The sequence below is a fragment of the Phoenix dactylifera genome, chromosome 3, assembly GCF_051530095.1.
Source record: "Phoenix dactylifera cultivar Ajwa chromosome 3, Ajwa_hap1_PhDact_Kaust_v1.1, whole genome shotgun sequence".
NCBI classification, from domain to species: Eukaryota; Viridiplantae; Streptophyta; class Magnoliopsida; order Arecales; family Arecaceae; genus Phoenix; species Phoenix dactylifera.
In genome coordinates, this window is record NC_143192.1 from 15601845 (window position 1) to 15746023 (window position 144179).

The 144179-nt window shown below is 37.6% G+C and overlaps 2 protein-coding genes and 3 long non-coding RNA genes across 11 annotated transcripts; 3 read left to right on the top strand and 2 right to left on the bottom strand.

Moving 5' to 3' along the window:
- The first annotated feature begins 12247 nt into the window (after nucleotides 1-12247).
- On the top strand, nucleotides 12248-34536 carry LOC103719133 (uncharacterized). 6 transcript variants are annotated; one of them, XR_016399782.1, is made up of 3 exons: nucleotides 21725-21991; nucleotides 22122-23510; nucleotides 23651-34515. XR_016399782.1 is itself a non-coding variant. In XM_089929483.1 (1 exon), exon 1 carries the CDS (start codon nucleotides 12289-12291, stop codon nucleotides 14047-14049), a length of 1761 nt encoding a protein of 586 aa, XP_089785609.1. In that variant the 5' UTR covers nucleotides 12248-12288; the 3' UTR covers nucleotides 14050-16708. The 6 variants fall into 6 exon arrangements, 1 of the variants encoding a protein (XP_089785609.1); XR_016399780.1 differs by lacking the exons at nucleotides 21725-21991; nucleotides 22122-23510 and adding an exon at nucleotides 12248-15218 and having other exon boundaries at nucleotides 23651-33729; XR_015976160.2 differs by having other exon boundaries at nucleotides 21725-23510; nucleotides 23651-34536.
- A 7363-nt stretch (nucleotides 34537-41899) lies between these two features.
- LOC149767925 (uncharacterized) lies at nucleotides 41900-43741 on the bottom strand. Its single transcript, XR_016399778.1, has 2 exons — nucleotides 42632-43741; nucleotides 41900-42525 (listed from the first exon to the last, which is right to left on the bottom strand). It is a non-coding gene; the product is annotated as an uncharacterized LOC149767925 (long non-coding RNA).
- A 1889-nt stretch (nucleotides 43742-45630) lies between these two features.
- On the bottom strand, nucleotides 45631-47286 carry LOC149767926 (uncharacterized). Its single transcript, XR_016399779.1, has 2 exons — nucleotides 46363-47286; nucleotides 45631-46256 (listed from the first exon to the last, which is right to left on the bottom strand). It is a non-coding gene; the product is annotated as an uncharacterized LOC149767926 (long non-coding RNA).
- Nucleotides 47287-66787: 19501 nt separating this feature from the next.
- On the top strand, nucleotides 66788-102756 carry LOC103719139 (ADP-ribosylation factor GTPase-activating protein AGD2-like). Of its 2 annotated transcripts, XM_008808241.6 has the most exons (20): nucleotides 66788-67136; nucleotides 68358-68434; nucleotides 69033-69133; nucleotides 70665-70735; nucleotides 72508-72570; nucleotides 78877-78921; nucleotides 79823-79888; nucleotides 79988-80035; nucleotides 80124-80219; nucleotides 80314-80355; nucleotides 80449-80664; nucleotides 81324-81455; nucleotides 82333-82551; nucleotides 82718-82804; nucleotides 83389-83643; nucleotides 89503-89624; nucleotides 90483-90573; nucleotides 98275-98729; nucleotides 101469-101617; nucleotides 102286-102756. In XM_008808241.6, the coding sequence occupies exons 1-19, from the start codon at nucleotides 67089-67091 to the stop codon at nucleotides 101581-101583; spliced, it is 2349 nt and encodes a 782-aa protein (XP_008806463.6). In that variant the 5' UTR covers nucleotides 66788-67088; the 3' UTR covers nucleotides 101584-101617; nucleotides 102286-102756. The 2 variants fall into 2 exon arrangements, with proteins under 2 accessions (XP_008806463.6, XP_088573999.2); XM_088717873.2 differs by lacking the exon at nucleotides 70665-70735 and having other exon boundaries at nucleotides 66922-67136.
- A 2205-nt stretch (nucleotides 102757-104961) lies between these two features.
- Nucleotides 104962-105911, top strand: LOC149767927 (uncharacterized). The gene is made up of 3 exons (XR_016399784.1): nucleotides 104962-105098; nucleotides 105189-105235; nucleotides 105826-105911. It is a non-coding gene; the product is annotated as an uncharacterized LOC149767927 (long non-coding RNA).
- The last annotated feature ends 38268 nt before the right edge of the window (nucleotides 105912-144179 follow it).

Consider the following 144179-nt stretch of genomic DNA (forward strand, 5'->3'; position numbering starts at 1 on the left):
TACGAGAATTGGCCCAATCGGGCCCCTTTCTAATTGAAGCCGGTATTGCCCACCTATTTCCACCGGAAAACTTCAAAAAAATTTGGGATCAAAGTAGAGGAGGATGCGTTCCTCCTCTGCCCAATCCTCGGGCTGTTGGGATGAGGCTGACCCTAACCTTGGTTGGTGGGCATTCGTCGGGCCGGTGCAAACGGCCAGCGACTGTTGGGGGCAGCTGCAACCGGCGAACGATTACCCGATTTGAGCTTATCGTCTCTCTCTAAAATCCTTTATAAGTACCCCAAGTCCCCTCTATTTGATTCACCAGAATCTTTCGTCACTTTTCCTTCTTCACTAGTGGCCACTGCACCACCTTAGCCAAGTGCCACCGCTGAACTCCCATCCTCCTCTCCATTGTGCCCTGACTATCTTGTTTTCCTTGTTTTTCTCTATTCTGAGCATTGCCGCCATAGATGTCACCAGGCCTAGTTGTTTTCAGCCGAGATCCACTATCTCTGTCATGCACGGTGAGCTTTCCTTCCCTCCTCCTTTTTGGTTCTTCCTTATGTTGAGCTATTTTCCTTGTTTTTTGGCCAAATCGAGACTTACTTCTTGGTCTTGCCACCTATGCAGGCCGCTACCACAGTCGCCGTTGCTTTTGCCGCCGGCTCCATCATGAGTGGTCACTGGATCCCTAGCACCCACTATCAGACCTTCTTTTCTTCTCTTCCCTCTCCTCTCTTTCCTCTTATCTTTCTCTCCATTCTATCTTCTCCTTCCTCCTCTAATTCTTATTTCTTTTCATTTTTATTTATTTATTTACATATGGATTAGTTTCTCAAATCCTCTTTTCTCTCTTTTGACTCATGGGCTAGATATGTTAATTGATCTAGATCGACCCATGTCATTGACAACCAAACTCAGACCCCCGATTGAACCCAGATTGAGATTCTCTCTCTTTCTCTCTCTAAGCAAGACCTAGGAATCTTAGTTTAAAACTATGACTCTCTTTTGGTTGGATCCAAGTTGACCCTAGGGTGGACGTCCTGCACCGCCTCGATACCCGGGGCTACATACCGGACCGGTACCCCTAGCCTTGTCAAGAACCCTTATAATTTGGTTACTCTTGACCTTTTTTAAGCCACTTAAGTCATAACTCATTTTAATCACTTGAGTTCAACTTTCTCGGACTGACCCGGGTAGTCGGGCACTACCATCTGACCAATCTGATTTGAGGGCGTAAAGTCGTATCCCCAATAGTATTTTAATTTTTAACTTTTTTGGCTTCTAAAATGATGATGAAATTAATTATATTTTAATAATATTAACATATGTGAACCTAGCCCGCTACCTAAAATAGGATTTTAAAGCAAGAAGAGCTAAGTAACCTAATGCTTCAAAGTTTATTTTCTGAATTTTGGTAAAATGATAATTAGTTTATTAAATATGATTATGATACCTGTTTTATACTTGGTCAAATAGATCGGGCATATTATTATTACAATAATAAATCTTTTTAAATATATTATGAATTATGTTATGAAATTTGGAAAATATGACTGGATAAATTTTGAAATTTATTTTATATGTATGTATTCTTAGCATGGCTATGATCTAGCCCTGTCAATGGAAATTATTTGTTTGGCCCTGCTGACTTATAATCTGAAAAACTGGTTTCGATACTAAGCCACCAGTGATTAGAATAGTAGTATCTAGCACTTTGTGTATCTATATCTGACCCATGCCACTGGATTATGTGGCCATAGCCTGATGTTGGCTCTTTAATATTAGTTGATAAAAATAATAATAAATTTTGAAAAAGATATGCGTATTATTCAAAAATTGATTTATCCTCAGTTAGTATCATGCTCTTTAATTATTTATTTATTTATCATGCTTAGATTCCACTTTTTAGTGTTATATTGCTTACTAGGCTAGTGTAGCTTATTATTATTTTTTTCTCTACTTTTCAAATTTTGAATCATGATTGTTTGCAATTTGGGGGAGTGTGCTAGATCTTCTGAAGACATTCGCAATTATTGGAGTTCTTGTTTAGACTAGTTTAGTTAGAATTTTTTATTTGATTTGAATTAGTTAGTATATTTTGACTTAGGACACTTTGAAATAATTGATTATCGGAATGATTTGTTTTAGATCTTGATTAAACTATTTTCCAAGAATCGAAAAATTATTATTGTTTTGAGATTATGATATGATCTATAGCCTTGAATGCTTGTATGGTCTGCCAAGCAAGTATGCGGCATTTATTATGCTTTGGGTTTGGGGCGTGACAGGTTTAGTGATATTAGAGCCTAGGTTTTAGGATCCTTAAGATTCGTCGGAAAAGTTGAGAGTTGGGTAGGAACTAGACAATAGGCTAATATTATTTGTTTCTTGTTAATAACCTTCTGCTATTTTGTTTGGATGTTATTTGTGATAATTGTTTTATTTTTTCTGAATCAGAATGCCGCCTCACCATACCCGTAGTTTGAATGAGACGGTTGGGGACTCTCAGGGTGGAGCCCCTACTAACCAAGCCGCCAAGGCATCTCGGAGTCCAGGGCACCATAATGTGGCCTCCAAAATTTACCAATAAGGCGGCACTGGTCAATAAATAGTGAATCAACCAATTCTGGGTCAGCCAATGGTGATACAAGGGAATGTAGTTGGAAACCAAACTCGGGTGCTTGAACTAATTAAGAAAGTTGTTGGATTGGTACGTCAATAGAGGTAGCAACCACAACACTTAGTCTAGCATGATGTTGATCTAGCTGAGAAAAAAAGGGGTATAACTAAATTCAAAAGGGTGGCTCCTCCAACTTTTAAAGGTACTACTAATCTTCATGAGGGCAAGGCTTGGATTGATGAGATGGAAAAAGCCTTTAGGAAAATGGAGTGCACTGATAAAGAAAAAGTTAGATTTGCCACCTATACACTTCAGGATAGAGCTCATCATTGGTGGAAGTCTGTGGAATGCACATTGGCTCATGAGCATAAGTTAGTTACTTGGCAGAGGTTCCGCACTTCCTTCAACTCCAAGTATTTTCCTTTAGTCGTCTGAGAGAGCTAAAGAAGAAATTTCTTAATTTGTTTCAAGGAGCTGTGACTGTGGATGAGTATGAGGCCGAGTTTGATAAACTGTCCCAGTTTGCTCCCACCCTCATCATGGATGCAGAGTCCAGGATGAGGAGGTTTGAAGAAGGGTTGAAGCCACACTTATGTCAGAGTTTGGCCGCAGTGCACTCAGCAAATTATGATAATTTGGTAGATAGGGCCAAGATCATGGAGATTATTATGAAAAGAAACTTGAGATACAAAGTCGTGAAGTAAAAGAAGAGGAGCAAAGATTTTGATACTCAGAGTGGATAGAACCCTGGCGCACCTGCAAAATCTCGTGACAAGTCTTGGCATATGGGGATACAAGAATCTTTTGGAATGATTGCTAAATATGAAGCATGTGGTGGTGTTCATAAGACCAAGATTGTAGACGGTTATCCGGAGCTTGTTTCAAATATGGCCAACAGGGCCATAAGATAGCAGAGTGCCTTCAGAATCATCAAGAGTCTTAATCAATTCAGAGGGCCCAGGCTACTAAGACTTAGCAAGTGCAAGCTTCTTTTGCTCCAACTCAATCAGCTCAATCGTCTTCTTCCAAGCATCAAAAGGGGGGAGACCATGCACTCAGGGCTGTGTTTATGCATTGACTTAACAGGATGCTCCGGCAGAAAGAAAGACGAACACAAAGCTGGGAAGCTCACTTCCCAGCCGATTGCTATGGTATCTAGTATATTATCGATTTTACCTATTAATGCTCATCTATTATTTGATTCTGGGGCTACACATTCTTTTATGTCATCTATATTTGTGCAAAATTATAATTTTATCTTGTGTGCCATTAGAGTTTGATATGCATATTAGAACTCCTGCCAGGGGTGGGGTGATCGCTAATCGAATCTGCAAGTCTTGTTCAGTTTAGATAGTATGTAAAGAATTGACTCCTAATTTGATAGTCATAGACATTTATGATTTTAACATAATTTTGAGTATGGACTGGTTAGCATCACATTTTGCTACTATTGATTGCTATAAGAAATGGATAAATTTCTAGATTCCTAATATATTGAATTTAGTTTTATGAGTTGTGGTGCTTATACTTCTCCTTAAGTTGTCTCTACTATAGAAATTAAGCAGTTACTTAGGAAGGGGTGCATGGCATATATAACTATAGTAGTTGATACCAGACAAGCATACCAGAAACTAGAAGATTTTTCAGTGGTGGATGAATATCCTAATATCTTTCTAGAAGATCTCCCTAGTTTGCCTCCAAATAAAGATGTTGAATTTGCAATCGATTTGACTTCCGGTATGACACCAATCTCCAAAACTCTTTATAGAATGGCTCCAGCTGAAATGAAGAAATTAAAGAAACAGTTGCAAGATCTTCTTAATAAGGGCTTCATCAGACCTGGTGTTTTCCACTAGGGAGCTCCAATATTATTTGTAAAGAAGAAAGATGGTAGTATGAAGTTATGTATTGATTATCGAGAGTTAAATAAGGTGACAATGAAGAACAAGTATCCTCTACCAAGGATTGATGACATGTTTGATCAGTTAAAGAGCACCCAATTGTTCTCCAAGATTGATCTCCATTCTGGGTACCATCAATTGAAGATAAAGGTGGAGGATGCGCTTAAGACTGTTTTTCATATGTGGTATGAGCGCTATGAATTTTTGGTCATACCCTTTGGGTTGAAAAATGCTCTAGCAGCTTTTATGGACCTGATGAATAGAGTATTTAAAACCTTTTTAGACAGATTTGTGGTTACCTTTATTGATGATATTCTAGTTTAATTTGGAAGTCAGGCTGAGCATGAGCAGCATTTGAGGATTGTTCTAGAAACTCTGAGACATGAGCAATTGTATGGTAAATTAAAGAAAAGTGAATTCTGACTAGACAATATGATGTTTCTAAGGCATGTGATATCTAAAGAGGGGATTTATGTAGATCCAAGAAAGGTAGAAGTAGTGGTCAATTGGAACAGGCCGAACAGTGTTTCTGAGGTTTGCAGTTTCTTAGGCTTTGTTGGATATTATAGATGGTTTGTTGAGGGTTTCTTCTGTATTGTTGCACCTTTGACTCAACTAACTCATAAAGGAGTTAAGTTTGAGCGGTCAGATAAATGTGAATGAAGTTTCTAGGAAGCTTAAACAACATTTGGTATCGATTCCTATTCTTACCCTTCCTTCTAGTGGTGCAGATTTTATCATCTATAGTGATGCTTCAAAGAAAGGAATGGGTTATGTTTTGATGCAAATGACAAGGGAATTGCTTATGCCTCTCAATAGCTAATCCTTATAAGAATAATTACCCCACTCACGATCTTGAGCTTGCAACTATTGAGTTTGCATTAAAAATTTGGAGGCATTATTTATATTCTGAGTCCAATAAGGTGTACACTGATCATAAAAGTTTAAAATACTTCTTTACTCAGAAGAAATTCAATATGAGACAGAGAAGATGGCTAGAATTGCTTAAGGATTATGATTTATCCATTCATTACCATCCAGAAAAAGCCAATGTAGTGGCTGATGCTTTAAGCAGACAATTTTTGGATAGCATAGCTATTTTACTCACCTCTTAGAGGGACATTTTGGAAGATTTGAGAGTAGAAATTGAAGTATGTTTGCATGATCCTGATATACATTTGGCTAACTTGAGTGTCCAACCTACTTTAAAAGAAAGGATCAAGAGTGCACAAGTAGATGACGCTCTATTACAAAAGATTAAAAGTTATGTTGAATTAGGTTCTCATTAAATAGAGTTTTGAATGCATTAGGATGGATCATTGAGATTCAATAATAGAATTTGTATTCCAAATGTTTCTGAGTTAAAAAGAAAAATTATTGAAAAATCTTATAGAACCAGGTACATAGTGCATCCTAGGAGTACTAAGATGTACAAGAATTTGAAGAATATATTTTGGTGGAATAACATAAAGAGAGAGATTTCACAGTTGGTAGCACAATGTTTGACTTGTCAGTAGGTAGAACATCATAGACTAGCAAGATTGTTGCATTCTCTTCTGCTTCTTGAATGGAAGTGGGAACACATCACAATGGACTTCGTTCTATTTTGCCTCGTAGAGAAGGACCATTCAAAATTTTGAAAGATATATTGAGAGCTTGTGCAATTGATATGAGAGGTTCTTGGGACTGTCACTTGCCCTCGGTCGAGTTTGCATATAATAATAGTTACCAGGAAAGTATTCAGATGGGATCCAGCAAATTGTTGGGATGATGTAGGTGAAAAAAAACTTATGAGTCCTAAGATTATTTAACCAATAGTAGAGAAAATCTAGCAAATCAGAGAACGCCTCAAGATAGCTTAGAGGAGGTAGAAAAGTTATGGAGACAATAAAATGCGAGAATTAGAATTTTAGGTCGGCAATCATGTATTTTTGAAAGTATCTCCTACTAAAGGGGTAATGTAATTTGGAATTCATAGAAAACTCAGTACGTGTTATATGGGACCCTTTGAAATTCTAGGAAGAGTTGGAGAGCATACTGATTGGCACTTCCACCTTCACCATCTGAAGTTCATGATGTATTCCATCTCTTCATGTTAAGAAAGTATATTTCAACTGCAGGCTATGTGGTAGAGTTGGCTCCTTTACAGCTCGGAGAAGACTTGTTATATGATGAGCAGCTGGTACATATTGTTGATAGAAAGGAATAAGTATTAAGGTGCATGATTCCCTATGTCAAGATTCATTGGAGTAATGACAGTGAATGTGAGGCTACATGGGAACTAGTGGACGAGATGAAAGAGAAATATTCAGACCTTTTTGCAAACTGAGGTATGTTAAATTTCCAGCATGAAATTTTTTTAGGAGGGGAGGATGTGAGAATTGGCCCAATCGAGCTCATTTCTGATTGAAATCGGCATTGCCCATCGACTTCCATTGGAAAACTTCAAAAAAAAATGGGATCGAAATAGAGAAGGATGTGTTCCTGCTTTGCTTGATCCCTGGGCCGTCGGGAAGAGGCTACCCCCAACCGTTGCTGATGGGGATACATCGGGCTAATGCAAATGGCTGGCAGCCGTTGGGGGCCGCTGTAATTGGCAAACGGTCGCTCAATTCGATCTTATCGTCTCTCCCTAAAATCCTTTATAAGTACCCCGAGTCCCCTCTATTCAATTCACCAGAATGTTTTCTCTCTTTTCCTCCTTCTTCTTCGATGGCCACCGCACCACCTCAGTAGAGTGCCACCACCGAACTCTCTTCCTACTCTCGCTAGTGTCCCGATTGCCCTATTTTTCCTATTTTCTTCTGTTTTGAGCGTCGCCACCACAAATCCCACCAGACCCAACTATCTGCGGTCAAGGTCCACCATCTCTACCATGCACGATGAGCTTCCCTTCCCTCCTTCTCTGTTCTTTCTTATGTTTGGCCATTTTTCTTATTTTTGGGCCAAATCGAGACTTACTACTTGGTCATGCCACCTTTGCCAGCCGCTGCTATAGTTGCCTCCACCTCCGCCACTGGCTCCATCGTGATTGGTCGCCAGATCTCCAGCACCCACCGCCAGACCTCCTTTTCTTCTCTTCCCTCTCTTCCCTCTCATCCTTCTCTCCATTCTATCTTCTTCTTCCTTCTCTAATTCTTATTTTTTTCTTTTTTATTTATTTACTTATGGATTAGTTTCTCAAATCCTCTTTTCTCTCTCTTGGCTCATGGGCCAAGCATGTTGATTGATTTAGGTTGACCTGTGCTATTGACAACCAAATCCAGACCCTTGATTGAACCTGAACTTAGATTCTCTCTCTCTCTCTCTAATAAGACCTAGGAATCTTAGTTCAAAGTAATAATTCTCTTTTGCTCGGATTCAAGTTGACTCCAAGGCGGACGTCCTGCACCACCTCGATACTTAGGCAGCATACTAGACCAACACCCCTAGCCTTGTCAGGTACCTCTAGAATTTGGTTATCCTTGACCTTTATTGAGTCACTTAAATCATAGCTCATCTTGATCACTTGAGTTCACTTTACTTGGATCGACCCGAGCAGTCGAGCACTGCCACTTGACTGATCTAATTTGGGGGCATGAGACCATATCTTGAATAGTATTTTAATTTTTGACTTCTCTTGGCTTCTAAGATGACGATGAAATTAATTGCATCTTAATGATATTAAAATAGGTGAACTTGACCTGCTACTTGAAGTAAAATTTTGAAACAAGAAGAGATAAGTAATCTAATGCTTTAAAGTATATTTCTCAAATTTTAGTAAAATGATAATAAGTTTATTAAATATGGGTGATATCTATTTTATACTTGGTCAAACAGGTCAGGCATATTATTGTTACAATAGTAAATCTGTTTAAATATGTTATGTATTATATTATGAAATTTTAAAAATATAATTAGGTAAATTATGATAATTGTTTCATATGTATGTATTCTTAGCACAGCTATGATCTGGCTCCACTAATAAGAATTATTCGTTGGCCCTGTAGACTTGTATCTGAAAAACTAGTTTTAACATAGAGCCATTGGTGATTAGAATAGTGATATCTGGTACTTTGTGCACTTTGTATCTGAGCTATGCCACTAGGTTACGTGGCCATAGCCTGATGTTCGGTCTCTAGTATCAGTTTATAAAAATAATGATAAATTTTAAAAGAGATATCTGTATTATTCAAAAATTGATTTATCCCCGGTTAGTATTATGCTCTTTAATTATTTATTTATTTAGCATGATTAGACCCCACTTTTTGTTGTTATATTGCTACTGGGCTAGTGTAGGTCATTATTCTTTCTTTCTCTATTTTTTAGATCCTGAATCATGATTGCTCGAAACTTGGGAGAATACGCTAGATCTTCTAAATACATTCGCAATTATTGGAGTTCTAGTTTAGACTAATTTAGTTAGAAGATTTTATTTGACTTGAATTAGTTAGCATATTTTGACTTATGTCACTTTGGAACAATTAATTATGAGAATGATTTATTTTAGATCTTGATTAAATAAATTTTTAAAAATTAAAAAAAATATTATTATTTTGAGATTGTAATATGATATGTAGCCTTGCGTGCTTGTATGGTCTGCCATGTAAGTATGCAACATCTATTACGCTCTAGGTTTGGGGCATGACAGATACCTTCAAAACTACTAACAATATAGTTAGGGGATTACTAAAATAAAAGGGGGTTGAGAGAGAAAAACATGTTAGAGGATGAGAATGTGGTTGAATGAAAGAGGTTGAATGGCCTAGAAATTTGGACAAGCATGTTGATTGATCCAAGTAGACCCTAGCTTTTTGGTGTAATATTGTATACTAGGTTAGTGTAGCTTATGATTGTTTCTTTCTCTATTTTTTAGATCCCGAATCATAATTGCTCGGAACTTGGGGGAATGCGCTAGATCTTCTGAAAACATTTGCAATTATTGGAGTTCTAGTTTAGACTAATTTAGTTAGGACATTTTATTTGATTTGAATTAGTTAGCATCTTTTGACTTATGTCACTTTAAAACAATTGATTATAAGAATGATTTATTTTAGATCTTGATTAAATAAATTTTCAAAAATCAAAAAATTATTATTGCTTTGAAATTGTAATATGATATGTAGCCTTGCATGCTTGTATGGTCCACCATACAAGTATGCAACATCTATTACGCTCTAACAAGACCTAGGAATTTCAAAACTATGATTCTCTTTTGCTTGGATCCAAGTTGACCTCAAGGTGGATGCCCTGCACCGCCTCGATACCCGGGCACTATACTGGACCAGTACCCCCAGCCTTGTTAGGTACCCGTAGAATTTGGTTATCCTTGACCTTTATTAAGCCACTTAAATCGTAGCTCATTTTGATCACTTGAGTTCACTTTGCACGTACAGACCTTGGCAGTCGAGCACTCCCATCTGACCGATTTGATTTGGAGGTATGAGGCCATATCTCCAATCGTATTTTAATTTTTGACTTCGTTTGGCTTTTAAAATGACGATAAAATTAATTATATTTTAATAAATATTAAAATAGGTAAACCTGATCTGCTACCTGAGGTAGGGCTTTGAAGCAAGAAAAGGTACGTAATCTAATACTTCAAAGTGTATTTTTTAAATTTTGATAAAATGATAATTAGTTTATTAAATATGATTATGATATTTGTTTTATACTTGGTCAAATAGATCAGACATGTTATTGTTACAATAGTAATCTTTTTAAATATGTTATGTATTATGTTATGAATGTAGAGGTAAATTATGAAATTTATTTCATATGTATGTATTCTCAGCACGGCTATGATCTAGTTCCGTTATAGAAATTATTTGTTAGCCCTGTCGACTTGTAATCTAAAAAACTAGTTTCGACATAGAGCCACTAGTGATTAGAATTGTGGTATCCGACACTTTGTGCATTCTATATCTAACCCATGCCACTAGGTTATATGGTCATAGCCTAATGTTAGATCTCTGGTATCAGTTTATGAAAATAAAAATAAATTTCAAAAGAGATATATATATATTATTCAAAAATTGATTTATCTCTAGTTAGTATCATGCTTTTTAATTATTTATTTATTTAGCATGCTTAGACCCCACATTTTAGTGTTATATTGCATACTGCGCTAGTGTAGCCCATTATTCTTCCTTTCTCTATTTTTCATATATTGAATCATGATTTCTCGGGACTTGGGGGAATGTGCTAGATCTTCTGAAGACATTCACAATTATTGGACTTCTAGTTTAGCTAATTTAGTTAGAACATTTTATTTGATTTAAATTAGTTTGTATATTTTAACTTATGTCACTTTGGAACAATTGATTATGAGAATGATTTGTTTTAGATCTTGATTAAATAAATTTTTAAAAATCGAAGAAATTGTTGCTTTAAGATTATAATATGATCTGTACCTTTGAATGCTTGTATGATCCGTTATGCAAGTATAAGGCGTTTGTTTTGCTAAAGTGAATGAACAAAGTGGTAATGAGGATTGTTAGGTTGAATTTATAGAGGGGATGCAAAGGAGTATTGGAATAGGTGGAGTGTCACATGTGCTTATGTGGCATATCACACATGGCTGGATAAGAATGTCCGGGTCTTCGAAGACAAGTGGACGTCTCCAAGGTGTATTGTAGAGCAAGCACTTCTTCAGGCAGTAGAGATCGCCAAAGCTACTACGTCAATTTTCTCTAGGTTGGCTAGAGACATCTGGGACCCCCTTCATGCTACCACAGCACTTAGGACAACTTTTGTCTCTTGGGAGCCGCCATCCCCAGGCCATCTCAAAGTGAATTGTGATAGTAGTGTATCCAGTGATGGAGACAGGGCAGGTATTGGTTTTGTGATTAGAAGCCATGACTCTAGATTGATAGCTGCCGGAGGGCGGAGTACCACCGGCTTGTCAGCAGCCGGGGCAGAGCTCAGGATGGCCTAGGAAGGCATCTCCTATACAAAGGGGATGCTAAGGGCGAAGTGCATCCTTCTTGAGGAAGATTCCGCAATGGTGATCAATTGGATTCAGGAGGAGGGAAGGGGGGATGGCAACCTCCTACTTCGTGATCTTTGACGGATAATGGAGGACTACAACATCTTCCGCCTGTGCACGTATACTGGGAGGCGAACGTGACCACCGATTAGGTCGCCGCTTATGCTATCCAGCACTTAGGAGAGATCCTTTGGACAGACCAAAGGGTCATTCCCCTAGTTTTGAGTTAGTCTTTTTTTGATTCTACTAGTTACTTCCACGTTAGAGTAGCGTGAGCAACCATTGTACAAAAAAAAAAAGAAGATGGGAGTGAAGGTAGAGGGGGAGAATTAGAGGATTACTAAAACAAAAGGGGATTGAGAGAGAAAAATATGTTAGAGGATGAGAATGTGGTTGAGTGAAAGAGGTTGAATGACCTAAAAATTTGGGCAATCCTGCTATTCATAGTAAGCGAGAAATTTGGAAGACAAAATTGTTATTTGTACATAAATCTTATAAATATTTTATTTGTTAAAAATATTTTAGTTATTTTAATTTTATTTAAAAAATTAAATAAGTATATATATATATATATATATAATAAGTATTTTATAAAATATATATGTAGATATTAATTTGAAAGGATATTTACATGAATACTAATATTTTGAAGAGTGTGTATGCAAAAAAAAATACCGTTGAAATGGTTCCACAACGGCAGTAGTTTTCGTTATAGCGGTACACAACGGTTCAGTGAGGCCCGTTATTTTGTTAATCAGTCAGCGTTATCGGAACCTTGTTGATCTCCGTCATCAAACGAGCCGCTCTCTACGCCAATGACACCAAATTCATGTTCCCAAACCGCCGCCGCCGCCGCCTGCCTTGACCTCACCGCCGTCTCCGACCTCATCGCCCGCCAGCACTGGTCCCGCCTCAAAGCCCTTGCCGGAACCACCTCCGCCGCCGCCGCCGCCCAACTCCTCCGCCTCCTCCTCGATTCTCCCCATGCCAATCCCCCCACCCTCCGCCTCCTCTTCCGCTGGTCCGAGTCCCACTTCCGTTCCCCCCAGCCCCTCCCTCTCCACTGCCGCCTCCTCCACTCCCTCGCCGCCGCCAAGCTCTACTCCGACCTCCGCTCCGAGCTCCACTCCCTCGCCAAGTCCGGCCGCCACTCTGCCCCGTCCATCCTCCACTCCCTCTCCATATCCGGTGACACCCGTCGCCGGGGCGCCTCCCTCTCCGTCATCGCCGACATGCTGGTCCTCGCTCTTGTCAAGAATTCGAGAACCGAGTCAGCCTTGGAAGCCTTCTATCGCTCCAGGGATTACGGCTGCCGGCTGTCGGTCCTCTCCTGCAACCCTCTGCTAAGCTATTTAATCAAGGAGGGGAGGATCGAGAATGTCGAGAAAGTGTACAAAGAGATGATCCGGCGGAGGATCGCCCCCAATCTGATCACCTTCAACACCATGATCCATGGCCTTTGTAAGGCCAGGAAGCTCCGGAGGGCCGGGGACCTTGTCGAGGATATGAAGACTTGGGGGTTCTCGCCGTCGGTGGTTACTTACAATACCCTCATTGATGGGTACTGCAAAAGTGGCCAAGCAGGGAAGATGTACAAGGCCGACGCTCTCTTGCGGGAGATGGTGTTGGCGAAGATCCACCCCAATGTGGTTACCTTCAACACACTGATTGATGGGTACTGCAAGGATGGGAACAGCTCGGCGGCGGCGAGATTTCTTGAGGAAATGAAAAGGCAGGAGCTGTCTCCTAATGTGGTCACCTATAATTCGTTGATTAATGGGCTCTGTGGTGAGGGCAAGGTCGATGAAGCTCTTGGGTTGCTTAAAGAGATGGATGATTCAAATGTGATGCCAAATGTGGTGACTTTTAATGGGATTGTTAATGGGTTCTGCAAGAAAGGGATGTTGGCCGAGGCGAAGGGATTGCTGGATGATATGTTGGAACGGAACGTGACACCAAGTGTTATCACGTTCAATACTTTGATTGATGGGCATTGTCGTTCAGGTTTGATGGAGGATGCGATTGCGTTGAAGAGGCTTATGTCGGGGAGTGGAATACGTCCTAATGTTTCGACCTATAATTGTTTGATATCAGGTTTTTGTAGAAATGGGGATATGAGCAGTGCTACAAAGCTATTGGATGAAATGGAAGAGAATGATGTGAAAGCTGATCTCATAACATACAATGTTTTGATCAGTGCCTTGTGCAGGGAAGGGAAGATGGCAAAGGCGGTCAAGCTCTTGGATGAGATGCAGGATATTGGTTTGCAGCCAAGTCATGTAACTTATAACACTCTGATTGATGGGTTGTGTAAGAAAGGAAACCTCAGGGCTGCTTTGAACATAAGGGCAAGGATGGAGAAGGGTGGAAAGCATGCGAATGTTGTCACGTATAATATTCTTATCAAGTATTTCTCTGGGAGAGGTAAGATGCATGAGGCAAATGAGCTTCTGAATGAGATGTTGGAGAAAGGTTTGGTTCCAAACAGAGTTACTTATGATATTATTAAGGAAGACATGGTTGAGAGAGGGTATATTCCAGATATAGATGGACATCTTTGCAATGATGCTGCTTGAACCCCATTAGCGGATAACGTTGGGAATGCTATGCTTCTCATGGTTTTCAGATGTCAGGAAATGGAAGCTGACCATGATGCAATATATGCACCCACAAGGATCTATTTATGGCATAATTGATCCGAAAGCAATATCAAGAAAACTGACTGCTTGCTGTGCTCAAGAAAATTCATTGCCTGGTAGAGTAGGTAATGATATAGTTGAAGTTGAAATGTTGGAGAGATGTATGCTTGCGATGTAGATTAAAATTTTCTAACGATGTTCTTCGAACCCAATTGGAAAAATCAAGACTGCTACATACCATCTGGCTATCAGAAAGAGAGTCACTTATGGTATTATTAAAGAAGAAATAGTTGAGAGAGGTCATGTTCCATATATAGATGGACACCTTTGTACTGGTGCTGCCTGAATCCCATCAGGTGATAAAACTGGGAATGCAGGGCTCCTCATGGTTTTCAGATGTGAGGAATTCATTATTTGAAAAATTTCTTTGAGAGAGTTTTCCTAGTCAGTGGCAGGTGTTGATGGTGAAACATATGGGCCCATGGGGATCTATATGGCATAATTGATTTGAAGCAATATTGGGAATGGACCAGTACTTTCTTTAGGTTCGTTCCCTGGTAGAGTTGATAAGTACATAGTTCATGAAACTTTGGAGAGAGGTATTCGGTGATATAGATGAAATTACTGTAACCATGCTTTTTAGAACCTAATTGGAAAAACCAAGACAGCTACATACCATTTGGTTATCAGATGCAAGACTGGTATGAACCATATGGTTATCAGAAGCAAGGAAAAAATTATTTTGAAGGATTCCCTTCTAGAAGAATATCTGAGCTTCAGGATCAAACTCTGGAGTTTTATGGGCACCAGCAATTGTGAAGTTCTGGGCCTCTGTATGTAGGGTGAAAACGATTTGAGGGAATTAACAATCATAAAATCTCTCAGTATTCTTTCTCTAAGTTTGCTACACAAAGATGGTCTCGGTACTATGGTTGCGCATGCAGAAGCCATGCTGGGATAACTGGACTATATACAACAACTAAATTTCTAGTGGTGAAGCTTCTGGGCAGTTAATCACTACCATGACATTTTCATTTGACAGTTCATGTTTCAACAAAGCATGCAGAGGTGAAGGCAGTGACCCGTTGAATTCATACATATATCATGTAAGTGCATGTGTTTGAAAATTAGGTCACATGTCCCAGGTTTATGTTATTTCTATCTACAAGTTAGATTGGTGCATGAAAAATTATATTGTTCATGTTCTGGTGGAATAATCATGTGCTGTACTTATGGATGTGCCATCAGGAAACATGTAATGTGCATGCTCTTGACACTGAACATCAACATGAGTTTGCCCAACTTGTTGAAGTCTGTTTACACAAATAATCAGAATAAAACTTTTGACTTGTCTTACTTGCTTTTTAAAAAAATGGCAGCAAATTGTGAATTTAAATTTCGGTTTCCTGTAGATCGTAACTCATTAGGAAAAGCCATTACTAGTCATGAAAAGCCAACTAGATGCAGAATGGATGATTTTTTAATTAAGTCATATATCTTCATTAATTGCCGTTCATTCTAGGCATGCAGTTATTTATAATATTTTGTTGCTGTTGCTAGATCAATTTCTTATGAACAAAAGGTCGCATAAGTTCTTTCCCCTTCCACTATTGCTGTATATTATCCTTATGCAAATGATGTGAAGCTTTGACTGGCCGTCTTCAACAATTTTTAGTTAGATTAGATTAACTTGGCCTTTAGTTTTGATCTTGCATAACTAAGTTAAACTGATGTAGTCTCATGACTCCATTCTGTATATAGCTTATGTTTTTTGTTGTTTCTGTATTTTCCATCCAAAGCCATATTTAGGCTTCGATTTTCAGTTGAGTCATGTACTAGGACTGCTAAGTAAAAAATGTCCACCTAGGTGTGATAGGAAGCCTAACTCAACCACAAACCACTAAACTTAATTGCTTGAGCCTTGGCCTTTTTTCAATGCCTATGGCCATCACTCATCTCTAGGAATGGAGGAGGATGGGTGAAAGTCTTGGACATAGAATTGTGCATGTTGAATGTATGGAAGAAAGGAGGAAGGAAGTTACTGTAGTTATTTTTAGTTTGCTGCACTTGTTATGTTTTATTGATTAGGCTTCATTAATAAGCTATCGATCATGTTCTGTTTTGTGTTCACATATCTCTATGATGATCTTTTGGGATGATGAGCATTTACTGAAGTATTTAATCAATCGCACCATAATTGATTATTATGAAATCAGTCTACACCTATAATAGTCGATTATAGATTGCACCAAAGTGGTATGCCAATAGATTCTGCATATCTAGAAATCTTCATAATTGTGTTTGCATCATAACATTCATTTTTTCTTCACTTAAATTTTAAAAATTAAATTTCTACACTTCAAAACAGAAAAATATATTTTTTGGATTAAAAAAACAGTAAATTAGCATTTAAAACTATAGAAATTTTAATTTTTGGAGTTAAAAATACAAGAAAAAAAGCTTTTGCATTTCAAAAAATTCTGCATTCATTTTCCGCATTTAAAAAAATAAAAAAATATTTTTGCATAAAAATATTAATTTTTGCATTAAAATATTTATTTTTGGCATTAAAAATATTAAAAATTCAAAAAAAAAATTGAAAATTTTGTTTCACCTCCATAATATTAGAAATACCTCCGAAATAGTTTTGGGTCAAATCTTAGCCTATAATTATGTCTGATAATTGGCAAAATGCATTTAGAACCCAACAACAAATCTTAGAGCAGATCCAACGATAAGTAAAACACCTCTCCAACTTCATGACTAGACTAGAATTGAACATACCTAAGATAGTGAAGCCTAAAAGAGAGAAAAACCATCAGGATGAACCAAGATATAGAGTCAGACTTCAAGGAGACAAAGGGTCAATCAGAGGGTAGTCAAGAGTAGTGAGTCAGATGAGATAGAAAATGACTTGGACGATCAACCACTATGTAGAAACAGAGAGAGACCATCACATAGAGAACCCCCTCATGCCAGACGTTGGGATGATGGCATTAAGATAGATATTGAAGATTTTAAGAGGCATTTCCAGCCAGATACTTTTCTTGATTGGGTCGACAAAATCGACCAATATTTTAATTGTAAGAAAATTTCTGAGGATAAAGAGGTCAAATTTGTGACCCTCAAGTTAAAGGGACACGCACTGGTTTGGTGGAAACAACCCTAGGAATGAAGAGTTTGGCAAGGTAAGGATAAGATCCATACTTGGAGTAAGATGAAAAAGAAGTTGAGAAAGTGATTTGTCCCATTGGATTATTGCTAAAACCTTTACTTGAAATTCCAAAACCTCCGACAAGGGATTAGGACCGTGGATGAGTACACCAAGGAGTTCTATGAGCTCCAAGCAAGAAACGGCCTTAGTGAGGACCCCATCCATGTTGTCAGTAAATATATCAATGGCTTGAGATGGGACATCCTGGACCTAGTGGAGATGTTCGATGTCTTGAATATGATGACGCCCATTGTCGTGCACTGAGAGTAGAAGTACAACAAAGGCGAACCAGTGGTCGAAAGTGGGACTCAAACAGAAACCCCACTACCCATGGAAAGAGTTAGTTTAAAACAATGCAATAAGTTCTCAGAATCCTACGAAGACCACAACTGCCCTAAAGTCCAATACTAGCAAGAAAGTATGGGACAAGGGCAAAGGCGTACTGGCATCAGCACCTGATTCCACTATTATTTTCTATAAGTGCCGACAACCCGGTCATAAATCCTTTGAATGTCTTCTGAGAAAATTTTAGTCTCAGTCGCATCTAATTGAGCAAGGATGCCAGGACGATTCAGATGAACCTAATCCAGAGGCAAATGAGGGTGAGTCTGAATAGGAGGATGAGTCGGAGAATGACGATGTCCATATTATAGGTGATGAGGTGGGCCCACTCATGGTGATTCACCGTGTCATGGTCGCACCTAAGCAACCTATCCAGGACAATTGGTTGAGGCGAAGTATTTTCTTGACTATAACTACTGCAGGGGGATATAGATGTTTTATCTTGATTGATAGTGACAATATTGAAAACTTCGGATCTCAACCCATGGTTGATAAACTAAAGATACCTACATAAAAGATTCATAAACTATTTAAGGTATTTTGGTTTAAGGAGAGAGTTGAGGTTCCGGTCACCCACAGGTGTCTAGTAGAGTTTTCCATTGAAAAATGATATCAAGATCAGGTATGTTGTGACGTTATGCCTATGGAGGTGTGCTACGTGTTGTTGGGTAGGCCTTGGCAGTACGATAGGAAGATCCAACATGACAGAGAAAAAAATACATATTCATTTGTGAAAGATAAAATGAATATCACATTCTATCCACAAAAGGAATTGTATGGGTATAACACAAAAAATTCTGTGAAAGAAAAAGGCAAAGAACCTACTCAAAGGGCTTTGATTCTAAATTCAAAATCTTTCAAGGCTGAACTGAAAGAGGACTCGATAGTTTGTGTTCTAGTAGAAAAAGAGATCCAGGAGGAAGTGAATATTCCAAAGGCGGTCCAATCTTTATTGTCTGAATTCAAGGATGGCTTCTTGTTTAGAGGATCCCGCTTGTGCATATGTGGAGATGAATTGCGTGAGACTTTGATTCAAAAATTTCATGAAGGAGGGTTAGCTGCTCATGATGGATAGAGCCTCACTTTAGGACTCCTAGTTGAGAGATATTTCTGGCCTAAGATCAGAGACGACGTCATTAGATACGTACGAAAATGTCAACATTATCAGCAGGAAAAGGAAAAGGTCCAGAATACAGGTTTGTACACTTCATTGCCTATTCCTAGTAGCCCTTGGGAAGATATCACCATGCACTTCATTGTAGGACTACCCATGACTGCTAGAAAGGTTGATTCGATTTTTGTTGTAGTGGACCGGTTTTAAAAAATGACACATTTCATTCTATGTAGAAAAATATCTGATGCATCTCATATAGCACATTTATTTTTTAAAGAAATTATTAGACTATTTGGTATTTCAAGATCATTCACATCTGAGAGGGACACAAAATTCACTAGTTATTTTTGAAAAACTCTTTGGAGCAATTAGGAACAAAACTAAACCTCAGCAGTGCTTATCACTCCCAAATAGATGGTCAGACAGAGGTAGTGAACCGTACACTCGGTAACATGCTTAGATGTTTGGTTAGTGAGCGTCCTACTCAATGGGACTTGGTTTTAGCACATGCTAAATTTGCATACAACAACTCTATAAATTGTACTACTAGTAAGTCTCCATTTGAAAATTAGTTTTTAGATCCTGCTGTTATTGTAGTTGGCTAATTCTAAGTATAGAGGGTTTTCGTGCAGGCAGTATCTAGATTTTGTTTTGGGGCTAAGCATGACTCACTAAAGTCTATACCCATTCCTAAGGCTTCTAGTTCCTAGAAATGATTTTGGAAAATTACTTAAAGATTTGCAAATTTTAGAAGATCATCACAACCTGGTCATATTTTGATTAGTTGTAAATTCAGGTCGTTATGGTTAGTTTTTGTAGTATTCGGACTTTGTTAAGATTGTGCTCGAGATTTGGCTTGAGCTGAAATTTGCCCTTAAGGGTGCCAGTTACCATAATTGAAAAGGAATAAGTGGTAAACTTATATAAACAGGACATCTGAAGATTTTGAAAATTTAATTTATTTGTCCATTTTATCCGGAACCTTGAAGTTACTACTTTTCTTTGAAATTACATGGTTGTGCTTTTGAACGCTTTTTTACGATGATGTGACTCATTGCTTATGGTTATGATTTCATGAAAGTTACTTATTGTTATTCTGAGAACTCCATAGTTCCTAAGTTACATGGGAACTGTATTTTGTTCATATTTCAAACTCTCAGTCAATCACTGTGATAAATGGACCTTGGCCAGCAGGAGGTGTAAGTTGTTAGCCTGCATGTTTGCAGTACAGGCAAGATGAACCGTGACCCTGACCAACATGCAATAAATTGTTAGTCTTTGTGATCTCAATAAAGACATGATGAACTGTAACCATGATCAACTGGGAGGTTTTGTTGCTGATCTTTAGTACCCATGAACTATTACATGGAAGATGTCCAAGTCTTAGCTATGGGACCCCACTGCACCACCTGTGTGTTCCTCCCCCCTAAGGTAGTGTGTACTCGGCCTAGGGGTTTTTTTGTGATGGTTGACATTAATATGAATGAGACTAACCTAAGTTCAAGAATCTATTCTAAATGCATGGTGATTATAAAGATGGAAGGAAAAGAGTGTCTCTTGCTCCTTACCAAGGTTTTTATCTTGACTAATACGTCAATTTGTATCCATACCAGAAACTTAATGATATAAGTTAACCTAAATATTGATTCATATAATCTACGGGTATAATGGAACTTATTGCCTCATGATCTATCTCAACCGTGTCCATTTCTATATCCAAAGTGGATCGGATTTGGATAGAAATTTTGATATCTTATCGGATTTGGATCCAAATTTAGATTTTCAATACTTTTCGAATTCGGATTCGGACATCCAGTAAAAATTCTCAAAAAGAAACTAATTTGAGCTAGTGATCTATGATTTGAATAGCAAGCTCTCAACTGCCACGTTATAGCATGTATTCTATTTAATTAAGAGAGTTGACTTCTTGAAATATAGTCAAATTATTAAATAATCATCTAATGTATATTATGAAATTTCATATCATTATTTTTTACAAAAATCATTTTCTCTTTGGTAAAAAATGAAAATGAGCATGCATTATTTTATTCGTTATGATGTTTTCAAAGCCTTATTATTAAAATATTTAAAAATTAACTTCTATGCATTCCTATATTCATACATAATTTTTCTTACAAGCTTTCTAAGGATAGATAATTTATGATTATTTAAAAAGTAAGAATGTTATTTGATACAGAAAATTTTAATATATTTATTGTATTTTATGCTATATAATTTTTTATTTTAATATTTTCCTATGAATTCAGTCGAATTGGTGATCTGACCCATGACCAAATTGGTCTTTGTGCCGATTTAATAAACCTTTAATCTAAATCTTTACTTATCTATGTGTGTGTGCAGCCAGTATGGAAGATTCTTTTCTCGTCCTTTACAATTATATAATTAATGTTACTTTTCATCACAAAATTATAATAAAATTTTGGTTTATATCCGAATAAAATCCGGCTTATATCTATATTAGGATAGAAAAAATACGGATATAAATAATATTTGATTTATGTCAGTATTCATTCAGAATAAATATGGTTATACTTAATATTCAATTTATATCTGTATCCATTTAGAACAAATATAGATGCTAATTTTGGTATTCATTTAATATTCATATTTGAATTCATATTCCTTAAAAATATAGACACAAATATAAATATGCTAGTATCCGATCATATATAACTTTCTTAGACATATTTTTCTTAATATTAAAAAAAAATCATAAGAATGGATAAATTTTTAATTTTGGTTTAAATTATTTTTGAGAGGAATTTGCTACAAACTATTTGATTGTATATAATTAAAAAAATAGTTTATTGAGAATTCCACTGTAAAATTAAATAATAAATCATTTTAATTATGAGAAAGAACGAAGAGGATAGTTTCAATAGAGTTGTCTATATGTTTATAGAAATAAAAATTACATTTTCTTGAGAGGAAAGAAATCATTTTTTTTCCCTTACAAAATTTTCATGTTCAATATGTGAATATTGCTTTTCCTCTTCGCGGCTCCCATATCCGCACGGACCCACCCTCCGCCGCCTTCCTGTCCATTAACTCGCGTCGTCTAATCGGCTAAACTCCATTCGTTCCCCTCTCCTCTCGTTGCTTCCACCTCCGCCTCGAAATCACAGCCGGCGGGAGAGAAGTGGAGGCCGTGGACCTCAGCTGATTCGTGCCGGTTCATCTAGTTGCGGGTATTGCTCGTTTCAGATAAAGTTCTGCTCTGCTCTTCTCTTCTCTGCTCTTCATCTGTTCGTCAAAATGCCTCACTGAAGCGTTACATTCCTGTGAGTAGGTTCTCTTTTTTTTTGGTAAACAGAGTAGGTTCTCTCGATGGCCAGCTTTAAAGCTCAAAAGTTCCTTAGGTGACCTAACCCAGCTATTGCCATTCTCAAATCTTCCATGTTGGTTTTCCTGGTTGTTTCCTCTTCCCCTATGTAATTTGTGGAAGAACAAGGATCGTGGTATACTTCATAACTCCTATCCCTTGTACTTCTAAAAAGATGTGAAGGCAGATCTTAGCTGATCAATTCTCCTTTGGGCTCATTTGGTTCGCGGGAAGCATTTTTCCTCCTAAGAATACAATTTCTGAAAAGAAGATTCCTAGGAAGCGAATACCTAGAAATGTACTTTTGGCATGTTTGGTTAAACATGGAAAAGTGACAGATTTCTAGTGTGCTTATGTTTGGTTGACTATCCACTTTCCTGGAAAAATTATGTGTAATTCCTATTATACTCTTAATAAAAATTAGGTCTTTAATGCTAAAGGGCCGTTTTGGAAAAAAATAAAGATTGAGTGATTCGCGCTATGGAAAAGTAATTTTTTCATGTTTCTCATGCGAAAGACTTTTCCATGAAATGTGGAAATCATATTTCCATGGGAATACAATTTTTCTATCTTTTTTCTTTGAAAACTCCAACTAAACAAGAGGCATCTCATTACTTTCCCATTGACCACACTTTTCTCCTTTATTTTCCTGCGAATCAAACAAGCCCTTTATGTACTCCACGTTCCGAAGGTCCTGTAATGTTGATAATGTTGCCTCCAAACCTCTTCAAGGAATTGTTGTTTTTTAATAAAAAAAATAATGGTTGCCTTCTAATCAACTAAAAGTCTTTCCCTTTTTAGAAAAAAAGGAAAAATTAAAAAAATCAACAAGTCTTCAGAAATAGAATCATAACCTGTGAATAACTTCATATCATTAGAAAGGAGGGAATTCAGTTTTTTTCTTAAATTAAATGTTTATAATAGTAGTCTGTACAATAGGACCCTTCTTCACACACCCTTTTTTCCCACTAATAACTAGCCCTAGCAGTACTTACGTAGCAGTAGCATCGTGAGACCACAACTACAGAACAAACGAACAAAAGAAAACATCAACTTTCTACTACATTACTATCTCAAAAAACACTTGTACTACGTAGTATATAACCCTAAGACCACACCTACAAAACTAAGAATAACAAGACACCGTGAACTTTGCACTTTATAAAAACTCAGGAGCGACCCAATGTATTTGGGGGCCTAAGGCCGTTTTCTGCAGTGGGCCGGCCAACTCACGAGGCCTTTTTTTTCTTTGGACCGTCATCCACAAACAGGAGCAGATCCTCTAACAATTTCTCTGCTGATCTCATGCCACTCCATGATCTTATCTTTCGGCCGGTGATGGGATTGATCACGAGATTGTAGGCAACGAGATCAAATTGTAGTAGGTGCAGACCTTCTTCCCCTCATCAGTGTCATGGTTCGCTTGCTAGAAGACGAAATTCGCCTGAATCATGTTCACCATCGTTCCTTTCGACTATGTATCTTAGTTGAGCATGTAGGACCTGAATTCCTCTATGTTTTGCAGGTTCACAAACAGCCACCTATTCCCACAATGGGTTGTCACCTTGGCGTCGTGGAAGGAACCATGATATATGAGACAAGATGGTGGACGGAACAACGAAGCGAGAGCACTGCAGCTTGATTCGCCACCCTTTCCAGACACTCGATTCCACATCAAAACTTTGAAAGGGGACAGAAGGGGCGGGACCATACAAAACCTCCCTCTTCACTAGTATTGGAGGTCGAACTCCGTCATCTCTTGTTCCATCGTCAGAGAAGGCAGCACCAGGCTCTCGGCCGGCGAAAAATAGCTCTAAAGTATCCTCCAACCTCCAGTTGGTCGCCTGCAGATACTTGACGGCGGCGTCGGAGGACAAGCCCGTGGCGTTCTCCAAGAAAGAAGAAATTAGGGCTTCCTTCTTAATGAAGCTCAAAAAGTCTTCCATGGGATGATCAACTCTCATTTTTTTGATTCTAACTCCACCGGATGCTGGGTACGTGTATATATATAAGTATTTTAGATATTGTTATTCCTAGTTCGAGTCAACTTTTATATGTTATAGGAGACGAACTTCTCTGGCATTCCTACTTCAAGTCAACTCCTAGTTCTTCTAGGTTGATTCAAAACAGCAATTTCTAAGGGGATTGGGAATTGGACCGTGTTGCCCAGAGATGGTCACCCAAGAGGGGGGTGAATTGGGTGTTTTAAAACTTTTTGACTATTTAAAAAATAAAACACGCAGATGTATGAACTAAAGTAAAGATGGAGGGATGAGAACAGTCAATCGCAAACACGAGGTTTTATAGTGGTTCGGAGCTTTCACTGCTCCTACATCCACTTCCCAAAGCACCTTTGGAAATTTCCACTATAATCCAAGATTACAGTCCGGTAGTTTTGCGAGTGCACTACCCAACTCGTTGTTTTACACCGGGCTAACAACGGACTCTATAACCCCCAATTTAACCTAGGCTTGGGACGCCTTTCCCTTGTTCCAAGTCCCTTGACTGGAACAAGCACAATATTGAAAAAGTTTTACAAGGATTTAAAAGCTCTAAATAAGCAAATATAACAATGATAAGCAATAGAATCCGGAAGAACTCTTTTAGCCGTTGGAAGCGTGGGAGATGATGGTTCTTCCGATGTGGATCGCGTTGGCTTGAGTGTGAGCTTTGAATCCCGAGCGGAAGAGAGTAGTCGAGCTTGAAATCAGTTGGGAAGCTTGAAGGCACTTGATTTCTTCACTTGAATGCACTAACTCCCTTGAACCTCTCTCTCTTGCTTCTCTCTTGAATGATCTTGTGTTGGGTTGGTGAGAAGTTATTGAGAAGCACTTAAGAGGTCCCTTTTATAGCCCAAAAAGCAAATATAGCCATTAGAGATAAAGTTAAAGGGATTTGAAATTCAAAACATCCTGCAAAAAGGTGTCAGTCGCGTCCCAGGCGCTCCGGAGACGTCTCCGCTTCAACGCGAGACGTCTCGGTTGTAAGATTTTACTTTTGACGTTGTTTGGGGTCGACTCGGCGCTTTATGGGGACGTCTCGGCTTGTTTGCGCTTTTTGCATGGGGACGACTCCGCTGCTTCGGGGTCGACTCCGCTGTTATATCTCCGAAAAACATGTCTTCTGGAATTCTCTGAGAGAGTCGACTCCGCTCTTTCAGGGGACGTCTCCGCTGCCTTAACACCGAAAAAGACATCCTCTGGAAAACCCTGAGAGAGCCGACTCCGCTACCTCGGGGACGACTCGGGAGGTTTACTTTTTACTTGCGGGGACGACTCCGCTTACTGTGGAGACGACTCGCGCATATCACTTGAAATCGGCCTTTCTGCCGCCTCTGAGAGAGTCGACTCCGCTACTGAGAGAGTCGACTCCGCTATCGCGGGGACGACTCGGCAGGTGCCGGGGACGTCTCCAATCGTGCCAGTTCTTCCTGTTTGTGCCAGAGACGTCTCTGAGACAACCTGGAGACGTCTCGGCTGTCCCTGATCTGTTTTCTTCAGCTCAAAACTTCTTCAATAAATTCATAAAATTATGGGAACTTGCCTAGACATTTCTTAACAATATTCTTAATTAAACACATGAAATCCTCAAGTAAATTGTTAAGATAAATGGAATTATACTCTAGTGTTTTGTATTCATCAAAATCCATTAGGGGGTCAACAATCTCCCCCTTTTTGATGATGACAAAACACTGAGTATATGCAAAATTCTGAAATTTAAATATATACACAATATTTGATCAGATGTACAAGTATAATGTTTTGATTAGAGCTAGATACAGTGTGCATAATTCAAAATAGTCAACTTTCATTTCTATCCTTATGCATAAGATTGATCTTAATAGCTCTTAAGCAATTTTAGCATATCAACTGAATTTGAATCAAGTTAAAATGAAATATTGATGTTCAAGATAATTGAAAGCTAAGTTCTTTTTGACTCCCCCTTTCTTTTCCAGAAGGGCAATTATCTTAAAGCCAATATTCTTCAATTTTATCTCTTCTAATTCTTCAATTTTGCATTCCACCATAAATTTTGCATTCCAATATATCCAATATCCATATTGGTTCTACTCCCCCTTTTTGTCATCAACAATGAAGAGGACAAATTATCCTTAGGTACTTAAAACTCAAGTTCTAGTAAAATTCAGCATATTACCATGAACCACTCAAGGATATTCAAGTTATTTCTATTAATGAATTCTGCATTCATTTTACTCCCCCTTTGTTTTGGAATTCATTTCAGACTCCTCTTTTCTCCCCCTGTTTTATATGCATTGATAAATTATGTCAAATTTGAACATTTAAGGTATGTTATGAGATTTTTATGGCACATCACAGAATCACATACACAGAGTTAGCAATAGTGTACACAAGGTTTCAAAAGAAATTGTGTGTCATTCATGTATCATTGTAAACCTTTGAAGTCATTACAAAGTTAAAAGAGGAAATCATTACAAGTATTGATTTCTAATACAAAAAGTGTTTCAAAATGAGCCTAGGGTTTACATAAAGAAGAACCCTAGTTGTCTACAAGGTGTCCCTCATCGGCGACGTTGCTCATAAACTCTGGCAGCTGCATCTATAAAAGCATTGATGGAATCTAGCAGTGTTCTGAATTGATCTCCCTGTGACTGATGAAAGGCTGCCACTAGTGCTTCAAATTCAATGCTTGCCCTTTCAATTCTTCCTCGAAGTTGGGCAACCACAGTGCCCACATTACCTCCAGGGCTTGTCAGTTCTTGAAGGCTATTTGAAATGGTCCTCAAGCTGTCTTGTAGCTCAATTGATCTGAAGGCTTGGGTGGCATTCACACTAACTAGTTCTTGCTCTGTAGCTTCTATCTGAGCTCTAATTTCCTTCAGCTCTTGTAGAATCCCTTCATGTGAAGCTCTGATGGGGGCCAACTCAGTAGAGATCATCGATCTCATCTCCTCCCTCATCTGCTGGCAAATAACAGATGCTAAAGTGCGCATCTGGTCTTCTGATAGGGAGTAGGGCCCACTGACTGGAGGAGGTGGTGGCATGGATGTGGAAGGTCCAGCTGAGCTGGAGGGTACATCAGGAAAGTCCATGTGACTATGTGGAGGAGAGTGGTGGTCAGGCTCCTGAAGTGGGATCTCAGGCTCTAGGGTTTGAGCTTTTCTCTTTGGTACCTTGACCCATGACCCATCTACCTTGTGAAACTCCATTCTACGCATTGTACTCTCATTATAATAGTCGGTGTTTCTCAAGGGTTTTGCAGGCTCATTTTCTGGAATGGGTACTTTGAAATGTTTGAAGAGTAGGGTAAGGATCATCCCATAAGGTATGCTAAACCTAGAATACCTATGACATGTAGCAATGTAGTTCAACATAAGTCTAGGGAGGTTTAGGGGAATCCCTAGTAGGATGTGGTGCATGATAACTAGGTCTCGCTCCGAAACAAAATCAAAGCGGCCAGTTTTAGGGAATAAGACTCGGTTGACAATACTCAAAAGGAGTCTCATCTCGACATTTAGGTCTTGGGAGTTAACCACATCGAGAGGGCCGCAGTCCTCTCATCCTAAAAGCAAGTTTAGGGCTATTTCCCTTTGGGGATGTGAGGTCGGAGCCTCACCGTCCTTAGGAATTTGCAAGACGCTAGATAGGACATCTTCATTAATTTCTACCAACGTCCCCCGAACATATGCAGTGTACCCCAAGTCCCCTAAGGCCATATTGCTAAATAGTTCTCTAACTAGGCCAGGGTAGGTTGAAGTATTGAGTGTACAAAGATATTCCCACCCTTGGGCACGGAGTCTCTCTCCAATAGAGAACCCCTCACTATCTAGAAAATGGAAATCTATGTACCTCCCAGTGGTTACTGTGCGATTCGCACAGAAAATGGTCATGGTTGGCGGAGCAACCGGAGGAGACGGCGCGGAAGGCTCTTCCCTCCGTTCCTCACCGTCGGTCGCTGCCCTAGGACGCCTCCCACTAGTCCTCCTAGCTCTTTTAGGTGCCATTGAATGGAAAACCTAGGGAAATGAGGAGAAAGAGGCTAGGGTTTGTGTTGGAGAGAAAATGGAGGCTAGGGTTTTTGTTTTTGTTGGGGATGAAAGGTATAGCTCGGGTCGGCTCGAGCTGTTTCGACTTATTTTAAAAACCCTCGTTCGGTCCCCGAGACGTCTCCGCGACTAAGGCGAGACGTCTCGCCGGGGGGACGTCTCTGCGATTTGCCAGAGACGTCTCCGGCACTGAAAAATTTCAGACTGATTTTTATCTTTTCCTAATTTGTTTCATTTAATCACACTAATCAATATGATTTCTTTTGGTGAATACAGAATGAGTTTGTTTGTGATCCTCCCCCTTAATAATACATCCTATAGAGGTTTGATAATGATTTTTGAATTATTAATGTTGAAATGAGGAATGTTTGACCAAATTTCGAATACCTATGAAATAGGCTCTGAAAATATCTCTATGAAGAGTCCAAGGGAGGGTAACCATCCTCCGGAAAGTCAAACAGTTCGTCATTTAGCTTAGATGGATTTATGCTTTCACTTATGTTGACCTTGAGGTGGATTACTAGCTTGAGTAGCAAAGCATTGCAATACAAGTTGAATTTATTTGCTAGGATCATACAAGCTCAAAGCATTCCTTAAGAAGTTGAACCTATCTTTACAAAGGGGCTTTGTAAAGATATCGGCCAATTGATTTTCAGTACATACATATTCAATCATCACATCATTTTTCAGCACATGATCCCTAATAAAGTGATGCCTAATTTCTATATGCTTTGATTTAGAGTGTTGGACAGGATTTTTTGTTAAATTGATTGCACTTGTATTATCACATTTAATTGGTATGTTGTCCATTTTGATACCGAAGTCTTCAAGTTGTTGCTTAATCCAAAGAACTTGGGCACAACAGCTTCCAGCTGCAATGTACTCAGCCTCAGCTGTGGACAAGGCGACGGAATTCTGTTTCTTGCTAAACCAAGAAACCAAATTAGCACCCAAGAATTGACATGTGCCACTTGTGCTTTTTCTGTCGAGTTTGCACCCGACAAAATCAGCATCGGAATAAGCAATTAAATTTATGTCAGATTGTTTAGAATACCATAAGCCTACATTAGATGTCCCTACTAGATATCTAAAAATTCTTTTAACAGCTTGCAAGTGTGATTCCTTAGGACATGCTTGGTATCTAGTACACATGCAAACACTGAATAATATATCTGGCCTACTAGCAGTAAGGTAAAGTAAAGAGCCTATCATACCTCTGTACAATTTGCAGTCTATACTTTTACCTTTTTCATCTTTGTCAAGCTTGCAACTTGAGCCCATGGGTGTGCTAATTTCCTTTGCATCCTTCATCTTGAATTTTTCCAACATTTCCTTGATATATTTGGATTGACTGATGAAGATGCCTTCCTCTGATTGTTTTATTTGTAGCCCAAGGAAGAAGTTGAGCTCACCCATCATGCTCATTTCAAATTCTCCCTGCATAAGCTTGGCAAACTCTTGACAGAGACTATCATTAGTAGCACCAAAAATTATATCATCCACATAAATTTGCACAAGCAATAAGTCATTTTCTTTTCTTTTAATGAAGAGGGTTTTGTCTACATTTCCTCTCTTAAATTTATTTTCAATTAGGAAATTACTTAATCTTTCATACCATGCCCTAGGAGCTTGCTTAAGCCCATACAATGCTTTATGCAATTTATAAACGTAATCTGGATGTAAGTGGTTTTCAAAGCCTGGAGGTTGTCCTACATAAACTTCCTCCATTATATAACCATTTAGAAATGCACTTTTTACATCCATTTGATAGAGTTTAAAGTCCATGAAGCATGCATATGCCAAAAGTAGTCTAATAGCCTCTAACCTAGCAACAGGAGCAAAAGTTTCATCAAAATCTATTCCTTCCTCCTAATTATAGCCTTTGGCCACTAGCCTAGCTTTGTTTCTTATTACTACTCCATCTTCATCTAGTTTATTTCTATATACCCATTTGGTGCCTATAATTGAAACATTAGGGGGTCTTTTCATTAAAGTCCAAACTTCATTTCTTTGAAATTGGTTTAATTCCTCTTGCATAGCATTCATCCAATTAACATCTTTTTCGGCTTCTTCTAGTGATTTAGGCTCTATTTGTGAAACGAAAGCAAGATAATTACTAGTATTTCTTAGAGAGGATCTTGTCCTTACCCCTTGTGAAGGATCACCAAGAATTAGATCCTTTGGATGACCATGTGCATACCTCCATTCCTTAGGAAGATCTTGATTTCTCAATGGAGGTTGATCTTCTTCATCTTGCTGAATTGTATCTTCTTTGATCTCATCCTCATGTTGTTTGTCTTGTATGGAGAATTCCTTCATTCGGTCTTCAAGTATACCTGCATCACCATCTTCTTCTTTTCTAGAAGAATCTCCATTAGCTTCATCAAAAACAACATGAATGGATTCTTCAACAACGAGAGTTCTCTTGTTGAAGACCCTGTATGCTCTACTAGATGAGGAATAACCTAAAAAGATCCCCTCATCTGATTTAGCACTAAATTTGCTTAGATTGTCCTTTCCATTGTTTAAAATAAAACACCTACAACCGAACACATGAAAGTAACTTATATTGGGCTTCTTATTTTTTATTAGCTCATAAGGTGTTTTCTTTAAAATAGATCTAACTAATGCACGGTTTAAAATGTGACATGCAGTATTTATTGCTTCAGCCCAAAAATATTTTGGTAGATCCGATTCGCACAACATGGTACGAGCCATATCTGCTAGTGTGCGATTCTTCCTTTCTACCACCCCATTTTGTTGGGGTGTCCTAGGGGCCGAGAAATTGTGATTGATACCATTTTCGTCACAAAACTTTTCAAAGTGCTGATTTTCAAACTCGGTACCATGATCACTCCTAATTGCTTTTAGTTTAAGATTGAGTTCATTCGAAACTCTATTATGAAACTTGATAAAAGCGGAAAAGGACTCATCTTTATGTACAAGAAATGAAATCCATGTAAAGCGTGAAAAATCATCAACAATTACAAGACCAAATCTCTTACCCCCTAGACTAGCAGTTCTAGTGGGTCCAAATAAATCCATGTGAATTAGTTCTAAGAGTTTTGTTGTTGAGACTATGTTTTTAGGCTTGAAAGAGCTTCTCGTTTGTTTCCCTAATTGACATGCAGCACAAATTTTGTTCTTTTCGAAATCTATCTTTGGTAGTCCTTTGACTAGATCTTTTGTAATCAATTTAGAAATTAAATCCATGCTAGCATGTCCTAACCTACGATGCCATAACCAACTAGTCTCATTGACTTTGGGATCCATGGCTACAAGACATTGGCCATCCTTCATGGTGAGATCATCAAGATCTACCATGTAAACATTTCCATGCCTATGTCCTGTGAGTATGATCTCATTGTCAATTGGACTACTAATTATGCATAGTGATGATTCAAATGACACTTTAAAGTCCTTGTCACAAAATTGACTTATACTTAATAAATTATGTTTTAGTCCATTAACTAACAATACATTGTCAATAAAAGATGAGGGTGATATGGAGATTTTACCAACACCAATTATTTGACCTCTAGCATTGTCTCCAAATGTGACTACTCCTCCTTCTTTTGATTTCAAGGTGACGAAGAGACTCTTGTCACCGGTCATATGCCTTGAGCAACCACTATCAAGATACCACATTCTCTTTTTATTCCCGGCTGCAAGGCAAACCTGCAAAATGATTATGTAAGGCTCTTAGGTACCCAAGTCTTCTTGGGTCCTTCGTGGTTAGTGTAGTTGGTTCCCTTAGGCACCCATACTTTAGTTATGTTTTTAGCTTTTACAAATGTACTCTTGTTAGTTTGGATCTTTCTTTGAATACAAGAGTAGGCTTTATGTCCACCTTTTTTACAATGAAAGCATGTAGGTTTTTCAGTTTTGACATCTTTTGCTTTCACAAAGAAATTCTTTAGATACTTTTGTTGCTTGTTAGTTTTATATCCTAATCCGGCTTTATTAAAAACAGCTCTTTGATTTGAAAGAATAAGATTTAATTTTTCAGAGCTTTGTGTAAATTTTTCAACAATTGGTTTGTACTTATGTACCTCATTCTTAAGATTCAAATTTTCTTTAACTAGTTCTTCCTTGTCCTTTTTAAGGGATTCAACATTTTGTGCAAGTGAGGTATTATTATTGAGTAGAGATTTAACTTTTAGATTCAATTCCTTAATTAGTGTTTTTGCCGTTTCATTTTCAATGCTGAGTTTTGAATTTTTGTTTTCTAGATCAATGGTGTTAACATTTTCAATGCTCTCTTTCTCAATCAATAGATTTTTAATATCTTCCTTTAGTTTTAGATTGGAGGCTTTTAATTCTTTATTCTTTGCTCCTAACATACTACAATCATTCATAAGTTCTTGAAAAGCTTCATACAATTCTTCTAAAGTAAAGTTTATAGTTGAGTTTTGACATACCTCGTCGTCTTCGAATGCCATGAAGCACAAATTGGCGGTCTCTTCCTTCTCTTCCTCGGAGGAGGATGTGTCACTATCGTCCCAAGTTGCCTTTAATGCCTTCTTCTTCTTCTTCCCAAAGTACTTCTTTTGTTGAGGGCATTCGGAACGAATGTGTCCCGGTCTCTTGCAATCATAGCATATGATTGGGTCTCTTTCTTTTTCCTTTTCTTTTTTCCAATCATTTCTCCCTCCAAATTTCTTTCTTGGGAAGGGTTTCTTTCTTCTCATAAATTTCTTAAACTTCCTTACTATTAAACCCAAATCCTCATCTTCGCTTTCCTCTTCACTCTCACTACTTTCTTCTTCACATACACTCGAGGTAGCCTTGAGTGCGATTGTCTTCTTCTTTGGCAACTCTTCTTCATGTTGCTTCATTGTGAGCTCATGCGTCATCAATGAGCCCAATAGTTGTTCTAGTCCCAAGGTGTTGAGGTCTTTGGCTTCTACGATTGCCGTGACTTTTGCTTCCCATGCTTTCGGCAAAGACCTGAGAATTTTACTCACAAGTTCCGGATTAGTATAAGATTTACCCAAACTCTTTAGACCATTAATTATATCGGTGAAGCGTGTAAATATGCATGTGATGGTTTCATTGGGTTCCATCTTAAACAACTCATATTTGTGAACAAGAATGTTCACTTTAGACTCTTTGACTTGATTTGTACCCGCGTGGGTAACTTCAAGCCTATCCCATATTTTCTTAGCGGAACTACATGTGGAGACTCTATTAAACTCATTTACATCTAGAGCACAAAATAATGAGTTCATGGCTCTAGAATTGAGTTGAACCATCCTATTATCATTCTCATCCCAATCCTCCTCAGGTTTGGGAACTTGAATGCCATTCACCATGTGTGATGGTTCTTGTGGTCCCTTGACTATAACCCTCCACAAGGCATAATCTTGTGCTTGAATAAAGATCCTCATTCTAGTCTTCCAATAGGTATAATTTGTCCCATTGAAGAGTGGAGGTCTATTGGTTGCCTGCCCCTCAGCAGGAACATTGTTAAAGGGTGTTGCCATCTAGATCTTTGGCTAAGACGGTTAGGTCTTTCAAGAAATACACAGAGCACCTGCTCTGATACCACTTGTTGCCCAGAGATGGTCACCCAAGAGGGGGGTGAATTGTGTTGCCCAGAGATGGTCACGCAAGAGGGGGGGGTGAATTGGGTGTTTTAAAACTTTTGTCTAATTAAAAAATAAAACACACAAATGTATAAGCTAAAGCTAAAATAAAGCTATGAAGACAAACAATCGCAAACACAAGCTTTTATAGTGGTTCGGAGCCTCCACTGCTCCTACATCCACTCCCCAAAGCACCTTTGGGAATTTCCACTATAATCCACGATTACAGTACGGTAGTTTTGCGAGTTCACTACCCAACTCGTTGTTTTACACCGGGCTAACAACAAACCCTATAACCCCCAATTTCACTTAGGCTTGGGACGCCTTTCCCTTGTTCCAAGTCCCTTGACTGGAACAAGCACCACAATGAAAGGTTTTACAAAGGATTGAAAAGCTCTAAATAAGCAAATATGACAATGATAAACAATAGAACCCGGAAGAATCCTTTTGCCGTTGGAAGCATGGGAAATGATGATTCTTCCGATGTGAATCGCGTAGGCTTGAGTATGAGCTTTGAATCCCGAGCGGAAGAGAGTGGTTGAGCTTGAAATCACTTGGAAAGATTGAAAGCACTTGATTTCTTCACTTGAATGCACTCACTCCCTTGAACTTCTCTCTCTTGCTTCTCTCTTAAATGATCTAGCTTTTGGTTGGTGAAGAGTTGTTGAGAAGCACTTAAGAGGTCCCTTTTATAGCCCAAAAAGCAAATATAGCTGTTAGAGATAAAGTAAAAGAGATTTGAAATTCAAACCAAACCTGCAAAAGTTGTCAGTCGCGTCCCAGGCGCTCCGGAGACGTCTCCGCTTCAACGCGAGACGTCTCGGCTGTATAAATTTACTTTTCACTTTGTTTGGGGTCGACTCGACACTTTACGGGGACGACTCTGGAATTGTATTGTTTGAATCCTTGTTTTTCTGTTTTCCTGAGAGGGTCGTCTCTGTACTTTACGGGGATGTCTCGGCTTGTTTGCACTTTTTGCATGGGGACGACTCCACTGTTATAACTCCGAAAAACATGTCTTCTGGAATTCTCTGAGAGAGTCGACTCCGCTCTTTCAGGGGACGTCTCCGCTGCCTTATCACCGAAAATGACATCCTCTGGAAAACCCTGAGAGAGCCGACTCCGCTACCTCGGGGACAACTCGGGAAGTCTGCTTTTTACTTGCGGGGACGACTCCGCGTACGGTGGGGACGTCTCGCGCATATTTCTTGAAAATTGTCTTTCTGCCGCCACTGAGAGAGTCGACTCCGCTATCGCGGGGACGACTCGGCAGGTGCCGGGGACGTCTCCAGACGTGCCAGTTCTTCCTGTTTGTGCCAGAGACGTCTCTGAGACAACCCGGAGACGTCTCGGCTGTCCCTGAACTTTTTCTTTCATCTCAAAAATTCTTCAATAAGTCCTTAAAAAATCATGGAAACTTGCCTAGACATTTCTTAACAATATTCTTAATAAAATACATGAAATCCTCAATTAAATTGTTAAGATAAATGGAATTATACTCTAGTGTTTTGTATTCATCAAAATCCATTAGGGGGTCAACAATCTCCCCCTTTTTGATGATGACAAAACACTGAGTATATGCAAAATTCGAAATTTAAACATATACACAGTATTTGATCAGATGTACAAGCATAATGTTTTGATTAGAGCTAGATACAGTGTGCATAATTCAAAATAGTCAATTTTCAGTTCTATCATTATGCATAAGATTGATCTTTATAGCTCTTAAGCAATTTTAGCATATCAACCGAATTTGAATTAAGTTAAAATTTGAAAGCTAAGTTCTTTTTGACTCCCCCTTTCTTTCCCAGAAGGGCAATTATCTAAAAGCCAATATTTTTCAATTTTATCTTTTCTAATTCAACTTTGGAGTATGAATTTCGTATTTTGCATTCCAATGTATCCAATATCCATATTGGTTCTACTCTTGGTTCTACTCCCCCTTCTATATATCTACTCCCCCTTTTTGTCATCAACAATGAAGGGGACAAATTATCCTTCCATGAACTACTCAAGGAGATTCAAGTTGTGCTCTCCCTGTCCAAGTTATTTCTATTAAAGAATTTTAGTCATTCATATCACTCCCCCTTTGTTTTGGAATTCATTTCAGACTCCTCTTTTTGTTTAACATAGTTATCACAAGATGTGCTCCTCCTGTGTCATATGCATGGATAAGTTGTGTTGAATTTGAATACTTAAGGTATGTTATGAGATTTTTATGGCACATCACAAGAAACACATACACAGTCACAGAATCACATACACAGTAGCACATACACAAGGTTTCAAAAGAAATTGTATTCATGTATCATTGTAAACCTTTGAAGTCAGTACATAGTTAAAAGAAGAAATCATTACAAGTATTGATTTCTACTACAAAAAGTGTTTCAAAATAGCCTAGGGTATACAAAAAGAAGATCCCTAGATGTCTACACAAAGTCCCTTATCGGCGACGTTGCTCATAAGCCCTACAAGCTGCATCTATAAATGCATTGATTGAATCCATTAGGGTCTTGAACTGATCTCCCTGTGACTTATGGAAGGCTGCCACGAGTGCTTCAAATTCTATGGTTGCCATTTCAATTCTTCCTCTAAGTTGGGCAACCAAGGTGCCCACATTTCCTTCTGGGCTTGTCAACTCTTTAAGACTCTTTGAAATGGTCTTCAGGCTGTCCTTTGGCTCAATTGATCTGAATGTTTGGGTGGCACCCACACCAACTATTTCTTGCGTTGTAGCTTCAATTTGAGCTCTAATTTCCTTCAGCTCTTGTAGAAGCCCTTCATGTGAAGCTCTGATGGGGGCCAACTCAGTAGAGATCATGGATCTCATTTCCTCCCTCATCTGCTGGCAAATGACAGATGCTAAGGTACGCATCTGGTCTTCTGATAGGAAGGAGGGCCCACTGACTGGAGGAGGTGGTGGCATGGATGTGGAAGGTCCAGCTGAGCTGGAGGGTATATCAGGAAAATCCATGTGGCTGGGTGGAGGAGAGTGGTGGTCAGACTCCTGATGTGGGATCTCAGGCTCTAGGGTTTGAGCTTTTCTTTTTGGTACCTTGACCCAAGACCCATCTACCTTTTGAAACTCCATTCTTCGCATTGTGCCCTCATTATAGTAGTCGGTGTTTCTCAAGGGTTTTGCAGGTTCATTTTCGGGAATGTGAACCTTAAAGTGTTTAAATACTAGGGTAAATATCATGCCATAGGGTATACTAAACCTAGAATACCTATGACATAGAGCAATGTAGTTTAACATGAGTCTAGGGAGGTTTAGAGGAATCCCTAGTAGGATATGGTGCATGATAACTAAATCTCGCTCCGAAACAAAATCGAAGCGACCGATTTTAGGAAACAAGACCCGGTTGACAATACTTAAAAGTAATCTCATCTCGGCATTTAGGTCTTGTGAGTTCACTACATCAAGAGGGCCGCAGTCCTCTCGTCCTAAAAGTAAGTTTAGGGCTATTTCCCTTTGGGGATGTGAGGTTGGAGCCTCACCGTCCTTAGGGATTTGCAAAACAGTGGATAAGATGTCCTCATTAATTTCTACTAATGTCCCCCGGACATATGCAGTGTACCCTAAGTCCCCTAAAGCCATATTACTAAACATTTCTCTAACAAGGCCGGGGTAGGTCGAGGTATTGAGGGTACAAAGGTGCTCCCACCCTTGGGCTCGGAGTCTCTCTCCAATAGAGAACCCCTCATTATCTAGAAAATGAAAATCTATGTACCTCCCGGTTGTCACTGTGCGATTTGCACAGGAAATGGTTGTGGTCGGCGGAGCAACCGGAGGAGACGGCGCGGAAGGTTCTTCCCTCCGTTCCTCACCGTCGGCCGCTGCCCTAGGACACCTCCCACCAGTCCTCCTAGCTCTTTTGGGTGCCATTGAATGGAAATCCTAGGGAAATGAGGAGAAAGAGGCTAGGGTTTGTGTTGGAGAAAAATGGAGGCTAGGGTTTTTGTTTTTGTCGGGGATGAAAGGGAAAGCTCGGGTCGGCTCGAGCTGTTTCGACCTATTTTTAAAAAAACTCGTTCGGTCCCCGAGACGTCTCCGTGACTAAGGCGAGACGTCTCGCCTGGGGGGACGTCTCTGCGATTTGCCAGAGACGTCTCCGGCACTGAAAAATTTCAGACTGAATTCTATCTTTTCCCAATTTTTTTATTTAATCACCCTAATCAACATGATTTCTTTTGATAAACACAGAGTGAATTTGTTTGTGATCCTCCCCCTTAATAATACATCCTATAATAATTTGATAATGATTTTTGAATTATTAATATTGAAATGAGGAATGTTTGACCAAATTTCGAATACCTATGAAATAGGCTCTGAAAATATCTCCATGAAGAGTCCAAGGGAGGGTAACCATCCTCCGGAAAGTCAAACAGTTTGTCATTTAGCTTAGATGAATTCATGCTTTCACTTATGTTTACCTTGAGGTGGATTACTAGTTTGAGTAGCAAAGCAATGCAATACAAGTTCAATTTATTTGCTAGGATCATACAAGCTCAAAGCATTCCTTAAGAAGTTGAATCTATCTTTACAAAGGGGCTTTGTAAAGATATCGGCCAATTGATTTTCAGTACATACATATTCAATCATCACATCATTTTTCAGCACATGATCCATAATAAAATGATGCCTAATCTCTATATGCTTTGACTTAGAGTGTTGGACAGGATTTTTTGTTAAATTAATTGCACTTGTATTATCACATTTAATTGGTATATTATCCATTTTGATACCGAAGTCTTCAAGTTGTTGCTTAATCCAAAGAACTTGGGCACAGCAGCTTCCAGCTGCAATGTACTCAGCCTCAGCTGTGGACAAGGCAACTGAATTTTGTTTCTTGCTAAACCAGGAAACCAAATTAGCACCTAAGAATTGACATGTGCCACTTGTGCTTTTTCTGTCGAGTTTGCACCCGGCAAAATCAGCATCGGAATAAGCAATTAAATTTATGTCAGATTGTTTAGAATACCATAAGCCTACATTAGATGTCCCTACCAGATATCTAAAAATTCTTTTAACAGCTTGCAAGTGTGATTCCTTAGGACATGCTTGGTATCTAGCACACATACAAACACTGAATAATATATCTGGTCTACTAGCAGTAAGGTAAAGTAATGAGCCTATCATACCTCTGTACAATTTGCAGTCTATACTTTTACTTTTTTCATCTTTGTCAAGCTTGCAACTTGAGCCCATGGGTGTGCTGATTTCCTTTGCATCCTTCATTTTGAATTTTTCCAACATTTTCTTGACATATTTGGACTGACTGATGAAGATGCCTTCCTCTGATTGTTTTATTTGTAGCCCAAGGAAGAAGTTGAGCTCACCCATCATGCTCATTTCAAATTCTCCCTGCATAAGCTTGGCAAACTCTTGACAGAGACTATCATTAGTAGCACCAAAAACTCTTGACAGAGACTATCCACATAAATTTGTACAAGCAGTAAGTCATTTCCTTTTCTTTTAATGAAGAGGGTTTTGTCTACATTTCCTCTCTTAAATTTGTTTTCAATTAGGAAATTACTTAATCTTTCGTACCATGCCCTAGGGGCTTGCTTAAGTCCATACAATGCTTTATGCAATTTATACACATAATCTGGATGTAAGTGATTTTCAAAATCGGGAGGTTGTCCTACATAAACTTCCTCCATTATATAACCATTTAAAAACGCACTTTTTACATCCATTTGATAGAGTTTAAAATCCATGAAGCATGCATATGCCAAAAGTAGTCTAATAGCTTCTAACCTAGCAACAGGAGCAAAAGTTTCATCGAAATCTATTCCTTCCTCCTGATTATAGCCTTTGGCCACTAGCCTAGCTTTGTTTCTTATTACTATTCCATCTTCATCTAGTTTATTTCTATATACCCATTTGGTGCCTATAATTGAAACATTAGGGGGTCTTTTCATTAAAGTCCAAACTTCATTTCTTTCAAATTGGTTTAATTCCTCTTGCATAGCATTCATCCAATTATCATCTTTTTCAGCTTCTTCTAGTGATTTAGGCTCGATTTGTGAAACGAATGCAAGATAATTACTAGTATTTCTTAGAGAGGATCTTGTCCTTACCCCTTGTGAGGGATCACCAAGGATTAGATCCCTTGGATGACCATGTGCATACCTCCATTCCTTAGGAAGATCTTGATTTCTCAACGGAGGTTGGTCTTCTTCTTCATCTTGCTGAATTGTATCTTCTTTGATCTCATCCTCTTGTTGTTTGTCTTGTATGGAGAATTCCTTCATTCGGTCTTCAAGTATACCTGCATCACCATCTTCTTCTTTTCTAGAAGAATCTCCATTAGCTTCATCAAAAACAACATGAATGGATTCTTCAACAACGAGAGTTCTCTTGTTGAAGACCCTGTATGCTCTACTAGATGAGGAATAACCTAAGAAGATCCCCTCATCTGATTTAGCACTAAATTTGCTTAGATTGTCCTTTCCATTATTTAAAATAAAGCATCGACAACCGAAAACATGAAAATAGCTTATATTTGGTTTCTTACCTTTTATTAACTCATAAGGTGTTTTCTTCAAGATGGATCTAACTAATGCACGGTTTAAAATGTGACATGCAGTATTTATTGCTTCAGCCCAAAAATATTTTGGTAGATCCGATTCGCACAACATGGTACGAGCCATATCTGCTAGTGTGCGATTCTTCCTTTCTACCACTCCATTTTGTTGGGGTGTCCTAGGTGCCGAAAAATTGTGATTGATACCATTTTCGTCACAAAACTTTTCAAAGTGCTGATTTTCAAACTCGGTACCATGATCACTCCTAATTGCTTTTAGTTTAAGATTGAGTTCTGTAATAACCCCAAATTTTTTTTTTATATATAAAAAGGGATAGAATAGTCCTTTAAAATTGATATAGGGGTAAAATAGGAAGGAATCAAAAGATAATGGCATAGTTGTAGATGCGTTGAAGTGGTAAGGGTAAAATTGGAAGGAATCAAAAGTTAATGGCATAACGGTAGATATGTTGAAGTGTTAGGGGCAAAATGGGAATTTAATAATATTAAACAAAGGTGAATAGTGCTTTGATGTGATTTAATTGGAGGATTTGAGCTGGCTTTTGGAATGAAACCGAGAGAAAGAGGGAGGGGGTTCTCAGGCGACAGAGAGGAAAAAAAAAAGGAAGAAGAGGAGAGGAAATGAAGAAAGGAAGAGGAAGAAGAAGAAGAAAAAGAAAGCAAAAGGGATCCCGGTTGCACTTCCAGCTGCAGGGAAAAGTGTAGATCTCCTTCCCCTCTACGCAAGGACCTCGATTTCCAAAAAGAAAAAGGTAAATATCCATCCTTATCTAGTCTTTTGATGACATTAGGCTATACAAAGGGTGGATATAGTCTAGAGGGGTCGGATAAGGGTTGTAGAGGTGGTTAAAAGAAGAAGAATCGGATTTTGACAAATTTTTCCGGCACTACGGAAAAACTGTGTCGAAGTCCCAACTTCGGCAAATTATTTAGGGGGTCAAACGGCCTCCGATGATGATGCATGTTTACCTCTTTGGAATCCTCTATGAGTGTAGAATGTTAGGTAAAAATTTCATCAAATTTGGAGTTTGGAAAGTGGATCAAAACCAGAATAAAGTAACTCACTGTCAGTCCGGGTTACTGTTCATCCGGGTGGAAAATAGGGGATTTCATGCTATAATAGAGTATTAAGCCTAGATCAAGCTAAAAGGGACCTTGTACTCATGCAAAGGAGTCCCTAATACACATAAATGGTGAGTTAATTAATTAAAAAGGAAAAAAAGAAAGAAAAGAAAAGATTTAGAGAACAGGGGAGTTGAATCAATTAAAGTTCCCTATGTTATAATTGGCACGTAGATTATAGCCCTTGATACAAGACTAAATGTATTGTAAATGCATGTCACAGTTGGGCAAGAAGCTAGGGAACAAGAGGAAGAAGTTCCCCACTGCCTGCTGTAGATTTTTGGAGGCGTATCAGGGCTATGCCGGATTGACAGGTGAGTGGGAGTTTGTACTTTGCACCATGAGCACATTCCTTATTCATTTTCATGAATATTGCCAAGTGTAACTTGATTCCACCTGAGCTCATTGATTAATTGTTGTGGTAGATTCCTCTATGTTTTGTTCTCCATGCTTGATTATTCTGTACATGCATTTGAGGAAACATTGAGAGGAATTACGAGGGGTTGATGAGTAATCAAATTGATTTCGAATTGTGAAATGATTTCTTTTGTAAATTGATTTCATTTCCTCTATTTCAAAGACTTGTAGAGCCCTTTTCAGTGGTATATTGAGTTGCATTGCACACCCTTGACCCCTCACTCCCAACCCTGATGTTAGTTTATGATTGGGTCGGAGTCGAGTGAGTGGTAGTCTTGATTATGCTCCTTTTTAGTAGAGTATTGGGAGGGTGCATTATGGCATTTATGCATGGCTTGGCAGTATCTGCAGGACACCTATAGTCGATGGGGTTGAACATCGGCCTTTGTGCACATAGTAGCCTTCTGGGTGGGCGGAGCCCAGTCCCTTCCTAGGGGGGACACGGCCCTAGGCGTAGGATCGGCCGGTCCTACGACTTATATTCTGCTTGCCGCCGGGCATAGTAAGACCCCGCGAGGTGCAGTATGGCTTTCCGCGGATGTAGAATTCCCGCGAGGTGCCGTTTAGTATATAGATGTGAGAGGGATTTCTGTTCTGGATACTGGCCAGCATTTACATGATCAGTGTGGTGTCTTATCCTGCATATGCATGTGACAGTGGGGAGTTGTTGCTGGTTCGCCTGGGGCGTAAAACCCACCTCCCGACAGCTGTCTAGCATTTACATTATTAGTATGGTGTCTTATCCTGCATATGCATGTGACAGTAGGGAGTTGTTGCTGGTTCGCCTGGGGCGTAAAACCCACCTCCCGACAGCTGTCTAGTGATGATTTACATATTGGTGTGGTGTCATATTCGATATATGCATATGGCAGTAGGGAGTTGTTGCTGGTTCGCCTGGGGCGTAAAACCCACCTTCCGATAGCTATCTTGTTGATGATTCAGCCTATTGACACCTGATTTATATGATTCAGTACTATGACCTGTTGAGCATATTCATGAGTAGCATATATGTTTACTTGATTATTCCATATATGCTTTAGATGAGTTGATATTGATTGTGGTGATATTGATGATTTACTCCATATTCTCTATGTTGAGATCATGTTCATCTTGTTATTGATCTTGAGATTTCATCTCGAGCCATGATTATATCTGGTCTCATGTGCATAGTACTCTCTACTCCACTCACTGAGTATTCATATACTCACTCCCCAGTTTGATATTTTTGATTGCAGGGCAGGTATTGTATAGAGAGGAGCAGGATTAGTGGTTGCCTGCTAGCTGTGCCGCTCCATAGTATAGTATAATGTAGATAGAGGTTTATACCCTTTTGGTGTATTATAAACCTTCTATTGTATATAGTGCATAGTTACAGTCATAGATCCTGTTGTGGATATGGGTTTGACCATGGATGGAATGGGAACCAGATTTTTATACAGATGAGTTATATGCCTGAGATAATGTATTGATATATATTGTCCAGGTTCATTATGTGACGGATTATGTGATTGCTGCTCTGACAGGTAGTGTGTTGTATGTATTGAGATAATCCTGACAGGTCACTATAGGAAAAGTGATCATTTTGTGCATGTATCATGCCAAATTTTTCAAGATCTATTGATGATTGATAGGTAGTAGGGTTCTACGCGGTGGCTGGTGGCCTTATGCCTACCCGCACCCTAGGACCGTCGCGGCGGCCCGCCGGGAACGGGGCGGGGGTCGTGACAGAGGTGGTATCAGAGCAAAGGTTAAGAAGAGTCCTGTCAGAGCAATAGGATGAGTCAGGATTAAGTATAGGATTATACTATGGAGCATAGGATTTTTCTATATATTAATTTATGAGTCATTTACAATTCAGTAAAATATATTATGACTCAGTGTGTAACGACTACCCTCTTTTTTTAACTCTTTTAGAGACATATAAAGAATACCTCCAAGGAGAGGACCTGCTCGTCCTGGAAAGAGGATGGAGCCAAATATAGTATTGGATGCGGGTTCCGCACATGTCGAGCCCCAAAGAGAAAAATCTCCTCCTGCTGATAGACGGAGGGTTAATGATCAAGGAGAGGTAGGAAGTAGAGATACATTGATGGAACAGTTACTGGCGGAGAATCAGGCTCTGAGGGAGCAGATTGCTCGGGGGAAATCTCCTGCCCCGTCAGTAGTATCCATCCCACCTCCTGTACCTGTGCCAAGAAGTTTGGCCAGGCGAGCTCTAGATGATGAGGGGATTACTGTACAGAAATTTCTGAGGCTCAGAACCTCGGAGTTTAAGGGGATAGTATAAAAGCGAAGTATGTGTATCCTACCTGTGTGGTAGAGATAGAAGGTAAAACACTTCTAATTGATTTGATTTCCAATACCACACCGAGCAGAATATGAAGAGCAGATACACTCACCCCTTTGAGTAATCAGATAATTTACTCTTTTAAATTCGAGGACGAATTTTATATAAGGGGGGGAGGATGTAATAACCCCAAATTTTTTTTTTATATATAAAAAGGGATAGAATAGTCCTTTAAAATTGATATAGGGGTAAAATAGGAAGGAATCAAAAGATAATGGCATAGTTGTAGATGCGTTGAAGTGGTAAGGGTAAAATTGGAAGGAATCAAAAGTTAATGGCATAACGGTAGATATGTTGAAGTGTTAGGGGCAAAATGGGAATTTAATAATATTAAACAAAGGTGAATAGTGCTTTGATGTGATTTAATTGGAGGGTTTGAGCTGGCTTTTGGAATGAAACCGAGAGAAAGAGGGAGGGGGTTCTCAGGCGACAGAGAGGAAAAAAAAAAGGAAGAAGAGGAGAGGAAATGAAGAAAGGAAGAGGAAGAAGAAGAAGAAAAAGAAAGCAAAAGGGATCCCGGTTGCACTTCCAGCTGCAGGGAAAAGTGTAGATCTCCTTCCCCTCTACGCAAGGACCTCGATTTCCAAAAAGAAAAAGGTAAATATCCATCCTTATCTAGTCTTTTGATGACATTAGGCTATACAAAGGGTGGATATAGTCTAGAGGGGTCGGATAAGGGTTGTAGAGGTGGTTAAAAGAAGAAGAATCGGATTTTGACAAATTTTTCCGGCACTACGGAAAAACTGTGTCGAAGTCCCAACTTCGGCAAATTATTTAGGGGGTCAAACGGCCTCCGATGATGATGCATGTTTACCTCTTTGGAATCCTCTATGAGTGTAGAATGTTAGGTAAAAATTTCATCAAATTTGGAGTTTGGAAAGTGGATCAAAACCAGGATAAAGTAACTCACTGTCAGTCCGGGTTACTGTTCATCCGGGTGGAAAATAGGGGATTTCATGCTATAATAGAGTATTAAGCCTAGATCAAGCTAAAAGGGACCTTGTACTCATGCAAAGGAGTCCCTAATACACATAAATGGTGAGTTAATTAATTAAAAAGGAAAAAAAGAAAGAAAAGAAAAGATTTAGAGAACAGGGGAGTTGAATCAATTAAAGTTCCCTATGTTATAATTGGCACGTAGATTATAGCCCTTGATACAAGACTAAATGTATTGTAAATGCATGTCACAGTTGGGCAAGAAGCTAGGGAACAAGAGGAAGAAGTTCCCCACTGCCTGCTGTAGATTTTTGGAGGCGTATCAGGGCTATGCCGGATTGACAGGTGAGTGGGAGTTTGTACTTTGCACCATGAGCACATTCCTTATTCATTTTCATGAATATTGCCAAGTGTAACTTGATTCCACCTGAGCTCATTGATTAATTGTTGTGGTAGATTCCTCTATGTTTTGTTCTCCATGCTTGATTATTCTGTACATGCATTTGAGGAAACATTGAGAGGAATTACGAGGGGTTGATGAGTAATCAAATTGATTTCGAATTGTGAAATGATTTCTTTTGTAAATTGATTTCATTTCCTCTATTTCAAAGACTTGTAGAGCCCTTTTCAGTGGTATATTGAGTTGCATTGCACACCCTTGACCCCTCACTCCCAACCCTGATGTTAGTTTATGATTGGGTCGGAGTCGAGTGAGTGGTAGTCTTGATTATGCTCCTTTTTAGTAGAGTATTGGGAGGGTGCATTATGGCATTTATGCATGGCTTGGCAGTATCTGCAGGACACCTATAGTCGATGGGGTTGAACATCGGCCTTTGTGCACATAGTAGCCTTCTGGGTGGGCGGAGCCCAGTCCCTTCCTAGGGGGGACACGGCCCTAGGCGTAGGATCGGCCGGTCCTACGACTTATATTCTGCTTGCCGCCGGGCATAGTAAAACCCCGCGAGGTGCAGTATGGCTTTCCGCGGATGTAGAATTCCCGCGAGGTGCCGTTTAGTATATAGATGTGAGAGGGATTTCTGTTCTGGATACTGGCCAGCATTTACATGATCAGTGTGGTGTCTTATCCTGCATATGCATGTGACAGTGGGGAGTTGTTGCTGGTTCGCCTGGGGCGTAAAACCCACCTCCCGACAGCTGTCTAGCATTTACATTATTAGTATGGTGTCTTATCCTGCATATGCATGTGACAGTAGGGAGTTGTTGCTGGTTCGCCTGGGGCGTAAAACCCACCTCCCGACAGCTGTCTAGTGATGATTTACATATTGGTGTGGTGTCATATTCGATATATGCATATGGCAGTAGGGAGTTGTTGCTGGTTCGCCTGGGGCGTAAAACCCACCTTCCGATAGCTATCTTGTTGATGATTCAGCCTATTGACACCTGATTTATATGATTCAGTACTATGACCTGTTGAGCATATTCATGAGTAGCATATATGTTTACTTGATTATTCCATATATGCTTTAGATGAGTTGATATTGATTGTGGTGATATTGATGATTTACTCCATATTCTCTATGTTGAGATCATGTTCATCTTGTTATTGATCTTGAGATTTCATCTCGAGCCATGATTATATCTGGTCTCATGTGCATAGTACTCTCTACTCCACTCACTGAGTATTCATATACTCACTCCCCAGTTTGATATTTTTGATTGCAGGGCAGGTATTGTATAGAGAGGAGCAGGATTAGTGGTTGCCTGCTAGCTGTGCCGCTCCATAGTATAGTATAATGTAGATAGAGGTTTATACCCTTTTGGTGTATTATAAACCTTCTATTGTATATAGTGCATAGTTACAGTCATAGATCCTGTTGTGGATATGGGTTTGACCATGGATGGAATGGGAACCAGATTTTTATACAGATGAGTTATATGCCTGAGATAATGTATTGATATATATTGTCCAGGTTCATTATGTGACGGATTATGTGATTGCTGCTCTGACAGGTAGTGTGTTGTATGTATTGAGATAATCCTGACAGGTCACTATAGGAAAAGTGATCATTTTGTGCATGTATCATGCCAAATTTTTCAAGATCTATTGATGATTGATAGGTAGTAGGGTTCTACGCGGTGGCTGGTGGCCTTATGCCTACCCGCACCCTAGGACCGTCGCGGCGGCCCGCCGGGAACGGGGCGGGGGTCGTGACAAGTTCATTCGAAACTCTATTATGAAACTTGATAAAAGCGGAAAAGGACTCATCTTTATGTGCAAGAAATGAAACCCATGTAAAACGTGAAAAATCATCAACAATTACAAGACCAAATTTCTTACCCCCTAGACTAGCAGTTCTAGTGGGTCCAAACAAATCCATGTGGATTAGTTCTAAGGATTTTGTTGTTGAGACTATGTTTTTAGACTTGAAAGAGCTTCTCGTTTGTTTCCCTAATTGACATGCAGCACAAATTTTGTTCTTTTCAAAATCTATCTTTGGTAGTCCTTTGACTAGATCTTTTGTAATCAATTTAGAAATTAAATCCATGCTAGCATGTCCTAACCTACGATGCCATAACCAACTAGTCTCATTAACTTTGGGACTCATGGCTACAAGACATTGGCCATTCTTCATGGTGAGATCATCAAGATCAACTATGTAAACATTTCCATGCCTATGTCCTATGAGTATGATCTCATTGTCAATTGGACTACTAATTATGCATAGTGATGATTCAAATGACACTTTAAATCCCTTGTCACAAAATTGACTTATACTTAATAGATTATGTTTTAGTCCATTAACTAACAATACATTGTCAATAAAAGAGGAGGGTGAAATGGAGATTTTACCAACACCAATGATTTGACCTTTAGCATTGTCTCCAAATGTGACTACTCCTCCTTCTTTTGATTTCAAAGTGACGAAGAGACTCTTGTCACCGGTCATATGCCTTGAGCAACCACTATCAAGATACCACATTCTCCTTTTATTCCCGGCTGCAAGGCATATCTGCAAAATGATCATGTGAAGCTCTTAGGTACCCAAGTTTTCTTGGGTCCTTCGTGGTTAGTGTAGTTGGTTCCCTTAGACACCCATACTTTAGTTATGTTTTTAGCTTTCACAAATGTACTCTTGTTAGTTTGGATCTTTCTTTGAATACAAGAGTAGGCTTTATGTCCATTCTTTCCGCAATGAAAGCATGTAGGTTTTTCAGTTTTTACATCTTTTGCTTTTACAAAGAAATTCTTTAGATACTTTTGTTGTTTGTTAGTTTTATATCCTAATCCGGCTTTATTAAAAACAGCTCTTTGATTTGAAAGAATAAGATTTAATTTTTCAGAGCTTTGTGTGAATTTTTCAACAATTGGTTTGTATTTATGTACCTCATTTTTAAGATTTAAATTTTCTTTAACTAGTTCTTCCTTATCCTTTTTAAGGGATTCAACATTTTGTGCAAGTGAGGTATTATTATCGAGTAGAGATTTTACTTTTAGATTTAATTCCTTAATTAGTGTTTTTCCCGTTTTATTTTCAATGCTAAGTTTTAAGTTTCTATTTTCTAGGTCAATGGTGTTAATATTTTTAACGCTCTCCTTCTCAATCAATAGGTTTTCAATATCTTCTTTCAGTTTTTGATTGGAGGCTTTTAACTCTTTATTCTTTGCTCCTAACATACTACAATCACCCATAAGTTCTTGAAAAGCTTCATACAATTCTTCTAAAGTAAAATTTATAGTTGAGTTTTGACATACCTCGTCGTCTTCGAATGCCATGAAGCACAAATTGGCGGTCTCTTCCTTCTCTTCCTCGGAGGATGATGTGTCACTATCATCCCATGTTGCTTTCAATGCCTTCTTCTTCTTCTTTCCAAAAAACTTCTTTTGTTGAGGGCATTCGGAACGAATGTGTCCCGGTCTCTTGCAATCGTAGCATATGATTGGGTCTCTTTCTTTTTCTTTTTCTTTTTTCCAATCATTTCTCCCTCCAAACTTTTTCCTTGGAAAGAGTTTCTTTTTCCTCATGAATTTTTTAAACTTCCTAACTATCAAACCCAAGTCCTCGTCCTCACTTTCTTCCTCACTCTCACTACTTTCTTCTTCACACACACTCGAAGTAGCCTTGAGTGCAATTGTCTTCTTCTTTGGCAAATCATCTTCATGTTGCTTCATCGTGAGCTCATGCGTCATCAATGAGCCCAAGAGTTGTTCTAGCCCCAAGGTGTTGAGGTCTTTGGCTTCTACGATCGCCATGACCTTTGCTTCTCATGCTTTCGGCAAAGACCTGAGAATTTTACTTACAAGTTCCAGATTAGTATAAGATTTATCCAAGCTCTTTAGACCATTAATTATATCGGTAAAGCGTGTAAACATGCATGTGATGGTTTCATTGGGTTCCATCTTAAACAACTCATATTTGTGAACTAGAATGTTCACTTTGGACTCTTTGACTTGATTTGTACCCTCGTGGGTAACTTCTAGCCTATCCCATATTTCCTTAGCGGAACTACATGTGGAGACTCTATTAAACTCATTTACATCTAGAGCATAAAATAATGAGTTCATGGCTCTTGAATTGAGTTGAGCCATAATTTGTCCCAATAGGTATAATTTGTCCCATTGAAGAGTGGAGGTCTATTGGTTGCTTGCCCCTCAGCAGGAACATTGTTAAAGGGTGTTGCCATCTAGATCTTTGGCTAAGACGGTTAGGTCTTTCAAGAAATACACAGAGCACCTGCTCTGATACCACTTGTTGCCCAGAGATGGTCACCCAAGAGGGGGGGTGAATTGGGTGTTTTAAAACTTTTGTCTAATTAAAAAATAAAACACACAAATGTATAAGCTAAAGCTAAAATAAAGCTATGAAGACAAACAATCGCAAACACAAGCTTTTATAGTGGTTCGGAGCCTCCACTGCTCCTACATCCACTCCCCAAAGCACCTTTGGGAATTTCCACTATAATCCACGATTACAGTACGGTAATTTTGCGAGTTCACTACCCAACTCGTTGTTTTACACCGGGCTAACAACAAACCCTATAACCCCCAATTTCACTTAGGCTTGGGACGCCTTTCCCTTGTTCCAAGTCCCTTGACTGGAACAAGCACCACAATGAAAGGTTTTACAAAGGATTGAAAAGCTCTAAATAAGCAAATATAACAATGATAAACAATAGAACCCGGAAGAATCCTTTTGCCGTTGGAAGCGTGGGAAATGATGATTCTTCCGATGTGAATCGCGTAGGCTTGAGTATGAGCTTTGAATCCCGAGCGGAAGAGAGTGGTTGAGCTTGAAATCACTTGGGAAGATTGAAAGCACTTGATTTCTTCACTTGAATGCACTCACTCCCTTGAACTTCTCTCTTAAATGATCTAGCTTTTGGTTGGTGAAGAGTTGTTGAGAAGCACTTAAGAGGTCCCTTTTATAGCCCAAAAAGCAAATATAGCCGTTAGAGATAAAGTAAAAGAGATTTGAAATTCAAACCAAACCTGCAAAAGTTGTCAGTCGCGTCCCAGGCGCTCCGGAGATGTCTCCGCTTCAACGCGAGACGTCTCGGCTGTATAAATTTACTTTTCACTTTGTTTGGGGTCGACTCGGCACTTTACGGGGACGACTCTGGAATTGTATTGTTTGAATCCTTGTTTTTTGTTTTCCTGAGAGGGTCGTCTCTGTACTTTACGGGGACGTCTCGGCTTGTTTGCACTTTTTGCATGGGGACGACTCCGCTGCCTTGGGGACGACTCCGCTGTTATAACTCCGAAAAACATGTCTTCTGGAATTCTCTGAGAGAGTCGACTCCGCTCTTTCAGGGGACGTCTCCGCTGCCTTATCACCGAAAATGACATCCTCTAGAAAACCCTGAGAGAGCCGACTCCGCTACCTCGGGGACGACTCGGGAAGTCTGCTTTTTACTTGCGGGGACGACTCCGCGTACGGTGGGGACGTCTCGCGCATATCTCTTGAAAACTGCCTTTCTGCCGCCACTGAGAGAGTCGACTCCGCTACTGAGAGAGTCGACTCCGCTATCGCGGGGACGACTCGGCAGGTGCCGGAGACGTCTCCAGACGTGCCAGTTCTTTCTGTTTGTGCCAGAGACGTCTCTGAGACAACCCGGAGACGTCTCGGCTATCCCTGAACTTTTTCTTTCATCTCAAAAATTCTTCAATAAGTCCTTAAAAAATCATGGGAACTTGCCTAGACATTTCTTAACAATATTCTTAATAAAATATATGAAATCCTCAATTAAATTGTTAAGATAAATGGAATTATACTCTAGTGTTTTGTATTCATCAAAATCCATTAGGGGGTCAACAAATTGGGTGTTTTAAAACTTTTTGACTATTTAAAAAATAAAACACGCAGATGTATGAACTAAAGTAAAGATGGAGGGATGAGAACAGTCAATCGCAAACACGAGGTTTTATAGTGGTTCGGAGCTTCCACTGCTCCTACATCCACTCCCCAAAGCACCTTTGGGAATTTCCACTATAATCCAAGATTACAGTCCGGTAGTTTTGCGAGTGCACTACCCAACTCGTTGTTTTACACCGGGCTAACAACGAACCCTATAACCCCCAATTTAACCTAGGCTTGGGACGCCTTTCCCTTGTTCCAAGTTCCTTGACTGGAACAAGCACAATATTGAAAAAGTTTTACAAGGATTTAAAAGCTCTAAATAAGCAAATATAACAATGATAAACAATAGAACCCAGAAGAACCCTTTTAGCCGTTGGAAGCATGGGAGATGATGGTTCTTCCGATGTGGATCGCGTTGGCTTGAGTGTGAGCTTTGAATCCCGAGCGGAAGAGAGTAGTCGAGCTTGAAATCAGTTGGGAAGCTTGAAGGTACTTGATTTCTTCACTTGAATGCACTAACTCCCTTGAACCTCTCTCTCTTGCTTCTTTCTTGAATGATCTTGTGTTGGGTTGGTGAGAAGTTATTGAGAAGCACTTAAGAGGTCCTTTTTATAGCCCAAAAAGCAAATATAGCCGTTAGAGATAAAGTTAAAGGGATTTGAAATTCAAAACATCCTGCAAAAAGGTGTCAGTCGCGTCCCAGGCGCTCCGGAGACGTCTCCGCTTCAACGCGAGACGTCTCGGTTGTAAGATTTTACTTTTGACGTTGTTTGGGGTCGACTCGGCACTTTATGAGGACGTCTCGGCTTGTTTGCGCTTTTTGCATGGGGACGACTCCGCTGCTTCGGGGTCGACTCCGCTGTTATATCTTCGAAAAACATGTCTTCTGGAATTCTCTGAGAGAGTCGACTCCGCTCTTTCAGGGGACGTCTCCGCTGCCTTAACACCGAAAAAGACATCCTCTGGAAAACCCTGAGAGAGCTGACTCCGCTACCTCGGGGACGACTCGGGAGGTTTACTTTTTACTTGCGGGGACGACTCCGCTTACTATGGAGACGACTCGCGCATATCACTTGAAATCGGCCTTTCTGCCGCCTCTGAGAGAGTCGACTCCGCTACTGAGAGAGTCGACTCCGCTATCGCGGGGACGACTCGGCAGATGCCGGGGACGTCTCCAGTCGTGCCAGTTCTTCCTGTTTGTGCCAGAGACGTCTCTGAGACAACTCGGAGACGTCTCGGCTGTCCCTGATCTGTTTTCTTCAGCTCAAAACTTCTTCAATAAATTCATAAAATTATGGAAACTTGCCTAGACATTTCTTAACAATATTCTTAATTAAACACATGAAATCCTCAAGTAAATTGTTAAGATAAATGGAATTATACTCTAGTGTTTTGTATTCATCAAAATCTATTAGGGGGTCAACAGACCGTGAGTAGAGTAGGGTTGGATCGGGATTGGCTACCCCGCTTCAAATTGGTATCTGTATTGGGTCAAAAAGAAGTCCAATTGATTACTTGTCGCATTGGAATGAATCGGATTTGATCCGTATTTGAATTGGACCAAATAGAGAACTTTAATCGATTAATATCTGCATGTGATTCAGCTTGTATATTTAGTTTGCGACAGACTCTGCATGGCTATACGGTGCCTGTACGGCAGACCGTACAAGCATGCAAAGCTACAGATCAGATCAAAGTAATAATAAATCGTAAAATTTTGTTTAATCAATAATTTATTCAAAGCAATTTTACAAAGTTTCAATGTAAGATATGTCTACATGTGCTAACTAATAACATAAATCAAATAAAATACTCTTATTAGTCTAACTAAACTATCAATAACTTAAAGAATCTTTAGAAAATCTAGCATACTCCCCAGTCTTGTGCGATCATGTATCTGCATCTGAAGAATAGAGAAAATATGATGATAAGATACACTAGCCTAGTAAGCAACATAATACCCCAAAGTGGGAAAAGCATGCTAATATTTATTTAAAGCATAAAATATTGACTTGGAAATAAATCATCAATAAAGATATATAGGTATCTACATTGGGTCGAAAGGAAGAAGTCTAATTGATTTCTCTTTAGGTTAGGGACGTGACATTAATTGTTTAAAGAAGTTCTTCAAGCTTCTTTGTAATAAGTAAATGTTAATCATAGCCTGGTGTCTTCTTTAATAAAGGGTTAAGTTTTCTGGTGAACTAATAATAGATCAATAACTAGATGAAGATCAAAAAGGCTAAGCTAATAGAAAGATGAATATCGAGGCAAATATCGAACACTACATACTCTCTAGTTCCCAAGTTTTTGTAATGTTGACAATATGGTCTACAAACCTCTTCAAGGAATGGTTACCTGTTCAATAAAATAAAAAAAAATATTGCTTTTTGATCAACTAAAAGTCTTTCCTCTTCAGAAAAAAAGTAAAAAATTTACGAATATGCCCTAAATGGGCTGTATTGGGCTGAAGTTGGCAAGCCCAACTGATTTCAGCCTGTGGCATGAGGAGAAGCTAGAACAGAGGATCGCAATCGCAATCCTCTGCTCCATCTTCCTCGGCGTGATAGGGGTTGGATTCGGGGCAGCTCCATGGCCGCTTTGAAAGGTCGTCGATCATGCTCAACTATCGTGAGAATCATGATGGTGAATGAGCCACAACCCTTCGAAAACCTTCCTTTAAAATTCTTCTACCCTCAACAATTGATCCACCTTCGAGCTCTGCCGAGCATTCTACTCCCTCTCCTCCATCCTCCTTCTCCGGTGGCTGGTGTGCTACCTCAGATTAGCATTGTCCGAAGCTTCCTTCTCCCTCTCCTTCTTTCTCTCTGTGCTCCAAGATCTCTTCTCTTCGTCAGAAGCACCGCCGCTGCCGCCGCTAGCTTGCTGGACTGGCTACCCTGAGCTAAGATCTATACTCTCCGCCACTCGCTGATGAGCTCCCCTTTCCCTTGTTCTTTTGTTTCTAAACAATCCGAGCCCGCTCCTCTATTTCAAGCCAAGAAGTTGGTTTTCCCTTTTTCGCCAGTCACCGCAACCACTGTCAGTTGCTATCGCCTGGCCATGGACCCCCACTGCCAAGGCCCAACTGCCGCCGGACCTTCCCTCTTCCCTCTCTTCCTTCTCTTTCCCTTCCTTCTTATTCTTCTAGTCAACGGGAAGAAGAACTTAATTTTGGGCCCTGTTTATCTATTGTGGGCCGTATTCATTTTAGGCCCTATTCATCTATTGTGGGTTGTATTCATTTTGAGCTTTATTTATCTATTGTGGACTATTTGGGGTTTGTTCATCCATTGTGAATCGTGTTCATTCATTTTGGGCCCTGTTCATCCATTGTGGGCCGTGTCCATTTGAGGGCCGTGTTCATCTCCATTTTGGGCCAAAAGAAAAAAAACTAATCCATGACTCTCCTTTAATTGAGTAGGCTTAGACTTTTCCTAATGGTCAACCCGAACCACTCAGACCGGGCCCGTGATCAGGATCAGACCAAGACTTGGACTGAGATTCTCTCTCTAAGCCAGACCTAGGAATCTTAGTTCAAAGCCCTAGCTTTCATTTTGCTCAGATTCAAATTGACCCCTAGGTGGCCCTGTCGACTTGAGTTATAATTCTGTCGCGATCTGGGTTTGAGGTGTGACAAAATATATATCGTATCAACTTTTTAAGATCTCTGTAATGATTGCAAACTGCTTTTTTTTAACCCTAAGCTCCACCTGTTTGTTTATAACATTAATTGGTTGGGGAAAATGCTCTTTACTTGATTTTGACTGAATCCAACCCATCTTAGATTACATAGATCAATTTTGTCACAATCTTGTGAAGTTATTTGTATGTTATCAATCCAATTCAATGCTAAATTGGTGATCAACGTATAAAGTTGGATCTAGTTCTATCTTCAATAATGCAAAACCTTAGATCTGATGGTGTATAATTGACTGCATTCTATTTCATGTGACAAATGCAGGGAACCTCATAATTTCCAAGTCAGTGTGCATCTTCAGGACAAGGAATATACTAGCAGATGGCCTCTTTCCACATAAAACTCTTGTAAAAGCTATTAATAGCATACCAACATCAAAGCAAAGGACTGGTTTTTGCAGAGAATAACGGAAGCTTGTTGCAAGTTCAAGACCAGGAATTTACTAGCAGACGACCTTCTTCCAAATAAAACTCTTAGAGAATATATTAATAGCATGCCACCATCAATGTCAAGGACCGGTTTGTGCAGAGAGAAATGGAAGCTTGTTGCAAGTTCAAGACCAGGAATATGCTAGAAGATGACCTCTTTCCAAATAAAACCCAGAGAAGCTATCGGAAGCTAACCGGTGTCAATGTCGAGGACCAGTTTGTACAGAGAATATTGGAAGCTTGTTGCAAGCTCAAGATATGGAACCTGCTCATAATGTACAGGCCAAACCTAGATCTCTCACTCTTTTTTTGCAGCTTTCAAGGGCGAAAAGAATTGATTCTATATAGACTATAAGAAAATTCACCAATTGGCAGGTTCCAAAACATAGTCAGGCTGAGAGTTCCAAATCTGATGCACATCAAAATTCTTTTGTAACATAATAAATATATCATAATCTGATTTAAATATGCATATACGATGCAAGAACAGTAAATATATCCGAAAAATATTGTTCCAATTCATCTATCTATCTTTCATTCAAATCATCATCTCGTAAAATTCATAAATCACATATAAATTCATTAACAATTTATTCGATGCAAAAATAATATTATATAAATGAAGAGTCTAGAAAAGGCAGTTCATTACTTATATCCAACGCGATCCAATTAATCTCACAAATCCCTCGCAGACCTAATATCCAAAAATCATATTTTTCTTTTAAAATTCATCACAATATATATAAAACTTAAATTTTAACATTCTCGCAGGGCCGACCCTGCAGAGGTGTCTAACACCCCGGGTTCAGGTTCGGATTCGGGTTCATACCCGTAAACCGCCCTCTTCCCTTTATTTTATTATTATTATTCTTATTTTCTTTCTTTCTTTCTGTTCTTTTCTTTTTTATTTTCTTTTTATTTTATTTTCTTTTTTCTTTTCTTTTTCTTTTCTTTTCTTTTCTTTTTCTTTTCTTTTCTTTCCTTCTCTTTTCTTCTTCTTTTCTTTTCTTCTCTTCTTCTCCAGAAGCTTCTCCCGACTTTTCTTTTCCTTCCCCCCTTTCTTTCTTCTTTCTTTTTTTTTCTCCTCCTCCTCTTCTCCCGACTTCTCCTTCCCCCCTTTCTTTCTTCTTCTTTTTTCTCCCGCGAAGGGAGATCGGCGAGCTCGGAAGAGGCCAAGTCGAGGCCGGCGGCGCCCGCGATGGCCGGCCCTCTCCTTCTTCCCGTGGAGGAGGCATGCGGACGGAAGAAGAAGAAGAGCCCACGATGGTCGGCGTTCTCCTTCTTCCCTCTCTTCTTTCTTTCTTTCTTTCTTTCTTTCTTTTCAAATGTTATAACAAGAAATGAAGGGTAGAAACCCTTACCTCAGCCCCCGCAAAGATCCGACGGCTTCTTTCCGACGGCAAAGGAGAAAGAGGAAGACCCGTATCGTGGCTTCTCGTCTCTCTCTCTCTCTCTCTCTCTCTCTCTCTCTCTCCACGAGGAAGAAGATCGCCCAAGAAGGAGGTCTGGCGGCTCCTCTTCCGGTGGTCTCAAAGGAGAAAGAGGAGAAGCCCTAAAACAGGGGCTCCTCCTTCTTCGGGATGGATCTCTCCATCCCGCTGCCTCACGTGCGCCGCACGTGAGGCTGAACTCTGGGACTGGGCCGGTCAAATGGAACAGGCCCAGTTCTAGGGTCTCACATCCTTCCCTCCTAAAAAAAATTTCGTCCACGAAATTTTCATACATGCAGTTCAAGAGTAAAGAATACTTCTTCCAAACTAAGTTATAACACTCTTCAAATCAAAGTCATCTCGTCTGACCAATGTCAAATAATTCTATTCACCACACTTTGTCTGCACACTCTGATTTAAACCTCAACATACCCATATCAAAGTCTAGATTTTTTGTTCCTCTAGAATTACTTGCTTGTTGGTACATTCATTATTATGTCTTAATCCGTGTGAACACTTTCGAAATTTAAAAGTTCATATTCTTCTTTTGACAATTAATCAAAAAAATGTTATGCAACTATTTAATCTTTTCTAGCAGCGTAATGAGTTGTCTAACAAAGAGTAGTGGGCATGGCAAAACAATAAATAGAAATAAATATTGGGACTAGATTAATACTTGTCGTCAACACATCAGAAGCCTGTGCATCTTGCTGTGTAAGTGCAAATACTCTTCCTTGAGTCTTTGGCCCCTGGCTTCCTTCCATTGCCTAAGTAGATCTATTCTCGTTTCTTTGTGGGCAGTCTGCAATTTTATGACCTATCTTACCACATCTAAAACAGGCACCGGTGTTCCAATGGCAATCCTTATCAGCATGAGCCTTACCACATCTGGAACATTTATTGCTATTCATCTACTTAGGGTTGTCACTCGTAGATTTCTTGTTTGAACTTTCGGCGTTTTCATTGCTCTGCCCCTGGAATTCATTTGACCTATTCCTTTTTTTTTCGATTTCTTTCCCTTTCCAACCGTTCATCATTAACTTTCCTTTCAATTATCAAAGCCTTATTTACCACAGCTGCATAGGTAGTCAATTCATAAGATACCACTTGTTTTCTAATTTCAGTCTTTAGTCCCATCTCAAATTTATGCGCTCGATCTAGCTCATCCTCAACTAACTTTGGAACAAATTTGGCTAGCTCAGTAAATTTAGCTTCATATTATACAACAGTCATATTTCTTTGCTTTAGATGAATAAACTCCTGCTCTTTCTACGTCCTTACACTCCGAGAAAAATACTTATCATAAAATGCTCATCGGAATCTGTCCCAAGTGAGTGGCTCCCTATCCTGCTCATATTTATGTTCCAACATCCGCCACCAGTTGAATGCCTCACCTTGCATCATGTATGATGCAAACAAAATCTTTTCATCATCCTGGCTTCTCAAGACAGCAAATGCTTTTTCCATCCCTGTAAGCCAATTGTCTGCTTCCAATGGTTCTGTAGTCCCCTTGAAAGCTGGAGGAGCCAGCCTCTTAAATTCAGCTATATTGCTACGTTGTTCACACTGTTCCCCTCGTCCTTGCTGTGGCTGTGTCTGGGGCAACTGCACTTGTTGTTGGAGCAACTGTTGTTGCACCTGCTGTTGCATCTGCATAAGGCCCACTATAATCTGCATAACCTAGCCTAGGCCCGGTTCTTGTTGTCCTGTCTGAGTATCACTAGCAGAATTGACGACTCTCTCCTACTGAGGGGTGTTACCAATTTGTTGGGGTGTGCTGTCATTTTGCGGGTTGGGTGCCTTATCAGTAGCTCCGCGAGTAGTTTTTCTTATCCGACGTGGAGACATCCGGACTTATATCTATCGAATAGCAGCATGCCAATAATAAGCTTACTAATTAATTATAAGTATATAGGATGGTTGTTACAATCAAACTAACGTCCCAATGTCCCTAATGTCTACCCACCTACACTCATGTCATGTCAGATTTTCTTATCTTAGAATTTATCCATTCATGCTCTGATACCATTTAAGTTGTCATGCCCTCGGCCCGAGATCGCGAGCCGGAGGTCCGCGCCAACCGCCGCACATCCGTAGGAAACTCTTCCCACGAGCATGCAAGGCATCTTAACCAAATCTCAAAAATGTAACTAAATAATTCAACTGAAATAAATGCAATCTTATTCCATTGACTGACACAAATTATAAAGTCTTATAGTTCTAAATACACAGCGGAACAATAAAGATAAAACATCAATTTAAATAAAACCTAATCTAAGATAACTTATGCCATAATTCTTTTATTCGCTTTTCCATATTGTAAAACTCTGGATCGAGCTAATTCTTCGGATCTGTAAAAATAGTAAGAAATCATACAATGAGCTTGACAGCCCAGTAGGTAATAAATAGTTTAACTAGACAATTCATATATTAACATAAAATATAAATACAAATTACGATGAATCAGCATAAAGACATAATTGATTTCTTTTCAAACACAAATCCATTGAAATCTGTATCTTTCAATTATCCATATACATAATCATAAATCTGATTCGAAACAAATCACATTCATCTCAACAGCCTTTAACTATGACCACACTTATACCCTGCGGAGTGGGCCAGAATACCGCACTTATACCCTATGGTGGGGCCAGAATTACCAATGCATAACCCCCAATTGACAGGGTTCAGAACATAGTCAGGCTGAGAGTTCCAAATCTGATGCACATCAAAATTCTTTTGTAACATAATAAATATATCATAATCCGATTTAAATATGCATATGCAATGCAAGAACAGTAAATATATCCGAAAAATATTGTTCCAATTCATCTATCTATCTTTCATTCAAATCACTATCTCGTAAAATTCATAAATCACATATAAATTCATTAAAAATTTATTCGATGCAAGAATAATATTATATAAATAAAGAGTATAGAAAAGACAGTTCATTACTTACATCCAACGCGATTCAATTAATCTCACAAATCCCTCGCAGAACCTAATATCCAAAAATTATATTTTTCTTTTAAAATTCATCACAATATATATAAAATTTAAATTTTAATATTCTCGCTGGGCCGACCCTGCAGAGGTGTTTAGCACCCCAGGTTCGGGTTCGGATTCAGGTTCATACTCGTAAACCACCCTCTTCCCTTTATTTTATTATTATTATTCTTATTTTCTTTCTTTCTTTCTTTTCTTTTCTTTTTTATTTTGTTTTCTTTTCTCTTTCTTTTCTTTCCTTCTCTTTTCTTTTTCTTTTCTTTTTCTTTTCTTTTCCAGAAGCTTCTCCCGACTTCTTTTTTTTTTCCTTCCCCCCTTTCTTTCTTCTTTCTTTTTCTTTCTCCTCCTCCTCTTCTCCCGACTCCTTCTCCTTCCCCCCCCCCCCCATTCTTTCTTCTTCTTTCTTCTCCCGCGAAGAGAGGTCGGCGAGCTCGGGAGAGGCCAAGTCGAGGCCGGCGGCACCCGCAACGGCTGGCCCTCTCCTTCTTCCCACGGAGGAGGCATGCGGACGGAAGAAGAAGAAGAGCCCACGATGGTCGGCGTTCTCCTTCTTCCCTCTCTTCTTTCTTTCTTTCTTTCTTTTCAAATGGTATAACAAGAAATGAAGGGTAGCAACCCTTACCTCAGCCCCGGCGAAGATCCGACGGCTTCTTTCCGGCGGAAATGGAGAAAGAGGAAGACCCGTGCTGTGGCTTCTCGGCTCTCTTTCTCTCTCTCTCTCTCTCGGGCGGCTGCACGAGGAAGAAGATCGCCCAAGAAGGAGGTCTGGCGGCTCCTCTTCCGGTGGTCTCAAAGGAGAAAGAGGAGAAGCCATAAAACAGGGGCTCCTCCTTCTTCTTCGGGATGGATCTCTCCATCCCATTGCCGCACGTGAGGCTGAACTCTGGGAGGCGCACGTGAGGCTGAACTCTGGGACTGGGCCGGTCAAATGGATCGGGCCCAGTTCTAGGGTCTCACATATGCATTGAACTCCATGATATTACTATGAACAAAGTCCATTCTCAAGATCATTTATGCTGGAACTCCATGATTCCGTTCCCCCACTTTTATGTATTATTTCTTTTGACTCTGAGGGTAGGACTCATGCCAGGTTGACATGAGCTACCGTAGTACCACCACCAAAAAAAAAAAAAAAGAAAAGAAAAAGAGAGAGACCATTTTGGTCTACAAGGTTATCCATATGGTCATCAGAGCGATTTCTTTAGCTAGGGCATTAACATAAACCAGGTTCCTCCAGTTCATCCATTTAGACGGAGGTAAATATAGTTAGCAAAAGCAAACTTGAAGAGGAAGTGCTAAACCAAGCAACTAGATGAGAGGGAACATTCTAGGAATGGGGAGATTATAAGAAGTGCATGAAGAAGCTGAAGGTTTGTATCTCCTGTGAAACCAGTGCTTGTATGTTCTCTCATTCAATCTCATATTCATTATTATCAAGTGGTATTAAAACCTTTAAGTCTGGCAATTAATCATTCTCTTTTAGGACAATGAGCGGTTTGCGCTAGCCTGGAACTTATTTGATGTGAGATAAGATGGCCACCACAATCTTATTCCTTTGGTTACAAGAACTTTTCATAATTTGCAAGACATGAAAATAGGAATATGTTTTAATCATTAGGATTTTACATGCAAAGTAAAAGTGCAACTTTGGTTGGACTCAACTTGAAACTTGCATGCCCGGCCTATTCATTGGTTAGGGCTAGGTTGAGTCATTGAGGTCTTATAAATTTGGGGTTCAAAGATCCTGATCCAAGCTCAAGTAGAGTTGGTTAGGGTTGGCCTTCAACCCAACCCTACCCAACACATAAATAAATAAAAAATCCAATTCATATTTATGTTTATATAAAGTATTCATATGTTTATATAATTATATTTTTTAGTATCGTTAAATTATGTCTAGCTACCATGAAAATTAATGAACTGCTGGGACCTCAATCTAACAAGTATTAACAAAAATATCACAAACTATTTCACTAACTTCAAATTCTTATCTAATCCAACCTAACCTCATTAATACGGCAAAATCCAACTTGACTTGACTAATCTAACCCAATTTGAATTTAGCTTAAGATGGGGTTAGGTTGGGCTAGAGTTGGGAGATATAGAAGTTGGATTGTATTAGGATTTGCCTTAAACTAACCCAACTCACTCAATTTGTAGTCTTAATTGCATGTTACAATATCTAATGCCTTGAATAAACTATATTTCTTAATAAAAATATATTAGTTTTATATTTCTCAGATCATTCAATAAAATCTCAAAGAAGTATTTTAGGATTTTTATCATTTACTTTTATCTATTTATTTAAAGTGATTGCCATTTAAGAAATGACTCCTTTAGACATTGGTTAAATTGGCTTGCAAAAAGGGGTGTTTAGCCTTTGAGAATGTTTGTTGCAGTTTTTTTTTAATATCTAATAACCATTGATTTTTGTATTTGCTCTCTCTATGTAAATGACTATATTGGGATTGCAAATTCTAGTCTTATTTGTATATGTCATTCCCTATTCGCAAAAATTTATCAGCTCCATGTGCCCGTTAGAGTCGAATATGGCTAGGATCCTATGGGGCCCTTTTTTTGGCATTACCAGTTGCATTGAATGCTGATTTATCATATCTCATTTCCTTTGACAGTTTTTTTTTTCTCTTTTATTCTTCCATATTCTCTAAAACAAGGGCAAAATAATACGACAAAAAGAAAAAAGACATTCCAATATGCAAAGTTCCTGCCATTGTAGAGTTTAGAAATGGTTAAATGATTGTAGCCTTGTGGAGTGATTGGTTATACCCCCATTTGATTTTGATGAGCTCAAAGCATTTGAGTATATTTCATGTTGTATTAATGAATTCAATCTAGTGTTTCAGGCAAATATATGTGAATTTATCTTTAAGAGCATCGAGCTTTTGTTCAAGATTAATTGACTAAGTGTTGAACACAATTAAGCCAAAGTATGAAGCTCGAGTCGACTTCAGAAGCTTGCGAGTCGACTCCAAGTGTTTCAGAGGTTTTGGCACAAGCTCGAGTCGACTCCAGTTCACTACGAGTCGACTCCGACTGAGAACAGACAGAAGGACAGAAAGATGAATTTCAGACCCTGTCACCGAGTCGACTCCGACGATTTCGAGTCGATTCCGATGCTTGCCGAGTCGACTCCCGACAGTTTCGAGTCGATTCCAAAGGGTAACAGATAGAAAGACAGAACGATGGTTTTTGGACCCTGTTACCGAGTCGACTCCAGAAGGTTACGAGTCGACTCCGAAGTTTGGCGAGTCGACTCCTAAACATGCAAGAGTCGACTCTCAGAGGAAAGTAGACTGAAAGGCAGAAAACCAAACAAAGTGACTCTGTGACCGAGTCGACTCCGAGAATACGAGAGTCTGCCCCAAGTCAGCCGAGTCGACCCCAACAAAGTACGAGTCGACTCCGAGGCAGTGCAACTCGAAAGACAGAGGATCAGTTTGCGGACTCTGAGAGCCAAGTCGACTCCAAGATAATCCGAGTCGACTGCAAGGCAGTTCAACTCCAAAGACAGAGGATCGGTTTTTCAAGCTCTGAGAGCCGAGTCGACTCCAAGATGATCCGAGTCGACTCGAGAAAGAAATGCAGAAATATAGATCTCTGGAACCCTGAGAACGAGCCGTCTCCAAAAGTGCCGAGTCATCTCCGGATATTGGCGAGTCGACTCCAGAACGGGACAGCACTTTAATTCAAATCCCGAACAGTGGACGAGTCGTCTCCAGTAAAGCAAGAGTCGACTCCAGCAACAGCCGAGTCGACTCTAGATCGAGCGAGTCGACTCCAACCCCAACAGATACATTGTCAGGAGTTGCAGACTTGCAGAACGGCCACAAATCAGTGTCTAACGGCTAGTTTTCAAAGGAGACTGCTTAAATAGCCAGAGTGAACAGTAGTAGACACCAAGAGAGTCACTCCATTTGTGCATTAAGTGTTTTCCATCTACCAAGAGTCTATTGAGAGAAAAGACAAGCAAAAGAAGGAAGAAGCGCATTAAACTCCATCCAACAAACTCTTTCCTTCGCATTCAAGGCTCTCCTTCTGACATCAAATATTTAGCACATTCAAAGAGGAGACTCAGAGTTCGAGAAGCCCCTTCTTCCTCTTCCAAAATCTGTTTGAGGGCTTCGAACTCTTCTCTTTTCATATTGTTTAATATTTGCTTATTAAGAAGCTTTTCTTGTAACTTTTTCCAAACTATTTTCTTACTTGATTCAATCAGGGGATTGAATAAAGGGTTGTAAGGTTTGTTGGTGAGCTAAGGTTAAAACCAACGGTGTAAGGGTTCGATTGTGATCCCGAAAAAACAATCGGGTGGTTCTAGTCGGTGAGCCTGTGAAAACCGACCGAGTTCGTTGTGATCTCGTAAAACAACAAGTTGGGTTGTGAACTTGTAAAACAACCGGCTGTAATCCGAGGGATTATAGTGAACTCCCAAGTGTAGCTTGGGGAGTGGACGTAGGAGCAGGGGTTAGCTCCGAACCACTATAAATTGTTTTGTGTTTGTGTTGGTTGCTGCACTCTCTCTTACACTCTCTCTAATCTTTCACTGCATATAGTTACTTAACCGGAATACTTGCAATAGAATTGGATATTAACCAAACGTAGTTTTTAATTGGTCGAAATTTAAATCATAACCCAATTCACCCCCCCCCCCCCCCCCCCTCTCGGGTTGTCTTCTTGGGCAACAAGCCTTATTCTTGGTGTAAAGCAGAGAGGATGTTTTTGGGTTATGAATGATAACATCTAAGTTACTTGAACGGGACATTTTTTTTCATTGTAATACTTGTATATGTTTTCTTAAAAAATTACATATTCTTTCAACTTTATGTGTAACTTGTTGGGGGGAAAAAATGAATCACCCCGAAATACGTGAGAGCATTGCCAGCACGTGACTGAAGGCGCCCGATCCGAAGGCGCCCGACCTGAAGGCGCCCAATCGAAAGCCCGGCCTCACTATCCACCCGCTATGGTCACATCCTTCTGCAGCTCGGCCAGGGACCATACCCTACAACAATTAAGGCGCATGGCCTCCGCAGATCTCCGGTTCACTTCATAATCAATACGCATGATCTCCGTCGATCTCCGGCTCACTCAACAATCAATACACGCGCTATCTACGGATCTCAAGCCCTCCACGGCAAACAGTTGACCCACTCAACTATGTTCGATCAACCACGACGACTCACTGGCTCCGGCCGAATCTTCCACGGCAACACATTAATTCACACGATCGTGCATTAATTCATACGATCATGCTCAATCATGATGGTAACCCGTTCACCCCATCACATCACAGGTACACCTGTACCCCTCTATAAAAGAAAAACCCCTCCCTCTTAGAGGGGACCCTGAAACACAAAAACTCTAAAATATCTTTTCTCCCTCTACACCTTAGCCCCCTCTGACTTAAGCATCGGAGGGCCGGCGCCGGAAACCCCGGCCACCGGCTTTTTGCAGGTCTTTCGGAGGACGCCGCCCACCGACGGACCACCATCCGCCGTCTCCTGCTGGAGCTCTTTCCTTCTCAGCCACTGGTCATCCCCGGGTCCAAATTCCAGCAACAGTTAACTCATTGCCTATAGCGGTATCATATTGTATAATATATTTATATCTATGTAAACTTTGGCGTGAGTCATGATGCAAATGAAACCATTTGAGTTTCTATATAGTGCTAACATTGCATTAGAACCCCAAGTTCTAGTTGCTTAAGAATATAGTCTTAATATAGCTGAGTAGAACAACCTCGATTTGATTTTGAGAGGCATTGCCTCTCAATTTTCAGAATAAAATATTATGATTTTGTAAGCATAGAATTGAACAGCCCAAAAGCCCAAGTTACTTTCTAGAGTTTGAATCCTCTCCATTATAATAGAAATATGAGAACTTATATTTTACATAGCATACACCACATAGCCATGCATGTTACTAATTATAGTTGCGTATTCTTTTAAACCTGATTCATCAAGCGCTCATCTCAGCGCAAGTTTCTCATATAAATAGTGGAAATTCCCTTGCATTATTCGATGGCGGCTAACTCAGGGCTTTAGGATTCTACAAAAAATAGAAAATTGAGGAAAATAGCAGAAGGGATGGGTGACAATGGAGATCAATAAAACCATGCTTTGGAATGACCTCGTTATCCCTGCCGTGACCCCCTCCTCTTTTTTTTTTTTTTTTTTTGCTAATAAAAAGGGAAGGGGGGAGGGACAAGCCCACCCCCGCGTAGCAGCCCCCACTCCGCCAGGAAAATGTTCGATGCAGGCAGAAATGACCGTGTGTTGGGCACCCTGGCCGATTTTACTCATACCCTCCCCACCCGTGGGCCCGGCTCGGTTATCCCTTTGGGCTCCGGCACGAATACCACGTGTGAGAACGTCACACCTGGCACCACCAAGGCTACCAGCAGAGCGATACGCCCTTCCAGACCCCGTGTCCGAGTAGGGAGCATCCGATCTCCACAATTTAATCGACGCCCGTGCGTTTCGAACTTGGAACCACTTGGTTGGAAGTAAGGCCACGCTCCCACTAGGCTACCACCTCAATAGTGTGACCCCCTCCTTTGGTTGCACGAACAATCCTTACTTTTAAATCTCTGCTTTGTTCATAATTTTCATTTCGTACAATAGACACGTGTCAGACATCCATGTGCTTGACACCATCTTCAGCTACTCGGAGCTCAACGCCTGATCTTCTCCCATATTTAGACCGGATATCCAAATCGCCCCCTTTTTTTTCTTTGGTACAAATCCAAATCGCCCCTTAAAAGTCGCTGACAGCCTGACAACCTCTCTACCCAGACCTCGAAAGCCCACCATCTGAAGCCACGTGTTGGTGACGAACATGTTCCGAGCCTGAACACTGTCACCTCCAGATAAACGTCTGATCCCCATCAGACGGTTAGCCTTCTCCCCAAAGGTCCAAGGGAAACAGAACAAAACGGCGTGGGGGATGGCCATCGTGCCCCTGCCGAGTTCGTCGATCTCCCGATTGTATTTCCACGCCCTCCTCCCCTGATACCGAGAACTCTTCTTTGTGGCGACCAGCTAGCGATCGAGCGAGCGAGCGAGAAGCCATGGCGGCCTTCGCGAAGCTCGAAGACTCCCCAATGTTCAGGACGCAGGTGCGTCTCTCTCTCTCTCTGAAAGATCCTGAGCTGAGATCTCCTCAGGGTTTGTTTTCTGGATGACTTTGACCGATCTGGCCTGTAAAGATCGGAGCTTTCGATGTGGGGACGCATTTTGGTTGTTTTCCATCTCGATGGAAACAAAAAATTATTGGAATTTGTTGTAACTCGGAGAGAAATTAATAGATTTTAAGGAGGTTTCGGTTTGGATTATCATTTCCTCTTCATGAAACAACCGGGTATTTCTTTTTCTTCAACCGTGATATCTCTCCTTTTCTCCCCCTCAGAGCGAGTTATAATTCTATCTTGTTTGCTGCCGCATAACCTCTCGATAAACTCGCGTTCTCATTTAATAAGTTTGTTTTTTTAATGGAATTGTTTAGTCCTTCACTGACACTCTTTAATTTTAAGGTCATTCATAGGCAGCTGAAAAGTGTCCACCTAAAACTGTGAAGTTTCTTCCTGAAGATGAACTCATTGTTGACAGCAACTGTTAGCACAGTTAGTTGGCACCTCTTTTTTGAGAATGCAGTTGGTTGGCACCTCACTCCTAAGAGCTTTCCCCTAGAAGGTACAGTTAGATGTTGCATGACGATGTGTTCGTACAGCAATCATCTAGCGGCTCTGCTTCATGAGAACAGTAGTCTTGCTGCCTGAAGGGAAACTCTTTTTATGTTGCAGGATCATTCATAGATTTTGGTACTTGAAGAATAATTAATATGAACAGGAATGTCATAGGAATAAGACCAACTGAATTATCAGTTGAAATTAGAGCAGTCAAACTCGATCCTGTAATTCATTGCGATGTGTTATTACTTATTGAGCTTTTTATTTAATAGCACAAGCTGAACTTGATTATTCAATTTTTTTTCTCTCTGAGATACTCTTTCAAAGGCCCTCTGAGGTTTGCCATGTGTATCCTCTTCAGTTTTAAGGTCTTATCTTGGTTTTATACTGGGTTGCTTCAAGCATATCTTTCTCAGGTGAAAACTAAACTTTGTTGTTCAATAAGGATTGTTGACATTTCTGGTTGGTGAACATTGATTACTCCTCCACCATCTTCTTCTTTCTTTTCTGCCGGCCTTTTAGAGCCACGAAAATAATCTCAGCTGCAGCTTAGTTTTCCCCTTTTCTTTTAATTTTATAGTAGGATACTTAAGGTTGCCTTATTTTCTTTAAGCAAACTGAAAATTCTCTTTTCATTCTGTTGCTATGAAGATTTATTCTTTGGAACAATCAGCTGATGAATTGAAAGATCGCTGCCAAAAGCTTCACAAAGGATGTAAGAGATTTATGTGAGTATGCTCTATTCTTCTGAAAATTTAACAAGCTGAACTGCATATTTTGTGGCAAATACTTATTTCTTTATATATAGATGCCAGATTTACCTATTGATTTTTAGAATTTGTCATCTTAGTTGGACTTCTTTCTATATTGATAGCTGGACGTGTATTCCACAGGTCTGCATGTCTGCATTTCTGCCGAAGTTACTGTTTGCTAAATGAACTCATGAATGTATTAGAAAATCCTTTTCTGCATGTATTAAAATGCATGCCTCTCTCCACTCTTGTGTTGTTAGTCATTTGCCCATTAGTTTCATTCTGGGAGATCACCTGCATGCTCTTGATGGTACTCACATAGGAAAATTGACTATTAACATGTTCTGATTTTAAGGGCATTATAATTATGTGTGTCGACCTATTTGTCCTTCTGTATGCTTTAGCATTATATCATACTTTTGTTGGGTTGGGGTGTGGGTGTATGTTGACATTGATGAAGGTTTATTGGATGAATCCAGGATGACTATCTGTTTTATGAATATGTTTGTTCATGTATGTATGTGGCGCTGCATTTGCAGTAGTCTTTTTAATGATTTAGTTTCTTATATTTCAGAACATCACTCGGTGAAGCATATGATGGAGACCTTGCCTTTGCAGATTCCTTGGAAGCATTTGGGGCTGGACAAGATGACCCTACTAGTGTAGCCATAGGAGGTTGTATCTGCCGCATTCATTTGTTTTTATTACTCTACATTGATGTGGACCTAGTTTTTTTTTTTTTTTCCTTTCATAGTTATCAATTTGGAAAGGATTAATCTGAATATGTTTGGCTTATCTATTTTCATCTGAATATCTTACATTTTTGACATTTGCTTGCGGTACCAATATCAAAAAACACATATGTATGGAGAAAGTGACTAGGGTGGTGTATGGAACCTAATTTGCAGTTATAAGCATATCATAGGTGATTTCCTATGTTGATTGCCTTTCCTCGAATAAAAAATTCTAAAAATTGAAAGCTGTGATAAATCCTAAAGTCTTAGAAAGGAATGAGATAACATGAAGAATGAGTTACAAATAATATTACGATTGTGATAACATAGAGCATTAAAACAATAAATCAACTAGGAAGCAGCAATGCTTCATATTGCATGCAGTGTCTATATTGGATGTGTATTAGATACTGATACTTGTTAGATGCTTCTAGGGTATGTTTTTGATATTTATGTTAAATATCTTATTTTTCAAAATTGTAAGAAAACCATCCCGGATACTTCCCGATTGCACTTGAGATACTTCATCGATACCTCTAGGAATGAAAGGAGGGCCGGAGGATGACTTTTCTTCCTTTCTTTTTTTCTTTATGAATACTAACCTTTTAATAGTGAATGGCTAATTTTGGAGTTTGTGATGTTGTTATTATAGTTAGAGTATGGAGTGGGCTTGGTGATTTTGAATAATGATTAAAAGATAGGTTTGTGGAAGATGATCTATTGTATAAAGTGTGCACTATATATATTTTTTATAGCCCACTATCCTTTATGGATGCTTTTTTTTTTTTTTAAGTTCATTGTTGTATCCTAGTTGTATTTATCTATCTATTCAAGATTCACTGAATTTGCATATCCATATTGTGTAGTGTCCTTAATCCTTATCTTTTTCCATTCTTCATAATAAATCAGCCATTGGATAATTTGAACCTCTTTGCCAGTCGAGATGTCTCCAATTTTGAAACACATTGACTTGGAAACTATATGCTTAGCTAAGTCACTTAGATTAGGTTCTCTGCTCCTGTTTATGCTGGCAAATCACACAATCAAGATCTCTCAATATTTGAAACATATGTACATGGAAACTATGTGCTTAGCTAACTTAGATTAGATTCTCCGCTCTTGTTTATGCTAACTATATCATATAATTATATATAATTCTATATAATTATAAATAATATTAAAAGTTGTTTTCTTTTCTTTTTTTGTTTCTGTTTGTTTTAAGTTATGGGAAGATTTTGTTGTTATTTTTCTCTCCTCATTATGCTTATTAAGTTTGGATTAACTAACATAGTAAGAATTTGCTTCTTAGTCTATGCAATGTAATGGCAGGTGTCTACTCATGACATAGAAACGTCGGTTAGAATTCTTAGTCTATGCAATGTAATCTTTTGGAGATCCCAATGAAATATTCTCATTTTTTTCTTAATACATATTCTTGTTTTCCTGAAGTTGGTATGACCGTGTTGTAACAGGACCAGTAATGTCCAAGTTTACTACTGCTTTTAAGGAACTTGGTACTTATAAAGAACTTCTTCGCTCTCAAGTAATTTTTCTTTACTAAATTCTTTTCTTTCTTAGTCTGTCTGATTACTTGCAAATCACTTATATTCATGAGGCATCTATGGTCATGCACACAGTCTACTGTACTGCCTCGTACTGCCAGACATTGGGTGTACTGTAACATACTGGAAGAAAATTGGTATGAAACTTAACTTTAAGTCGTTACAAGTTCCGTACTGCCCCATACTGAGGCGTACCATACTGTAATAAGGCATACCGACTTGTACCGAGATGCGTACTAGTCCGTACCAATGTGTACCGATCTGTATCAAGGCGTACTAAGATAAAAATTGAGAAAAATAGTTAGAGAACTATTTTGATGCAGGAGTGTATGTATTGTATCGAACCAAACCAAACCGATAAGGTACCAATATGGTATCTGGTATCGAGATTGCGGCTTGGGTCATGCAATCATGGTTCACCATATCGTCTGAATCGGGCAGTACGGGGCATACCATAACGATTTGGTATCGATATCTGGTATAGGTGGTGTATCGATACTCGGTATGCGAAAAGACTCTGTACTATACCATACTGACAGTGCTAGTGTGGCACTGCTATGAAGTCCGGTGCCGAGATGACGAACCTTGCATGCAATAGATATAATAGCTACTGGAGGTTATCTTTGCATGAATTCCAAATATATCATCATCATTACTTATCTCTGTGCGTATTTGTATGTATGAATATGCATATATAATTTCCTTGACATAATAATAGAATTTCATATTATTTTTCCCTTAATTTACTCATAAGCTTCGTAATTAAGGAAGAGCTAGTCATTTCTCTTTTTGTAATCTTTGGCACTGCCAACTGAAAAGTATTAGAAAAAAAGAAAGAAAATGTGGCAATTCTCTACCATCTCTGTAATTAAGTATTTAAATTGCCATCAAATTTGTTCCAGGATATGTTGAAAAAATTGGAACCTGTCTAGATCTTCTGGCTTTAATCTAGTTTCTGCTAAGAGATCTCCAAACTGACCTAGATATTATCACATTTTCGTATTTTGGCTCCAGTTATATATGTTTACTAGAAATGAATACTGAATAGCTTTTCAGATTAGTGCATAACCATACCTATGGTTTCAACCATGGAATGCCGTACCGGCCCGTACCGGCCGGTACATACCGGTCCGGCCGTGGACCGGTACCGGAACGGATAAAAAACCGGTATTTCCCGGTTTTTTATCCGAACCGGCCGGTTCGGAGCCTGTACCGGCCGGTTCGGAGCCCGTACCGGCCGGTACCGGCCTCGTACCGGTGCGAACCAGCCGGTTCGCGCCGGTACGATTTTTTTTTTTTTTAAGAACCACAGCGCCGCGCGCTGTGGTTTTTGAAACCACCGCGTACCGGCCGGTACGGGACCGGTACCAGCCGGTACGTACCGGACCGGACCGGTACCGTACCGGTCCGGCCGGCCACCGGTACGCCGACCGGTACCGGTACGGCGGACCTTGGTTTCAACATATTTCAAAGGAAACTAAATTAGTAGCATGTTGTTTGTTGGCCACGTACTTTTATGTAGTTAATCTGCGGATCTGATGTCTCAGAGACGGTGACTGATTATAATGCAAATATGATGCATGTTTCTCTTATTTGGCTTAAAAAGAATTATCCAACACGAGAAATGCATGCACTTATTCCTCAGATGTTCTTCCTGATTTGATGATTCTGTTGCCCATACTTTCGGTTTTTTGGTAGTCTTATTTTGTAATTATGATCAGTTCAGAACAATTTTGCTTCATTCCTGAAACAGGTGGAACATATACTGAGTGACCGTCTAATGCAATTCATGAGTGTGGATCTGCAAAATGTGAAGGTAAAACTTTATGGGTTATGATCAAATTCCAATAGACTAAAGACGATTTATGGTCTGTCATTAATTTGAACAGTTTTAACACAGGCAGTTGGTTAATCTTTCCTTGATAGTAAGCAAGCACCTCAATCTCTTGTTTAAATTTTGCTATGATTGTTCAATGATAACAATTAAATCAATGTATTATCTCTGTTGCTCAGGATGACATCATTTTTCTCTTTAGTTCGTCCAAAGGGGATCCAACTGATTAGCCAGTTGCGACCCACTAATTATGACTTTAGGGCCTACAATAGCCTATGAGGTCGACTATTGATTGGGAGGTCTAGATCAATGTACAAACAGAGTGGCTGTTTGAAAGAATAAGCAAGTTGTTTTTTTTTTTTTTGCCCTAAAGAATAAAAAAGAAAAATGGTACTTAGTTCTTATTTAAATCATTTGGAGTCTGTAGTTGCCCTCCATCTTAGCCTTGATAAAATAGAAAAGGACACATAAGCCAAAGCAGTTAACAAGGATGACATTAAGGACTAAGGATAATATTGCATACAAGGGCACATTGTTATAGGGAAGCTAATGTTGAAGAAGTAAAACAAGCGAGAGGGATACTAGATGCTCTCTAAACAATATAAACCCTTTAGATTTGTGATTGGTTACTCTCTAACCAATACAAGATGATAAACAAGATGATAAACAATGGTTGTATCCATAAAGCTGATTGGCATGTGAAACATTTAGAAGGATTATTTGGTCAAGAAAGTCATCTGATGGGGCAATGAGCAAGACAGATGATCTAAAAGACATGAAAAAAGATAGTATCAACCACATTATTGGTACCATGAGATCTAAAAATTTTGTTGGATCCAAGGTATGCCATCTTTGTACTGGGCCCGTATCGATGCTACCTTATTACTATGTCAGTACGCTTGGTATGAAGGTTAGTTCGCCGTACCGAGTATCGGTATGCCCTCTACCGCATACCGATACTAAACTGGTATGGTATGATACGCTCCGTACCGCCCGATTCGGCACGCTCCTTACCGTCCGATTCGGTATGCTCATGGTATGGCATACCTTGATTGGATCTATTGGAGTATTTTGGCAAGTCAGGGCAATGGTTAGCTGTAACAAAAGTGGGAGATCTCTTTATGCTGCTTGGATATGGCAAAAAAGTTTAGAGGGCTCTAGGCCATTGGATGGTTTCTTTAGTTTCTTCGGATGCTAGGTGACCAGCTGTTTTGAGATGTGGAGAAAGCCCTAAAGCTTAAAGCTAGAAGGAAAGATGAATGAACATAATCTTAAAATCATGTAGGGGAGAAGCATGGATGTTTGACTATGAAGGCAGAATTCCTTGGCAACAAGCTCAAAGATAAAAATCTAGTGCAAGCTATCATCATTTATCAAACATAATAACGTCACTCATAAGATAAAAATGTCCACAAGCACATAACATCAATCATAAATAAGGATGTCCATAATAAGATCATATCAACTATAGAAGAAAGATGTCTACAATCATATAACATAATTCACTTTTCTTTTCTCTTCTTCTCTCCCATTCTCCATTTGGCTAGGACAAGAAATAACAAGACGGAATTGTGTTTTGAAAAACTTGTTGGACTAGTTCTGCTAGACTGGTCCAATTGGAAATAGGTCCAGCGTTCCATGGAATAAATCATTCAGTTTGAACTAGTAACTTAGCAACCACTAAAGCGGGTTTCTTCCTAATATTTTGGTTGTGCTATATACCGTTTCTACTATGGTCTCTTGTGCCAGTATTTTGCCCCGGATCGGTTGCCCGGTGGCACAGATCGGTCCAGGCCTGCACTGTGTCGTGGCCGGTTTGTACCGACGTAGTAGACGAGGTGGGGGAGAGGGCGAACGAGAGAGAGGAAAGAGAGAGTGGGAGGGAGAGAGGAGGGTAGCGGAGACCGATGGAGGGCCGTTGGAGGCTGGCGACCCGGGCAGGAGGCGGAGAAAAGCTCCATGGCTAGAAAACAGGTTGGGTCTCCTGTTTTGTTCGAAATAGGGGTCCGGCCTTTTTTTTTATTTCATGATTTTTAAATGAAGTCGGCAAGCGATTTTCTGACTTTACTTAAAAATTGTGAAATTAAAAAAGAGTTGGGTCTCCTGTTTCGTTCCCTGTTTCTCGGCCGCAGAGCCCGGAGAAGCATCCTTCACCTCTCTCTCTTCCTTCTTCTCCCTCTCCCTCCCTCTCTCGCTCGCTCTCTTTTTCTCTCTTTCCTTCTCCTTCACCCTCTCTGGCAACGGGTTTCATTTCCATTGCCGAAATCGTCCCGATTTGCCACTGGGATAGCTCGATACGATTGGAATCGCCTGATTCGGGATGGTTCCGCTGATCTTGGTTTCTATGATACCTATCATTGTGTTTCCAGTTGAAACTGCTATGGCGTCTGATGTTTAAAACATGGCATAACAAAGAATGCTTTGAATTCTTTGCTTGCCCTTTCTAGTAGCTTCACATGGTGTAGAACAAGCAAAAGACTTGGGCAATGCACGCGAGAATAAAAATAGAACAAAATTAAAATTGAAGGAAACATTAGAGTCTTTAAAATTAATTTGTAAAATTGGACTTTTCATTTGATTAATTAAGCGAAAGAATAAAAGCATGATGTGAACAATACATAGCTTACTCTGTCTTGTAAATATACATATTGCTATACATAATAGCAAGGTTTTAAATGCTAGCAGGACAGCAGGTTGACCCACTATCCCAAGAGTTGGGACAAGCACCGTCCCGAGATCTCGAGATGGGAGGAGTAAGGACATGGACCAGGACGGAACTGGAAATAGACCATCCTGAGTGTCAAGATGCAGAGTGTACCATTCCATGGAAAAGCTAGGACAACCCTATTCCATAGTAGTTAAAATCTTGCATAATAGATTAAAAATTTGTGTCTTTTGGCAATATAATTCAGAATAAAAGAAAGAAAATAATAAAGATAAAAAAGGGTAAACAATTTGATTTTAATCGCACTTTTTTTAATAAACATGTGGAGTACCAGCTTCTCACATTTACATTCTATTAATCTTATGTTAAATTAAATTCTTTCCCCTCCTAGCATAGCATCTCATCATTGACCCCTTACCACACCTCGCCTCTCTTGTTGCATTCCTTAGAAGCTGAAATTTCTTGTAGCCCTCTTCTTTGGTAAAGATGTCTTGAAAATTACTTTCCAAACATTATAACTAAAATGTTTCATCTTCATTAACACTAAAAAATAATTTCATTAGGATAAAAGGAATTATGTAACATCTAACAGTTTTTGAAGAAGTTAGGTAAGAAAAGGAAAGACGGGAACAATTAGGTTTGAACTAGTTAGAAATATTTAACAATTCAAGTAGCTCGCTTAATTGATTATAGCGTTGACCTGACTTATACCAACTTGCAACTTGAGTTTAGACCTATTTCTCAAGTGGGGGTCCTAAGCTAAGACCTTGGCTGGATTTGACGAGGATGTTGGTGAGAATTTAACGAGCCTTGGCTCTAATGAGAGAAGGAAGGTGTGAAGGATGAAAATGGGTTTTAGGGTTCACTCTGTTGAAGATTATGGTAAGGGGCTGGAGGAGGATGGAGGCGAGGATGCCGCTGAGGATTTAACGAGTCTCAACTCTAGTGGAAGAAGGAAGGAGCGAATGAAAAGGCTTAGGGTTCACTCCAGTTAGAGAAGGGGCGAATATACAAAAGTGGAATAGTGAGAAAGGGTAAGGGTTAAGGCTGAACCACTGAAGAGCATATATATATAGGTCAGTCAGGTTAGTTTGAGTTAGTTTTTTATAAACTCAAATCGAAATTGAACCAACTTTTTTGGTTTGAAAAATTTGTAGCTGGAACTGAACGTAATATTAAAAAAATTGATTTAAACCAGACCAAGGTATGCGGAACTGAGCGAACTGACGTATCGGAGGGGATCGGTACCAGTTTGGTATCGGTTACCGAACCGGCCAATCGAAAAAAATTCCGCGACGCGCGTGCGGACGCATTTTTCTGTGGAATCGCGCGCAGGCGCGTGCGATTTCCCGTTGCGCCCGTGCGGGCGGGCTGCCTTGTGTGTGGGTGCGCTGCCCCATGCACGGACACCCTTTTTTTTTTCTTTTTTTTCCCTTCCCTTCTTCTTCCTCCTTTGCGAATTCTTCTCCTCTCCTTTCTTCCCCTCTCCTCCTCTCTTCTCCTCTCTTTTCCCCTTTCTCGCGCGAGCAAAGAAGGAGCCGGAACTGCAAGCAAGACGGGTGATCCTCGTCGGCCCGAGGCCCAGTGCGATAGTTAGGCTTCTTCTCTTCTTCTTGTTCTTCTCTTTCTCTTCTTCTTCCTCTTCTTCCTCTTCTTTCTTCCTCTTTCTTTCTCTTCTTTCCTCTTTTTCCTCTTCTTCTACCTCGATGCCAGTACTGGGCTTGTACCGATTCGAATTGGACCAGTTCGCACCGGTACGAGCAAGGAGCCGTTCGGTTCCGACCCCTTCGGAATCGAATTCTATGGCTGTACCGTATCAGTGCTGGCCTGTATCGATACGATATAGGCTGAACCGATCGGAACTGACTGGTTTGGGTCTGGTTCACTATTTGGTCAGTTTTTTGCATGCCCCTACTTAAAATTAGCCTAGCTAAAACCATCAGATGTTGATTTGGATCTAGACCTAAATGTTAGACTTAAAACCAATTTGGGCTAGATTTAGATCCCTTGGAATGAAAACAACAATTTTAGATCTTAGATGTTGTACATCAAGTATGCTTGCTAACCACGAGGAATTCGTAGACTCAAATTTGATCAATGGTCGACCTAACTTATAGCCAACCTAGACTTGAAGATAAGAGCTATATGTTGGTCATGACTTCAAATTAACACCCACCTCCAACTTGTGTCTCTAGAAGGTGAAAACATTACCTGATTAGACTTTGAATGGACTTAATTTGGCTACTCCACCCTCCCCCTCACCCCCCATCCCCAACCCCAAAAAAAGGAATGTTGACCAAAATTAGTTAGACTTAAAATATGCAATTGACCAAGCCTTAAATTGGATCTAGGTCTAATTTTAGATGCAAAACCTTGTTTTAGATGGATTGGGGTCACTACTTGCAGTCCTAGCGATAATTTTGGACTTTAGACCATGCCTAGCTAGAGTAACATGCACAGTCAAGTATAAATGGAACGAATAAACTTGAGTTTGACTAGTAATAAGTTCCACCTAGATCTTACTCAAACTTAAAATTAAGGCCCATTGGTCTATCATGAATCCTGAAATCAAGACCCAAGTCCAATCTAGTTAGGCGTATGTCTCAAAATGTGACCCAACCTGATCAAACCTAAATGGATTTGATTCTGTCAAAATGTCTAGGTATAGCACCTGAAATAAGTTGTAACAACCTTGGACCTCACCCAAAAAGCGCTAGCTAGGAGGTTTTAAATTGGGTCCTTGGCTTTACTTAAGTATCCCATACCTCCCCAATGTACATCTGTTGTGGGACTAAAGACATGTCTGTGCAGATCTGCATAATTAACTATTCAACCATGGAGATTGATAGCGGTAGACTTGTATTTTTGTAAGCATGTGGAAATGAGAGACTATAGGAGAAGTATCACAACCTCGATTGGTATATTCTTACGTAATAAGGATTTGACGGAAGCATCTCCTACGGACTGGTATTCTTTTGTAAGTGAGAAAGATGTAGCAGAGCATTGTGAAAGAAACTTGCCTCATCTAGAAGAGATTTTTTTTAATTATCTAATGAGAGAGCAAAGAAACAGTCCATTTCTTCCGTTATGCAGGATTTTGAAAGTCATTGGAACTTTGGAACCTTACATTTTTTGTATCAATTTTTGGAACTGCAAATATGCAATAGTCCATTGCTGGGTCCAAAACAAGATATATGGTTGTAATCAAGGCTAAAACACAGCAATGCCATACTGACACGGCATCAGCATAGTAGATGGAACTGACGTAGACGGCACCTAAATATACAACTATAATAGGTAGTATTGGCAAATATAGCATTTATTTGAAAGATATAACCCAAATCTCAACCACCAAAGCTTCTCCCATTCACTGGTGTATGTTGTATATTGTATTGCAGCTAATGCATAAACATCATATAGCAATTGCTATAGCACAAACATGTATTATTTTATAGTATCATTTGTGGAACAGTAGGCAAGCAGCCAGGCATGTTTTATAATATAATGAATTCATTCTAAATAATTAAATAACATTTCCATTTTCATATATGTTGGAGCTGGTATCAAGATGTGCAGTTACAAATATTTTTATCTTATGAACTAATAGTTAGTCATGAATGTAGGATTGTCGCCGACGTTTGGACAAAGCTACAGTTGGGTATGATCAGGTACTTATTTTATTTTTGTTTTAATGTTTCGCACTGCTCTTGTGTTCTGAAGTTCTCTCTGCTGGAGTGATTTATTTTGGAAAGTTGAGCAAGTTAAGCTAGCATGTTCTTCCAATTTAATGGTTCCTAAACTATTATGCACTTTAAATCCTATTGGGAAAGGTAAGTTAGCTCTTAAGCTTTCGTTAGTAACCACATAATGCTAAGTGGGTCGCATATGTGCCCACATAATGCTAAGTAGGTCGCGTTTTGAGCCCATATGCTTTGTGACTGCGTATGTTAACCGCATATAGGTAATGACCAAGGTATTGCATCCATGTGTGCAGCAGTATCATGTTAAAACACTGATTATGTTGTATCTCTGGGTTTTGATGGCATCAAGTTTAATATTGCAATTCCTTTAGGACTTTTTCCACACCTTCATGGATTTCTCTAAGGTTAATTAAGTTTTCATTAAAAGTTGGATTGTATTTTGATTCATCAATCTGGGTAACTATTCACAGACTTGCTGCATTGGCATATTGTTGGTGCATCCTTTGGACAGTAAATTGGCTATATTCATTATTTTAATCTTGAAATCTTTTATTTTTGTAGTTTCTATGGATTTAAGTTGTCCTTAATATGCTTATTAAGATAGTTACAATCAAAGTCTGCCATACTGGTTTGTGCCGCCTTGTATCGGGCATGCCATATTGTATCAATACTGAATCAAGACGCGGTACTGGGGGTGTATTAAGTCTCAGTACGTCAAACTGACCCCATATCAAGCATACCGATACTGTACCAGCATGTACTAGTACAAGGTCTAGTAATAAGATGGCGAACTTGGTTACAATATATTACTTAACTTTAGCCATAAACCTTGGCTTGTTGAGATGCTGAGAAAACTACATGTGAACAGGCACGCGAAAAATTTATGTCCCTAAAAAAGGGTACGCGAGCAGAAGTTGTTTCTGAACTAGAAGAGGTAATTCTTTCCTTTAGTGTTCATATGATATCTACTCCTATTGAATTCCTACTTGATCAGCTGTATAGATCTAATTCTGCTCTCTGTTCAACTTGACAGGATCTGCATAACTCAAAATCTGCTTTTGAAAGATGTCGATTCAATCTAGTATGTGTTATATATTTCCTTCCTTCCTTGTCAAGCAAATTCATTATTGCATCCTTTCCAACTATGCTCCATGGTTTAAGGAATTCAGGTAAATGCACTTGCAAATATTGAAGCCAAGAAGAAATATGAGTTCTTGGAATCTATAAGTGCAGTAATGGATGCTCATATGAGATATTTTAAACAGGTAGGTTCCTGTATTCCATGTCAACAATTATATTCTTTATTGGCTTTACTCATCTCTGCTTGTATTTGACAAGTTCTTCTGTTCTTGTTTTTAGGGATATGAGTTATTGAGCCAGATGGAACCATTTATTCACCAGGTAGGCCATGTAGTTAATGGGATACTTAACTGTGAATTTTGATTTCATTGAAACCTTGTTCATAGCAAAACTTCATGGTTTGTGTGAGAGCAGGTTTTGACATATGCACAACAATCAAAAGAAATGGCTAATACTGAACAAGACAAACTAGCAAAGAGAATCCAAGAATTCAGGACCCAGTCTGAACTTGCAAACCTAAGATCTTCTAGTAATGTGGATGCTTCAACTAGTGGTGATGGCATCCATGTTGTTGGAGTTAATTCGTACAAAAATATTGAAGCTATAATGCAGTCTACTGCAAAAGGACAGGTATAACTTTTGATAATCCATGTTTATAATATTTCAGAGGTATTTTTGTTGTCCTATTCCTGAAGGAAGTCCCATCTTGCTTGGTGAATATTGATGTTATCAATAATTTTAGTATCTGGTTTTTGTTCTTTTACTTGCAGAATTTGACAGATTTAATTCTCATTCCTCCATAACCCTGTCTGTTAGATAAGTTCATTATGTTCTAAATCTTCCTTCTGACTTCTTTTGTTTTCCTTTTTTTTTCCTTTGTGTGTGTGAATTGTATGGTTGATAATCCATGTTTATTATTTATAATACTTCGGAGGATCATTTTTGTTATTCTATTCCTGAAGGAAGTCCCATCCGGTTTGGTAGATTATCTTGTTATCAATAATTTTAGTATCTGTGTTTTGCTCTTCTACTTGCAGAATTTGAAAAATTTAATTCACATTTCCTCCCATAACCTTATCTATTGGATGTGTTCGTTATTTTCTAAATCTTCCTTCTGACTTATTCTCTTTTCTTTTCTTCTTTGTTTTCTTTTCTTTTCCCTTTTTTTATGCCTGCGTGCATCTGTGTGGAGTGAGGGAGTCTGAATTCTATTGTCAAGTTTTGAGTCTGAATTCTATAGCTCAGCTATGTCCAGCAAGCACTGACAAATCCTTGTAATCTTCACTCAGGTTCAAACAATTAAGCAAGGTTATCTTCTGAAACTATCATCGAACTTGAGGGGTGACTGGAAGAGGAGGTTTTTCATACTTGATAGCCATGGAACTTTGTACTATTACAGAAATAAGCGGAGTAGACAGCCGGTATCTAGCTGCCTTCTTAATTACTGCTGTACTTTGCCTTCCTATTTAGAATTATAAAAAATCTGCCACTTTTGGTTGATTGCTGTTATCATTCTGTTACTTATTCTTCTCCTTAGATATGACTGTTCATATTAATTGCATTTTATTAGCTAATATTGAATTTCATATTATTAGGGAAGAAGTAGGTCTTTTTCAAGTTGGAAATGAACATTGTTATAGATTTTCAAACATGGTAATCTTCTTGCGATTAGCTGGGTCCTTGAGTTTGAGGGCTACAGAGTTGGGTCCAAGAATGCCTATGCAACTTATTGTTGGACGGGAGCACCATCTCAAAGACTGATGTACAATTAGGTCTATGACAACTTGTATGTGTTAAAATACTTGTGTCATAATCATTTTTGGAATCCTCTATGTTAAATTAGTGAGACTATAAAAGATTAAGTAAAACATTGTAATGGTATTTGCATTCCAATGTGTGGCTGAATTAATAACGAAAACCTGAATGCAGTAGAAGTTGCAAACTTTCAATCTTTTGGAGCAGTGTTAGACCTGAGGCACGAAGCTAGGCCTTGATGTTTCTTATTATGCATATTTCTAAATATATGCTTGTAGGAGGAGTATATTAAGTTATACAGGAATTATATTCTTTGGAAATTGGAACATTCTCGGAAACTGCCGTGGAGTATCAATTTCTAAATTATTGTCATTTCATTGGAATGTTTCTTGAGTAAAGTGCATCCTGATAAACTTATTCTGAATAGTTTCCTCATGTTTAGTTCTGATGGTGAGGTTCTAAACGAAAATATTTGTCAATTATGAGTAACGCATCTGCTATCATCTTTTTAAAAAGATATTTTCTTTCTTTTGATACTCTAAGCAAGGACCTCTATCGCAACAATCAACTGGTGCATCTGAAGGTACTGGTGTTTTTGGTAGATTCAGGTTTGCACACCGAAGGACATTTTCTCAGGGTGAAGATAACCTTGGGTGCCATACTGTTGATCTTCGAACTTCAACCATTAAAATCGATGCCGAGCAGACAGATTTGAGGTTTTGTTTCCGAATAATTTCACCAGTGAAGACATACACATTGCAGGTAATTTATGAATGCCCATCTGGTAGAACTTGAGTAACAGAATTCTGTCTGTACAAACTACAAAGGCATATTATCTTTTCTCTCTCTCTTCATTAGGTTATCTAGTAAAATTTTTACCTGGGTAAATTTCAAGTTTTGTTATACTGGCCATCTCTTTGTTTGACAGGCTGAAAATGCAGCAGAACAAATGGACTGGGTTGAGAAAATTACCGGAGTCATTGCATCCCTTTTAAATGGTTCTTTTCCAATGCAGGTTATCCATTGAAATCTTGTATTCATCTCTTTTATCCACCTTGTTCATGTTCCATAAAATATTCCAGTTTTCATGAATATCACTGCAAGGGGATCAGGTTGACCAGGCTCCTATAGGAAGCTGTTCAGAACTGTATCTGGTTTTGTGCTTCTAGCAGTGTACAGTAGTTAAAATACTTTTCCTGGAACATTTTGTCCTTTGAGAGTACAAATTTCTAACCTCAATCCACCTGAAGACCAAAAACATGATCAAAGCCAACAAGAGGAGTTTGAACCAGTATTTTTTCTTTCCTGCCTTAAAATTGGAAACATTCATATCAAAGTCTACGGCAGTTAAAATACTTTTACTGTAACATTTTGTCCCTTGACAGTACAAATTTCTAACCTCAACCCACCTGAAGGCCAAAAATATAATCAAAGCCAACACGATGAGTTTGAAACCAGTATTTTATCTTTCCTGGCCTTAAAATTGGAAACATTCATGTCAAATCCGTGTGTCTTGCTTAGCAGTATCCCAAACTGTTTAAGAATTTTGCATCCAATGAATGGAATATGCTTCTTATTATTCTCTGGTTTATATATCAGCTTTCTTCTGGAAGATCAAATATGGTCAGTCGCAGCTCTGCTGATGCAAATGATCCTGATTCTTTATTACTAGAGGATAGAGCAGGTGCGGAAGTATACAATGATGTTTCCAGGCTTCTTAGGGGTATTCCTGGAAATGATTCTTGTGCAGAATGTGGTTCTCCTGAACCTGATTGGGCATCACTGAATCTGGGAATTCTGGTATGCATCGAATGCTCTGGGGTTCACAGGAATCTGGGTGTTCACATATCAAAGGTATTTTAATTGGAAACATATGACCTTAGATATTGCTTCCTCATTATTGATATCTTCAATTTCAGAGATGCAGTGTCTCACTGATTTTAGAGATTATTGTCACTCACTTTAGTAGTAACCTCATCAAAGATGAATTTCACTGCTTATACTGTAATTTTGAAGGAATTCTAGTAACACCTAAAATAGATTATAAGCAGGGACCTTTTTCTGGTTTAGACATTTTGATGTGGAAGGATTTTGTTTTGTTTCATAATGGTAAAGATTAGGGAAGCTTAGTATTTATTTCTGGATTTGTCAACATTTCCACTTATAAAGTTGGGTGAATTTTCATACTTTTGATCTCATCTATTCTATTTTGAGGCAGTTATTTTTGTCATATATTGAATCAAAGATAAGTACTCTCTTGGGTTAGGGAAGGAAAACTGTTAAAAGGAATAATAAATATCATCTTGCAACTTTGGATGTTGATGAGTAGTTCATTAGTCTTTAAATTAAATGCATAAGCATCATTTTTCGCATTAAGGATAATGGGACAAATAGTTGAACTGGAACAGGATCCACATGAAACCATATAGGAATTTGGGAAGGATATGTAGTCAGATGCTACATAACTTGCTGGATTTGTTGAAGCTTCTCAGCAAGCTGAATGGCATTTGAGTAAGAATAGCCAAGCTCTAAGAGATTGGCTTAGTAACAAAGTTAGTTGAGGATTTGAAATGTATGCCCTACTTATTCAGCCACTTAATGTAAGCTTCATGATGCACTGAAATGCTGAGTCATTGGCATTGGACCTAGATTAGCTTAATATTTTAATCTGCCGTTTTTTCTCATTAATTTCTGTTTTATGTTCAGTTTTAGTGAGTCAAGGGCATGTGTGTTTTGAGTTTAGAAAACTCAGAGCCATGTTAGTGGTTAGAAAGGCTGCTGATGTATCGTAGCTTAATTTGTTAAGCCACATCAACCCTAAATTGAGTTGTCACATGACTATTATAGGCATTACTTTTCATGGTTATTGTAGTGTGAGTGGTATGAGTAACCAAGTCTTATGGTGTGCAGTCTAGGTATTGTATACAAGTTCTTTTTGGATTTTATTTAAGGGTCTTATGATATATATTAGCTCAGTTTCTGGATTATCAAAATAAGAGATTGTTCTTCTTGGGCAGCCTGCTGGTGCCATTTGCTCTCTTCTCTTCATTTCTCTTCTCTTGTCTATCCTTCTTTCTTACTTTTGTTTATTATATTTCTGCATGTCTTTCTTTTGTTCCTATCCCTTTATTCAGTTTCTCTGCTGATTTTTCAATTTCTGTTTGCTCTTTGCAAACTTTATTTCTGCGATTCTAATATATCCACGACATAAAAATTCCATCTGCTGGCTAGTGTTCTAACTTCTAACAGCCTCTTTTTAGTAGAGTATTTCCTGATTGCACTGAAATCAATAGTTTAACTGCAGCTTTTCTTGAAACCTGTGCTTGATATTTCTCTTGAAATCAATTGTTTCATTCATCAGGTGGTTGTTATTTTGCATCCATCATACATAAGCAGATCTTATATTGTACATTAAGATTGCAAAACCCTTGTTCTATTTGCTGATATTTCTATACAACACTCAGTGATCTGTTTGAAACCCTAATAATCCTTTCTAGAAGGTCTCCGAACCCTCTTTCACGCAGATCTGACCTTGTGGTTGTATCACTTCATATTGACTAGGGTTTTAGTCAGTTGGGTCCTATGTTGGCATGTGTTTAATCCCACATCAATTGTGCATTGGGAAGGTCATGGGTACCAAGGTCTGAGGAACCGATATCGGGTACCGTACCAGTATTCTGGCGGGACGACTTGGTATGGGCCGTGTTGGGCCTGTACTGAGAGAGGGCATGTTGCCGGAGCTAGAGAAGGAGAAGAGAGAGAGAGCGAGTGGGGAAGGGAGGGAGAAGGAGAGGCGGCGGAGGGCTGCGGGGGGCTAGTGGAGGCCGCGACCAATTTTTCTGTTTCAAACGAAACAGGGGTCTGACTGTGGCTAAAAGATTTCAGAATTTTTAAGTGAAGTTGGTAAATTTTAATTTCGAAATTTTTAAGTGAAGTCGGCAAATCGTTTACTGACTTCACTTCAAAATTTTGAATTTTTTTAGCTGCGTGCGGACCCCTATTTCGTTCGAAATAGGAAAACTGGCTGCAGCCTCCGCTAGTCCCTTGCGGCCCTCCGCTGGCATCCGACGCCTCTCCTTTCTCCCTCAACTCGCTCTCTCTTTCTTTTCTCCTTTGGCTCTGGCAGCGTGCCATTTTTGCAGCTCGAACCATACGGGTGAGCCACCGGTATGGTTCGAGACAGTTACGCCGACCATGATTGATACTTAAGTAGGGCCAAGTACTATTAATAACCTTCTAGTTTGCTTTTGGATAACATCTTGGGTCATTATCTATGGTATCAAAGCTAACCAAACCCATGGTCCATGTGGGCTAGAGGATATGGGCATGAGCTGGTCATGGTGTTTGTGATTGGACCATTTCTTTCATGAGGATGCCAAAGCTTAAACAAGGGAGTATGTGAGGTTTGGTGCAGATGTGTGTTTTAGCCTTTTTGTGCACTAGGGAGGTCTTGAATACTTAATCAGGGCCTAGGACCTCCACTAATAACCTTTTAGCCAGCCTTTTGGATGAGGTCTTTGGAAAACTGATCTACCTAAGTTGTGAAAGAAACTAAGAAGATCCTTTTTCAACTTTCCCTTTGTCATCATATGATCATTATCTGTCAATTGAATCCGATCATTTTGTTAAACAAGTCAAAAGTCCACCTAAACTCGGCCTTATTATTAAATATGTTACCGGACCTCCCCCGCATAACCTAGTTAATAAATGGGGTGAACAGGTTAAACATGCTAAACAGGTTAAGTAGGTCTTAAACATGTTAAACAGGATGGGTCAGTTCTAAATGAGTTTTAAATGGGTTGAACAAGTTATTTGTTAAATGTGTCAAAACAAGCTAAATGAGTCAGGACTATAAACTTTACCTAACGGGTTTAACAAACAGGTTGGATCGGGTAACCCAAACTTGCATAAAGTGGGTTGTGTAATTGTATTGGCTAGTCGGGTCATAAATTGCTACCCCCCCCCCCCCCCCCCCCCACCAACACCAGCATACCACTCGTTGCCTCTATTTATTAGGCATGAAAGCTTAGTTTAGTTACATGGGGCCACTAGGTCGGCTTACTTCGGTAACTAACCTACCTTGGTAGTTGGATTGTGTTGGCTCAACTAGATGATTTTGTAGCAATGGAAGACATAGACAGTGTTAACCAATAACAAGACTTATATACATGTAATATCATTCAAGTAAATGGACATTTTCTTGAGAAATTACATGTAAATAAGAAAAGTATCCCCTATTTAAATTCAATAACAACACATAAAATATCAAATTCCTCAAGGATAAAAAATTGACTTCCCAACTTTCATTCAAAATACCAATTTTTGGCTTTGAGTCAAAATTTCAATTTTGAAATGTATTGGTATTTCTCAAATCCTAAAGTTCTATAAATTCTATCATACTTGCACCTTACTAAGATTCAAAAGTCTAGTTAGTAAAATCATATATGTTAGTTTTTAAAGCATGTGACTTATATTGGATGCTAAACAACATTAAACGCCTTGGCAGACTGATTCATCTTCAAAGGCCACACAAGTTTAACATATCTGTGTATGTTTCTAGTTGGATGTTGGATTCTTAAAATGTAGACTGCTAAGATCCAGTATACTAGATAAGGATGGATCTTTTGAGCTAGAAAGCTAGAAAGTGACTGGTAAATATCCAAAGTGTAAATTTATGTTTGCATAACAATGAACATGATGTTCAGGCCCATAAGGCACGGAATTGTTGTGTAACAGTTATGCCTAAGTGGCTCAAATGTTGGGGGAAGTATTCATGAGAAACCATTAAGGTTGCTAAAAAGCTCTTCAGAACATTAATAATCAGCTTGAGTAGTGGTGAGGAGACAACTTTGTTACTACTCAAGGCTTGTGCCAATAACTAGACAATATGTAAAGAACTCCTGAATATCTACTTGTGTAGGTTGAGGTGCACATAAAATTTGGTACTGGCAAGCTCCACTAGTTTGCACATAGAGACTGAAGAGGTTGGCCAATATGTTTGAACTTTGAAGTCACTCAAAAGAAGGTGATGCAATGACAAATGAATGACTCCACAAGTTCATTAAAGTGGGTTTATCCATCTAACAATTTAATGCCATAGAATGTCAAATAAAAAAAGGAAATTGAATAAGGTCCTTTGGTTATAATTTGATATTGTAGGAGTGGTGTAATATGGATCCAAACCCAAAAGGTCCTACAAACCATCTCTTGTAAGATGGAAGCGGATAATAATAATAATAGAGTAGATTCTCTGGTGGCTGACACAAGCTAGCTGATATCAATGGTGAATGGTTGGTTGTTTGGGCATAAAGATGGGAGTCATGAGAACAAATTTAATAATGCAATGAGGAGGCCATGTGTTTGGGTCGACCAAAAGTTCTCCTTTTTGAATATCGGTAATTATGTTGCCTACCTGGATCCAATTCCTTTTAACACAAATCTCCAAATAATGGGAAATGTGATGTCTTTTTGAATGCCATGTGATCAATTTGGTGAATACTGCTTGTCTTACAAAAATTCTTGAAGTACATATACCTTCCATATGATGCTCTCATATCTTCCTGATATCGTGTTTATGACCCAAAGCCATGTTCCAACTGCTTGTGATGTTCAAGTACATGCGCCATATTTTTATGTTGATAATACCCTTGATGTGTAAATTCCCAAAATCCCCTTAGGTTATATTTAATACTCCAAACAAATTGTTTTACTGCTTTCAAAATGGCTAGGATGGCGTAGAAAATTCAGTACCTTGTTTCAAGTCCAAATGTGTAAGACAACCATTTTGCCCTATGTGGGTTCTATGCCTCGGTCAATTTTTTTTTCATTGGTCTGCCTCCACTAGTATCTTACTATGGTTAGTTCCTCATCCAGTCATCATGTTTAATTCCTTGAAAGCTTGTGTTTTCAAGGACTTAGTTTTGCATGATTTGCATAGCTATGTTACCATGTAGCCATGTAAAGTTGCTTTTTTTTGGGCTTAAGATGCTTGAAGGTCATGTCTAACTAAGGTGCATGGACATCATAAATCCGTCATGACTCAAAAGAAGACCCAAAATGTGACGACAATCGAAACAAAATTTTTTATGGTATGGAAATAGAGAAATCTTCGATTGAATATTGGAAGAAAACTTGTTTATATCCAGAACAACCTAAACTATATACAAAATAATACATATATACTTTGTGTCGAAGTGCTATGTGCTATTAAAAATTTAACATCGTTTCCAAATGGTGTGAGATCAAGATATATAACTTCTTACCAAACTTTTGGATTAGTTATGAACTTATTGCAAAATTTAAGAAATTCCTTGACATTTAAAAGTTCAAATCTTGAGCCAACCCCCAAAAATCTAGAACATGATAAAAATCTTTAAAAAAATTTGGATGTGCTGGTTCGGAACTGGCACGCCCAAGCGTACCATGTGTCAGCACGGTATTGAAGTGGTACCGTACCGAACCGCCCGCCGACTGGTACGGGTCTCGGTACCGGTTTGATGGACCTTGGTATGGATATATCATTGTAGTGGTTCTGAAGCCTTTTAAATTATATCAATTCTTTCTCATTGGTTTTGATATGCCTTCTTCTATTCATGTTTACTGTTGGTCGGCTATCATGATACTATCTTCCTTGATTGATGTGTTAGCAACTAATGTATTGTTACTAATTTTTTGTTGTCACATTTAACCACATAATTGCTTTACTGGATATAGGTGAGGTCTTTGACATTAGATGTAAAGGTTTGGGAGCCAACAGTCGTGGATTTATTTCGTGCTCTGGGTAATGCTTATTGTAACTCTGTGTGGGAAGAATTGCTTCTCTCCCAAGATGAAAGGTAAAATTTCATAAAATCAGTGAAATCCCATAAAGATGTGTAATAGACAATTTACTATAAAATATTGTAAAAAAACTATATCAAGTAGTTATTCTTTTTTACATTATTGATCATACATCACCATCAATTTGTTTACACTCACTGGTTAAGGTTCTATTTAGTAAATTTATTAACAAACTCACTAGTGCATGAGATTGTTGAATAATTGAATTTCCAATAACTATTTACAGTGATTTCTTCTTCATGTGGAAATATGCCAGTCTTGTTGACAGAATTAGAGCCAAGCAATATTGTGACCTGAATAAGTTTAAACCTAACTGCTACCAAGTTGTGGAAATGGGAAATGCTAGTTTGTCTGAGGTCACATCCATTGTAGGGTGGGATGCTTATCTACAAGCTAGGTCCTAAGAGGGTCCTACTTGTCTTGCTAGCGCCTCATTTGGTGCTAGTTAAGAGAAGAAAACCTACATTTTGTGATAGATGTGAATCATGAATCCTTGTTAACGAGAAGGTTATGCATACTTCTAGTTTGTGTTTGGAAGTTTTGCACTTTCCTCTATAAACTGAGCTTTACAAACTACACCATTATCATAGAATTGATTTAGAAACAAATTTAGTGCCATTTTAGTTAAGAGATGACAAGCATTTACTTTAGTCGACGAAAAATATTAGATCTACAAGACTAATGTATCTAATTTGTGTTGCCAAATCAAGGAGAATAAAGGTTGACATTGCTATAGGCTGAGGTAGAATTCAAAAGTTCACAATAGGCTTTTCTAGTATCATCTTTGAGTTCTTGAAATGACGCTAATTCATATTTATGTCTACGTTTTAATCGACTGTTTTAAATTCACGCAGAATGGATGAAGAAAATAAGGATCTTCTGTCAATCCAAAAGCCTAGCCCGAAAGATACTATTTTGAGAAAAGAAAAATACATTCAAGCAAAGGTACTTCATTCTTGTGTTATATTGTCACTACTTAAATAATTTATCTGCTGGGCATTATCTACTTCAAGCAAAACAAATTTTTAACTGAATAATTTGTTTCTTGTGACTATCGTTTGGCCTTTTAGTTTGAGCAGATATCAAATCGAAAATTTATCTTGTATTTTATAAAATACTAATTTTAGATAACATAAAGAAGTCCTAGATAAAAGAAACTTGCATATAAAATCTCCAAATGCAAAACTAGCAAAGATAAATAAGATTCACATGATAGTCATGGTCATCGCACTTAACATGCTCATGACTAATCATCCCACCATCTACTAAACCTCTTATCTGAAACAGACAGATCAGAGAGTGAGTTTGACAACTTAGTAAGTAATTATAACCTCAACTAACTAGACCAAGCAAGTAAGGAAGAGATTTTAACAAAATTAACTTGTATAGCAATACAATGCTTTTTAGCAAAAATACTGTTTTGTAATCAAGTTCTGTATTTTTGAAATTGTCTTGATGTCAAAACATTCACAAATAAAGCTAAATTCAATGGTCTTATAGACTATGGCCATGCTTATCCCGTAACAGGGCCCAGAACCACATTTCACTTGTGGTGGAGGTCCAAAATGAAGGTAGTTCTATGAAAAGCATGCTCAGTATGCTGTTGCTGCAAGAGAATCCGCAGCTATTGAATCCGGTCTTTTGGAATCAAATGCACATGAATAGGGCTTAGAACCTTACTTTACTCATGGCTAGTTATCCCGTTGCGAGGGTTTGGGGTGTACCATATTAAACCGATGCAAAATCAGATCGCTATGGAGTTCCGGTTCCGAACACAATAGGAACCGATTTGAATGGAGCTTAACTGTCTGTTTCCGCACAATCGACTTTGTTCGGACTGATACCTCTCACTTCTGAGTTGAAAATTGAAGAGGGAGAGGAGAAAGGGCCTTCCCAACCACTTTCTCCTCGCTTCTTGAACGTTGGAAGGCTTGGGAGAGTGGGAAAGTGTGGAAGAGAAGCGGAAGGAGGGATTTTGCAGTCTAACAAGTTGGACCAAAGAAAGAAAAAGATAAAATCTTCTTCTTATCTTCTCCCCTCCTGTTTTTCTTTTAAGCTTAAAATCTAGGCCAAAAATTGCTAAATCAAGGGGAGATCATGTAAGATTTCTTTTCTCTTTTTTTTTGACGTGGTTTCGTGATATGCTATAGATTTAAAGGTGATCTATGCATTGATTCCAAAAATCATGAATTTTCATAGCATTTATAATATTTTAGAATAAAAATTTATTTTCAGTTCAAAAGATAGTAGTTAATTAATAATATTGAAAGATTTAAAGAACAACCTGTAGCATGCTTTCTGGGCCATATCTTGCTTGCTATTATTTTTTGGCAAGAATTTGTTTAAATTTGGGTATTGTTATGGCTACCAGGACCTAAAACCAAATTTAAATAAATTTCAAAAATATTGGTGATTAAGGCATACATATGGGCTGGACCAAATATATGTAGTAATCCTGGTGGGAGCCTAAATTAATCTGAATTAAAATTAAATCTTTAAATAATTAAAAATTTTTCTTAAGTGATTCAACTATTTTTTGCATTGCCATTTATATTCTCAAATTTTTACATGTTTAAGTACTTAAAAAAAATATTAATTCAACTAGAAATCATGAAAATATGGCAATGTGTTTTCCTAATTGAGACACTTTTTCTAGGATAACTCTTTTATAAATTACCATGTGCTTAAGTGAATTATATTATAAAAGTCACTAATATATCAAAAAATATATAATATTTTTGTTTTTAGAAAAGTGTAGACCCACAATGTATTTTGTGTTAATGAATGAGGTGGTTTATAACATATGATCATTAAACTTGCAAAAATGATTTTAACAAGGATAATGATATTGACATTGGTTGGGAGCATCATGCAATGATCTCGAGTTGGTACCCTTGAAAGTGCAAGTAGTACAATGCAGAAGGTTTTAGTAGCTGATGAAGCAGCATTTGGATGGTAGTTACTTTGATGTAACTACATTCAAGAAATGCCCTTAAGAGGTTCAATAGCTGATGAAGAAGCTCTTTCATGACTTTAGGGAGGGTAAGAAAAAGTATAGAGAAATCGGTAAAGATTGATTGTTGGGCAACTGAGCCACCATCATATCACTCCAAGGATTTAGAGGACTATGAGACATTAGATCTTTATGACATGGTGGCCCAAATTTAGGCTGCCATATGGGAATCTGAATGATCAATGGTAGAGGAAGTTGCCAGGCACGAGACAATTTGGACCCTCGGAGTATGAGGTTTTTGGTTTTGGGCTGCTAGGACCTATTTAGCCTCTAAGAGGAGGTTGTTAGTGAGAGAGCTTAGTAAGGGTGGATGCCAGATAGCATTTACATTTGGGGCTTTTGTTGGTAATAAGAAGGGAAAGAAGCCCAAAGATATACCTGAGGGGCAACCAGTTATGACTTGATGTACATGCCTTCCCCAACAAAGACAAAAGGCAATGTAGGATTGATTACATGGTGGTCAAGGATAAGAAAAGAGGCATTTGGAAAACTATTGCTTCTTAGGGGTTGTTTGGAGCCTTATAGTTGAAGTTGCACTGCAACTCAAGTTGCATTATAACTTAAATTGTAGTAGTTGTTTGGAGGAGAGTTTGGGGAAAAGAGGGACGAAACAGGAAAGGTTGAGAGGAGAGGGGGTGTGGCCATAAGGAGGGTGGAGGTTGAGGTGGAGGGGTTTGGGTGGAGGTCTTGGGGTGGTGTAGGAGATTTCCAGCACCAATAGGGGGTAGCGACAGTGGATTACCCATGAAGGAGATCAAACCTACTGCTGCAGCCGATCAGCTCGTTCCCTCACAAGCAATGAGCCTCCAATGTCGACATGGACCTCGAGTTTGGAGGAGCTCGAGAAACCCTCCTCGACGACTCTAAGTAGTTCTTTGTCTCCTTCCAAACCCCCTCCACCGAGCCCCTCACTTCCTGCTGCTTTTACGGTTCCCCCTCCGTTGATGATGATGACCGTGACACCTATCACTGCTGCATCTCCAATGCCTCCTTCACCATCCTCTCCACCCTTCGTGCTAAGATATGCTCCTGCCTCATGGACCCAGTCACAATCATCAACGACAACAAAAGAACAAAAAGTCCAGCTGGTTCCCTACCTCGTCCTATTCAAATCCAGCATCCTAAAGTCTAGCATCCTTGGCAAGGCCTAAGCTTCCTATGATGAGGATGACAAGGTAATCATAGTAAGGGAAGGATGCACTCACAGAGAATGGGTGCTCGGAGAGGAGAGTGCATAGTTAAGGGCACGAAGGGGTTGGCCAAAGGTGGCGGCAGGGGGAGGGGGCCAAAGTGAGAGGTAGGAGAGAAGTGGGTAGCAGTGATGCGGGTGGTGGTAGAGGGAAGTGAGGGGTCGCCGATCAGGAGGTTTTGGAGCATAGATGGCAAGGGCTGAGATATTTGGTGCCGAACCCAGGAGTGGGAGCATGAGGAGGGGGTGATTGCTTGGAGGGGTGCTTGGAGAAGGGAGCATGGAAGAGTTGGGGGCATGGAGGGGGATTTAGTTTGACTTGCAGCTTGCGGTCTAGCTATAGGCCTCTAAATATGCGAGTTGACCTATCCTGTAGTTGGACCTACATAGCAAGTTTAACTGTAGCACGCCAAATGACACCTTAGTTGTGCTACTACAACCATTTTTAGTAAATGCCATAGATAATGCTCTACTATTGACTCCAGAAAGTTAGTTAGGTTTTTGATCCTCCTAGATCGAGGAATATCTATGGTGACCTGCTTGATATTAACAAGGGAGTGCTGGAGAGATGGATAGCCTCCTACCAGAGCAACTGAGGCATATATGGGTTGACATGGATGTTTGATGGTTAGATCGGACCCAACAAGTGAAGCGTCATAGATTTTTTGTGATATTGTGACAAAAATATATTTTTCGATGAGTCAGTTGATGCTTTTGACGGGATGCATGCATTCTGAGCTTGGATTGGGTCATTGATTAATAGGGAAGCATCATATCATGTAGGTGGTTATAGATAATGGACCACAATGCAAGGTTATTGTGGATATATTGATTATCAGGAGGTGTCATGCATGTGCTTCTTATTGAATAGACTTGATGCTGATGGATAAGGCAAAGTTTGTGGGGTGAAGTAGGTGGTGTTGATAGTCCAGGCGATAACTATCCATATAGAGATAAGATACTGAGGCCAGCAATCGCCCACTTAGCCATGCATGACATTGCACTTTATAACCTCATTGAGGAAAAGGTAAGCCTATGCTAGATGTTCATGAGTGCAGAGTGGTAGGAGACTAGACATGCTCATAGTCACATGAAAGGGAGCCATATGGAGGGCTTAGTGACAAGCTAGCAGTTTTGGAAGTGGATTGAGAGGGTAGTTAAGTCACTGGCACCAATGTATTGAGTGCTCATGACTGGATAGCGGGATGTATCCCCAAATAGGTTCTTTGTATCATATGATGATGACCGCCAATGCTAAGATCAGGCAGGCAGATTTGAAGCATGTTGGTGAGTATAATATATCATCGAGGAGTGGTGAGAATGCTAGATAGGCAAGGAGTTGCATCTTGTAGAATCCAAGTACAATCCTTAATTCTTGCTTATTCTTATAAATACTATCGTGCACTCCTTTATTTGTATTTAAATCAGTTGCATTTCTTGGAAGCCAACCACCTCAATCGAAGGTTCCAATATAATGTCCGGAGATGGTGCTTGATGTGCCATTGCTGCTAGATGCTTGGAGGAGGTAAGTTAAATTTCATGAAAATAACATTTTATAAATTTAAGTAGAGATATGATCCTAGAAATGTCTGTGTTTAATAAATTAAAGCTTTTAGAGAGGGCTCCAATAGCTTTGGTGAAAAGGCAGCTATGGCAAGCAAAGATGATATGAATTCAAGTATTTTTGAATATTGACTCAAGCTGATCTAATATTTTATGATATATGGTGTCTAATATGCAATTTGCTTGATTGCATTTGCTGCTATATGGTGATCCCTTTTTGGATTGTCATTTAAAAGTCACAGGAGATTAGCAATCTAGATCCTCTTATAAACAGTCTCCTCCATTGGTTGCAAGCACAATTGGTCAACCTTCCCATTAATACACAACAAAAGAGTCGCCAGACACGAGATTGAATAACTTAGTGCGTCCATAGATGCAACTGAAATATGATGAGCCACCTTACAATGCCTTTGTATATAAGGATGAGTATCCCATGGTAGGTTGGCTTGAGGGTCAGCAATAGCCAAAACTTGAGCCCAATCACCTCATTGATCTGCTGGTATGATAGCAAAGAAAGCTGGGATCAAGGTTCATCGTCTCAGTACCGGAGTTTGTATTGGTACCATCCTATTACAGTATGGTACGCTAAGTTTGGGGGCTGGTTCGGCGTACCGATTATCAGTATGCCCCTTCGTACCACATACCGATATGGTTGGTATAGTCAATATGTACCAGTACTAACTAGTACGACAAATCTTAGCTAAGATGAATGTAGAGCTGTGGATAGACCAACATATGCCAAAGTCAGAAGCAACCAATGCCCAACAACTGGAGTAACCACAGAAGTCAAGGGGAGCTAGTTGATACTGGAAGACTATATTTATAACCTTCACCAGGAGATATGATATGGAGATGTTGAGGAGAGCTCATCATGGCATGTAGTCCAATTAGAAAGGTTGGACGAGTCAAGGTGGTGGTTTTAGTTGAGCCACCTCATAGAGCCAATCAAGTAGGGACAACTACGTAACGAGAGCAATTCGTCAGAGTAGCAAAAAGGGGATAGGAAAGCTATAAATCATTTAGAGACCGTTGGTGTGGGGCTGTTGCCCAAAAGATGCAGCCCAAGAGGGAGGATAAATTGGGTTTTTCAAAACTTTTCTTCTAAGTGCGGCGGAATAAAACAATTCTTAAGTAAATAACTGAAATATAAATGCAATAAACAAAGTAAGCAATGCACACACACAAACACAAAAGTTTTATAGTGGTTCGGTGCCACCCTGCAAATACATCCACTCTCTAAGACCTCTTGGAATTTTTCACTATAATCCTCTCTAATTACAGTGCGGTTGTTTTATGAGTTCACAACCCAACTCGTTTTTTTGGAATCACAACGAACTCGATTTTCACAGGATCACCAACTTACAACCTTACCCCTTTTATTTTTCGGGCTCACAAACAACCCAGTTGGTTTTTCTCAAGGTACACCAACCAAAACCTTTTTTCTTGTTGAATCTTCCTGATTCAACACTTCTAATTTAGGTTTGGAAGAACCTTTACAAGTGTAAGAATGAAAGCAGTTACAACAGCAATTAAAACAAAGCATTAAATACTGTAACAAAAAGAGAGCTCAAATAAATTGAACAATAAATGGAAGCTCTGAAGCTATTAAGAGGAGTAGACTGTGGATGAAGGGCCTTGAATGCAAGCTGCCAACTCTTCACTTGTATCACTGCTTTTGCTCTGACTGATTTTCTCACACAAAGATTTGGATCTAAAACTCACTTGAGGATTTTTACTTGGGAAGCTTAGGTACTCTTAGATTTCTCTTTCTTTTGATAGGCTATTTCCTCTCCTTGTTCTTGAGGTTCTCCCATGTGTTTATAAGCTTTGGAGAACCTTGGAGACCCAACTAGCCGCTAGAAAGTGGAAGAGAGCCTTTGAAATCTTAAAAACTAGCCGTTGGAGGTGTCAGCAAACTTGAAGTCGACTCAGCCATTCTGGGAGACGGCTCGTTTGAGATAGAAGACGTCTCGTGTTTGTTGGAAGTCGGCTCGAGATCGAGCTCTTCAAAAATAACATTCTGTCATTCTTTGCGGGAGACGGCTTGTGTAAGTCGGGAGTCGACTCGCATACTGTTCTTTCAAAAGTGTGTTTCTGCCTTTTTCCTGTGGGAGTTGGCTCTTGGAATGTTGGAGTCGACTCGAGCTCTGTGCCAAAGTTACCATTTGTGCCAGAGTCCACTCGAGGCTTTCAGGAGTCGGCTCCTTGACTATTTTTTTGGCGTTCTCTTTTGAAAATCATTAGATCTCTTGCTATTCTTCCTACAAAATAATATTTTTCTTGCAACACAAACATTAGTAATCATACCACAAAGTTTTGTGATCATCAAAATCAATTATAGGGTCAACAAGGACCCTTTTACTCAAACTTCAGACCACTAAGCCTTTGAACGACTCGTTTCTTAGATGTCCTCGCGATAAGAGTGATCATACTAATGGCAGTCCTAAGAAATCTATGAAGTGAGTCAGAGAAATATTAGTGAGAAATAAATAAATACCTACTAGATAGTGTATAAAGTGGCCGATGGATTCCATAGTGCAGTCTGAAGTCCCAATGACAAGTTGACCCTTCCTGTTTCTATTTTCTTCACGGACATACACACGAGGGGGGGATCAGGATTATTGGAACCAGCATAGTGATGAAGTTTTTTACAGTGGAAGAAATTCATTTAAATGTTTAATGAATGTATCAATACACAAAACATCTTCGGAATTTCTTGTTCTTGTCATGTAGCTTTCATTACTTATAGAACTTGCAATTATGCAAGTTTAAAGTGTAGTTTCCTGGGGACTTGTCTGCTTGAATAGATTTTCTGCTTGTCAGTCATATATATAGCTCTGGATGCTTAGGCGTTATTCTGAAGTTTATTTTTTCCTTGCAGTATGTGGATAAACTTCTAATTGGCAAAGAACCAACCCAGCCTGATATTCCTCCACAAACAATCCGCATTTGGGATGCAGTTAAATCTAACGATATACGAGGAGCATATCGCCTCCTTGTGGCATCAAATGCAAGTCCCAACATTAGATGTGATGAGGTCTGTAATGATCTTTATCACACTGCAGATACACCAACATCAAGAAGTAGAGGATTTATAGAGAGGAAGCAATTTGATCCCGCAAATTGTCAGAAAATTAAGGATTCTGGCGAGCCTGGAAGTTGTATGCAAGGTTGTTCCCTATTACATTTAGCATGTCATATTGGTGATCCGGTGACGGTGGAGTTACTGCTACAGTTTGGTGCTGACATTAATATCCAGGACTTCCATGGAAGGACGCCTCTCCACCATTGTATCTTCAAGAGAAATGACAGCCTTGCTAAGTATCTTATTAGAAGGTATGTACATGAGGACCTTTCTTTTCTATGGTTGTCTGGTCTTGCCAAAACTTAAATCATGCATGTTACTTGGCTTCTGTGGATAAAACAGGACTTGTCAACTTGATTATAAGAGTTTAGGATGAAGTAGATATTTGCTAATATACCTAAAACACAGCCAATGAATTAAACTCAAGTCATTTCTTGTTTTGAAAATGCAGTTAGATATTCGCGTGTAGTCATATAAATTTCTCTGATAATGTTATCACTGTAATACATCTTATGACTCGAATTTGAGAAGCAAATAAAGAAGTAAAGCACCATCTTATTGGGCATCAACCGATATTTACAACTACAATTGAGAAGCAGCTCAAGTAGGAATGTGGCATATTCAAATGTACAATCACTGTACTGCCTTGCATGCTAATGAAACAGAGAGAAATGACGACATGTTGAAACATGTTTTTGTTGTGAAGCATGCACGGTTTTGGCTGGGAGTTTGCCCTTATCGAATGAAAGTGACCATGATGCTTATCTGAAATGTTTACAATGAGATGGTCCTTATGGGTACATGATTGTTGACAAGGTAAAACAAGTGTGCTGATGGAAAGGATTGCCGAATCGGGCGGCCTGGTTTGGGCCAAACCGAGCCGACCTAGTCTCTAACCGGGTCGGTTTACTTATGGAAAATGGTTCCGGCCCCGTTACTATGGAACCGAAACTGCAGTAACACCAGCCGGAACCGGCCAGAACTGGACGAAACCAGATGGTTCTGTTCAGTTCGAACCGGCACCGAACCGGATCGGGCGTCGGCCGGTATGGCACCTGGTACCGGTTCGGTAATCCTTAGCTGATGGTCGAAACATACTGCTAGGAAAATTGAATGTTTCACATGGGAGCTAGGATGTGGACATTGAGATGGTGCATTAACATGATAGCTAATCTTAGGGGTTTATGCAACAGTCAGGACAAATGTTAAGAGTCAATAGTAGGACAGTCACTGAATTCTCTAAAGGCAAAGTGTTCGAAAATTCGAATCTGATAGTGGTTTCTGAAACTGCAGGGCTGACAAGTTTAACGAAGAAAACTTGTTTCCCAAGTATGCTTTATGAGATTTCAAGCAATTTGATGAACTTAGTCTCATGGTAGGTATCTTAAGGTCAATCCACAAATTATGCAAAAAAAGGCATGGGAAGCTAACATTATAAAGATTAGATTGGTTTCCCTTGGAGCTGCACGGTTAAGATAATAGATATGTAAGTTGTTTACACAAGAAATCTTAATAAACATTTTGTGTATAATTGAGTGAACAAATGGGAATCAAAAGCCCAAGGGTTATTTTTGGGTGAGGGAGTTGGCTTAGTGAAGTCAGTTTGGAACTTAATAAAACAACTTATGGTTGTACTGATCTACAGTTCAAGGATGCTTCAAAGGAAATCTACCATGAGCATGTGCACTGGAATGTTTAATATTTTACAATTAGTCATTGACAAACAGTGCAAGATAAGGTTCAAAAATATAAGTTGTTAAAGTCCTTAATGGTCGAGCTAACACTGCCACTTTAGTTGTTGGACGTAACTGACTTTTGAAGAAGAACAAGTGCAAAGGGCTTGATTGAGACTTACAGGAAACTAGAAAGTCACTCATGTGATGGCCAAACATGATAAAGCCATGGATGGAAGATCCTAAAGAAGGAAGCAAATAAGATTTGAAGGCAAAAGACCTAGAAACTAAAAGGATGAAGTGAAGCCTGAGGAAATTGGCTATGGGGTCTAACCCTAGAGTATATAAGCATGGATGATAAAACAAAGTAACCAATAAATGGAGTTACTCAAGGCTGGGCTGATATTTTTCATGAAGTGGTTGCGAAAACAGGCCTTCTGAACTATCAATATCATAGACAAATAAAAGTGGTCCAATACAAAAAAAATGTGCAGTTTTTAAAAGAAACCCAAATATTAGAACTAAAAGAAAAATGCCAAGCGATGCTAGACAGAATAAAAAGGCGCGATGGAGACTTCATAAAAGAATAATTAAGGAACAAAAATATGCACAGTAAGCAGTTGACATATTTCAATAATGTCATTCAAAGATGCTGGTATTTGACAAGATCAAGCACCCCAAAAGAGCTTTAGTATGTTAACTGTTGCAACAAGGTAATGACATTGATTTTATTGTTATGATTTTGTTTGATTTCTGCAAGGTCATTGTAAGATTCTGATTGCTGGTGGATAGCAATAGTTTGGTAGGTTGTATTTGCACAAACTTATAGTGGAGTCTAGACGTTGGATGTCAATTCTGTACTATAGTACCATGAGACTTTTGGAGGAATACTCTTTTAGGGTTTTGATAGTAATGAAGTTTTCAACCTTCAATTCGTGCATTTTCTGCAAATGTCTATTCAGACATGTCTGGGATGGCACAGAGGTATCTCGCAACCACACAATCTTTCTTGGCTTTTTAAAAGAATTTTAGTTGGGTAGATACCATCACTCATCAACTTTCCAATCTCTCATCGGCTTTCAAGGTTCTTTGTAGATGATTTAATGCATAAAGTTGGCTGTATTGGAAAAGATCGTCAACAACCTGAGTGAGATCTAAAAAGAAAATTGAATTTTACGGAAAACTTGAGACATGAATATCTCCCAAGTAATGTTAAATTTTTAGGAAACTATACTGATTATGAGAATCAATGTATATGCTGGAATCTACTATCCAAATTCTAAAATGAGTTCATTCATAATATTTGTTATTACTCAGGGGTGTGCGTACATCAATTAAAGATGGTGGGGGTTTAACTGCTTTGGAAAGGGCAATGGAGCTTGGAGCAATAACTGATGAGGAATTATTTATATTGCTTTATGGGAATGATTGATGCATGCAGCTCTACTCACAAGAGTTGGCCTTCAGTATGTCTCTTTTTACTCTTTATTCTCTTCATATCGTGCTACATTCGACCATTTATTATAAATCTAATGTAACATCCCAGGTTTTAAAAAAGTAATAAATCACAAAATAAAATGATGGAAGAATTCAGATTTCTATTATATGTGAGTCTGCAATATTAGACCCTGAGCATGAAAATCAAATTTTAGACTGGAAGATTTAGATTTGCCTTTGTCTTTTTTTCCATTTGATATGTCCAGTACATCACTATAGATTTCTGCATATTTTAATTTAACTTTGAAATGCAATGATTAAGAACTGATTCTGCACAAAACACAGTAGTGTACCCTTTAGTTTGTCTGCAGTCTCTAGTCATCTATATGTCTGCGTGAATTGGTATAACATCATGGTAACATAAATATTAAGCAGTTGCCACCTCTTTTTTAAAACATTTAAGAAAATTTTGAAGGAAAATATATTGAGATTTTTTAAGCTGATGACGGCTAGATGGTAAATTACTTTCTGTATGTGGTGGTTGTTAGGGTTATGCTGTATTTGATTGCCTATGTTGCCCAAACTAGTATAATCATAGTAGTATGTTAAACTGATCGTGGTTTATTATCATTTTAATTGCCAGTTTTACCAAATTCATTAAACAGGCTTTTGATGCGGTGCACTACTTTCTTTGCAGGGGGCTGTGTGACGCTGACCTGTCAGGGCTGCAAAGTCTTGTACTCCTACAATTAGAACAGGTGCCCATTTTACAACTGATCAGTATCATATACCTGTGATGATGTTCAAGGATTGTACACTATTTCAGCAAGGCAGTTGGAGAATGCACTACCAGTAGAGTGGTGCATCTCCAATGATATGTTGGTTTATGCATCAAGATTTTATTTGTATGCTGAGGTACATCACTGCCATCTCAAGCTAAGCTTTCTAGTGTCATCTTGTATATTCTACAGATGCATACCAATGTTCTTGCTTGCTTCTTTTTCTTTTTTTTTCAACTTACGAAGGAAAATTTCCTTCTCAGTAGCATTGTTTTCCCACAACCAAATGGTCTGTAACACCTGTACCAGTTCTCTAAATGATGGAGAAGGTACTGAATTATGGATATGGCCTGTTTCCCTTTCATGAACATTGATGATTCTGTTTGTCATAAGCAGCAGTATTTGCGTACATGACAAGCGCTAAGATATGCTTGATTTTCTCTATTGAACTTATCACACTCTTGATAACTTGGTGTCATCACAGCTGTGTAATTTACAGGCATCTATAATAGCATGAGGTTCTTATTGGAAAGTTGGGTTCATTTTGTAGGAAAAGCATAGACTTTGTCATTTGATATTAAATATGTGATTTTCAAGAATGCATTGAAAATGGATAGCAAACACCTAACATTTTAGACAGCTAGATTTTTTAATAATATATATTAATCTATAATATTGCTTTTAAAAGTCTAATGCTTTTAACATCCATAAGAGCATTGCAGACATGACAATTACTAAGATATGCTTGTTTTTGTTTCTTGAACTTATCACACTCTTGATAACTTGGTGTCATCACAATTATGTAATTTAAAAGCATCTCATAACAGCATGAGGTTCTTTGATTATTAATATATCACGTAATATAATAAAATATGATATTAGAATATTAAATATGTAAAATACTGTAGTGTAATGTAATATGTGTATTATATATTTTAACAGTATAACTTATCGCAACTACGAGATAATTTAATATAATATAGTATTGTGTATTATCTTGTACCAGTATCTAATTTAAATTACTTTTTCCTTGGTTGTTATTACATTGTATGATACTTGTGCATGGTATAGTGAAAGGTCATTTGTATTTGATACAAAAAATTGGCTAAGTCCTATGGCAAGTTCAAGAGTAATGCGAGGCTAAATATGTGGTTTACCAGGCTATGGCATGATACTGCAGGAGAACGAAAAGCTTTGTATATGTTCGAGCCCTTATATTAGTTTAAATTTAGCCAATCTTCAAGGTTTGAGTGTTTGTTTTCTATTGGAAGCAGAAAATTTGCTAAATCTTGGGAACTTGATTATTTACTCTTGAAGGGGTTGGAACTCAAATATTGGCTGTCCTGGAATTAAAGTTTTTTGTTGGGAGGTTTGATAAGAATAATCGAATGATTCACATAGTTTAAAATGTTAAAGTGGCAGAATAAATATCTGGTAGATGACCAATAACTACATATCAGTGAGAAATATATGTCTATTTCATTAAATTTAAAAAGATGCTATCATCATGCAAGTCTTGTTACAAATATTTTGTTACACATAGATTGGAAATGGGAAAGGAAAAATTTGTGCATGTACATAAATATTTCCAAGATAATGTGCCCAATCTACATAGATATAATCAATTAACTCATAATTAGAGCTGATCATTGGCTGGGTTTGAGTACAGAAAATGTTAAATTTTAAATAGGCTCAGCCCGAAGTCTAACTAAAAATGAATATAGTTTAGGCTCGAAGTATAAAAATCGGCCTAATTGGGCCCATCCTAGATTGAAGTCGGCGGTGCCCACCGACTTCAATTGGAAAATTATAAAAAGAAATTGGGATAGAAATAGAGGAGGATGTTTCATTCCTTCTCTGCCCTATCCTTGAGCGGTTGGGATAAGGCCCCCTTAGCTGTGGTAGCTAAGGATTCGTCGGGATGGTGCGAACAGCCGTTGAGCGCCGCTGCAATCAGCGAACGGTTGCTCAATTCGAGCTTGTCACCTCTTCCAAAATCCTTATAAATTCTTGAGTTCCCTTTGTTCGGTCTACCTCAAAAAGCTCTCCTCTTTCTCTCTTTCTTCTCTAGTAGCTACTGCACCACCTCAACCAAATGCTACTGCCGAACTCCTGTCTTTCCTCTCTAGAAGCCTTTTGCTATCTTATCTTCCCCGTTCCGAGCCTTGCCACTACAAAGCTCATTGGAAACCACTATCCCTGGCCAAGCTCTATTGTCACTACCGCCTTTGGTAACCCCACCTCCTTCATGTGATTACAAGACGAACCAGCCTCTTTCCTCTCCTCTTCCCTCTCTTCCTCTACATTTTCTTCTTCTTCTTATTTCTTCTTTTTCTTCCTATTTTATCCTAATTCATTTATTTATTTATTAAAAAAAATGATTTACTTTTCTAGCTGTTATTTTCTCTTTGGCTTTTAAATTAGATGTAGGGATGATCGGTGCCACTAACAACCAAAACCAGACCAGGCCCTTGATTTAATCCAGATTGAGATTCTGTCTCCTCTCTCTCTCTCTCTAGATAGGCACAGGGATCTTAGTGAAAGCCTTGTTTTTCTTCTTGCTCGAATCTAAGTTGATCTTGGCTTAGGGATCTAAATTTCTTTTTGAAATTTGGCCACTATTAATCTTTTTTGAGTCCCCTAAATCATGTTTGAATCTGACTAGTTAAGTTCACCTTCCTCGCATCGAGCAGGTAGTCGGGTATTGCTACTTGACTAATCTGATTTAGGGGTATGGGATTGTATCCTCAATAGTATTTTAATTTTTGACTTTGCTTAGCTTCTAAGATGATGATGAATTATTTTAATAATATTAAAATAGGTGAACCCGGTCCGTCTAATTGAAGTGGAATTTCGAAGCAAGAAAAGGTACGTAATCTAGTGCTCCAAAGTGTATTTTCTAAATTTTTGGTAAAATAAAAATTAAATTTAATTATAATATCTATTTGATACTTGTTAAATGGGTCAGACATGTTACTGTTATGATTGGAATTATTATATTATAAAATTTAAAAATATAATTGGGTAAATTATGAAATTTGTTTTATATGTATATATTCTCAATACGGCTATGATCTGGCCCCACCAATGAGGATTATTCGTTAGCCTTGTCGACTTATAATCTGAGAAATTGGTTTCGACACCGAACCACCAATGATTAGAATAGTGGTATTTGGACACCGAACCACCGATAGTTAAGAGTAGTAGCATTTGGCACTGTGCATTCTGACCCATACCACTAGATTATATGGCCGATATTGGGTTTCTATTATTAGTTTATAAAAATAATAGTAAACTTCAAAAAACATAATTGTATTATTCGAATATTGATTTATTTTCAGTCAATATCTTGAGCTTTAACTACTTATTTTTTTGCATGCTTAAACCCCACTTTAGGGTATTATGTTGTTTATTGGGCCAGTATAGTTCATTATCTTTTTTTTTTCTATATTTTTCAGATCCAGATTCATGATTGCTTGGGACTTGGGGGAGTGCACTAGATCTTCTAAAGATATTCTCTGTTTTTTTTTTGGAGTTATAGTTAGACTATTTATACTAGTTAGAATATTTTTATTTGATTTGAATAAATAATTAAGCATATGCTGGCTTATATCACTTTGGAATAATTGACTGTAAAAATTATTTGTATAAGATTTTGATTAAATTAATTTTCAAGAATTGTTTCTTTGATATGATCTATAACTTTACATGATTGTATGGTCCGCCATTCAGGCATGTGGCGCCTGTTACGCTTTGGCTTCAGGATGTGACACGAAGCCCGGCCTACGATCATCTCTGCTCCCAATCTTGAAACAAAAATTTAGTGAATTGAAGGACATAATTCATGATTTCCTGTTTTGAAACCAAAATAACGGGAAAATCATCTTAACAATGTCCGAAGTATGTCGACCTCCTGTTGGCAACTTGTTATCAAAGGATGACGCTTCTTCAAAGGAAAAGATGCACAAATCATGAGTTAGCTTGTCGGTCCCCTAAACATTTTCAGATTAGTTATATTAAAATAAAATGCAAGTGCGTATATTATTAAATATTCGGAAATATAAACTAGTGCATCATTACCCCTCATTGAATTGCATCAGTTGCCATTCAGCCATCCAAACTTGTAATCAATCCTTACCAAAACAACTAAAAGCCAACATAACACCAACATTATGAAAATGGAATCAAGATCAAAAGCAATGGTAAATATGAGATATGGAAAAATCACAATAAAGCAAATTGTTGTTGTAAAACCATGCCAAAATAAGCTTTCAATCAAATGTTAGTTAAAATGGATATAAAAATAAATTGGTTGGTAGTTGTTTAAATTGAAATAAATAACATTAACTAAAATTGGAAGGAAATATGTTTGGTGCTATCATTGAAAAAGCAGAATAACTTTTATCAAGCAGAAAAACAGAGAAAATATAATATGGCTAGAGCTGTAGATGGTTGTCTTGGACCTATGTGGATCATCGTATGAAATTCGGCGGCTGATCTCATCGATATGTATATATACATCCATACTAAAACCGATCAGCTCCACTGTTGTCATTGGTTGGCCCCCTCCTCTCTGATTGCCAAACCATTTAGCTTAGTTGGACTACCCTAGTTGCAGTCTGTAACAATACATCGGCTTGGTATTGTATTGTAAAAATCTCCACACAATCCACATAAAAATTAGCATCTTACAGTAACAATGCTAGAGAACCATTTGCATGATGTATAGTGTAGACTAGATGACATGCAAATGCATTAAGGCCGAAAGTACGTATAAATCCTCATACACACAGATATGACTCATAGCAAGTGCCAAATAAAGTCGAAGTACGTCCGTAGGTCCACAAATAGTCTTAGCAGTCTATAATCTACAAAAGTCTAATACCGTGATAGCCAAAACATGAAGTGCCAATGTATGACCCAGTAAACTAGGCCCGGTCCACTTGACCGGTCCAGTTCTTTTGGCCCGATGGAAGTCTCCTTCGTCCCCGCGATGGTTGGATGGAATCCGACTCTAAGCTGAATTCTGGTCACAACCAGCCCTATTTAGAGGCCAACTTGACTCCTTTCTCATGCTCACCGAAGATCCAAGCTTGAATAGAGCTTTTCACCGGAGATTTTCTTAGTTTTTCTCTTAGAATGCTGGCCGTTACTGATGCTGTTGTCGCTGCCATTCACTGCTGGAAACATGGTAAGGTCCCTGCTAGCTTTGATCTATCTTTCTCCTCCTCCTTTCGGACTCTTTAGAGCTTTGATTCCAGTTGGTGATCGCCGGATTTTGCTCAAAAAAGGGATGCTCTACTTCTCCTATTTTCGGAAACTAGCCTCTTTCTCTTTCGATTTCGGCTATTTCTACCGCCAGTGCTCGTCGCTGAGATTTCCCTTCGGTTCCCCATGGTACCTTATGGCCTTGGCTGCTGGCCGCCAGCCATAAGACAAGGGAGTGGAACCGCTATTTTAGGAGGATTTTTCTTTGCCACCGGCCGCCGGCCGCTAGTTGTCGTCGGCCGTCGGCCGCAGTGGGGTGGTCGTAGGTCCCTGACCCTAGGCACCACCTGCAACCACCCTCTTCATTCCTCTTTCTTAGTTGGAGAAAGCTTTCTCTCTCTAACTAGACTTTCTCTCTCTAGGGTTGGACCCCTGTAAAAATGCTTCTCAGTGATTTTTAGATCGACTTTGGTGAGTCATCTTGAATTTAGGGTCGTTGGGTGGCGTGCTATTCCCACCTTGTCCCTGGTGAAATACTATCATATTTGATCACTCCTGATTTTTGTTGAGCCATGTGTGCCCTAATTTGAGCATAATTCAATGAAATCACCTTGATCAGACCGACTGGGATGTCGAGCACTTCTGCTTGGCCAGCCTGTAAGGATGTTAGAATTTGAAGTTTTTATTTTTAAAATAATTATGATGAAATTTTAATGAAAAATATAATTTGAGAATAACAGGCTTTGAGAATGATTTTTGTGATTAATTGAATCTATTAGTTGGATTGTATTTGTAAGGCAAGCAATGTAACTCTTTTTTAGATTTATCAACAAATTATAAATATTTTCTGAATCAAAATACTCTAGATTCATGAATTTGATGCATGGTGTTTTATCATCATCATCATCATTATTATTATTATTATTATTATATATTCTCAAATATTGTATGATTCTTGGTTGAACGTATTGGTTTTGAAATGGATTATGTTTCATTGATTTCAATATCGCATCTTACGATTTGGAACACTGAATACGTTTTGAGAAAGAGTTTTGAATCGAAATGGATTTGACTCGCAGCCACACTATATTTTGATATCAGCCAGTAGAGGTTGTACATTGGTACTTGATATCTTACCAGTAGGGGTTGTATATTGGTACTTCAATACCCTGCTAGTGGGGATTGTACATTGGCACTTTGATACCTTGCTAGTGAGGATTGTAGTTGGCACTTCGATACCCTGCCAGTGGAGGTTATACATTGGCATTTCGATACCCTGCTAGTGGGAGTTGTACGTTGGCACTTCGATACCCTGCCAGTAGAGATTCTACGTTGGCACTTGGATACCCTACTAGTGGAGGTCGTATATTGGCACTTCGATATCCTGCCAGTAGAAGTTGTACGTTGGCATTTTGATACTCTGCCATTGGGGGTTATGCGGTGGCACTTCGATGTTATCATAGTTCTGGGTTGTCGAGTTAAATTTGATGATTCGAAAGAAATTGATTTATAAACGACATTTGGATTTTGAAAAAAATTAAATTTGTTATGCGTAATGTTTTGATAATACTGCATATTTGGATTTAGTTTTAAACTTATAAAACTCATATGCTTATTTTATGTAAATAATTATTTAATTTTTTGTTTGATTTATCAAGCTAAAGTGTTCATTGCTTATTGGGTTGTCTAGCTCATTATACGATTTCTAACTATTTTTACAAATATGAAGAATTAGCTTGACTCGGAGATTTATCATATTAGAGCGATTAGAGATAAGATTTTGACATCTTTATTTAGACTAGATTTTGTTTGAGTTGATGCAAGATTATAAAATATTATTGATTTTGTAAGACTTTTAATTTTGTCATTTAATTAGAATTTGAATGTTATTATTTAAATCATTTTCGCTGCCTGATTATGATATCATGATGATATGCCTTGCATTCTCATGGGAAAAATTCCCTATGAGTGTGTGGCGATTACCACGACTCCAGCATCTTGGGTCGGAGGCATGACTATTAAAATAGTATCAGAGTAAACTCATCGCATAGCCTATGTAAACTAAAAGACACTGCAGCATGGGTTCATAGAGGCTGACCACGTGCCGATTGTGGTGCTTGTGATTAGATTTAAATGGATTTGAATTTTAGCTTAATGAGGACACCAGGGCTTAAACAGAAGGAGTATGTGAGGACTCGTATGGTTATGTGTTTAATCCCACATAACACATAACTATACATAACTATTTGCCGAAAAGATCTTAGATACTTATACATAACTAAGAATTCAAAAAAATACTTCGAGCTAGCCTTTTTTGGATGAGGTCTTAGGTTATTATAACTAATATCAAGTCATAAGAAGAACACAGGAGGTAGGGTCATGACACACCTAACCACCACGAGTAGGCATCGACATACACGTGGCCGTTAATCTGAATAGGAGTGTTGCTGATACTCCTGCGAGGAACGATGACATCCCTCTTCTCCTTTGGACTTGATCATCCTGGCCAACATAGCTTGGATCCTACTGTAGTCGATGACAGCCTCCACGATGGCAAATCTCTCAAATGATGCACTTGAGTGGGTTAGCTCCTAACTCTGGCACTCAGACCAAGCCATATATCTTTATGGGGCCAACATAAACAACATGGAACCTTCCTTGCATCCACCATGGATGCCTGCATGATAAATTACAATGTTATGGAGGACAAAAATATCATGAACAATAACTTATATGTTACGAAAAGCTTGCTCTACGACCTTGGTGATGCACCATCAAAGGACACGCATGTTGACGCTGAACCCTCCTAACCAGTGCGCATGAATGCAACCCGATGATCGAAGGCGCACATGGCCATTAAGTTCAAGGATGTGAATCCCTTGTTCATGCAAGATTAGAGGTGCAAATAGGTCGGGTTGGGTCGTGGTCATCCCTTGTTCATGCAAAATTATGGTTGCAAATGGGTCGGGTCATGAGTGATCCCGACCCAACTCGGTTCTTTGTTTGAATCCTAATTTTAGACCCAGACCCAACCCAATAGAAGATCGGATCGAATTGGGTCGGGTCCACCACTACAATTTTTGACCCAAGGGATCATTTGGGTCAAGTCAAACCATATATAACCCGGACTCAATCCAAAAAATTTGGATCCGGTTCGGATCATGTTCGGGTCAACCCATTCATGGTTTCAGAACTTGTTTGCACTCCCACGGGCTACAGTCGGCGAGCCCAAATAATTTTACAGATTTAGGTCGGATCGGATCAGGTCGGATCGTAGGATTGAAAATTCAAAATTATTCAAATTTCAAATGGGTTGGGACGGGTCTGAATTCAGTAAATTCAGACTCGATCCAGAAAATGGAACATGTCCAATTTTAGGATCCGACCAAGCCCCACGGGTCCTCCAAAGCGGATCGGGTCGGGTCGAGTCACTGGTCAATCAGACCCATTTGCAACTTTATGCGAGATGTCATTGGAGTAACTGGTGGCTTGTGAAAATCCTAGTTGGTTAACTGCATCGTGGAATGTTGTAACATATATACCTTCTGAATTTTTATATATTTATTTTTTTGATTTCCATGAATGTAAGCAACTAGATTGGTTTAATAAATCTGGCTTGCCAAAAAAAAAAAGAAAAAAAGAGTGAAGCCCCAGCTAGTTGATTGTACATATATAGGGTTGCCCGAGATCATGATATAACTGAGGACCTCATCCCGAAAGGCATCATCCTCCACCCCAAGGTAGTTGATGATGAGGACGCGAGTCTGTGATCATTGCACTTCCCCGAATATGTTATTTTATTTCCACTTTAATATATAATGACTTTGAGAGACAAAAGTAAACATTGACCCACACAACACAACCAAGATAAGCAAAATAAAGAAGCAGCATTGAATAATGACATCGTGGAGCACGCAACGAAAGCTAACTAAAGATGTATTATATGTTTTTTGGAGTGAAAAAAGATGTATCATATTTGAACACATAAATTTGTCTAAAAGTCTCGTAGCATACACACCTGAAACCAAACCATGAAGAAGCCCTATACAACATGAAACCAAACATCTAATAAAATGCAGGGAAATGATCAAACCCTATACTACTGCTTAGATGGAATATGGCGAACTGCTACACTATCCAGAGATCTAATATATTAGCCAGGTAAGCTTCTACTTACCTTCTTAATATATTAGCCCCTATCAGAAGAAAAAAAGGATTATTAAAGAAGATCCTAAATGTTATAGGTGTGGTAGATTTGGACATTATGCTAATCGATGTTCAATGAGAAGGAAAATTGATTCCTTAGAAGTAGATGAAAATCTGAAAAATCAGTTAATGAAACTTATGATAAATTCATCTTCAGAAGAAGATAGTAACTATTCAAGTTCATCGGAAGATGAGATCAATGGAGTTATATCTTCATCAGCAGAAGAACAAATAAGATCAGGAAAAGAATGTCAATGTAATATAGTTCAATATAATAAAGATTATTGGAAATCTTTGGTGGGAATGAAATCATTAAATGTACTGACAAATAGTCAGGAGGAAATATTAAAGATCATAGATCAGGTTACTGATCATAATGTTAAAAGACAGCTACTAGAATTTTTAATAGAGAAGAACCCAAACAACAGGGAATCATCAAAGTTGATATTACCCAATAAAGGATATCAATTTCAGGAAGTAATGAATAGATTTAATCATTCTAGAATAAAAGAAAAACCTGCTTCCTTACAAGACTTGAAATATGAGATAAACCAATTAAAAATAGAAATATCTATGTTAAAACATGAAAATAAGGAATTCAAGGTTAGAATATCTAGCCTAGAAAATGCAAAAAAAGAGACTCAGATATCTTTTCCAGAAACTCAGGAATCAAATGATCTTCCTGAATACTTAAACATATTGAATCAAATAACATACCAAAAATGGTATATAAAAATAAACTTAGTAATCAATAAGGATTTTGTATTAGAAAATGCTAAGGCATTAATAGATAGTGGTGCAGATATGAACTGCATCCAAGAAGGACTTATCCCAACAACTTATTTCCAAAAAACAGTACAGACACTAACTGCAGCTGGAGGAAATAAGTTATCAATTAAATATAAAATACCAAAAGCACACATTTGCAATCAAGATGTTTGTTGTGGAGGAAAAGGTGAATTTATTATTTCATCCTGTATAGTTGTCCATGTTTTCTGGAGAACCGCGATTTCTTGGTTTTTCTCATTTGCATAAAATTTTCTCCATTAGAATTAGTATATTACAAAAATAAATATTATGAGGAATTAGAATACTATCAAAAGATAGAATATTTTACCCCTTGGTTCATTCTTCGGGGAGAGGGGAGCAGCTTCTAAATAAACTCAAATGCGGAAGAAGGAGGATGAAAACACAGAAGATCGAAGGAAAAAGTGCTTCATTTCATATTTTTTCGCCTGCCTTGGACATACCCCAAGGATGGCTTTTATAGAGGAAATAACCCAGAAACCATTCTTACAAAACCATGGGTGCACACGGATTTACAAAACCAGGGGTGCACACAGATTTACAAAACCAGGGGTGCACACAGATTTACAAAACCACTAGTAAAAGTAACAAGACAGAATCAAGCTGTTGGTGAACCCATCATTTGTTCACTGTGTACAAAAGGTGTCGGTGAAGTGATTTCTTCACGGGTGTACTATCCAGAGCTTGACGTGACCACTGTCTTTCCTTTTTCTGTTTGTGGGACAGATTTTACTGCTCCCTTTTGTCCAGGTCTTCTGGTAAGAATTGTTTGCCATACTTCCTCCATTGGAGTAGGGGTATTCTGAACTTCTAGATTTTCATTTGGATCTTGGGCTTCTCCTGCTAAACATTCATAAGGATTATTTGTATTCTCAGGAGTATTTGATGAAGATTGTTGGGATGAGGCAGATTTCATGGATTTATCATCAAATGCCTCAAAAAATTCCCTCTTAATTCTTTCCAGGCATTTTGCCTTTACCTCTTCTTCAGATATATTAGGATATCTCCTGCTTAATGTATGTTTCATGGACATAAAGAAGTTATCATCATTGGTACTGGATTGTTGAGGAGATCCAAATATTTTTTTCTCCTTATAGACCTGAATATTCTCTTTGATGGTAGTTATTATACCATCTAATTTGTCGTTGGGCATTCCTACCCACCATTTGTAGAGAGCATTTCTCTTTAAAACTGGAATATTGTTGGAGTCAAATCCGGTAGATAAGGTCCATTTCCAGATCCATGGAATCTTGTTCTCTATGAAATACATCATAGGACAGGTAGCAGTACAAATCTGATCATCGGTCATTTTATTAATGACTGGATGTGTATCCACCCATTCTTCAAAAAGACTGAGTAATTCTTTAGGTAAGATTCTTATGTCAGGACCGAAGAATGTCCACCATTTGTTGAACCAACCTGGAACGGGTTTGGCCAGAACATCAGGATGTACCTGCAGAAACCAAGAGTGTTTTCTCTTGGGATTTTCATAGAAAAATAGGTTAGTGAAAGCCTCGACGTAGTCCCAGTATGTTGCCATGATTTCATAACCATATTTGGTTATCATGATTGGCCTGTTGGGATCCAGTCCCCATTCTTGTGGCTGCATGATCCTGCAAATAGTACATTTACTATAATTGATATAATTAGTTATATTATTATTATGGAAATTATGATTAATTTCCACAGATTCAGTAAGGAGCAATAATTTCTCCATTATCTGTCTGTCCTTGTCGTTCATTGAAGGATATCCTTGCTCATCAAAATATTTTTGACGAATGCACCATGGGTCTTCCATTTGCTCAATGTCACTTGGACCCAGGTACATTATAATGGTCTCGCAATTATTTTGCAAGAATGAGGTGTCAATAGTACTTTCTTGAAGCACCTCTTTCATTGTTGGCTTTGATGATGATGAAGAAGAGAGATTTTCTCTTGCAGCATTTTGCTGTTCAACCTGCTTTTGTTTTTGTTGCCCCAAGTAGGTTGCTAGGTCCACCATTTGTGGTACCCTTTCTGGCTGTCTATGAAACAGGAAATTAGCTGTATTCATGGGAAGTGCATTGGCACTGCGTCCCCTGATTCCTCGAGAAGAATTTCTTCCCCGAGCATATGTTCCTCTGTGAGGAATCATCCCTGTAAAAATTCACGTGTTAAGAAATCTGGAAGAGAATTCTCTTTTGATTTAATATATTCAATATTAAAATCAAAAACAGACAATTGTGCCTGCCATCCAGCAAAAATTTGCTTGGATACCAAATTTTTTATATCTTTCTCTATGATCTGCTTTGCTGCTGTGCAGTCTATCCTCAACAAAAATTGCTGATTTAGCAGATCGCTCTGAAATTTTAAAATACATTTAACTATGGAAAGCATCTCTTTCTTAATAGTAGAATACTTACCTTGAGTAGGATTCCATTTTCCAGAGACAAACCTGACAAGGATTTCTTTGCCATTATTAGGATCTAATTGCTTTAAGATTCCTCCATATCCGATATCAGATGCATCAGTTTCGACAATTTTAAACCAATTAGGGTTAGCTAGTGCTAAGCAAGGTAAACTTTTGACCTTTGACTTGATTTTTCTTACCTGTTTGGTATGCAAATTACTCCAAGGAACCGGTCTTTTGTTAAGCCTTTTATACAAAAGAGCAGTATCTTCTGCGAGATTCTTGTAATAATCAGATATGTAGTTCAAACTTCCTAAAAATCTTTGAAGTTGTTTAACATCAATTATTTCATCTGGAAATTTAGATGCAAATTCAATGCTTCTTTCAATAGGAATTATCTTCCCTTGAGAAATATAGTGTCCTAAGAACCTTATCTTGGTTTGAAATAAGCTCATTTTCTTTTCGGATATAACTAATCCATTTTTATGGGCTACCATCTTAAAATGTTTAAGATGTTTGATGTGATCTTCAAATGTTTGAGAAAATATTAAGACATCATCTATATACACAATTATGTATGATATGTCATGGAAAATTTCATGCATAATTCTCTGAAATTCAGAGGGTGCATTTTTTAATCCAAAGGGCATTACGTTCCATTCATAATGACCAAATGGTACTGTAAAAGCAGTTTTGTATCTATCTGATTCTTTGATCTGAATTTGCCAATAGCCTGATTTTAGGTCAAATTTTGAAAAGATAGTTGCCTTATTTAATCTATCTAACAAATCTTTTTTATTTGGTAAGGGATACCTTATCCATTTTAGTACTTTATTCAAAGGTTTGTAATTAATTACTAACCTCGGACTTCCTCTTTCCTTTTCTGCATTTTTATTGACATAAAAAGCAGTACAACTCCAAGGAGAAGAAGATTTTCTTATTAGCCTTCTATTGAGAAGTGTTTCTATCTCTTTTTTGCATAATTTGAGATATTCTTGATTCATTTGTGTTGGCCTAGCCTTAGTGGGAATATCTTGTTCCTTAAAGGATTCTTCATAAGGTAAACTGACCTGATGACTTTTTCTATTCCAAAAAGCATTGGGTAATTCATTGCAAATTTCATTTTTGAATTGCTTTTCTATTATTTTGATCCTATTTTGATTATAAGGATCTTTCAATTTTTCTTCTATATTATAAAAGTCTACTTCCTCCTTTAGAAAGTTTAATTGATTTTCCTTTTTCATAAGGATGTCCTTGATTTCATTTATCATTTTAGTGTGCGGATCTGTTATAAATGGAAATATTAGCTTCTTTCCTTGGTTTTCTGCATAGATTCCAGTGTTATCTATTTTAGTGATTGGCATGATATCATTAAGGAAAGGAGTTCCTAGAATGATATCTTGTGTTAAGTTTTTTATTAAAATAAAAGATGTTTCAATACAAACATCTTGATTGCAAATGTGTGCTTTTGGTATTTTATATTTAATTGATAACTTATTTCCTCCAGCTGCAGTTAGTGTCTGTACTGTTTTTTGGAAATAAGTTGTTGGGATAAGTCCTTCTTGGATGCAGTTCATATCTGCACCACTATCTATTAATGCCTTAGCATTTTCTAATACAAAATCCTTATTGATTACTAAGTTTATTTTTATATACCATTTTTGGTATGTTATTTGATTCAATATGTTTAAGTATTCAGGAAGATCATTTGATTCCTGAGTTTCTGGAAAAGATATCTGAGTCTCTTTTTTTGCATTTTCTAGGCTAGATATTCTAACCTTGAATTCCTTATTTTCATGTTTTAACATAGATATTTCTATTTTTAATTGGTTTATCTCATATTTCAAGTCTTGTAAGGAAGCAGGTTTTTCTTTTATTCTAGAATGATTAAATCTATTCATTACTTCCTGAAATTGATATCCTTTATTGGGTAATATCAACTTTGATGATTTCCTGTTGTTTGGGTTCTTCTCTATTAAAAATTCTAGTAGCTGTCTTTTAACATTATGATCAGTAACCTGATCTATGATCTTTAATATTTCCTCCTGACTATTTGTCAGTACATTTAATGATTTCATTCCCACCAAAGATTTCCAATAATCTTTATTATATTGAACTATATTACATTGACATTTTTTTCCTGATCTTATTTGTTCTTCTGCTGATGAAGATATAACTTCATTGATCTCATCTTCCGATGAACTTGAATAGTTACTATCTTCTTCTGAAGATGAATTTATCATAAGTTTCATTAACTGATTTTTCAGATTTTCATCTACTTCTAAGGAATCAATTTTCCTTCTCATTGAACATCGATTAGCATAATGTCCAAATCTACCACACCTATAACATTTAGGATCTTCTTTAATAATCCTTTTTTTCTTCTTTTTCTTAACAGCCTGTTTTTCTTGCTGTTGTTGCTTTTTCTTAAAGTATCTTCTTTGTTTATATGCTTTATATTCTTTACGAGGTGTTTTGTGTACATATTTTTTGTACTTTCTTTTCTTTTTCTTAGATCCTTCTGGTTTTTCTTGCATGTCATATGCAAACTGGTGACAGAAATCACCTAATTGGTGTTTTTCTGTTTGTGATTGTTTCTTAATTTGTTTTTTAAGCTTTAGATCATTGCATATATTTAAACCTTCTTGAACACATACTCCTATGATTTGTCCATAAGTGTAGTGGTCATAGTTGATGTTTATTCCACCTTGTCTATCTCTTAAAGTCTTTTTGACTCTTGCAGCAAATAAATATGGTAATCCATCTATAAATTTAGATTTCCATAATTCAGTATTAGGATCACCTACTTGGAATACTCTAGTCATAAAGGTATCTTTATACCATCTAAAATGTGTTAAAGTTGGACATTTTAGGTTAAGTAATAGAGTTCTCATTGAATCTCCATCTTTTAATTCTAATCCTACAAAGTGTTGGATTATCGTAACACACAGTGTATATACTGCATCCTGTTCAGTGTCTATTCCTGGAGTGCCACTGCTAGTTGGCCTATCTGGCTCTACTTTTATAGTTTTTATATGTCCCAAAATTTCATTCTTTTGGTTTTCATTTAAATATCCCTGCCACCATCCTTTTAACTGACCTATAAACCCTGCTATTATAAATTTAACAATTTCATGATCAGTGTTTCCATTTTGCTGGCAGATTGTTGAATACATCATTATTCTATGTATTACATCTAAGATTTGTTTATCAGACATTCCATCTATGTTCCATTCATAGATGTGTTTTCCAGAATAAGAATTCTGATATGGTTCTCTTTCTTTATGTAGTACATCTAATGGAGAAGGCCTTTTATAGTAATATTTTTCTAGTGGTCTAGGCTCATACTTAATAGGATTAACATTTAATTCATTCATTTGTTCTTCAAATTTTTCTAAGCCTAGAATATTTTCTTCTGATAATTCTTCATCTGAATTTATTTGAAGATTTTGTTCAATCATAGTGCATAAGTCTTCCGAACTACTTTCATTTGTCTGTCCGCTATCAGGGTTAGTCCTAGAATTTCTATTGACTACTCCTATGTGAAATCCTTTTAGTCTTTCTTCAAGGACTTTGATAAATTCTGCATTTGGTTTTTGTAATTTAAAGTTTTTTACTTCTGGTGGAGGCTGAATAACCGGAGTCATTGGTTCCTTATTTTTCTCAGGGTTTTCCTTTAATTTTTTTAGAATCTGGATGTCTCTTTCCATATTCTTTTGTATTTCATTTAATTTTTTCTCTAGCTGTAATAATTCTGTTCCTATGCAATGTAAGTATGCATTTGTATAATTTTGTGCTCTAATAAGAGTATTTAATTCTCTTATTGTAACATGTGAATGTTCCATCTTACTTAAGTTGGAATAAGCCATTGCTTCAGTTGATTGAAGTTTTAACATTTGTTGTGGAGGAAAAGGTGAATTTATTATTTCATCCTGTATAGTTGTCCATGTTTTCTGGAGAACCGCGATTTCTTGGTTTTTCTCATTTGCATAAAATTTTAAAAACCAAGGGGTAAAATATTCTATCTTTTGATAGTATTCTAATTCCTCATAATATTTATTTTTGTAATATACTAATTCTAATGGAGAAAATTTTCCCAAATACCATACTCTAAATAGTTTATTCCTTTCTGACTGAAACTCTTCATTGAGTTTTCTTCTTATATAACTTCCTTGGGTGTAATCCATTAAATATGAAAACTCATTTCTGATCGAGTAGGAGATTCCTTACTCTTATAAATTCCATAGGGAATATTATTTTTACTTATATTTATTTCTTCTACAACATTTGTCTCATTGTTTCTAGTTCTGGAAGTAGAAGGCCTTGTATCTAGACTTCTACTTGACATTGACCTGCCAATTTCAGGAATTTTGACCTTTCTTGTAGAATTATTAAACATGATTTCTACAGACCCATCAGTCATTTGAATTATTTGGTCTATGTTCGTATTTACTATTGGTGGTGTTGGAATTTCTTCTTCCAATGACCAGGATTCTGGAAAGTTTATTTCATTCCATGAGATCAACCTATTTGTGGCTATCCTAGTTGTTTCTAGATTTGTATATACTAGAGTTGTTTGACCCTTTTGGGTATCTATTATGTTTTTAGGTGCTAAGGTGTTTAATACCTTAAAATGGAGTCTATAGCTTATTGCTATTACTTCAGATCCTGGAATAAAATCATAGCCAGATGTTATTATGTTTAATTTTAAAGCTTCATATAAATTGGTATCTGTCAGAGACAGACTAAGGTTTGGAACACAGTTAAAATATACTGGTCCATGGCACAGACTAGTTTCTACTACTGCCGCCAAAGATTCTTTAAACAAGTTACATCTTCCATCTCTGATGGTTGACATTAAACTAGTATTATTTCCTAGTAAAGTTAACGGTTTAAATGCTACTTGAATCATTCCTATATGTAGGAATTGATATTTTTTTTTATATTTCTCAATGTCCATCTGATATGTTACTTTGTAGGAGTAACATTTAGGATCTTCTTTAAAGAGAAATGCTCTCTACAAATGGTGGGTAGGAATGCCCAACGACAAATTAGATGGTATAATAACTACCATCAAAGAGAATATTCAGGTCTATAAGGAGAAAAAAATATTTGGATCTCCTCAACAATCCAGTACCAATGATGATAACTTCTTTATGTCCATGAAACATACATTAAGCAGGAGATATCCTAATATATCTGAAGAAGAGGTAAAGGCAAAATGCCTGGAAAGAATTAAGAGGGAATTTTTTGAGGCATTTGATGATAAATCCATGAAATCTGCCTCATCCCAACAATCTTCATCAAATACTCCTGAGAATACAAATAATCCTTATGAATGTTTAGCAGGAGAAGCCCAAGATCCAAATGAAGATCTAGAAGTTCAGAATACCCCTACTCCAATGGAGGAAGTATGGCAAACAATTCTTACCAGAAGACCTGGACAAAAGGGAGCAGTAAAATCTGTCCCACAAACAGAAAAAGGAAAGACAGTGGTCACGTCAAGCTCTGGATAGTACACCCGTGAAGAAATCACTTCACCGACACCTTTTGTACACAGTGAACAAATGATGGGTTCACCAACAGCTTGATTCTGTCTTGTTACTTTTACTAGTGGTTTTGTAAATCTGTGTGCACCCCTGGTTTTGTAAATCTGTGTGCACCCCTGGTTTTGTAAATCCGTGTGCACCCATGGTTTTGTAAGAATGGTTTCTGGGTTATTTCCTCTATAAAAGCCATCCTTGGGGTATTTCCAAGGCAGGCGAAAAAATATGAAATGAAGCACTTTTTCCTTCGATCTTCTGTGTTTTCATCCTCCTTCTTCCGCATTTGAGGTTATGAAATCATGGCAACATACTGGGACTACGTCGAGGCTTTCACTAACCTATTTTTCTATGAAAATCCCAAGAGAAAACACTCTTGGTTTCTGCAGGTACATCCTGATGTTCTGGCCAAACCCGTTCCAGGTTGGTTCAACAAATGGTGGACATTCTTCGGTCCTGACATAAGAATCTTACCTAAAGAATTACTCAGTCTTTTTGAAGAATGGGTGGATACACATCCAGTCATTAATAAAATGACCGATGACCGGGGCTAATTGATATTTCTCTTTAAGGAAGATCCTAAAGTAATTTGCATACCATTCCTCCCCGAAGAATGGTATCAGAGCCAAGTTTGGCATTCTCAGTTCATTAGCCCCGAACCCAAGAGGGAGGCTACTGGTAGTACCTCGGGTCGGTAATCTGTAGGCAACTATCTATAGTAAGGGTAATAGGCCGAGACATAAGCGCCGGGGAAAAGTCTCGGTAAGCCAACCTTACTTAGGTAGGGAACTGAGCATAGCCAGAATGGCTGGCTTAGCTGTTGGTGGAAGGAGCATATGGAGGTATAATATTCAGACCCTAGAACTCTTTATCATATGCTTTTCCATAATTATTAGACTTTAGTTATTTTACATGTCTTATAATCTAGTCTCATGCTGGGTTAATATCATAGTTGAGTGATGGTCCGTAGGAAGGCCATTTGTACCCGTTGATGCCGGGATGGCGAGTTAGGGTGTTTAGGCCGCATCCGTGAGGGACTTATAGACCAAAGCTCAGATATGGTATGAAACTTAGCAAGATTGATAAGATTTAGAAGACAAAGTCCTGTGATAGGATAAATAATTCAAAGTCTAATGATTATAGAAGAAAGCATAAGATAAAGAGATCTAAGATCAATAATATTATATATCCATATCTCCTATCTGCCATTCTGCTAAAATTATGGAAACCCCTTCCATACATAAACAAGATAATCATCTTGTGAAAAATGCTCAGCTAATTGAATATCCAAAATCAATGGATGATATTAATAATTGGACAATTCCAAAAATATCACCTAATGAAATTTACCATATAGGTATGTGGGATTTTAGTTCAAAAATGATAATAAAAACGATTGAACAAACGTTCCAAATAGATGGAACCCCTCAAACCCTTAAATTACTAAGGAAAGAGGACATTGAGAAATATAAAAAAAAATATCAATTCCTACATATAGGAATGATTCAAGTAGCATTTAAACCGTTAACTTTACTAGGAAATAATACTAGTTTAATGTCAACCATCAGAGATGGAAGATGTAACTTGTTTAAAGAATCTTTGGCGGCAGTAGTAGAAACTAGTCTGTGCCATGGACCAGTATATTTTAACTGTGTTCCAAACCTTAGTCTGTCTCTGACAGATACCAATTTATATGAAGCTTTAAAATTAAACATAATAACATCTGGCTATGATTTTATTCCAGGATCTGAAGTAATAGCAATAAGCTATAGACTCCATTTTAAGGTATTAAACACCTTAGCACCTAAAAACATAATAGATACCCAAAAGGGTCAAACAACTCTAGTATATACAAATCTAGAAACAACTAGGATAGCCACAAATAGGTTGATCTCATGGAATGAAATAAACTTTCCAGAATCCTGGTCATTGGAAGAAGAAATTCCAACACCACCAATAGTAAATACGAACATAGACCAAATAATTCAAATGACTGATGGGTCTGTAGAAATCATGTTTAATAATTCTACAAGAAAGGTCAAAATTCCTGAAATTGGCAGGTCAATGTCAAGTAGAAGTCTAGATACAAGGCCTTCTACTTCCAGAACTAGAAACAATGAGACAAATGTTGTAGAAGAAATAAATATAAGTAAAAATAATATTCCCTATGGAATTTATAAGAGTAAGGAATCTCCTACTCGATCAGAAATGAGTTTTCATATTTAATGGATTACACCCAAGGAAGTTATATAAGAAGAAAACTCAATGAAGAGTTTCAGTCAGAAAGGAATAAACTATTTAGAGTATGGTATTTGGGAAAATTTTCTCCATTAGAATTAGTATATTACAAAAATAAATATTATGAGGAATTAGAATACTATCAAAAGATAGAATATTTTACCCCTTGGTTTTTAAAATTTTATGCAAATGAGAAAAACCAAGAAATCGCGGTTCTCCAGAAAACATGGACAACTATACAGGATGAAATAATAAATTCACCTTTTCCTCCACAACAAATGTTAAAACTTCAATCAACTGAAGCAATGGCTTATTCCAACTTAAGTAAGATGGAACATTCACATGTTACAATAAGAGAATTAAATACTCTTATTAGAGCACAAAATTATACAAATGCATACTTACATTGCATAGGAACAGAATTATTACAGCTAGAGAAAAAATTAAATGAAATACAAAAGAATATGGAAAGAGACATCCAGATTCTAAAAAAATTAAAGGAAAACCCTGAGAAAAATAAGGAACCAATGACTCCGGTTATTCAGCCTCCACCAGAAGTAAAAAACTTTAAATTACAAAAACCAAATGCAGAATTTATCAAAGTTCTTGAAGAAAGACTAAAAGGATTTCACATAGGAGTAGTCAATAGAAATTCTAGGACTAACCCTGATAGCGAACAGACAAATGAAAGTAGTTCGGAAGACTTATGCACTATGATTGAACAAAATCTTCAAATAAATTCAGATGAAGAATTATCAGAAGAAAATATTCTAGGCTTAGAAAAATTTGAAGAACAAATGAATGAATTAAATGTTAATCCTATTAAGTATGAGCCTAGACCACTAGAAAAATATTACTATAAAAGGCCTTCTCCATTAGATGTACTACATGAAGAAAGAGAACCATATCAGAATTCTTATTCTGGAAAACACATCTATGAATGGAACATAGATGGAATGTCTGATAAACAAATCTTAGATGTAATACATAGAATAATGATGTATTCAACAATCTGCCAGCAAAATGGAAACACTGATCATGAAATTGTTAAATTTATAATAGCAGGGTTTATAGGTCAGTTAAAAGGATGGTGGCAGGGATATTTAAATGAAAACCAAAAGAATGAAATTTTGGGACATATAAAAACTATAAAAGTAGAGCCAGATAGGCCAACTAGCAGTGGCACTCCAGGAATAGACACTGAACAAGATGCAGTATATACACTGTGTGTTACGATAATCCAACACTTTGTAGGATTAGAATTAAAAGATGGAGATTCAATGAGAACTCTATTACTTAACCTAAAATGTCCAACTTTAACACATTTTAGATGGTATAAAGATATCTTTATGACTAGAGTATTCCAAGTAGGTGATCCTAATACTGAATTATGGAAATCTAAATTTATAGATGGATTACCATATTTATTTGCTGCAAGAGTCAAAAAGACTTTAAGAGATAGACAAGGTGGAATAAACATCAACTATGACCACTACACTTATGGACAAATCATAGGAGTATGTGTTCAAGAAGGTTTAAATATATGCAATGATCTAAAGCTTAAAAAACAAATTAAGAAACAATCACAAACAGAAAAACACCAATTAGGTGATTTCTGTCACCAGTTTGCATATGACATGCAAGAAAAACCAGAAGGATCTAAGAAAAAGAAAAGAAAGTACAAAAAATATGTACACAAAACACCTCGTAAAGAGTATAAAGCATATAAACAAAGAAGATACTTTAAGAAAAAGCAACAACAGCAAGAAAAACAGGCTGTTAAGAAAAAGAAGAAAAAAAGGATTATTAAAGAAGATCCTAAATGTTATAGGTGTGGTAGATTTGGACATTATGCTAATCGATGTTCAATGAGAAGGAAAATTGATTCCTTAGAAGTAGATGAAAATCTGAAAAATCAGTTAATGAAACTTATGATAAATTCATCTTCAGAAGAAGATAGTAACTATTCAAGTTCATCGGAAGATGAGATCAATGAAGTTATATCTTCATCAACAGAAGAACAAATAAGATCAGGAAAAGAATGTCAATGTAATATAGTTCAATATAATAAAGATTATTGGAAATCTTTGGTGGGAATGAAATCATTAAATGTACTGACAAATAGTCAGGAGGAAATATTAAAGATCATAGATCAGGTTACTGATCATAATGTTAAAAGACAGCTACTAGAATTTTTAATAGAGAAGAACCCAAACAACAGGGAATCATCAAAGTTGATATTACCCAATAAAGGATATCAATTTCAGGAAGTAATGAATAGATTTAATCATTCTAGAATAAAAGAAAAACCTGCTTCCTTACAAGACTTGAAATATGAGATAAACCAATTAAAAATAGAAATATCTATGTTAAAACATGAAAATAAGGAATTCAAGGTTAGAATATCTAGCCTAGAAAATGCAAAAAAAGAGACTCAGATATCTTTTCCAGAAACTCAGGAATCAAATGATCTTCCTGAATACTTAAACATATTGAATCAAATAACATACCAAAAATGGTATATAAAAATAAACTTAGTAATCAATAAGGATTTTGTATTAGAAAATGCTAAGGCATTAATAGATAGTGGTGCAGATATGAACTGCATCCAAGAAGGACTTATCCCAACAACTTATTTCCAAAAAACAGTACAGACACTAACTGCAGCTGGAGGAAATAAGTTATCAATTAAATATAAAATACCAAAAGCACACATTTGCAATCAAGATGTTTGTATTGAAACATCTTTTATTTTAATAAAAAACTTAACACAAGATATCATTCTAGGAACTCCTTTCCTTAATGATATCATGCCAATCACTAAAATAGATAACACTGGAATCTATGCAGAAAACCAAGGAAAGAAGCTAATATTTCCATTTATAACAGATCCGCACACTAAAATGATAAATGAAATCAAGGACATCCTTATGAAAAAGGAAAATCAATTAAACTTTCTAAAGGAGGAAGTAGACTTTTATAATATAGAAGAAAAATTGAAAGATCCTTATAATCAAAATAGGATCAAAATAATAGAAAAGCAATTCAAAAATGAAATTTGCAATGAATTACCCAATGCTTTTTGGAATAGAAAAAGTCATCAGGTCAGTTTACCTTATGAAGAATCCTTTAAGGAACAAGATATTCCCACTAAGGCTAGGCCAACACAAATGAATCAAGAATATCTCAAATTATGCAAAAAAGAGATAGAAACACTTCTCAATAGAAGGCTAATAAGAAAATCTTCTTCTCCTTGGAGTTGTACTGCTTTTTATGTCAATAAAAATGCAGAAAAGGAAAGAGGAAGTCCGAGGTTAGTAATTAATTACAAACCTTTGAATAAAGTACTAAAATGGATAAGGTATCCCTTACCAAATAAAAAAGATTTGTTAGATAGATTAAATAAGGCAACTATCTTTTCAAAATTTGACCTAAAATCAGGCTATTGGCAAATTCAGATCAAAGAATCAGATAGATACAAAACTGCTTTTACAGTACCATTTGGTCATTATGAATGGAACGTAATGCCCTTTGGATTAAAAAATGCACCCTCTGAATTTCAGAGAATTATGCATGAAATTTTCCATGACATATCATACATAATTGTGTATATAGATGATGTCTTAATATTTTCTCAAACATTTGAAGATCACATCAAACATCTTAAACATTTTAAGATGGTAGCCCATAAAAATGGATTAGTTATATCCGAAAAGAAAATGAGCTTATTTCAAACCAAGATAAGGTTCTTAGGACACTATATTTCTCAAGGGAAGATAATTCCTATTGAAAGAAGCATTGAATTTGCATCTAAATTTCCAGATGAAATAATTGATGTTAAACAACTTCAAAGATTTTTAGGAAGTTTGAACTACATATCTGATTATTACAAGAATCTCGCAGAAGATACTGCTCTTTTGTATAAAAGGCTTAACAAAAGACCGGTTCCTTGGAGTAATTTGCATACCAAACAGGTAAGAAAAATCAAGTCAAAGGTCAAAAGTTTACCTTGCTAAAAAAGGATTATTAAAGAAGATCCTAAATGTTATAGGTGTGGTAGATTTGGACATTATGCTAATCGATGTTCAATGAGAAGGAAAATTGATTCCTTAGAAGTAGATGAAAATCTGAAAAATCAGTTAATGAAACTTATGATAAATTCATCCTCAGAAGAAGATAGTAACTATTCAAGTTCATCGGAAGATGAGATCAATGAAGTTATATCTTCATCAGCAGAAGAACAAATAAGATCAGGAATTCTTTATCAGAGCAGCCCTAAGTAAGGATGGCTCTGATACCATTCTCATTCTTCGGGGAGAGGGGAGCAGCCATTCTTTATCTTATGCTTTCTTCTATAATCATTAGACTTTGAATTATTAAACTTGTTCTCTTTATCTTATGCTTTCTTCTATAATCATTAGACTTCTAAGGTAACAATTCTAGGGTCTGTATCAGAGCCAAGTTTGGCATTCTCAGTTCATTAGCCCCGAACCCAAGAGGGAGGCTACTGGTAGTACCTCGGGTCGGTAATCTGTAGGCAACTATCTATAGTAAGGGTAATAGGCCGAGACATAAGCGCCGGGGAAAAGTCTCGGTAAGCCAACCTTACTTAGGTAGGGAACTGAGCATAGCCAGAATGGCTGGCTAAGCTGTTGGTGGAAGGAGCATATGGAGGTATAATATTCAGACCCTAGAACTCTTTATCATATGCTTTTCCATAATTATTAGACTTTAGTTATTTTACATGTCTTATAATCTAGTCTCATGCTGGGTTAATATCATAGTTGAGTGATGGTCCGTAGGAAGGCCATTTGTACCCGTTGATGCCGGGATGGCGAATTAGGGTGTTTAGGCCGCATCCGTGAGGGACTTATAGACCAAAGCTCAGATATGGTATGAAACTTAGCAAGATTGATAAGATTTAGAAGACAAAGTCCTGTGATAGGATAAATAATTCAAAGTCTAATGATTATAGAAGAAAGCATAAGATAAAGAGATCTAAGATCAATAATATTATATATCCATATCTCCTATCTGCCATTCTGCTAAAATTATGGAAACCCCTTCCATACATAAACAAGATAATCATCTTGTGAAAAATGCTCAGCTAATTGAATATCCAAAATCAATGGATGATATTAATAATTGGACAATTCCAAAAATATCACCTAATGAAATTTATCATATAGGTATGTGGGATTTTAGTTCAAAAATGATAATAAAAACGATTGAACAAACGTTCCAAATAGATGGAACCCCTCAAACCCTTAAATTACTAAGGAAAGAGGACATTGAGAAATATAAAAAAAAAATATCAATTCCTACATATAGGAATGATTCAAGTAGCATTTAAACCGTTAACTTTACTAGGAAATAATACTAGTTTAATGTCAACCATCAGAGATGGAAGATGTAACTTGTTTAAAGAATCTTTGGCGGCAGTAGTAGAAACTAGTCTGTGCCATGGACCAGTATATTTTAACTGTGTTCCAAACCTTAGTCTGTCTCTGACAGATACCAATTTATATGAAGCTTTAAAATTAAACATAATAACATCTGGCTATGATTTTATTCCAGGATCTGAAGTAATAGCAATAAGCTATAGACTCCATTTTAAGGTATTAAACACCTTAGCACCTAAAAACATAATAGATACCCAAAAGGGTCAAACAACTCTAGTATATACAAATCTAGAAACAACTAGGATAGCCACAAATAGGTTGATCTCATGGAATGAAATAAACTTTCCAGAATCCTGGTCATTGGAAGAAGAAATTCCAACACCACCAATAGTAAATACGAACATAGACCAAATAATTCAAATGACTGATGGGTCTGTAGAAATCATGTTTAATAATTCTACAAGAAAGGTCAAAATTCCTGAAATTGGCAGGTCAATGTCAAGTAGAAGTCTAGATACAAGGCCTTCTACTTCCAGAACTAGAAACAATGAGACAAATGTTGTAGAAGAAATAAATATAAGTAAAAATAATATTCCCTATGGAATTTATAAGAGTAAGGAATCTCCTACTCGATCAGAAATGAGTTTTCATATTTAATGGATTACACCCAAGGAAGTTATATAAGAAGAAAACTCAATGAAGAGTTTCAGTCAGAAAGGAATAAACTATTTAGAGTATGGTATTTGGGAAAATTTTCTCCATTAGAATTAGTATATTACAAAAATAAATATTATGAGGAATTAGAATACTATCAAAAGATAGAATATTTTACCCCTTGGTTTTTAAAATTTTATGCAAATGAGAAAAACCAAGAAATCGCGGTTCTCCAGAAAACATGGACAACTATACAGGATGAAATAATAAATTCACCTTTTCCTCCACAACAAATGTTAAAACTTCAATCAACTGAAGCAATGGCTTATTCCAACTTAAGTAAGATGGAACATTCACATGTTACAATAAGAGAATTAAATACTCTTATTAGAGCACAAAATTATACAAATGCATACTTACATTGCATAGGAACAGAATTATTACAGCTAGAGAAAAAATTAAATGAAATACAAAAGAATATGGAAAGAGACATCCAGATTCTAAAAAAATTAAAGGAAAACCCTGAGAAAAATAAGGAACCAATGACTCCGGTTATTCAGCCTCCACCAGAAGTAAAAAACTTTAAATTACAAAAACCAAATGCAGAATTTATCAAAGTCCTTGAAGAAAGACTAAAAGGATTTCACATAGGAGTAGTCAATAGAAATTCTAGGACTAACCCTGATAGCGAACAGACAAATGAAAGTAGTTCGGAAGACTTATGCACTATGATTGAACAAAATCTTCAAATAAATTCAGATGAAGAATTATCAGAAGAAAATATTCTAGGCTTAGAAAAATTTGAAGAACAAATGAATGAATTAAATGTTAATCCTATTAAGTATGAGCCTAGACCACTAGAAAAATATTACTATAAAAGGCCTTCTCCATTAGATGTACTACATGAAGAAAGAGAACCATATCAGAATTCTTATTCTGGAAAACACATCTATGAATGGAACATAGATGGAATGTCTGATAAACAAATCTTAGATGTAATACATAGAATAATGATGTATTCAACAATCTGCCAGCAAAATGGAAACACTGATCATGAAATTGTTAAATTTATAATAGCAGGGTTTATAGGTCAGTTAAAAGGATGGTGGCAGGGATATTTAAATGAAAACCAAAAGAATGAAATTTTGGGACATATAAAAACTATAAAAGTAGAGCCAGATAGGCCAACTAGCAGTGGCACTCCAGGAATAGACACTGAACAAGATGCAGTATATACACTGTGTGTTACGATAATCCAACACTTTGTAGGATTAGAATTAAAAGATGGAGATTCAATGAGAACTCTATTACTTAACCTAAAATGTCCAACTTTAACACATTTTAGATGGTATAAAGATACCTTTATGACTAGAGTATTCCAAGTAGGTGATCCTAATACTGAATTATGGAAATCTAAATTTATAGATGGATTACCATATTTATTTGCTGCAAGAGTCAAAAAGACTTTAAGAGATAGACAAGGTGGAATAAACATCAACTATGACCACTACACTTATGGACAAATCATAGGAGTATGTGTTCAAGAAGGTTTAAATATATGCAATGATCTAAAGCTTAAAAAACAAATTAAGAAACAATCACAAACAGAAAAACACCAATTAGGTGATTTCTGTCACCAGTTTGCATATGACATGCAAGAAAAACCAGAAGGATCTAAGAAAAAGAAAAGAAAGTACAAAAAATATGTACACAAAATACCTCGTAAAGAGTATAAAGCATATAAACAAAGAAGATACTTTAAGAAAAAGCAACAACAGCAAGAAAAACAGGCTGTTAAGAAAAAGAAGAAAAAAAGGATTATTAAAGAAGATCCTAAATGTTATAGGTGTGGTAGATTTGGACATTATGCTAATCGATGTTCAATGAGAAGGAAAATTGATTCCTTAGAAGTAGATGAAAATCTGAAAAATCAGTTAATGAAACTTATGATAAATTCGTCTTCAGAAGAAGATAGTAACTATTCAAGTTCATCGGAAGATGAGATCAATGAAGTTATATCTTCATCAGCAGAAGAACAAATAAGATCAGGAAAAGAATGTCAATGTAATATAGTTCAATATAATAAAGATTATTGGAAATCTTTGGTGGGAATGAAATCATTAAATGTACTGACAAATAGTCAGGAGGAAATATTAAAGATCATAGATCAGGTTACTGATCATAATGTTAAAAGACAGCTACTAGAATTTTTAATAGAGAAGAACCCAAACAACAGGGAATCATCAAATTTGATATTACCCAATAAAGGATATCAATTTCAGGAAGTAATGAATAGATTTAATCATTCTAGAATAAAAGAAAAACCTGCTTCCTTACAAGATTTGAAATATGAGATAAACCAATTAAAAATAGAAATATCTATGTTAAAACATGAAAATAAGGAATTCAAGGTTAGAATATCTAGCCTAGAAAATGCAAAAAAAGAGACTCAGATATCTTTTCCAGAAACTCAGGAATCAAATGATCTTCCTGAATACTTAAACATATTGAATCAAATAACATACCAAAAATGGTATATAAAAATAAACTTAGTAATCAATAAGGATTTTGTATTAGAAAATGCTAAGGCATTAATAGATAGTGGTGCAGATATGAACTGCATCCAAGAAGGACTTATCCCAACAACTTATTTCCAAAAAATAGTACAGACACTAACTGCAGCTGGAGGAAATAAGTTATCAATTAAATATAAAATACCAAAAGCACACATTTGCAATCAAGATGTTTGTATTGAAACATCTTTTATTTTAATAAAAAACTTAACACAAGATATCATTCTAGGAACTCCTTTCCTTAATGATATCATGCCAATCACTAAAATAGATAACACTGGAATCTATGCAGAAAACCAAGAAAAGAAGCTAATATTTCCATTTATAACAGATCCGCACACTAAAATGATAAATGAAATCAAGGACATCCTTATGAAAAAGGAAAATCAATTAAACTTTCTAAAGGAGGAAGTAGACTTTTATAATATAGAAGAAAAATTGAAAGATCCTTATAATCAAAATAGGATCAAAATAATAGAAAAGCAATTCAAAAATGAAATTTGCAATGAATTACCCAATGCTTTTTGGAATAGAAAAAGTCATCAGGTCAGTTTACCTTATGAAGAATCCTTTAAGGAACAAGATATTCCCACTAAGGCTAGGCCAACACAAATGAATCAAGAATATCTCAAATTATGCAAAAAAGAGATAGAAACACTTCTCAATAGAAGGCTAATAAGAAAATCTTCTTCTCCTTGGAGTTGTACTGCTTTTTATGTCAATAAAAATGCAGAAAAGGAAAGAGGAAGTCCGAGGTTAGTAATTAATTACAAACCTTTGAATAAAGTACTAAAATGGATAAGGTATCCCTTACCAAATAAAAAAGATTTGTTAGATAGATTAAATAAGGCAACTATCTTTTCAAAATTTGACCTAAAATCAGGCTATTGGCAAATTCAGATCAAAGAATCAGATAGATACAAAACTGCTTTTACAGTACCATTTGGTCATTATGAATGGAACGTAATGCCCTTTGGACTAAAAAATGCACCCTCTGAATTTCAGAGAATTATGCATGAAATTTTCCATGACATATCATACATAATTGTGTATATAGATGATGTCTTAATATTTTCTCAAACATTTGAAGATCACATCAAACATCTTAAACATTTTAAGATGGTAGCCCATAAAAATGGATTAGTTATATCCGAAAAGAAAATGAGCTTATTTCAAACCAAGATAAGGTTCTTAGGACACTATATTTCTCAAGGGAAGATAATTCCTATTGAAAGAAGCATTGAATTTGCATCTAAATTTCCAGATGAAATAATTGATGTTAAACAACTTCAAAGATTTTTAGGAAGTTTGAACTACATATCTGATTATTACAAGAATCTCGCAGAAGATACTGCTCTTTTGTATAAAAGGCTTAACAAAAGACCGGTTCCTTGGAGTAATTTGCATACCAAACAGGTAAGAAAAATCAAGTCAAAGGTCAAAAGTTTACCTTGCTTAGCACTAGCTAACCCTAATTGGTTTAAAATTGTCGAAACTGATGCATCTGATATCGGATATGGAGGAATCTTAAAGCAATTAGATCCTAATAATGGCAAAGAAATCCTTGTCAGGTTTGTCTCTGGAAAATGGAATCCTACTCAAGGTAAGTATTCTACTATTAAGAAAGAGATGCTTTCCATAGTTAAATGTATTTTAAAATTTCAGAGCGATCTGCTAAATCAGCAATTTTTGTTGAGGATAGACTGCACAGCAGCAAAGCAGATCATAGAGAAAGATATAAAAAATTTGGTATCCAAGCAAATTTTTGCTGGATGGCAGGCACAATTGTCTGTTTTTGATTTTAATATTGAATATATTAAATCAAAAGAGAATTCTCTTCCAGATTTCTTAACACGTGAATTTTTACAGGGATGATTCCTCTCAGAGGAACATATGCTCGGGGAAGAAATTCTTCTCGAGGAATCAGGGGACGCAGTGCCAATGCACTTCCCATGAATACAGCTAATTTCCTGTTTCATAGACAGCCAGAAAGGGTACCACAAATGGTGGACCTAGCAACCTACTTGGGGCAACAAAAACAAAAGCAGGTTGAACAGCAAAATGCTGCAAGAGAAAATCTCTCTTCTTCATCATCATCAAAGCCAACAATGAAAGAGGTGCTTCAAGAAAGTACTATTGACACCTCATTCTTGCAAAATAATTGCGAGACCATTATAATGTACCTGGGTCCAAGTGACATTGAGCAAATGGAAGACCCATGGTGCATTCGTCAAAAATATTTTGATGAGCAAGGATATCCTTCAATGAACGACAAGGACAGACAGATAATGGAGAAATTATTGCTCCTTACTGAATCTGTGGAAATTAATCATAATTTCCATAATAATAATATAACTAATTATATCAATTATAGTAAATGTACTATTTGCAGGATCATGCAGCCACAAGAATGGGGACTGGATCCCAACAGGCCAATCATGATAACCAAATATGGTTATGAAATCATGGCAACATACTGGGACTACGTCGAGGCTTTCACTAACCTATTTTTCTATAAAAATCCCAAGAGAAAACACTCTTGGTTTCTGCAGGTACATCCTGATGTTCTGGCCAAACCCGTTCCAGGTTGGTTCAACAAATGGTGGACATTCTTCGGTCCTGACATAAGAATCTTACCTAAAGAATTACTCAGTCTTTTTGAAGAATGGGTGGATACACATCCAGTCATTAATAAAATGACCGATGATCAGATTTGTACTGCTACCTGTCCTATGATGTATTTCATAGAGAACAAGATTCCATGGATCTGGAAATGGACCTTATCTACCGGATTTGACTCCAACAATATTCCAGTTTTAAAGAGAAATGCTCTCTACAAATGGTGGGTAGGAATGCCCAACGACAAATTAGATGGTATAATAACTACCATCAAAGAGAATATTCAGGTCTATAAGGAGAAAAAAATATTTGGATCTCCTCAACAATCCAGTACCAATGATGATAACTTCTTTATGTCCATGAAACATACATTAAGCAGGAGATATCCTAATATATCTGAAGAAGAGGTAAAGGCAAAATGCCTGGAAAGAATTAAGAGGGAATTTTTTGAGGCATTTGATGATAAATCCATGAAATCTGCCTCATCCCAACAATCTTCATCAAATACTCCTGAGAATACAAATAATCCTTATGAATGTTTAGCAGGAGAAGCCCAAGATCCAAATGAAGATCTAGAAGTTCAGAATACCCCTACTCCAATGGAGGAAGTATGGCAAACAATTCTTACCAGAAGACCTGGACAAAAGGGAGCAGTAAAATCTGTCCCACAAACAGAAAAAGGAAAGACAGTGGTCACGTCAAGCTCTGGATAGTACACCCGTGAAGAAATCACTTCACCGACACCTTTTGTACACAGTGAACAAATGATGGGTTCACCAACAGCTTGATTCTGTCTTGTTACTTTTACTAGTGGTTTTGTAAATCTGTGTGCACCCCTGGTTTTGTAAATCTGTGTGCACCCCTGGTTTTGTAAATCCGTGTGCACCCATGGTTTTGTAAGAATGGTTTCTGGGTTATTTCCTCTATAAAAGCCATCCTTGGGGTATGTCCAAGGCAGGCGAAAAAATATGAAATGAAGCACTTTTTCCTTCGATCTTCTGTGTTTTCATCCTCCTTCTTCCGCATTTGAGTTTATTTAGAAGCTGCTCCCCTCTCCCCGAAGAATTGATTAAATCTATTCATTACTTCCTGAAATTGATATCCTTTATTGGGTAATATCAACTTTGATGATTCCCTGTTGTTTGGGTTCTTCTCTATTAAAAATTCTAGTAGCTGTCTTTTAACATTATGATCAGTAACCTGATCTATGATCTTTAATATTTCCTCCTGACTATTTGTCAGTACATTTAATGATTTCATTCCCACCAAAGATTTCCAATAATCTTTATTATATTGAACTATATTACATTGACATTCTTTTCCTGATCTTATTTGTTCTTTTGGTACTGGATTGTTGAGGAGATCCAAATATTTTTTTCTCCTTATAGACCTGAATATTCTCTTTGATGGTAGTTATTATACCATCTAATTTGTCGTTGGGCATTCCTACCCACCATTTGTAGAGAGCATTTCTCTTTAAAACTGGAATATTGTTGGAGTCAAATCCGGTAGATAAGGTCCATTTCCAGATCCATGGAATCTTGTTCTCTATGAAATACATCATAGGACAGGTAGCAGTACAAATCTGATCATCGGTCATTTTATTAATGACTGGATGTGTATCCACCCATTCTTTAAAAAGACTGAGTAATTCTTTAGGTAAGATTCTTATGTCAGGACCGAAGAATGTCCACCATTTGTTGAACCAACCTGGAACGGGTTTGGCCAGAACATCAGGATGTACCTGCAGAAACCAAGAGTGTTTTCTCTTGGGATTTTCATAGAAAAATAGGTTAGTGAAAGCCTCGACGTAGTCCCAGTATGTTGCCATGATTTCATAACCATATTTGGTTATCATGATTGGCCTGTTGGGATCCAGTCCCCATTCTTGTGGCTGCATGATCCTGCAAATAGTACATTTACTATAATTGATATAATTAGTTATATTATTATTATGGAAATTATGATTAATTTCCACAGATTCAGTAAGGAGCAATAATTTCTCCATTATCTGTCTGTCCTTGTCGTTCATTGAAGGATATCCTTGCTCATCAAAATATTTTTGACGAATGCACCATGGGTCTTCCATTTGCTCAATGTCACTTGGACCCAGGTACATTATAATGGTCTCGCAATTATTTTGCAAGAATGAGGTGTCAATAGTACTTTCTTGAAGCACCTCTTTCATTGTTGGCTTTGATGATGATGAAGAAGAGAGATTTTCTCTTGCAGCATTTTGCTGTTCAACCTGCTTTTGTTTTTGTTGCCCCAAGTAGGTTGCTAGGTCCACCATTTGTGGTACCCTTTCTGGCTGTCTATGAAACAGGAAATTAGCTGTATTCATGGGAAGTGCATTGGCACTGCGTCCCCTGATTCCTCGAGAAGAATTTCTTCCCCGAGCATATGTTCCTCTGAGAGGAATCATCCCTGTAAAAATTCACGTGTTAAGAAATCTGGAAGAGAATTCTCTTTTGATTTAATATAATCAATATTAAAATCAAAAACAGACAATTGTGCCTGCCATCCAGCAAAAATTTGCTTGGATACCAAATTTTTTATATCTTTCTCTATGATCTGCTTTGCTGCTGTGCAGTCTATCCTCAACAAAAATTGCTGATTTAGCAGATCGCTCTGAAATTTTAAAATACATTTAACTATGGAAAGCATCTCTTTCTTAATAGTAGAATACTTACCTTGAGTAGGATTCCATTTTCCAGAGACAAACCTGACAAGGATTTCTTTGCCATTATTAGGATCTAATTGCTTTAAGATTCCTCCATATCCGATATCAGATGCATCAGTTTCGACAATTTTAAACCAATTAGGGTTAGCTAGTGCTAAGCAAGGTAAACTTTTGACCTTTGACTTGATTTTTCTTACCTGTTTGGTATGCAAATTACTCCAAGGAACCGGTCTTTTGTTAAGCCTTTTATACAAAAGAGCAGTATCTTCTGCGAGATTCTTGTAATAATCAGATATGTAGTTCAAACTTCCTAAAAATCTTTGAAGTTGTTTAACATCAATTATTTCATCTGGAAATTTAGATGCAAATTCAATGCTTCTTTCAATAGGAATTATCTTCCCTTGAGAAATATAGTGTCCTAAGAACCTTATCTTGGTTTGAAATAAGCTCATTTTCTTTTCGGATATAACTAATCCATTTTTATGGGCTACCATCTTAAAATGTTTAAGATGTTTGATGTGATCTTCAAATGTTTGAGAAAATATTAAGACATCATCTATATACACAATTATGTATGATATGTCATGGAAAATTTCATGCATAATTCTCTGAAATTCAGAGGGTGCATTTTTTAATCCAAAGGGCATTACGTTCCATTCATAATGACCAAATGGTACTGTAAAAGCAGTTTTGTATCTATCTGATTCTTTGATCTGAATTTGCCAATAGCCTGATTTTAGGTCAAATTTTGAAAAGATAGTTGCCTTATTTAATCTATCTAACAAATCTTTTTTATTTGGTAAGGGATACCTTATCCATTTTAGTACTTTATTCAAAGGTTTGTAATTAATTACTAACCTCGGACTTCCTCTTTCCTTTTCTGCATTTTTATTGACATAAAAAGCAGTACAACTCCAAGGAGAAGAAGATTTTCTTATTAGCCTTCTATTGAGAAGTGTTTCTATCTCTTTTTTGCATAATTTGAGATATTCTTGATTCATTTGTGTTGGCCTAGCCTTAGTGGGAATATCTTGTTCCTTAAAGGATTCTTCATAAGGTAAACTGACCTGATGACTTTTTCTATTCCAAAAAGCATTGGGTAATTCATTGCAAATTTCATTTTTGAATTGCTTTTCTATTATTTTGATCCTATTTTGATTATAAGGATCTTTCAATTTTTCTTCTATATTATAAAAGTCTACTTCTAAGGAATCAATTTTCCTTCTCATTGAACATCGATTAGCATAATGTCCAAATCTACCACACCTATAACATTTAGGATCTTCTTTAATAATCCTTTTTTTCTTCTTTTTCTTAACAGCCTGTTTTTCTTGCTGTTGTTGCTTTTTCTTAAAGTATCTTCTTTGTTTATATGCTTTATATTCTTTACGAGGTGTTTTGTGTACATATTTTTTGTACTTTCTTTTCTTTTTCTTAGATCCTTCTGGTTTTTCTTGCATGTCATATGCAAACTGGTGACAGAAATCACCTAATTGGTGTTTTTCTGTTTGTGATTGTTTCTTAATTTGTTTTTTAAGCTTTAGATCATTGCATATATTTAAACCTTCTTGAACACATACTCCTATGATTTGTCCATAAGTGTAGTGGTCATAGTTGATGTTTATTCCACCTTGTCTATCTCTTAAAGTCTTTTTGACTCTTGCAGCAAATAAATATGGTAATCCATCTATAAATTTAGATTTCCATAATTCAGTATTAGGATCACCTACTTGGAATACTCTAGTCATAAAGGTATCTTTATACCATCTAAAATGTGTTAAAGTTGGACATTTTAGGTTAAGTAATAGAGTTCTCATTGAATCTCCATCTTTTAATTCTAATCCTACAAAGTGTTGGATTATCGTAACACACAGTGTATATACTGCATCTTGTTCAGTGTCTATTCCTGGAGTGCCACTGCTAGTTGGCCTATCTGGCTCTACTTTTATAGTTTTTATATGTCCCAAAATTTCATTCTTTTGGTTTTCATTTAAATATCCCTGCCACCATCCTTTTAACTGACCTATAAACCCTGCTATTATAAATTTAACAATTTCATGATCAGTGTTTCCATTTTGCTGGCAGATTGTTGAATACATCATTATTCTATGTATTACATCTAAGATTTGTTTATCAGACATTCCATCTATGTTCCATTCATAGATGTGTTTTCCAGAATAAGAATTCTGATATGGTTCTCTTTCTTCATGTAGTACATCTAATGGAGAAGGCCTTTTATAGTAATATTTTTCTAGTGGTCTAGGCTCATACTTAATAGGATTAACATTTAATTCATTCATTTGTTCTTCAAATTTTTCTAAGCCTAGAATATTTTCTTCTGATAATTCTTCATCTGAATTTATTTGAAGATTTTGTTCAATCATAGTGCATAAGTCTTCCGAACTACTTTCATTTGTCTGTCCGCTATCAGGGTTAGTCCTAGAATTTCTATTGACTACTCCTATGTGAAATCCTTTTAGTCTTTCTTCAAGGACTTTGATAAATTCTGCATTTGGTTTTTGTAATTTAAAGTTTTTTACTTCTGGTGGAGGCTGAATAACCGGAGTCATTGGTTCCTTATTTTTCTCAGGGTTTTCCTTTAATTTTTTTAGAATCTGGATGTCTCTTTCCATATTCTTTTGTATTTCATTTAATTTTTTCTCTAGCTGTAATAATTCTGTTCCTATGCAATGTAAGTATGCATTTGTATAATTTTGTGCTCTAATAAGAGTATTTAATTCTCTTATTGTAACATGTGAATGTTCCATCTTACTTAAGTTGGAATAAGCCATTGCTTCAGTTGATTGAAGTTTTAACATTTGTTGTGGAGGAAAAGGTGAATTTATTATTTCATCCTGTATAGTTGTCCATGTTTTCTGGAGAACCGCGATTTCTTGGTTTTTCTCATTTGCATAAAATTTTAAAAACCAAGGGGTAAAATATTCTATCTTTTGATAGTATTCTAATTCCTCATAATATTTATTTTTGTAATATACTAATTCTAATGGAGAAAATTTTCCCAAATACCATACTCTAAATAGTTTATTCCTTTCTGACTGAAACTCTTCATTGAGTTTTCTTCTTATATAACTTCCTTGGGTGTAATCCATTAAATATGAAAACTCATTTCTGATCGAGTAGGAGATTCCTTACTCTTATAAATTCCATAGGGAATATTATTTTTACTTATATTTATTTCTTCTACAACATTTGTCTCATTGTTTCTAGTTCTGGAAGTAGAAGGCCTTGTATCTAGACTTCTACTTGACATTGACCTGCCAATTTCAGGAATTTTGACCTTTCTTGTAGAATTATTAAACATGATTTCTACAGACCCATCAGTCATTTGAATTATTTGGTCTATGTTCGTATTTACTATTGGTGGTGTTGGAATTTCTTCTTCCAATGACCAGGATTCTGGAAAGTTTATTTCATTCCATGAGATCAACCTATTTGTGGCTATCCTAGTTGTTTCTAGATTTGTATATACTAGAGTTGTTTGACCCTTTTGGGTATCTATTATGTTTTTAGGTGCTAAGGTGTTTAATACCTTAAAATGGAGTCTATAGCTTATTGCTATTACTTCAGATCCTGGAATAAAATCATAGCCAGATGTTATTATGTTTAATTTTAAAGCTTCATATAAATTGGTATCTGTCAGAGACAGACTAAGGTTTGGAACACAGTTAAAATATACTGGTCCATGGCACAGACTAGTTTCTACTACTGCCGCCAAAGATTCTTTAAACAAGTTACATCTTCCATCTCTGATGGTTGACATTAAACTAGTATTATTTCCTAGTAAAGTTAACGGTTTAAATGCTACTTGAATCATTCCTATATGTAGGAATTGATATTTTTTTTAATATTTCTCAATGTCCTCTTTCCTTAGTAATTTAAGGGTTTGAGGGGTTCCATCTATTTGGAACGTTTGTTCAATCGTTTTTATTATCATTTTTGAACTAAAATCCCACATACCTATATGATAAATTTCATTAGGTGATATTTTTGGAATTGTCCAATTATTAATATCATCCATTGATTTTGGATATTCAATTAGCTGAGCATTTTTCACAAGATGATTATCTTGTTTATGTATGGAAGGGGTTTCCATAATTTTAGCAGAATGGCAGATAGGAGATATGGATATATAATATTATTGATCTTAGATCTCTTTATCTTATGCTTTCTTCTATAATCATTAGACTTTGAATTATTTATCCTATCACAGGACTTTGTCTTCTAAATCTTATCAATCTTGCTAAGTTTCATACCATATCTGAGCTTTGGTCTATAAGTCCCTCACGGATGCGGCCTAAACACCCTAACTCGCCATCCCGGCATCAACGGGTACAAATGGCCTTCCTACGGACCATCACTCAACTATGATATTAACCCAGCATGAGACTAGATTATAAGACATGTAAAATAACTAAAGTCTAATAATTATGGAAAAGCATATGATAAAGAGTTCTAGGGTCTGAATATTATACCTCCATATGCTCCTTCCACCAACAGCTTAGCCAGCCATTCTGGCTATGCTCAGTTCCCTACCTAAGTAAGGTTGGCTTACCGAGACTTTTCCCCGGCGCTTATGTCTCGGCCTATTACCCTTACTATAGATAGTTGCCTACAGATTACCGACCCGAGGTACTACCAGTAGCCTCCCTCTTGGGTTCGGGGCTAATGAACTGAGAATGCCAAACTTGGCTCTGATACCATTCTTATTCTTCGGGGAGAGGGGAGCAGCTTCTAAATAAACTCAAATGCGGAAGAAGGAGGATGAAAACACAGAAGATCGAAGGAAAAAGTGCTTCATTTCATATTTTTTCGCCTGCCTTGGACATACCCCAAGGATGGCTTTTATAGAGGAAATAACCCAGAAACCATTCTTACAAAACCATGGGTGCACACGGATTTACAAAACCAGGGGTGCACACAGATTTACAAAACCAGGGGTGCACACAGATTTACAAAACCACTAGTAAAAGTAACAAGACAGAATCAAGCTGTTGGTGAACCCATCATTTGTTCACTGTGTACAAAAGGTGTCGGTGAAGTGATTTCTTCACGGGTGTACTATCCAGAGCTTGACGTGACCACTGTCTTTCCTTTTTCTGTTTGTGGGACAGATTTTACTGCTCCCTTTTGTCCAGGTCTTCTGGTAAGAATTGTTTGCCATACTTCCTCCATTGGAGTAGGGGTATTCTGAACTTCTAGATCTTCATTTGGATCTTGGGCTTCTCCTGCTAAACATTCATAAGGATTATTTGTATTCTCAGGAGTATTTGATGAAGATTGTTGGGATGAGGCAGATTTCATGGATTTATCATCAAATGCCTCAAAAAATTCCCTCTTAATTCTTTCCAGGCATTTTGCCTTTACCTCTTCTTCAGATATATTAGGATATCTCCTGCTTAATGTATGTTTCATGGACATAAAGAAGTTATCATCATTGGTACTGGATTGTTGAGGAGATCCAAATATTTTTTTTTTCCTTATAGACCTGAATATTCTCTTTGATGGTAGTTATTATACCATCTAATTTGTCGTTGGGCATTCCTACCCACCATTTGTAGAGAGCATTTCTCTTTAAAACTGGAATATTGTTGGAGTCAAATCCGGTAGATAAGGTCCATTTCCAGATCCATGGAATCTTGTTCTCTATGAAATACATCATAGGACAGGTAGCAGTACAAATCTGATCATCGGTCATTTTATTAATGACTGGATGTGTATCCACCCATTCTTCAAAAAGACTGAGTAATTCTTTAGGTAAGATTCTTATGTCAGGACCGAAGAATGTCCACCATTTGTTGAACCAACCTGGAACGGGTTTGGCCAGAACATCAGGATGTACCTGCAGAAACCAAGAGTGTTTTCTCTTGGGATTTTCATAGAAAAATAGGTTAGTGAAAGCCTCGACGTAGTCCCAGTATGTTGCCATGATTTCATAACCATATTTGGTTATCATGATTGGCCTGTTGGGATCCAGTCCCCATTCTTGTGGCTGCATGATCCTGCAAATAGTACATTTACTATAATTGATATAATTAGTTATATTATTATTATGGAAATTATGATTAATTTCCACAGATTCAGTAAGGAGCAATAATTTCTCCATTATCTGTCTGTCCTTGTCGTTCATTGAAGGATATCCTTGCTCATCAAAATATTTTTGACGAATGCACCATGGGTCTTCCATTTGCTCAATGTCACTTGGACCCAGGTACATTATAATGGTCTCGCAATTATTTTGCAAGAATGAGGTGTCAATAGTACTTTCTTGAAGCACCTCTTTCATTGTTGGCTTTGATGATGATGAAGAAGAGAGATTTTCTCTTGCAGCATTTTGCTGTTCAACCTGCTTTTGTTTTTGTTGCCCCAAGTAGGTTGCTAGGTCCACCATTTGTGGTACCCTTTCTGGCTGTCTATGAAACAGGAAATTAGCTGTATTCATGGGAAGTGCATTGGCACTGCGTCCCCTGATTCCTCGAGAAGAATTTCTTCCCCGAGCATATGTTCCTCTGAGAGGAATCATCCCTGTAAAAATTCACGTGTTAAGAAATCTGGAAGAGAATTCTCTTTTGATTTAATATATTCAATATTAAAATCAAAAACAGACAATTGTGCCTGCCATCCAGCAAAAATTTGCTTGGATACCAAATTTTTTATATCTTTCTCTATGATCTGCTTTGCTGCTGTGCAGTCTATCCTCAACAAAAATTGCTGATTTAGCAGATCGCTCTGAAATTTTAAAATACATTTAACTATGGAAAGCATCTCTTTCTTAATAGTAGAATACTTACCTTGAGTAGGATTCCATTTTCCAGAGACAAACCTGACAAGGATTTCTTTGCCATTATTAGGATCTAATTGCTTTAAGATTCCTCCATATCCGATATCAGATGCATCAGTTTCGACAATTTTAAACCAATTAGGGTTAGCTAGTGCTAAGCAAGGTAAACTTTTGACCTTTGACTTGATTTTTCTTACTTGTTTGGTATGCAAATTACTCCAAGGAACCGGTCTTTTGTTAAGCCTTTTATACAAAAGAGCAGTATCTTCTGCGAGATTCTTGTAATAATCAGATATGTAGTTCAAACTTCCTAAAAATCTTTGAAGTTGTTTAACATCAATTATTTCATCTGGAAATTTAGATGCAAATTCAATGCTTCTTTCAATAGGAATTATCTTCCCTTGAGAAATATAGTGTCCTAAGAACCTTATCTTGGTTTGAAATAAGCTCATTTTCTTTTCGGATATAACTAATCCATTTTTATGGGCTACCATCTTAAAATGTTTAAGATGTTTGATGTGATCTTCAAATGTTTGAGAAAATATTAAGACATCATCTATATACACAATTATGTATGATATGTCATGGAAAATTTCATGCATAATTCTCTGAAATTCAGAGGGTGCATTTTTTAATCCAAAGGGCATTACGTTCCATTCATAATGACCAAATGGTACTGTAAAAGCAGTTT

Coding starts and splice junctions, on each gene's coding strand:
- LOC103719139 (XM_008808241.6), top strand. CDS start 67,089: ATGGCGGCCTTCGCGAAGCTCGAAGACTCCCCAATGTTCAGGACGCAG. Junction 79,889..79,987: donor TTGTTTCTGAACTAGAAGAG/GTAATTCTTTCC, acceptor TCAACTTGACAG/GATCTGCATAACTCAAAATC. Junction 89,625..90,482: donor CTTCTCTCCCAAGATGAAAG/GTAAAATTTCAT, acceptor AAATTCACGCAG/AATGGATGAAGAAAATAAGG.
- LOC103719133 (XM_089929483.1), top strand. CDS start 12,289: ATGACACCAAATTCATGTTCCCAAACCGCCGCCGCCGCCGCCTGCCTT.